The 144,179-nt window shown below is 45.4% G+C and overlaps 1 protein-coding gene, 2 long non-coding RNA genes and 2 pseudogenes across 3 annotated transcripts; 3 read left to right on the forward strand and 2 right to left on the reverse strand.

The window, feature by feature from the left end:
- Positions 1-6,181: 6,181 nt before the first annotated feature.
- On the reverse strand, positions 6,182-20,717 carry LOC130042586 (RAD52 motif-containing protein 1-like; annotated as a pseudogene).
- A 1,102-nt stretch (positions 20,718-21,819) lies between these two features.
- LOC130042582 (uncharacterized) lies at positions 21,820-26,463 on the reverse strand. The gene is made up of 4 exons (XR_008795268.1): positions 26,388-26,463; positions 23,422-23,486; positions 22,748-22,855; positions 21,820-22,047 (listed from the first exon to the last, which is right to left on the reverse strand). It is a non-coding gene; the product is annotated as an uncharacterized LOC130042582 (long non-coding RNA).
- A 1,384-nt stretch (positions 26,464-27,847) lies between these two features.
- LOC130042583 (uncharacterized) lies at positions 27,848-32,491 on the forward strand. The gene is made up of 4 exons (XR_008795269.1): positions 27,848-27,923; positions 30,825-30,889; positions 31,456-31,563; positions 32,264-32,491. It is a non-coding gene; the product is annotated as an uncharacterized LOC130042583 (long non-coding RNA).
- Positions 32,492-33,593: 1,102 nt separating this feature from the next.
- LOC130042588 (RAD52 motif-containing protein 1-like) lies at positions 33,594-49,117 on the forward strand (annotated as a pseudogene).
- A 1,290-nt stretch (positions 49,118-50,407) lies between these two features.
- LOC130042589 (leucine-rich repeat-containing protein 37A3-like) lies at positions 50,408-96,664 on the forward strand. The gene is made up of 12 exons (XM_056134750.1): positions 50,408-50,696; positions 53,106-53,177; positions 57,858-57,929; positions 61,995-62,066; positions 62,936-63,016; positions 74,593-74,664; positions 75,595-75,669; positions 80,511-80,626; positions 88,859-90,609; positions 92,058-92,165; positions 94,550-94,593; positions 96,174-96,664. Exons 1-12 carry the CDS (start codon positions 50,569-50,571, stop codon positions 96,511-96,513), a joined length of 2,931 nt encoding a protein of 976 aa, XP_055990725.1. The 5' UTR covers positions 50,408-50,568; the 3' UTR covers positions 96,514-96,664.
- Positions 96,665-144,179: the final 47,515 nt, after the last annotated feature.

The raw sequence follows: 144,179 nt of genomic DNA on the forward strand, positions 1-144,179 counted from the left end.
CCCAAATACTCAGAATGTCTTGAACAAAGAATGCTGGGCTCACCAGAGGCCCCCACGCCAAAGATCAGAGCTGGAACCCTTAAGACACACGCACGAGTGAGCTCAGAGTGTGAAGTGGCATGAAAAAACTGAGGTGACAGACTGCAGCAACAGTATAATGAGTAGTAACGCCGCTTGCACTTGCCTTGTGTCCAACTGACCCGGGTTCAATCCCCAACACAACGTATGTTGCCCCGCGTCCTGCCAAGAATGATCCCTGAGCTCAGAGCCAGGAGTAAGCCCTGAACTCCAGTGACTGTGGCCCAGATCCATGATAAATTCAGCTTTGAAAGTTCGTAAAGAACAGAGTCAGTTTCGCAGTTGCTGAGGACAGTAGCATAGAGACCAAAACCAGGCTAGTTCAGGTGGTCATCCTCAAAAGGAAAACGTTGTCAGTTCCTGCGGTGCCATCAGGAAAGTAAAAACACAGCCCAAGGTATACAAAGTTTGGCCAGAGCTGTAGCATAGCGGGTCGGTGTTGCCTTGCAGCACCCAACCAGGTTTGATCCTCGGCACCCCACATCTTTGAGTAACTTCTGAGCATATCCAGATGTCGCAGGGGAAGAAAAGAAAATTTCTGTACAAGCTCAGTACAGACGCACCCATCACCATCACGGTGGCCTAGTGATGTAGTGTTTCCCACTGGTCGGTGGTGGGCCTGGGGGCAGAGGGTCAGCTGGAGCCACAGGAGTCCAAGCAGGTCTGGAGTCATGGCCCCTGTGCACAGCTGCCGGGGATGTGAAAGGGTGCAGAGTTCCTCAAAAAGATACAGAAGGCCGGGAGGAGGAGGAGCCACAGTGGGTCAGGAGCTTGCTTGGCATGCAGCTGACTCGGGTTTTGATCCGCCCTTCCCCCTTCCTGGCATCTTTTATGTTCCCCTGAGCCCACCCGGAGTAATTCCTGAGTGCAGAGGCAGCAGGATGGAACCCAAAACCCCAGAGTCAGCTGGCCACTTCTTTGCAGGAACCTTGCTCCACAGCACCCCCTGCATGCCAGCTTTTTCCACTCCTGAGGGGCCCCTCAGGTTCCCCCACTAAAGTCCTAGGAAAGAAGAGGATGGCTTCAGTCCAGACCAAGTACCTGGGATGCAAGATCCGCTGGATCAGCTCTTGGTTCCATAATTGGAGCCATGGGAGCATTTGTATGAAACAGTCATGTATGGTCTCAGCTAGCAGCAACATTCTCAGTGGAAAAAGAAATGTCCCATTCCCCAGAGAGGTAGACACCCTCAAACAGTCAGCTCAGACATGTCGGGTGTTCCAATGGTTACTGACCTACTCTGCACTTCTCGGTGAACAGATGCGTTAACTATCTAGCACCTGCCCTCTCCAGGTGACTGTGTGGTGCTATGCAAAGTCTCAAGGACCGCAGGGGTACCTTAAGACTGACTCTTTCCAGAGAGAGAGTTCGGGGGTAGGGGGGGGGGAGCAACATTTTTCTTGAGTAACTCTTGGCCCAAGCAAACAGGACCCATTCCTGTCATGGGAGAAAACTCTTTGCAAATGTGGAAGCAGCCAAATGGGGCAAGAACAAAGGCCACAGATGAGGGCAGTTGAAAGGGAGCATGGGAAGGGCCACAGGAGGCCAGAGCAGAGAGCCACAAAGGAGACCCAGGGAGTGGACCCGGGGGATCACAGAGCACTGGGTCAGGGTGGATGAAGCCAGAACCAGTGTCTTGTCTCCTCAGGGTGACGTGGAAGCTGCACTGTGAGGGCCGACCACTCTTTCCCTGCTTCACAGGCTGTCACCTGAAATGAGGCGGGGGTGGGGCGGGGGGAGGGAAGCCGACCTACTGTGGAGTTTTCCAGAACTTGTCTCTCTCCTCACTTGGGGATTCTCCACTTTGTCCTTTGCTTTCATTCTGTGTCACTTTCTTCCCTTTCCCTTCAGAAACCAAATGGAACCAGAGCCTCAGGACTAAAGGGTTTCCCAGGGCTGCCTCCTCGTTCCCATGCAATTCCAGGCCCCTAGCTCCTGACTGTCATTCGTAAAACCAAGGGGACCCCGATGACGTTTCTATATTTGGGGGCTTATTAAAGTGCTCCTTGTACGAAGAAAGTGATCACATTTTCCTGATCGAATTTGAGTGCCTACTGCAAGTGGAGCACTCAGGGTACTAGAAGGAAGATAAAACCTGTTGTCTGCAACATGTTCATCTTGAAGTGGAGACCGTGCGAACAGTTTCACAGGGAATGGGAGAGGAAATGGACGCTGTAATTACTGGCCTGAAACAATATCAGCCTCCAGTAACTTATCCACAGCCAGTTGTGTTTTGTGGAGAGAGAAAGCTCGGGTGCAGCTTAATGATCTGGTACGGAGGCATAGAAATTAGTGGTGGGTAGAGGAAGCGTGTCAGAATGCCAGTGATTTCAGGCTGCTTGGAAGAATGGACTAGAGTTCAGATCATCTTTCAAAAGTCCTGAATAGAATCTATGTCTTTCTTTTGTTTCGGGGAGAGGTCTTTGGGATGCCGATATGGAATAAAACCTGTTTAAGGACAATCCAGGGCAATTTTCAGGAAAGGGACAGATGGAGGCATGTCCTGCACTTAACACCCATCAGTCCTGATAAAACTGGGGTGTGCCTTGAATCCCTCATGTTCCTACTTCGAGTTTTAACTACAGCAGTCATAAAATGAGAAATGATGATGTGGTAGTTTCTAGACTTGTAGATTTGCAGAACAGAAAAAAACAACAATACAGTTAAGACCATGATCAAAGATTTTTCACTTTTAAAACAACTTTAAGACTGAAGGGGATAAATAAAAATAACTTCGTTTTCATAAAACAATTATTGGCATTGTAGAAAGGTCACACTTGATTAATAGAACCAATTTTTTTCTTAGAAAAGGAGAACATTGGTTATATTATCCTTTATGGTTTTTCGGGGGGGAGTAAACGTGGTAATGCCCAGGGATTTCTCCTAGCTCTGCACTCAGGAATTACTCCTGGTGGTCCTCAGTGGACCATTTGGGATGCTAGGGATTGAACCTGGTCAGCTGTATGCAAAGCAAATACTCTACCTGTTGTCCTATATCTCTGACCCCTGAATATATTATTCTTCTTTCGAGGACCAGGCTAAATATCACAGATGGGATTTGATGCTGTCCTGACTCTGCTGACCTGGGTTCAATTCCCAGCTCCATAAATGGTTCCTCACCTCCTGCCAGGAGTTCAGTGATGCCTAAGCATAAACCAGGAGTCAGCCTTGAGCATCACCGTGTGGCCCGAAAAGAATTGAACACAGTTCCATCTGACACTAACATTTTTGTTTGTTTGTTTTGAGTCACAGGGATTACTCCTGGCTCTGCACTCAGGAATTACCCCTGGTGGTGCTCGGGGGACCCTTTGGGGTGCCGGGAATGTAACGCGGGTTGGCCACGTGCAAGGCAAACGCCCTGTCCACTGTATTATTGCTCTAGCCCCTGACACTAACATTTTAGAATTACAGATGGGTAGGACCTGCTTGCCTCCCAGGCCGTTGCTCCACCAAATAGCAACAGGGAAGCTAAGAATAGTCTCTCGGCCACCACGAGCTCCCATGTGGTAGCCACTACTTGAATCAACTCGATTCCCCAGTTTCTGCTCTGATCTCAGCTCCAACATCATCCCGGGCCCACAAACTCACCTTCACAGTAGTCCAGTATCCTGTGGGTTCGGAATTGAGGTGGGAGGAAGGAAATTGTTTTTTAAGGATTCAGGCGGGATTGCAATGACAAACACTTTTATGACCTGCCTCTTCCAAGGTAGTTTGCCCCCACAAAGTCAGCGCTCCTCATTTTCCAGTTTCACTAGGTGGTGCTCTCTGTCTGCTGAAAGGTCCCTGATGAACAAGAACCTGCTGCTTTCTCAAGGTCCTTGCCCAATGTCCTTAAATTAGCTCTCTGTCTCTAATCCCGGCGACCAATGGCTCCAAGATGAGATACAACAATTTTCATACATTTTCCTCTATGGAAACCTTTTTGGATCATTCTTAGTTATTTATAGCAAGCAATACAAAATAAATGTTTTAAAATTTTTTATTAGTGAAACACCGTGAGGTATAGTTGTAGACTTAGAAATTTTTGTGCTTGGGTTTCAGTTATACAGTGATCGAGTACCCATCCCTCCACCCGTGCCCATTTTCCACCACTGATGCCACTATACCTCCCACCCCCATCTCCTCGCATCCCACCCTGCCTCTGTGGCAGGGCATTCCCTTTTCTCTCTCTCCTTTTGGGTGTTGTGGTTTGCAAAAGAGGCATTGAGTGGCAAGCATGTTCGGTCTATAGTCTACTTTCAGCATGCATCTCCCATCCTGAGAGGATCCTCTCAACACCCTTTTTTGGTGCTCCCTTTTCTATCTGATCTGCCATTTCCCTAGCATGTGCAGCTGGCCTCCAAGCCATGGAGTAGACCTCCTGGTACTTATCTCGGCTCTTCTTGGGTGTTAGTCTCCTATTTTGTTACTTTATGTTCCCCAGATGAATGCATATTTTGGGGAAATCTCGGGTAGTGGTGGGAAAACTCAAAGGTGGTGGAAAGGGGTCATGGTGGTGGAATTGGAGTTGAAATATTAGGTAAAGGTAAAGGTAAAGGCCCTCCCGTTGTTGGTTGATTTGCTTGAGCGTGCCCAGTAACGTCTCCATTGGAGACTTTGTTGTTACTGTGTTTGGCATATCGAATACGTAACGGGGAGCTTGCCAGGCTCTGCCGTGCGGGCAAGATACTCTCAGTGGGATACTGGGCTGGAGTGATAGCACAGAGGAGTTGAAATATTGAGTGTAATTAAATACTGTGAATAACTCTTTGAGAAAAGAAAGAAACAAAACTAGCACTCTGGACTCTTCAATAGAGACTTGTGCTGCTGGGACCCAGCGGGGGTCCATGGTGGGGACTTACCGCCAAGCCCTGTCCACTATGGGCAGGGCGGGCCACAGTAGCCCTGCCCCCAGCAGCCCCACCCCTCGGGCAAGCCCCATTTGAAAAAGCATGGGCGCATTCCGCGCAGGCACAGTGACATGGGGCAAATTTAAGTTTTCCGGGGAAATCATAAAGGTTAGTGGTTTGGAAATCGCTCCAACTGGACTTGGAAGGCGTATTTCATATGTCAGATCTTCAACCTGATCTTCAGGTTGTTCTATAGCTCTTGGTGGAATCATACTCCTAGGATGCAAAGCCAGAGGCGTACTCTCATCGAGGGCGGGAACCAAAGTCCTAGAAAACTTACCAGGGCAGTACTTGTTAAAACCTTAAAGAACCCAGAGTTCGCCAGGGGCTGAAGGGTAGGGGGTGATACAGTGGTAGGATCAGGGGAAGGTGAAAGCCAGGGCTTAGGGGACCCTGGGGGGCCTTGGGGGACTGGGGGTAGGACTCTCCCCCCGGAGTGGAGCTCCCTGCACCAGCAGCCAAATTGGCTGCCAAGTTAGGAGACAAGAGGATAGGGAGTATTTTCCAGTACATTTTCAAGCCTAGGTCTAGGCAAGAAGGGCCTTGTGTCCTCTTCCAGAGGAGCTAAGTTCCAATAACTTCATCAGCACGATGAACGCCAATTGAATCCTATCTCCAGTTTTCATGCGAAATAGTGAAGGCAAGCAGTTTTGAAATGCGGGGCTGAAGGGTAGGGGGTGATTCAGCGGCAGGATTAGGGGAAGGTGAAAGCCAGGGCTTGGGGGGCCCTGGGGGGCTGGGGGTCAGGGGGACTGGGGGTAGGACTCTCCCCCGGAGAGGAGCGCCCTGCAGATGGGTAAGGAGGCAAAGGACTGCAAATATTTGTAATACCATATCCATGGCAAAAAAATTGTCCACTTCCTGAGCCTGAGGATTAAGGCAGCTGGGGCACTACATGTGCATGCCCTTATCACACACGCCCTTGGCAACCACAGACCCTTGGCAACTGCGTAACCCACCCCCTCAGCATCTTTATGAGCCATTAACTGGCCTTTACTGGATCTGGGCAAAGCTGGCCCCTCAAAACCAGCAGGACCCAGGCTTTCCTTCTTCCCCCAAGGCACCAAACACATCCAATCAGGTCCTCTACCCCACCCCCCTTGCCTCCCCTCCCACTCTTGCCACCCAACAGGACTGGGAGTGCCCACTCCTGCCCTGAGGGTGGGGGAGGAACAGCTTGTCCCCAGACAGGGAACACTGGTGAATCAACAGCACTAATCCAGCTGTGGTGGTCTTGGTGCTTCCTCCTCACTACTGAAATCCAAGAGACATTCTTCCTCCCCTTGGCCATCCTGCTTCCAAGAAAGGTAGCTGACCTGCAAAAGGAGCACTACTTTGGGTGAGTGGGGGTTCACAAATGTTGTCATTTCCTTTAAGCTCTTAGTCTCTCTGATTATTTATCACTCTCCTAGAGAGGGGATAGCACGGAATCAGGGACACAACATTTTCTGAAGCAGGGCTCGGGGGCCAGAAACAGTTGATTCTAGGAGACCGTTCTTAAACTGAATGAACAGCCATTTGCACTTCTTTACACCGGCCTGGGGAAATCCCCCTTTCTTGCATGGAACTCAACATAAATTCATGGAGAAAAAGGAGCAAGCTCCTTTCTAGAGGGCTGCCCTTCTAGCACTCGGAGGGAACACTTAAGATGTTCACATCAGAAAGTGACAAGGCTCTCTTGCAATACTGTAACTAGCACCCATTTTACTTTCTTCACAGTCCTTCTTCTCATCCATATCAGTTCTTATTATCTCACACTTCCAGAATATAAATTCCATGAGAAGGGGCTTCTTCCCACTCTCTAGTTGAGTAGAGAGCCCCGAATGGAGTTGGTTCCAAGAGTAGCCTCATTTAGGGCTAGTTTTCTGAATTCTTTGGCATTAGTACGAAATGTCTTCTCACCTTTCTTAGTAAGGTGGACATTGTTATCTCTTTGGGGGCCACACCTGGAGGTGTTTGACGCTGTACCTGACAGTGCTCAGGAGGCCATGCAGTGGCAGGTATCAAACCCAGGTCTCCCTCATCACAGTCCATGTTCCAGCCTGATGAACTATGTCTCAGGCTCCTAAGCTAAGTCTTTTAAGACCCAATTGTAGGTGTTGGAAGTTTTCTTGGTGGGTCTGATTTAAACTATTTTAAAAATTTCTTTGCAGGACTAGATCAATAGTTCAAAAGATTGAGCACATGCTTTGCACAAGAAAGGTTTGAATTTGATCCCTACCATCACCTGGTCCCTCGAGCACTTTGACACGTGATTATAACAAAGAGCCAGGCTGGGTAATTCCTGAGCGCTACCAAGTGTGAACCCCGCTACCTTACCCACAAATAAAATTTATTTTACAAAGGAAAGAAAAAGGCTTTCAACAAGAGGAAGAGAACCACCTTCTCTCTCACTTTCTTCCCTAACTCCCTAACTTTGGAAACAAATTTTCTGACTTTGGGCCAAGTTAATTACTTATATTCAATTCCAAATTTGTTCCCAATGATATGAATCACATTTTGCCGCCCACCGCCTCCTGCATCTCTAGAACACACACATTTAAATAGTGTATTCATATGCTCTCCTGGAAATTAGCAAATTAATTCCTAATTTGGAATACGGTGCAATTGTTGAACAGAAAGGTTCTTTCATAAAATAGTTCATAGGAGATATATATGAGATGCTGAGCTCTAGGTATGATATCATACTTGGAAAAAAATGTAACTTTTCAAATGCTGTAGCATGATGACACATAAGGCCCCACATTCCTAGACCCTGTTTAAGTGGAGTTCAAAAAGGCATTTTTCTGCATCTGGGCCCCGCAGTGGGTTACCGGCGCCCTGCCACCCCAGGGGGGGAAGGGTGCTGTCCCTCCATCTGCTCCCCCTAGAAGGCTTGGTGGCCGCCATCTTCCAGACGCCATTGGAGAGTCAGGTTTGGGCCCTCAGTGAGGAGACACATGGGGCCTCACAGGATGGGGGTGGAGCTTGCCCTTTCCTCCCCACCCCAGCGAGACCCCGAGTCACCTTCCACGAACGGCCTCTCTAGCTCCTGATGAAGCTGCTTAATGGCCATGATCCCAGAGACTCAGGAACAAATCTCGGAACCCAGCAGGTTTTGGCAGAAATCCCTCCAGATTTAATTGTTAAAATTTTGGAATTTCAAAATTGCGCAGCCACTGCTGTGGCAGTGCGGCATCATATGTTATTCAGAACCAGCAATAGAAAAAAAGTTGTCTACGGTTGTCTTTTTGGCAGATATGAGTGTTGGAGTAAAATCCCAAATAATAGTGGTAGGTCTGGTGTCAAAATATTGAATATAATCAAAGTAGAGAGAGAGTAATGTAGAAATCATCTGCCCCACAGGTAGGGGGAGGGCGTGGGATGGGGTATACTGGGGATTTTGGTGGTGGAGAATGGGCACTGGTGAAGGTATGGGTGTTTCATTGTATGACCGAGACTTAAACCCGAAAGTTTTGTAACTGCTCTCATGGTGATTCATTAAATAAAATTATAAAAAATGAAAAAAAAGAGTAAGGTGGAGTTCATGCCCAATTCAACCAGCGTAATCTGTGGCTGCTATTTATGTAGCAGTACTCGTACATTAAAAAAAAAAAAAAAAGGATTTCTCTGACAGAATGCAGAGGGCACTCAGAACTCTCTATTTTTCAAATAAGGGCCAGGACTTCAGGGAAACTTCAGAAATTCTCTGAAGTAAAGTTTGAGAGTTTCATATTTTTCTGGGAACGGTAGAATCGCTAACACATGGTAAAATCTTCTAAAGTCTGCTCATTATTTTGAATTACAGACATCCTGCATATTTCATCCTTGAGTTTTTCTCTTCACGTACTTGAACTAAATCATGTAGTTCTTCGGTTCTGGCATCAGTGAGCTCCTCAAAAAGCCGATATTCCACAGCTAATTTACCACTTTCTGAAATAAAGTTAACAAAGATCAATTCAAAATTATTGGCTAAAATATTCTTTCTATGAAGGTAGTACACAGTGATAGTGGGTGTGTACTTCCTTTATACATCCAATAATTTTATTTCTAAAGCATAAGATAAGAGTATTTTCCTTGTCAATGCAGACATTAAGTTTGGTTCCTTTTGCTTCTCTGTTTTGAGGTCATTCTCAAAGGTGCTCAGGGATTATACCCACTTAGTTCTTGGAGTCATTCCTGGCAATGCAGTGCTGAGCTGGAACTGAAACCTGCTTCCTGCATGCCAAGAATGTGCTCAGCCTGTTGAGCTATCTCTCCAACCCACTGCTTCTTTCATTTCTTTTTATTTGGGGTTTGCAGATCCTACCCTCTGGTACTCAGGGACTGTTCCTGGCTCTGTGCTCCCGGATGGTACTAGAGGGGACCATATGCCGTGCCAGGGATATGCAAGGCTCTGGTACCATCTTCCTAACCCCCCATTGGTTCTTAAAAGTTATTATAGTTGATAGAAATTTTACCAGATGACCACAGAAGTCTCTTTTGCTAGAAAATTGCCCAGACTGCAAGGCTGAAGTCAACCCAGGAGCTACTCGTGTAATAAATAAGGTCTCTGACAACTGAAAATTTCTGTCTCTAAGACTGCAGGGCTATAAAGCAAGGAGAGCAATTCTGTTTGTGGATTCTGTACGGATTATTCAGTTTCCTTTGGGCACAGCCGGAAATATCCATAGCACTAGAAAATTCCATAAGAGGAAAAAAATTAAAAATCTTAAATAGGGGGCTGGAGCAATAGCACAGCGGGTAGGGCGTTTGCCTTGAATGTGGCTGACCTGGGTTCGATTCCCAGCATCCCATAGGATCCCCCAAGCACCGCCAGCAGAATCACTGTGAAGGTTCACAACACATAGTTGGTTGTTAAATAGACTCACAAACACTCAATATGTCAGTGCTGAAAACCAACCCCGAACTGATTCCAGTTAAGTTTCCTCTTCAGTAGGAAAACAGTAGCAATAATTAGAATATTTCGTCCTTTAGTAAATTCTAGGTAAGTCTTTTTAAACATTTATTTTTATTATTTAATGTTTTTCTTATTTTTTTGTTTTTGTGGGTGACACCCAACGATGCAGGGTTTCCTCCTGGCTCTGCACTCAGGAACCACTCCTGGCGGTGCTAGGGGACCATATGGGATGGTGGGAACCGAACTCAGGTCAGCTGCATGCAAGGCAAACACCCCAGCCACTGTGCTATCGCTCCAGCCCCTTTCTTTCTTTCTCTTTTTAATGAATCACTGTGAGATAGAGTTACAGACTTACAAACATTCGTGATTATGTTTCAGTCATACAATGATTGAGTACCCATCCCTCCACCAGTGCCCATTGTCCACCACCAGTGTTCCCAGTATCCCTCCCATGACTCCCTCATTCCACCGCCCCTCCCCCCCCATGGCAGGACTATTCCCTTTTAATCTCTCTCTTCCTTTGGGTGTTGTGGTTTGCAATATAGGCATTAAGTGGCTATCATGTTCGGTCTGTAGTTACCTGCAGCACACATCTCTCATCCCGAATGGGCCCTCCAAGCATCCTTTACTTGGTGGTCCCTTCTCTATCTGAGCTGCCTTTTCCCCCAGCATGCGAGGCCTGCTTTCGAGCTGTGGAGCAATCCTCCTGGTCCCGATCTCTACTATCCTTGGGTGTTAGTCTCCAATTCTGTTACTTTATATTCCACAAATGAGTGCAGTTCTAGGTGTTATTTACTTTTACAATATAAGGTAAGCAAAACTAAAAGTATATTTTTTCAGAAAATTGCAGCTTAGTGAGGCAGGGAGGGCGTTTGCCTTGCACATGGCTGACGTGGGTTCGATTCCCAGCATCCCATATGGTCCCCTGAGCACCGCCAGGGATAATTCCTGAGTGCAGAGCCAGGACTAACCCCTGAGCATCACTGTGTATGGCCCAAGAAAGCAAAGAAAAAAGAAAAGAAAAGAAAATTGCGGCTTAGAAATACCTTCACATATATGTTTAGAGACCTACAGCTGCATTTTAAAAAGTAGAGGGGCCAGAGTTCTATTACTATGGGTAGAACATTTGCCCTGCATGCATACAACGCAGGTTCAGTCCCTGGCACCCCATGTGGTTTCCCGAGTCCTGCTAGAAGTGGTACCTGAGCACATAGCTAGGAGTAAGCCCTAAGCGTCAGCAGGTGTGGCCCAAAAACCAAGAAAAGAAAAGAAAAAAATGGACAGAACTAGTACTTAAACAGAGGATTCTGAAGTTTAGAACCACTATTCTCTTCTGCTTTATTGACAAACAATTGAGAAAGAAGAATTGGATCAAATATTCTCTCTACAGTCTAAACTATTCTACGTTTATACATTGGGGGTAATATTTGCTGTAATTATTTTTCACAGATTTCACAAAGAACAAATTTGTGACTACTCTGTAAAGCATCTAGAAAATAGAGGAATAGGAAGTACTTATATTTCCATTATTTCTCAAAATCAATTTATTTGCTCTTCAAGTAAGAAAACTGCAGGACTTCAAGACAACCTACAAAAGTCTTACCTAAACCACAATGAGCAGTTTCTGAAATGCATCTGACACAGTCTTTTGAATAGCAAACTTCTGAGTGGTCTTCCTTTTCGTAAGGAATGATAATGATCCTAAATCCAACCAAAACAAATGGATTTACTATGCCAACCTCTAGAATTGATTTTTATGACCTCTGAAAGGGGAACTGGGGCTGGAGCTCTAGTACAGCAGGTAGGGCGTTTGCCTTGCATGCAGCTGACCTGGGTTCGAACCCCCGCATCTCATGTGGACCTCCCAGCACTGCCAGAAGTAATTTCTGAGTGTAGAACAAGGAGTAACCCCTGAACATCGCTGGGAGTAACCGAGAAGATAAAAAGGTTATAAAAATAAAAACAAAAATAAAAAAATAAAAAAGAGAACTACATCACGATCTTAATGAGTAAGGGAAGGTACCACGCAAGGCTATGTCTCAAAGGTTCTCTGGTAGGTATATTCTGTCAGGGCTATTACCATACATTTTTGCTGTCTGATCTATTCTGGACATTCGTAAACAGGTAAACTCGAAGGGAATTAGTCAAGACCATGGCACAAATCTCATACTGATTATGTATTTCAAATGGGCAAATTGAAGCTAGACACCTATAGACTCCTCTACTATACACTAGGAACTTGACATACCTCACACCACTAATAATCCAAGAGTATCACTAAACATTTGATGGGATTTAAAGTAGAAGGCTACCAGTCATACAGGGACATATATTTTTACAGATGTGTGTATATATAGGAGTGTATATATACACACACAAACACACACACAAACAAACAAGGCTCAACCTTTAACAACATGTCAGTAACCTCTTATTGAAGGGCTTAATGGTCCCTGGGGGAAGTAGAACAATCTTCACATACTTTCCTCTAAGGAAACTTTTTTGGAGTATTTTCAGTAGTTGATTCAGAACACAATACAAAATAAATTCTTTCGGTTCTGCTTTGGGGCAGGGGTTCAGGTTCGAGATGGAAACATACAAAATATGGTGGTAAGAAGGTGTACTGGTGGTGGGATTGGCGTTTGAATATTAAATGTAATCAAATATTTTGATTTTAGCACAGAGGTAGGGCGTTCGCCTTACAAGCGGCCAACATGGCCGACCCGAGTTCGATTCCTCCGCCCCTCTTGGAGAGCCCGGCAAGCTACCGAGAGTATTCGATATGCCAAACACAGTAACAACAAAGTCTCCAATGGAGACGTTACTGGGCCCGCTCGAGCAAATCAACGATCAATGGGAGGGCCTTTACCTTTTACCTTATAATAATAAGTTACTTTATAATAATCACTGTATCACTGTCATCCCGTTGTTTATCAATTTACTCGAGTGGGTGCCAGTAACGTCTCTATTCCTTCCAGTGATGAGATTTTAGCAGCTTCTTCCAATGATTGGAGCACTTTCAGGATAAGGGGAATGAGACTTGTTGGTATTACTGTTTTCGGTATATCGAATATGTCACAGGGAGTCCCCAGCCTCTGCCCGTGTGGGTAGGATACTCTCAGTAGCTTGATGGGCTCTCCAAGAGGCAAATATTTATATATTTCTCTCTATGACTTGTTGCCTACTGTCTGAACTCCATCAAATATGGTGTGGCAATTATAGAAAATGGGTAGGAAGTGTCTTCTAATGTGAAAGCGCCCTGGCCTGGAGCGTGGCGGCAGTTGGGTAGTGGGACAGGAAGGACTCTCACCTGCCCCTCTCTGGAGTGCCTCGAGGAAAACAGCCTGGCATGGAGTCGATTACTTTGCAAAAATTATAGTGTTCTGGGCTTGAGCAATAGCACAGTGGATAGGGCATTTGCCTTGCAGGCGGCTGACCCAGGTTCGATTCCCAGCATCCCTTATGATCCCCTGAGCACCGCCAGGAGTAATTCCTGAGTGCAGAACCAGCAGTAACCCCTGTGCTTCACTGGGTGTGACCCAAAGAGCAAAAAAAAAAATATTATAGTGTTCAAAGCAGACCCGAGTCACCTGGATACCGCAGCTAGGAATAACGGAATTGGATAACTGGTAATTCTAGAGCTAATATATCCCGATGGGCGCTGAGCCCATTCCCAGGGGATGAGTGCACTTCTCAGATTAAAAACCAATCTGGTCAGCCTCCCCTTGGTTCCGGCCATGGGGAAGTGCAGGCGGCTTTGGTGATGGTGACTAGATAACCTCAGGCAGATGGCACGCCCCTACCCCCCACGGGGTGTGACAACCCATTCAAACATCTGCCCTATCACCTATCAACTTCAGGAACTTGAGGAAGATTTGGTAGTGGAAAGGATGAGCTGGTCTCTCCCTAAGATTCACCTACCAGAGTCTGTTCCAGTTCTTTCACTAACAGTGCTGCCTTTAATTTAATACCCTAAGCCTAAATGCCACAGATTCTGGGGGGAAAAACATTTTTATTTGGGTATTTCATTGTCAAAATGAAGATTTCGCTGGGATAACAGACAATTACACATGATCTGTATTTGAAAAATTACTTTGGAACAAAGAAGACTGTTACCCCCAAATAGGAGAAACACTATTCCCATCCCTATACCCCTAAGGTTCTTGGTAAGCAGACAGCTCTAAAATTGTGAAGGGTCCCCAGGTCCTTCCCCCACCAAAAAGAAAAGGTTCTGTTGGTTACTACCTAAGATTTAAACAAGTATTATTAAAAGCATCGGCCCATGGCTTTAGCAGCTTACTTAGCAAGGAGAGGGCAGTTTGTGATGTATCTGAAAATATGATGAGAGAGAGAGAGAGAAAGAGAGAGAGAGACAGAGAGAGAGAGGGAGAGAGAGAATGAATTCTTACCCACACCCCCATTCCAGTCCCCACAGAGACCTTCCAGTTTATCCAAAGTCTCCTCGGCTCTGCCAACTCCAGGGCTCTTGCCAAAGGACGACAAAACCACCTCTAAAGCACAGAAGATCTTCACGCTTTGCTTCTGAAGTGGTGCCACAATATCTTCATTTTCCCTTTCTTCAAGTTCAGAAAGATCCTGAAGCTGTTAAGAGTTCAGATTGAAGGTCCTTCTGAACATCTCAATGTAGATTTTAAAATGTTTAATTAGATGCCACTCAATGCCTCTTTCGCAAACCACAGCACCCAAAAGGAGAGAGTGAACTAAGGGAAATGCCCTGCCACAGAGGCAGGGTGGGATGGGGAGGATGGGGGGGTGGGAGGGATAGGTATTCGATCATTGCATAACTGAAACCCAAGCACAAAAATTTGTAAATCTACAAATGTACCTCATGGTGTTTCACTATAAAGTTCTAAAAAACAAAAACATATTTCTGGAAAAAAAAGTTTAATTAGAAATAAAAACGAAACTCCAGCAATCCTTGCCAACCGTTGAAGTAACCTGTGACTTCAACATTAAACAAAACTTCCCAGCCATGAACATACAGAGCACACAAGACTTGTAGAATATGGACACCACCGTCAACTCACTGAGACCTTATTGATTCTGGGGTGTGACCGGTGATCCAACACTTTCACTTAGACGACTCTCATCTATCAGGTCTGTAGGTTCTCTGAGCCTGCTGGGGTAACACCCCACAGAGCTGGGAGTCGTGCAATACTCAGGACAAAACCCAGGGCCTTGAACACGGTGGGCACAAGTTCCGCACTTGAACTCTCTCCCCGCTTCGTACCTTGACAATCCTTTTAGACCATCCATTGAAACCAAAATATTAGTTTGCCAGTTCCTGGCACTGGGAGCTGTTTAGGGCAAGTGTAGAATGTCGAACTGCTTTATGTCTGCTGAGACGAACCTAAAGACATAAGAGAGATACCCGAGATTAGGAACGACTTCCCACAGAGATCTAATTCAGCCCACCCAAGACTTCTCAGTACAAGTTTCATAAAGTGGCCGTGAAGAGCAAATCAAACAAACTTTGCTGGTTGCTGTAGTTTCAGAGCCATACTCAGCAGTAATCAGTTACTCCTAGCTCTGTGCTCCGAGATCACTCCAGGTGGTAGTTGGGGGAATCATGTGCGGCTGGGGATAGAACCAGGTTGGCAGCAAGCAAGGTCAGCCCATTAACTCCTGGCCTATTTCTTTGGTCCTTTAAACAGTTTAGGCATTAAGTTCATAGGAAGCACTAATACGTATTATTCTCAAGCCGTGATACTTTTCTGCATTATTTCCAAAATCTCTGATTAATCTGAGCGTGTCCCTGACTTCTGGTGGCAAGTGAAACTATAAGCTGTAAGATCTGCAAGATTGTAGATAAGCAAAAGAAGTAAATTGCTTCAGTGATTCTATCTAGAAGCTCTTGCTAGAAGCTCTTGCCTGTAACTATAACCTGAAAGATAGGTAAGATAGACCTGCCACCAAAGCAAGACCTCATCTACAGCACTCCTCTCTCCAAATTATTAGCCTTGCTAGAAGAGACTATAGTTTCGTTTATTTTTTGTTATACCATTTTATAAGCAACGATCACCTGCATTTCTCGAGAAATGGTCTCGTTCCTGACGTTCCATTCACGCTCAATGGGATGAACATCTCCGAATGCAACAGTTATGTGTACCTAGGTCGACAAGTCAACATGACGAATGACCTGGCACCTGACTTGCGCAGGAGAAAGAGAGTGGCTTGGAACGCCTTCAAGAATGTTGAAGAAATAGCTAAGAGGACAAAGAACCTCTGGCTCCGGGCACATCTCTTCGATTCCACTGTTCTTCCTGCATTATCATATGCCTCAGAGACCTGGGCCCTACACAAACATGATGAGAACGCTATTCGAGTCTCCCAAAGAGGAATCCAAAGAGCTATGCTTGAGTATCATGCTTCACTCAAATGAGAGAAAAGAATCCGAAATTTCCACCTTCTTCAACGGTCAAGAATCAGGGATGCTGTCTCATTTGCCAAGGCGTCGAAAATCAGATGGGTTGGACACGTAATGAAATTTGGAGATGACTGCTGGACTAGAGCCATTACGGACTGGATTCCACGGGACATCAAAAGATCATGTGTCCGTCCACTTATGAGATGATCAGACTTCTTTATCAAGACCCTGAATGATCGATTTGAGGCTCTTCGTGTTCCTAGAATGAGCAGATGCCATTGGGCTACAATAGCACGCGATAGGGATGAATGGAGACATTGCTGGCGCCCGCTCGAGCGAATCAATGAATAACGGGATATCAAGTGACCAAGTGATCAAGATCATCTGCATAAGAGATTCTTTATAAAATACAAAATACCTGTATTCTAACTTCACTAAATACATTACTGTGGACTTCTTATATCATTAGTTCTTAAATGACAATTTTAACTTTCAGCCAATATGTACTATATGAACTTATTAATAAAAATTCAAATGCAAGGGTGGAGAGATAGTCCAATGGGCAAGGCATTTTTGCATTGCATGTGGCCAATCTGGGTATGACCCCCAGTACCCCATGTGGTGCCCCCAAGCCTACTAGAAGTGATCCCTGAGTGCAGAGTCAGAAGAAAGCCTTGAGCATTGCAAAACATAAAAGAAAAACTATTCAAACACAAATAAAAGCAGAGCAATACTAATTATTGATTTGTTTCATGTGCCTATCACTATAACCAGTTTATAAGCACCTTGAGTGCTCAAAGAATCCATATTGTATCCTTTCCTCATTCTCTGAAGCAAGAAAAGTGTGTTACTCACAAAGGCTTGATAGTTTGTTGGTTGAGAGAATAAATCAAGGAATGAGAAAAGAGAACAAAATTAGTTTCTCCAACCTAAAGCTGCCTGAGGAGAGGGAGCAATGAAGACTGATCTTTGAATGCTTACACCACAGACTGGCCTGGACCTGTAGTGACTGCAGTTTTGTCAACTTAGGAAGCTTCTGAAGGGTTCTGAGACCCTGGAGAGGAGTTACCTTAATTTTGTAACAGTTTTTTTTTATTCATTTTTTTGCTGGTAACTATGAAGAAATTCTCTGATGACTTGAGTCTTTCCTTCATTTTACATTAAGATCCCCTTTACTTTTCTGTACTTATAGGAGGCCAAAGATAGACAAGAACAATGGGTGCTCTCCAAGTTATAAAAGAACCTCTCATGGAAATGGATAATTTTCAGAGATAAGGTAGTAATCCCAGCCTGTGCATGAGAAGATCAAACTAGAGTACCACCTTCACAACTACATACTGATTTACAGAATGTTGCCATTATCACTATACTGGTAATGAATCTTATGCCATAAAAATCTCAACACCATATTTATGAAACTCGCCTTCCTCCTGGGGTGCCCTCACTCATGCAAGGTCTATGCTCTGCCACTGAGTCACATCCCTGTTCCTACGAAATGGTCTTAATAGCCAATGAGAGAAAGGGGTGGGAGGAGTACCACTCATTAATTACAATGGATATAGCACTGTAGCACTGTCCTCCATTGTCCATAGATTTGCTCGAGTGGGCACCAGTAACGTTTCACAACAAATTGTGAGATTCTATTACTGTTTTTGGCATATCGAATACGTCATGGGTAGTTAGCCAGGCTTGGCAGTGGGAGCGAGATACTTTCGGTAGCTTTCGGTAGCTTGTAAAGCAAACGCTCTACCCGCTGTGCTATTGCTCCAGCCCAAAATGGATATAAGTGTATTTATTTATTTTGGGGTTTGGGGCCACACCTGGCAATGCCCAGGCTTCATCCTGGCTCTGCACTCAAGAACCCCTCCTGGTAGGTCTTAGGAGGGGATGCCAGGGATCCAACCAGTGTTAGCAAGTGGAAGCCAAGAGCTTTCCCCCTCTTTACTATCACTGTCCTCCCGTTGTCCATCGATTTGCTGGAGCAGGTCCAGTAACGTCTCCATTTTGAGACTTGTTGTTACTGTGTTTGGCATATCGAATACATCACAGATAGCTTGCCAGGCTCTACTGTGCGGGCGAGATACTCTTGGTAGCTTGCCGGGCTCTCGGAGAGGGGCGGAGGAATTTAACTCGGGTCGGCCATGTTGGCTGCGTGCAAGGCAAATGCCCTACTGCTGTGCTATCGCTCCAGCTTTTCAATTGCTATGGCCAAAAACGTTTTCAAATCCAGCTGTAATATGACCGTGAGATGGCCAGAGTCTAGCTGCAGCTTACTGTCTGCAAAGCAAATAAGGTCCATGAGACCTTGATTTCACTCCTAGGGGTTGGAGTAGGGGCTGAAGCAGGTGTTGGGTCTGCAGAGGAGCAGAAGAGTCTGTGGTCACACGAAGGGGTGTTCTCATGTCTGATCAAGTCGCAGGCAAGGACAAAAGGACGGGGAGTGAGAATGACCACAAGAGAAGCCACTTCAGGGAGCCAATCAGAGGAGGCTTAGAATTATCATGTGAAAGGCTTGGAAACCATAATTCTCATTCATATATTCAGAAGTATGGGAGGGGGTGGGGGTCTGCACGGGAAAACAGCGGAGCGGGGGACCCCTAGGTTCTAACCCCATCCCCTCCACACCCAACCCTGCTCCACCAAAATTGAACCGAACCACAGAAGAATGGAAATGGGCCAGACAAAAGAATGGGACTAAAGATGGAATTCAGGAGCTGGAGACCGTGGAGCCCCAGGAGCACCCAAAGGGAAGAATGTTTTCAGTGGGAAATGGGAACACAGGGTGGGCACCGGGAACAGTGGGCGGAAGACAGAGCGATGATGCTGGCCGTGAGTCCCTCCAGGTAGCAGAACTGTCAAGCACATATTGGACCCCCTCAAAGCCAGGTGGAGGCTGTGAACTGGGCTCTGACGCTTCCAGCTAGTCTCTTACTGCAACCAGCCTCGGAGTTTCTGCAGAAGACAGCCTGTGGGGACTCGCCGTGTGTTGCCTGGATACTGGTAGACACTGCAAGGCAGCGGGAAGCTGGGGGGGCAGGGGGTATCTGGCAGTGCAAGGTGCCCCAGCCCAGCACTGCTTCCCATGGCCCCCATCCCAGCCAAGCGCCAACCCACCTTCAGCGGAGAGGACTGGAAAAGCGGCTGCAGGTTGCAGGCCCATTGGGCTGAGTGGGCGGCGCACGCGAATACAATGTGACCACGGCCTAGAACCACGGATGGGGTGGCAGCAGCGCTGGGGAAGACCCGCACGGCATTCAGAAGGCGAAGCGGGGAAGGCTGAGGACAGAGAATGTTGCAGGGACGCCGCGGTCACCCACCGCACAGAACTAGAATTTCCTCCATCTAGAATATTTCTCTATACCCTCAAACCCAATACAGTAATACACACTTCTCTAATACTGCATACTGTTTTTCTTCTATAGTCTAAACGGAAAGTTTTTATCTATAGAACTGAGGTTGCATGAAGGTTGGTGTGGGGAGGGTGGAGAATTGGGAAAGGTCCTTGAGACATCAGTCAAAGGAATTAGTCGCTGGTGTTACGTGTGGTACTGCAAAGATGTATGCACAAAATCAATGATTTACGATACTGTAAATCCTGGTATCACAATAAAATTGACATAGTTAAAGATTTTTTAATAAGAAAGCACTGAAACAAGCTATATTTAGCATCACAATAATTTTACATACCAAAGTAATATCTGATTTCATATTAATTCTTGTAATTCCCTAGAAACGATAATATTTTTATCTAAAATATGCCTTTTCACACTTAGGACCTCACACATTTACCTCTTTGTGTTTGCATTACTGATAAGAACTTTGTAGCATTTTACTAATCACCATTTACATGGTACATGGTAAAAGACAAGTAATCATTTTTTTAAATATTCCACAAAACTCTGAAAATCTTAACTTTAACATGGCACTTTCAGAAATTTAAACTGCAGCTTAAAAATATCAACTGCGCTCAAACACATTTTCATTATTTTAAAAGATCCTACAGACAACAGTAAGCAAAATGAAAAAAAAAAACGTGAGCTGCACACAGTAATGAAGTTGAATGACTGGAGAGCTTGCTCAATGGGCTGACCACATGCTTTGCATGCAGGAGGCCCATGTTTAATGCCCATCACCACCAAGTTCCCATCATCAAAAGAAGTCCCCCCGAGCACCAAGACAGGAGTATTCCCCAAGCACCAACAGATGTGGTCCCGAAACAAACAAACAAACAAACAAAAAATACATACCCTATTCCCTAATCAGTATTTCTACAAGACAAGCAATATTTAAGCACATTATCAAGGTAAAAAAACCAACAGACTATACTTATCCAACTCAAACCCTTATTCATTCAGAATCACAAATTAAAATGGAAAAATGACCTCTACTCCAAACCAGAAAAAAACTCTTCAAAACAACTTTGCAGTAAAGCAGTATACATATCAGCAAGGTATTCATGAAGGCTACCTTCAATGGAAACCATCGTTTCCTTTATATTCTTTACTTTTAGAAGTTTACTGCAAAGAGACAAAAGTATATGGAAGCTGGAAGTTTACAAAGGAACTTTCTTTGTTCTATTCAAGGAAAATATAAAGAACCAGTAAAAGTAAAATTCACTTTCCAGAAAATGTTTCTAGTCATTGTAAATAATAGTAAATCCACAATTTTTAAGAGACTCTTTTCTTAAAGAATGCCCAAACTGCAATACATACAACATTCAAAGTTATAGAGATATTCAGATTGCCATTTTCCTTACCATTGTTAAAAAAAACAACAAGGAAAATTTAAGCCTCCAATTTTGATAGATTATATTATGGTCTATATAATAGCATAACCTGTTGGAAGAACTTTTATATCCAACAAACAAACATAGACTATGACTCAAAATAAAATCACAACATAGAGCAAGAACTTTACTTTGCATTTGTTAGTATAATAGGGTACAAATTCACATGCTTGCAAAAGTGGAGATGAAACAACAATCAGCAAACTTGTAGGTCACCAGGAAGCTGAAGGTTTGGGAAACAGAGAAGCTATTTCCACTTTAATCTTGTCCCTTGAGTAGTGGCATAGGAGAAGACTCAAGAACAAAAAATGAGAGCAACCAAGGATAATTTACTAAAATTCACCTTTAAAAAAGACTGAATCTGGGGCTGGAGCGATAGCACAGCGGGTAGGGCATTTGCCTTGCACGCGGCTGACCCAGGTTCGATTCCCAGCATCCCAGATGGTCCCCTGAGTACCGCCATGGGTAATTCCTGAGTGCAGAGCCAGGAGTAAACCCTGTGCATCACTGGGTGTGACCCAAAAAGTCAAAACCAAAAAAAAAAAAAAAAAAAAGATTGAATCTGCCATCTTGGATCTCTGCACCTGGTGTAACTCCCATAGTACAGTCTTTGGCATAAGTTAAATAACATATTCCCCATTCAGATGCCATGTAATTTTGAATTGATAGGCCATACAAATACAAACTAACTGTGGCTAGTCAGTAACTTGTAGCTAAATATCAGATAAGCATTAACATAGAACTCTGAAAGGGAAGGGGAAAAAATACGATAAAAAGAATGGAATTTTAAACTATCACACAGTATTTAATCACCTTTATGGGGAAAAAGTGATTAGGGAAAAAAAGTGAATAGAAAATAGAAAAGACAGGAGTATTTTGAAATGTTTACTAATTACCATAAATATATTTGTAATTGAGGTAACTGCTATAACTTCAAGCCCCATTCGTATCCTTTTTTGTTTTTCACAGTAAGCGTTCCAGGTATCTTCGTTAAACCCATAATTAAAATAATCAGAAAGGTCAGCGCCTAAAAAGAAGACACAACTTTTGTATGCAAGTATTTCAATCCTATTTTTATGCAGCAAATAAAATATAAAAATGTAAATGATAAGTTCTATAAGTATAAATACTTCTTCAAATTTTACTAGTTCTCCCGATTATTACTCTAGCACCACAAAACTATGTTTTTAATGAAATTTCCTTTATAAATGGCATTATAAGAAAATACTATGCTATGCAAGACTAATATAATGCTAAGCTACTGTTACAATTTAGCAACACAGGTCATTACTGCGAATTATGCTTAGGACATTTATAATGACATTTACAAAAATCCTATGAATACTATTGATACTGAAAGTTAGGTACTTCTCTAATGACTTTAATACAAAACATCTTTTAAAAATCTGCAATCCAGAGAGATAAGTCAAAGAACTAGAATGAATGCTTTGAATATAGATGCCCAGGTTTGATCACAAGCACACAGGTAACCAGTCATTGCCAGCAGACCTCAAGCACCATCAGGTGTTCCCAAGAAAAATCCAGTCCTCTTCTGCTGGGGAAACAGCTCGAGTATTAGAGCACATGCTCAGTGGCCTGGAGCACACTCCCGGGTACCACAATGTTCATCCCAGAAGACTGAGCATCACACACACTGAGTGCCCCAGGACCTTGAGGGTCACTGAGGCTGGTCCCAGGGAGGGGTATGGAGTCATTTATCATCTTACCAGGTTTACACCATGGTTTATCTTCAAAAGAATCCAAATCTACCTCCAAGAGTGGAACTCCATTAATACTTCTAGGTGCATCGAGCTCTACCCCTTTGACTTTTGTTCCTTTTTTAACAAATACAAAATAGAGAAAGAATGGCATGAGCAAGATACTGAGAGAAAAACAGAAAACACCATTTTACTAGTGATAGCTCTCAATAAAACAAAGGCTTCAATGAGAACATTAGAGTCAGGCATACTATAGGAATAAGCACGTTATCAATAACAGTAAGTTTAAACTTTAGGGAAGAAACTCTAAGATAAAGTGTACGGATTAGGAACTTGTTAACTCATTCAAATAAATTCCTGTACCAATATGTACCAATAACTTCCAGGTGTTAAATCCCTTTTTATATGCTGTGAACTATAACAGGTCTTACAGGGTTGTACAAACAAGTTAAAATCAAAAGAGGGAAAGAAACCTCGTGACCCACAAACTCTACAAATACGTATTCTCTTACAAAGCCTTTCACAGAGAAAAGTTTCCCCATCCTTGAGACACAAGTTTAAACGACTCTCTTGAATTGAACTGAAGCACTCTTCAGATCACCTGTGATAGCTACTATAGTCTGTACGTTATTCAGGCATAGTCATTACTTTCCTACTGATGCACTGGCAAATACAAATTTTACCTGTAGTTCCATAAACTCTTCCTCCTGTCTTGATATTAAGATTCACTGGTGCTTTTCCGTAACTCCTAAGAACAACAAAAATTATTCTGATAATCCTGAACTAAACAAAAATAGCAATATACTCCATGTATACAAGTTATACATATATAGACTGACATTGACTAACATGTTTTAAAAAAGTGGGTGTGGGGGAGGGTTCCGAAGTGCTGATTAGGGGACCTAAGGGTCCCTTCCTGCCATTACTGTGGTCGGCAGTTCAATGCCTGGGTCTGAGAATGCAATGTTCTTCAAGCACTGCAGTACCAAGGATTATCTAGAGTACCCCAGTTGTGCTCAGAGACCTTCAGAGCCAATTCAGCAATGCTCGGGGGACCAGGTGGTGTCGGGGATCAAACTAAACTGGTTACAGGCAAATCAAGTGACTTAACTCGCTGTACTATTTCTCTGACCCCTAGGGGGAAAAAAGTCTTAATTTTTTGTCACTTATTAAACAAAAAATTTAAAAAAAAAAACAGATATTCTGGGATCAAGAAAGATAGTGCTGAAGGCCTTCAAAAGTACCCCCAGATGTGTCCTTGGAAGCACCTGAGCACGACTGGAACAATACGACCACATACATTGGCCCTCAAATTAAACCACCTACCATTGGGCTGAGAATCACTCGCAGTGAGGCCTGGGCCACCTGAACAAAGGGAGGACTCTTCCACAAAAGAAACAATTACATCTTATATGTTTGGGTTAGGGCACATACATAATATGAGCATGACCTGGGCATCATCCCCAACACAATCTGACCCCTCGCACACTGCCAGATTATTATCCAGGGGTCCCAAGCACTGTCACTGCTGCTCAAACAGCCAAGAATCAACAGGAGGAAATCCCCAAGGGCAAGGGGGCCCCGGAGCAACACCTGGCAGGCCTATCCCTAAAAAAATTCATTCCAGGCCATTAGCACTGAACACCACTTAGGAAGCCACCCCACTCCCCAATTCTCCCATGCCCCCCCAAAAGGGGGTCTTAAAAGTTGAATGTTTTTTTCTTCAAAAACCTACCTGCCAGTACATGTCCCACTGTTACACACTTCCCAAGAAACTAAGCTGGTCAAGGGAAAGTAGCACTGTAGCACCGTCCTCCCGTTGTTTATCGATTTGCTCGAGCGGGCACCAGTAACGTCTCACAACAAATTGGGAGACTTGTTCTTACTGTTTTTGGCATATTAAATACATCACAGGTAGCTTGCCAGACTTTACCCTGGGGGCGAGATACTCTCGGGCGGAGGAATCGAACCCAGGTCGCCATGTTGGCCACATGCAAGGCAAACGCCTTACCCACTGTGCTGTCACTCCAGCCCTAAAGCGTAAGTAACACATTTATATATACATCTTGTCCTCATTTCCTTGCCTCCTACTTAATTCAGTAGTCAGCAATCCTGTAAGAAAGAAGTAATAAGAAATAGTCCTTGTTTTATAATCCAGTGATCTCCTTTAGGCTCTCACTGCATTCAATACTGTTAGTAGATCGTCTTTCAAATACATGGACTACTTTTGTCCATAAAATAAATTCATAAAATGAAATCAATCTAAACCAAAACCAGAATGTGGTTGTTGGTGTAAGTGGTTAATGACGGAGAGAAAACAATAGGGAACAGGTTTCTAGAATGCGAGTACCATTCCATATCCTGATCTGCGTGGAAGTTACATGAAAACGAAACACTTGTAAAGATGAACTCAATTTCAATTAACGTAGTAAAATATACCTGAAAACAGAGGGAAAAGCTAAAATTTGGAGCCAGAACCCCATTCACATTCAAGGTTTAGCCAATATTACTTATGTGATTTTGGCCTAAGACCTGTATACATTTTCCTTAACAGTAATTTAGATAGCCACGAAGTGCTAGATCCCACATACCTGGGAGTCCAAAGGAATTTCAAGCAAGTATGTGAAAGTATTTCATTTTAACATGAATCTCCCACATTGACCAGATCAGTTATATTTTCAATTAACGTCTCGACAAGCCGTGAAGCCATTGAGTTCTCCAAGTTACCCATAATTCTGTTTAGTACTCAAAAGTATCTTCTTTATCCCCCCATTTTAACTTAGATCAAAGAATATAACATGGATTCACAGTCAGCCTTCTAGAGAGGTCTGTGCTAATGGACCCCTCCCTCACTTTCCACTTACCTCTCCACCCTCTACAGCCCAACTCTGCAACTTTCATCCACAAAAACTGTCTCTCCACAGCTCTTTTTCATGGTCATTTTCACTCATCCCCTCCTGATAATTCTTTTCAAAATTTTTTGGATGTTTCACAATCATCAGTTTGCTCCTGGCCGAATTCCACTATCCGGATAAGTCTCATCCAGAAATTAATTTTGAAAAACTCCAGCATGCAGGTTTTGTGATTGAAATCTCCAGCTTTCATGAGGTCAGGGAGGGTTCCCTCCCTCCATGTATCCCTGTTCTTCTGGAAGCCCGGCAGGAACACCTCCAGCGCCATGTGAGCTCTCTCACAGGCCATGATCCAGAATAAATTAGAATAACAAACTTAGAAATAAATCTTGAAAGAGATCAAGAATTTCTCTCGGATCCTGCACAAGGCTGAGTCATCCAGAGGCAACCCAGAGAGGAACGGGTGAATCCCCACGTCCACCCAAACAGAGTGCCAGCAGCCAAAAACCTCCACATTCCACAATCAGCTTTCAGAGATCGGGCACAGACTACCCTCTGTGCTTCTGGAAGCCCAGCCGTCAGGCCTATGCCCCAAAGCCACCAGTTAAGAATTTCACTCCATCTGTTACTCCGTCAACACTTTTGGACACCCTGGAGTGTGTGGATGCAATTCTGGCTACGCAACATCTCTAACTCTGTAACACTGTTAAGCCAGAAGTAGCACACCAGACTGGATGGTATGTAATATGAAAGGCAACCAATTTCAATTGACAAAATCTATATACAGAAGGCTTTACCTGTAACGTCTTAGTAATCTCTTACACAAGGTTTAAGGGCTCCATGGTGAGATAGAAGAATCTTCACTACCGGGGCTGGAGCAAAAAAGCAAACAAAGAAAAAATTCACAATCTTTCTTCTAAGGAAACAGTTTTTGATCATCCTTTTATCAAATTATTTATAACGAGCAATGTAAAATAAATAATAGTGGGTCTGCTATGGGGGCACGTTCAAGTGGTAGTTGGGAAAATTGGAAATAATGGTGGTGAGAAGGTGCAATGGTGGTGGACTGGTGTTGGAATATTAAATGTCTGTAATTAATGACTAAAAATCTGTTTTTTTTTTATTTTGCTTTTTGGGTCACACCCGGCGATGCACAGGGGTTACTCCTGGCTCTGCACTCAGGAGTTACTCCTGGCGGTGCTCAGCGGACCATATGGGATGCTGGGAATCGAACCTGGGTGGGCCCCATGCAAGGCAAACGCCCTGCCCGCTGTGTTATCTCTGCAGCCCCTAAAAATCACGGATTTAGGATTTAGTCACGGTCCTCCCGCTATTCATCGCTTTGCTCGAGCGGGCCCAGTAGCGTCTCCATCGGAGACTTTGTTGTTACTGTGTCTGGCATATCGAATACGTCACGGGGAGCTTGCCAGGCTCTGCCGTGCAGGCGAGATACTCTTGGCAGCTTGCCGGGCTCTCCGAGAGGGGCGGAGGAATCGAACTCGGGTCGGCCATATTGGCCGCTTGCAAGGCAAACGCCTTACTGCTGTGCTATCTCTCCAGCCCCTAAAAATCATTTTAAATTATTTTTTTAAAAAAATATACTATCAAGTTACACAATATGGCCGACCCGAGTTCGATTCCTCCGCCCCTCTCGGAGAGCCCGGCAAGCTGCCAAGAGTATCTCGCCTGCACGGCAGAGCCTGGCAAGCTCCCCGTGACGTATTCGATATGCCAGACACAGTAACAACAAAGTCTCCGATGGAGACGCTACTGGGCCCGCTCGAGCAAAGCGATGAATAGCGGGAGGACCGTGACTAAATCCTAAATCCGTGATTTTTAGGGGCTGCAGAGATAACACAGCGGGCAGGGCGTTTGCCTTGCATGGGGCCCACCCAGGTTCGATTCCCAGCATCCCATATGGTCCGCTGAGCACCGCCAGGAGTAACTCCTGAGTGCAGAGCCAGGAGTAACCCCTGTGCATCGCCGGGTGTGACCCAAAAAGCAAAATAAAAAAAAAACAGATTTTTAGTCATTAATTACAGACATTTAATATTCCAACACCAGTCCACCACCATTGCACCTTCTCACCACCATTATTTCCAATTTTCCCAACTACCACTTGAACGTGCCCCCATAGCAGACCCACTATTATTTATTTTACATTGCTCGTTATAAATAATTTGATAAAAGGATGATCAAAAACTGTTTCCTTAGAAGAAAGATTGTGAATTTTTTCTTTGTTTGCTTTTTTGCTCCAGCCCCGGTAGTGAAGATTCTTCTATCTCACCATGGAGCCCTTAAACCTTGTGTAAGAGATTACTAAGACGTTACAGGTAAAGCCTTCTGTATATAGATTTTGTCAATTGAAATTGGTTGCCTTTCATATTACATACCATCCAGTCTGGTGTGCTACTTCTGGCTTAACAGTGTTACAGAGTTAGAGATGTTGCGTAGCCAGAATTGCATCCACACACTCCAGGGTGTCCAAAAGTGTTGACGGAGTAACAGATGGAGTGAAATTCTTAACTGGTGGCTTTGGGGCATAGGCCTGACGGCTGGGCTTCCAGAAGCACAGAGGGTAGTCTGTGCCCGATCTCTGAAAGCTGATTGTGGAATGTGGAGGTTTTTGGCTGCTGGCACTCTGTTTGGGTGGACGTGGGGATTCACCCGTTCCTCTCTGGGTTGCCTCTGGATGACTCAGCCTTGTGCAGGATCCGAGAGAAATTCTTGATCTCTTTCAAGATTTATTTCTAAGTTTGTTATTCTAATTTATTCTGGATCATGGCCTGTGAGAGAGCTCACATGGCGCTGGAGGTGTTCCTGCCGGGCTTCCAGAAGAACAGGGATACATGGAGGGAGGGAACCCTCCCTGACCTCATGAAAGCTGGAGATTTCAATCACAAAACCTGCATGCTGGAGTTTTTCAAAATTAATTTCTGGATGAGACTTATCCGGATAGTGGAATTCGGCCAGGAGCAAACTGATGATTGTGAAACATCCAAAAAATTTTGAAAAGAATTATCAGGAGGGGATGAGTGAAAATGACCATGAAAAAGAGCTGTGGAGAGACAGTTTTTGTGGATGAAAGTTGCAGAGTTGGGCTGTAGAGGGTGGAGAGGTAAGTGGAAAGTGAGGGAGGGGTCCATTAGCACAGACCTCTCTAGAAGGCTGACTGTGAATCCATGTTATATTCTTTGATCTAAGTTAAAATGGGGGGATAAAGAAGATACTTTTGAGTACTAAACAGAATTATGGGTAACTTGGAGAACTCAATGGCTTCACGGCTTGTCGAGACGTTAATTGAAAATATAACTGATCTGGTCAATGTGGGAGATTCATGTTAAAATGAAATACTTTCACATACTTGCTTGAAATTCCTTTGGACTCCCAGGTATGTGGGATCTAGCACTTCGTGGCTATCTAAATTACTGTTAAGGAAAATGTATACAGGTCTTAGGCCAAAATCACATAAGTAATATTGGCTAAACCTTGAATGTGAATGGGGTTCTGGCTCCAAATTTTAGCTTTTCCCTCTGTTTTCAGGTATATTTTACTACGTTAATTGAAATTGAGTTCATCTTTACAAGTGTTTCGTTTTCATGTAACTTCCACGCAGATCAGGATATGGAATGGTACTCGCATTCTAGAAACCTGTTCCCTATTGTTTTCTCTCCGTCATTAACCACTTACACCAACAACCACATTCTGGTTTTGGTTTAGATTGATTTCATTTTATGAATTTATTTTATGGACAAAAGTAGTCCATGTATTTGAAAGACGATCTACTAACAGTATTGAATGCAGTGAGAGCCTAAAGGAGATCACTGGATTATAAAACAAGGACTATTTCTTATTACTTCTTTCTTACAGGATTGCTGACTACTGAATTAAGTAGGAGGCAAGGAAATGAGGACAAGATGTATATATAAATGTGTTACTTACGCTTTAGGGCTGGAGTGACAGCACAGTGGGTAAGGCGTTTGCCTTGCATGTGGCCAACATGGCGACCTGGGTTCGATTCCTCCGCCCGAGAGTATCTCGCCCCCAGGGTAAAGTCTGGCAAGCTACCTGTGATGTATTTAATATGCCAAAAACAGTAAGAACAAGTCTCCCAATTTGTTGTGAGACGTTACTGGTGCCCGCTCGAGCAAATCGATAAACAACGGGAGGACGGTGCTACAGTGCTACTTTCCCTTGACCAGCTTAGTTTCTTGGGAAGTGTGTAACAGTGGGACATGTACTGGCAGGTAGGTTTTTGAAGAAAAAAACATTCAACTTTTAAGACCCCCTTTTGGGGGGGCATGGGAGAATTGGGGAGTGGGGTGGCTTCCTAAGTGGTGTTCAGTGCTAATGGCCTGGAATGAATTTTTTTAGGGATAGGCCTGCCAGGTGTTGCTCCGGGGCCCCCTTGCCCTTGGGGATTTCCTCCTGTTGATTCTTGGCTGTTTGAGCAGCAGTGACAGTGCTTGGGACCCCTGGATAATAATCTGGCAGTGTGCGAGGGGTCAGATTGTGTTGGGGATGATGCCCAGGTCATGCTCATATTATGTATGTGCCCTAACCCAAACATATAAGATGTAATTGTTTCTTTTGTGGAAGAGTCCTCCCTTTGTTCAGGTGGCCCAGGCCTCACTGCGAGTGATTCTCAGCCCAATGGTAGGTGGTTTAATTTGAGGGCCAATGTATGTGGTCGTATTGTTCCAGTCGTGCTCAGGTGCTTCCAAGGACACATCTGGGGGTACTTTTGAAGGCCTTCAGCACTATCTTTCTTGATCCCAGAATATCTGTTTTTTTTTTTAAATTTTTTGTTTAATAAGTGACAAAAAATTAAGACTTTTTTCCCCCTAGGGGTCAGAGAAATAGTACAGCGAGTTAAGTCACTTGATTTGCCTGTAACCAGTTTAGTTTGATCCCCGACACCACCTGGTCCCCCGAGCATTGCTGAATTGGCTCTGAAGGTCTCTGAGCACAACTGGGGTACTCTAGATAATCCTTGGTACTGCAGTGCTTGAAGAACATTGCATTCTCAGACCCAGGCATTGAACTGCCGACCACAGTAATGGCAGGAAGGGACCCTTAGGTCCCCTAATCAGCACTTCGGAACCCTCCCCCACACCCACTTTTTTAAAACATGTTAGTCAATGTCAGTCTATATATGTATAACTTGTATACATGGAGTATATTGCTATTTTTGTTTAGTTCAGGATTATCAGAATAATTTTTGTTGTTCTTAGGAGTTACGGAAAAGCACCAGTGAATCTTAATATCAAGACAGGAGGAAGAGTTTATGGAACTACAGGTAAAATTTGTATTTGCCAGTGCATCAGTAGGAAAGTAATGACTATGCCTGAATAACGTACAGACTATAGTAGCTATCACAGGTGATCTGAAGAGTGCTTCAGTTCAATTCAAGAGAGTCGTTTAAACTTGTGTCTCAAGGATGGGGAAACTTTTCTCTGTGAAAGGCTTTGTAAGAGAATACGTATTTGTAGAGTTTGTGGGTCACGAGGTTTCTTTCCCTCTTTTGATTTTAACTTGTTTGTACAACCCTGTAAGACCTGTTATAGTTCACAGCATATAAAAAGGGATTTAACACCTGGAAGTTATTGGTACATATTGGTACAGGAATTTATTTGAATGAGTTAACAAGTTCCTAATCCGTACACTTTATCTTAGAGTTTCTTCCCTAAAGTTTAAACTTACTGTTATTGATAACGTGCTTATTCCTATAGTATGCCTGACTCTAATGTTCTCATTGAAGCCTTTGTTTTATTGAGAGCTATCACTAGTAAAATGGTGTTTTCTGTTTTTCTCTCAGTATCTTGCTCATGCCATTCTTTCTCTATTTTGTATTTGTTAAAAAAGGAACAAAAGTCAAAGGGGTAGAGCTCGATGCACCTAGAAGTATTAATGGAGTTCCACTCTTGGAGGTAGATTTGGATTCTTTTGAAGATAAACCATGGTGTAAACCTGGTAAGATGATAAATGACTCCATACCCCTCCCTGGGACCAGCCTCAGTGACCCTCAAGGTCCTGGGGCACTCAGTGTGTGTGATGCTCAGTCTTCTGGGATGAACATTGTGGTACCCGGGAGTGTGCTCCAGGCCACTGAGCATGTGCTCTAATACTCGAGCTGTTTCCCCAGCAGAAGAGGACTGGATTTTTCTTGGGAACACCTGATGGTGCTTGAGGTCTGCTGGCAATGACTGGTTACCTGTGTGCTTGTGATCAAACCTGGGCATCTATATTCAAAGCATTCATTCTAGTTCTTTGACTTATCTCTCTGGATTGCAGATTTTTAAAAGATGTTTTGTATTAAAGTCATTAGAGAAGTACCTAACTTTCAGTATCAATAGTATTCATAGGATTTTTGTAAATGTCATTATAAATGTCCTAAGCATAATTCGCAGTAATGACCTGTGTTGCTAAATTGTAACAGTAGCTTAGCATTATATTAGTCTTGCATAGCATAGTATTTTCTTATAATGCCATTTATAAAGGAAATTTCATTAAAAACATAGTTTTGTGGTGCTAGAGTAATAATCGGGAGAACTAGTAAAATTTGAAGAAGTATTTATACTTATAGAACTTATCATTTACATTTTTATATTTTATTTGCTGCATAAAAATAGGATTGAAATACTTGCATACAAAAGTTGTGTCTTCTTTTTAGGCGCTGACCTTTCTGATTATTTTAATTATGGGTTTAACGAAGATACCTGGAACGCTTACTGTGAAAAACAAAAAAGGATACGAATGGGGCTTGAAGTTATAGCAGTTACCTCAATTACAAATATATTTATGGTAATTAGTAAACATTTCAAAATACTCCTGTCTTTTCTATTTTCTATTCACTTTTTTTCCCTAATCACTTTTTCCCCATAAAGGTGATTAAATACTGTGTGATAGTTTAAAATTCCATTCTTTTTATCGTATTTTTTCCCCTTCCCTTTCAGAGTTCTATGTTAATGCTTATCTGATATTTAGCTACAAGTTACTGACTAGCCACAGTTAGTTTGTATTTGTATGGCCTATCAATTCAAAATTACATGGCATCTGAATGGGGAATATGTTATTTAACTTATGCCAAAGACTGTACTATGGGAGTTACACCAGGTGCAGAGATCCAAGATGGCAGATTCAATCTTTTTTTTTTTTTTTTTTTTGGTTTTGACTTTTTGGGTCACACCCAGTGATGCACAGGGTTTACTCCTGGCTCTGCACTCAGGAATTACCCATGGCGGTACTCAGGGGACCATCTGGGATGCTGGGAATCGAACCTGGGTCAGCCGCGTGCAAGGCAAATGCCCTACCCGCTGTGCTATCGCTCCAGCCCCAGATTCAGTCTTTTTTAAAGGTGAATTTTAGTAAATTATCCTTGGTTGCTCTCATTTTTTGTTCTTGAGTCTTCTCCTATGCCACTACTCAAGGGACAAGATTAAAGTGGAAATAGCTTCTCTGTTTCCCAAACCTTCAGCTTCCTGGTGACCTACAAGTTTGCTGATTGTTGTTTCATCTCCACTTTTGCAAGCATGTGAATTTGTACCCTATTATACTAACAAATGCAAAGTAAAGTTCTTGCTCTATGTTGTGATTTTATTTTGAGTCATAGTCTATGTTTGTTTGTTGGATATAAAAGTTCTTCCAACAGGTTATGCTATTATATAGACCATAATATAATCTATCAAAATTGGAGGCTTAAATTTTCCTTGTTGTTTTTTTTAACAATGGTAAGGAAAATGGCAATCTGAATATCTCTATAACTTTGAATGTTGTATGTATTGCAGTTTGGGCATTCTTTAAGAAAAGAGTCTCTTAAAAATTGTGGATTTACTATTATTTACAATGACTAGAAACATTTTCTGGAAAGTGAATTTTACTTTTACTGGTTCTTTATATTTTCCTTGAATAGAACAAAGAAAGTTCCTTTGTAAACTTCCAGCTTCCATATACTTTTGTCTCTTTGCAGTAAACTTCTAAAAGTAAAGAATATAAAGGAAACGATGGTTTCCATTGAAGGTAGCCTTCATGAATACCTTGCTGATATGTATACTGCTTTACTGCAAAGTTGTTTTGAAGAGTTTTTTTCTGGTTTGGAGTAGAGGTCATTTTTCCATTTTAATTTGTGATTCTGAATGAATAAGGGTTTGAGTTGGATAAGTATAGTCTGTTGGTTTTTTTACCTTGATAATGTGCTTAAATATTGCTTGTCTTGTAGAAATACTGATTAGGGAATAGGGTATGTATTTTTTGTTTGTTTGTTTGTTTGTTTCGGGACCACATCTGTTGGTGCTTGGGGAATACTCCTGTCTTGGTGCTCGGGGGGACTTCTTTTGATGATGGGAACTTGGTGGTGATGGGCATTAAACATGGGCCTCCTGCATGCAAAGCATGTGGTCAGCCCATTGAGCAAGCTCTCCAGTCATTCAACTTCATTACTGTGTGCAGCTCACGTTTTTTTTTTTCATTTTGCTTACTGTTGTCTGTAGGATCTTTTAAAATAATGAAAATGTGTTTGAGCGCAGTTGATATTTTTAAGCTGCAGTTTAAATTTCTGAAAGTGCCATGTTAAAGTTAAGATTTTCAGAGTTTTGTGGAATATTTAAAAAAATGATTACTTGTCTTTTACCATGTACCATGTAAATGGTGATTAGTAAAATGCTACAAAGTTCTTATCAGTAATGCAAACACAAAGAGGTAAATGTGTGAGGTCCTAAGTGTGAAAAGGCATATTTTAGATAAAAATATTATCGTTTCTAGGGAATTACAAGAATTAATATGAAATCAGATATTACTTTGGTATGTAAAATTATTGTGATGCTAAATATAGCTTGTTTCAGTGCTTTCTTATTAAAAAATCTTTAACTATGTCAATTTTATTGTGATACCAGGATTTACAGTATCGTAAATCATTGATTTTGTGCATACATCTTTGCAGTACCACACGTAACACCAGCGACTAATTCCTTTGACTGATGTCTCAAGGACCTTTCCCAATTCTCCACCCTCCCCACACCAACCTTCATGCAACCTCAGTTCTATAGATAAAAACTTTCCGTTTAGACTATAGAAGAAAAACAGTATGCAGTATTAGAGAAGTGTGTATTACTGTATTGGGTTTGAGGGTATAGAGAAATATTCTAGATGGAGGAAATTCTAGTTCTGTGCGGTGGGTGACCGCGGCGTCCCTGCAACATTCTCTGTCCTCAGCCTTCCCCGCTTCGCCTTCTGAATGCCGTGCGGGTCTTCCCCAGCGCTGCTGCCACCCCATCCGTGGTTCTAGGCCGTGGTCACATTGTATTCGCGTGCGCCGCCCACTCAGCCCAATGGGCCTGCAACCTGCAGCCGCTTTTCCAGTCCTCTCCGCTGAAGGTGGGTTGGCGCTTGGCTGGGATGGGGGCCATGGGAAGCAGTGCTGGGCTGGGGCACCTTGCACTGCCAGATACCCCCTGCCCCCCCAGCTTCCCGCTGCCTTGCAGTGTCTACCAGTATCCAGGCAACACACGGCGAGTCCCCACAGGCTGTCTTCTGCAGAAACTCCGAGGCTGGTTGCAGTAAGAGACTAGCTGGAAGCGTCAGAGCCCAGTTCACAGCCTCCACCTGGCTTTGAGGGGGTCCAATATGTGCTTGACAGTTCTGCTACCTGGAGGGACTCACGGCCAGCATCATCGCTCTGTCTTCCGCCCACTGTTCCCGGTGCCCACCCTGTGTTCCCATTTCCCACTGAAAACATTCTTCCCTTTGGGTGCTCCTGGGGCTCCACGGTCTCCAGCTCCTGAATTCCATCTTTAGTCCCATTCTTTTGTCTGGCCCATTTCCATTCTTCTGTGGTTCGGTTCAATTTTGGTGGAGCAGGGTTGGGTGTGGAGGGGATGGGGTTAGAACCTAGGGGTCCCCCGCTCCGCTGTTTTCCCGTGCAGACCCCCACCCCCTCCCATACTTCTGAATATATGAATGAGAATTATGGTTTCCAAGCCTTTCACATGATAATTCTAAGCCTCCTCTGATTGGCTCCCTGAAGTGGCTTCTCTTGTGGTCATTCTCACTCCCCGTCCTTTTGTCCTTGCCTGCGACTTGATCAGACATGAGAACACCCCTTCGTGTGACCACAGACTCTTCTGCTCCTCTGCAGACCCAACACCTGCTTCAGCCCCTACTCCAACCCCTAGGAGTGAAATCAAGGTCTCATGGACCTTATTTGCTTTGCAGACAGTAAGCTGCAGCTAGACTCTGGCCATCTCACGGTCATATTACAGCTGGATTTGAAAACGTTTTTGGCCATAGCAATTGAAAAGCTGGAGCGATAGCACAGCAGTAGGGCATTTGCCTTGCACGCAGCCAACATGGCCGACCCGAGTTAAATTCCTCCGCCCCTCTCCGAGAGCCCGGCAAGCTACCAAGAGTATCTCGCCCGCACAGTAGAGCCTGGCAAGCTATCTGTGATGTATTCGATATGCCAAACACAGTAACAACAAGTCTCAAAATGGAGACGTTACTGGACCTGCTCCAGCAAATCGATGGACAACGGGAGGACAGTGATAGTAAAGAGGGGGAAAGCTCTTGGCTTCCACTTGCTAACACTGGTTGGATCCCTGGCATCCCCTCCTAAGACCTACCAGGAGGGGTTCTTGAGTGCAGAGCCAGGATGAAGCCTGGGCATTGCCAGGTGTGGCCCCAAACCCCAAAATAAATAAATACACTTATATCCATTTTGGGCTGGAGCAATAGCACAGCGGGTAGAGCGTTTGCTTTACAAGCTACCGAAAGCTACCGAAAGTATCTCGCTCCCACTGCCAAGCCTGGCTAACTACCCATGACGTATTCGATATGCCAAAAACAGTAATAGAATCTCACAATTTGTTGTGAAACGTTACTGGTGCCCACTCGAGCAAATCTATGGACAATGGAGGACAGTGCTACAGTGCTATATCCATTGTAATTAATGAGTGGTACTCCTCCCACCCCTTTCTCTCATTGGCTATTAAGACCATTTCGTAGGAACAGGGATGTGACTCAGTGGCAGAGCATAGACCTTGCATGAGTGAGGGCACCCCAGGAGGAAGGCGAGTTTCATAAATATGGTGTTGAGATTTTTATGGCATAAGATTCATTACCAGTATAGTGATAATGGCAACATTCTGTAAATCAGTATGTAGTTGTGAAGGTGGTACTCTAGTTTGATCTTCTCATGCACAGGCTGGGATTACTACCTTATCTCTGAAAATTATCCATTTCCATGAGAGGTTCTTTTATAACTTGGAGAGCACCCATTGTTCTTGTCTATCTTTGGCCTCCTATAAGTACAGAAAAGTAAAGGGGATCTTAATGTAAAATGAAGGAAAGACTCAAGTCATCAGAGAATTTCTTCATAGTTACCAGCAAAAAAATGAATAAAAAAAAACTGTTACAAAATTAAGGTAACTCCTCTCCAGGGTCTCAGAACCCTTCAGAAGCTTCCTAAGTTGACAAAACTGCAGTCACTACAGGTCCAGGCCAGTCTGTGGTGTAAGCATTCAAAGATCAGTCTTCATTGCTCCCTCTCCTCAGGCAGCTTTAGGTTGGAGAAACTAATTTTGTTCTCTTTTCTCATTCCTTGATTTATTCTCTCAACCAACAAACTATCAAGCCTTTGTGAGTAACACACTTTTCTTGCTTCAGAGAATGAGGAAAGGATACAATATGGATTTTTTGAGCACTCAAGGTGCTTATAAACTGGTTATAGTGATAGGCACATGAAACAAATCAATAATTAGTATTGCTCTGCTTTTATTTGTGTTTGAATAGTTTTTCTTTTATGTTTTGCAATGCTCAAGGCTTTCTTCTGACTCTGCACTCAGGGATCACTTCTAGTAGGCTTGGGGGCACCACATGGGGTACTGGGGGTCATACCCAGATTGGCCACATGCAATGCAAAAATGCCTTGCCCATTGGACTATCTCTCCACCCTTGCATTTGAATTTTTATTAATAAGTTCATATAGTACATATTGGCTGAAAGTTAAAATTGTCATTTAAGAACTAATGATATAAGAAGTCCACAGTAATGTATTTAGTGAAGTTAGAATACAGGTATTTTGTATTTTATAAAGAATCTCTTATGCAGATGATCTTGATCACTTGGTCACTTGATATCCCGTTATTCATTGATTCGCTCGAGCGGGTGCCAGCAATGTCTCCATTCATCCCTATCGCGTGCTATTGTAGCCCAATGGCATCTGCTCATTCTAGGAACACGAAGAGCCTCAAATCGATCATTCAGGGTCTTGATAAAGAAGTCTGATCATCTCATAAGTGGACGGACACATGATCTTTTGATGTCCCGTGGAATCCAGTCCGTAATGGCTCTAGTCCAGCAGTCATCTCCAAATTTCATTACGTGTCCAACCCATCTGATTTTCGACGCCTTGGCAAATGAGACAGCATCCCTGATTCTTGACCGTTGAAGAAGGTGGAAATTTCGGATTCTTTTCTCTCATTTGAGTGAAGCATGATACTCAAGCATAGCTCTTTGGATTCCTCTTTGGGAGACTCGAATAGCGTTCTCATCATGTTTGTGTAGGGCCCAGGTCTCTGAGGCATATGATAATGCAGGAAGAACAGTGGAATCGAAGAGATGTGCCCGGAGCCAGAGGTTCTTTGTCCTCTTAGCTATTTCTTCAACATTCTTGAAGGCGTTCCAAGCCACTCTCTTTCTCCTGCGCAAGTCAGGTGCCAGGTCATTCGTCATGTTGACTTGTCGACCTAGGTACACATAACTGTTGCATTCGGAGATGTTCATCCCATTGAGCGTGAATGGAACGTCAGGAACGAGACCATTTCTCGAGAAATGCAGGTGATCGTTGCTTATAAAATGGTATAACAAAAAATAAACGAAACTATAGTCTCTTCTAGCAAGGCTAATAATTTGGAGAGAGGAGTGCTGTAGATGAGGTCTTGCTTTGGTGGCAGGTCTATCTTACCTATCTTTCAGGTTATAGTTACAGGCAAGAGATTCTAGCAAGAGCTTCTAGATAGAATCACTGAAGCAATTTACTTCTTTTGCTTATCTACAATCTTGCAGATCTTACAGCTTATAGTTTCACTTGCCACCAGAAGTCAGGGACACGCTCAGATTAATCAGAGATTTTGGAAATAATGCAGAAAAGTATCACGGCTTGAGAATAATACGTATTAGTGCTTCCTATGAACTTAATGCCTAAACTGTTTAAAGGACCAAAGAAATAGGCCAGGAGTTAATGGGCTGACCTTGCTTGCTGCCAACCTGGTTCTATCCCCAGCCGCACATGATTCCCCCAACCACCACCTGGAGTGATCTCGGAGCACAGAGCTAGGAGTAACTGATTACTGCTGAGTATGGCTCTGAAACTACAGCAACCAGCAAAGTTTGTTTGATTTGCTCTTCACGGCCACTTTATGAAACTTGTACTGAGAAGTCTTGGGTGGGCTGAATTAGATCTCTGTGGGAAGTCGTTCCTAATCTCGGGTATCTCTCTTATGTCTTTAGGTTCGTCTCAGCAGACATAAAGCAGTTCGACATTCTACACTTGCCCTAAACAGCTCCCAGTGCCAGGAACTGGCAAACTAATATTTTGGTTTCAATGGATGGTCTAAAAGGATTGTCAAGGTAGGAAGCGGGGAGAGAGTTCAAGTGCGGAACTTGTGCCCACCGTGTTCAAGGCCCTGGGTTTTGTCCTGAGTATTGCACGACTCCCAGCTCTGTGGGGTGTTACCCCAGCAGGCTCAGAGAACCTACAGACCTGATAGATGAGAGTCGTCTAAGTGAAAGTGTTGGATCACCGGTCACACCCCAGAATCAATAAGGTCTCAGTGAGTTGACGGTGGTGTCCATATTCTACAAGTCTTGTGTGCTCTGTATGTTCATGGCTGGGAAGTTTTGTTTAATGTTGAAGTCACAGGTTACTTCAACGGTTGGCAAGGATTGCTGGAGTTTCGTTTTTATTTCTAATTAAACTTTTTTTTCCAGAAATATGTTTTTGTTTTTTAGAACTTTATAGTGAAACACCATGAGGTACATTTGTAGATTTACAAATTTTTGTGCTTGGGTTTCAGTTATGCAATGATCGAATACCTATCCCTCCCACCCCCCCATCCTCCCCATCCCACCCTGCCTCTGTGGCAGGGCATTTCCCTTAGTTCACTCTCTCCTTTTGGGTGCTGTGGTTTGCGAAAGAGGCATTGAGTGGCATCTAATTAAACATTTTAAAATCTACATTGAGATGTTCAGAAGGACCTTCAATCTGAACTCTTAACAGCTTCAGGATCTTTCTGAACTTGAAGAAAGGGAAAATGAAGATATTGTGGCACCACTTCAGAAGCAAAGCGTGAAGATCTTCTGTGCTTTAGAGGTGGTTTTGTCGTCCTTTGGCAAGAGCCCTGGAGTTGGCAGAGCCGAGGAGACTTTGGATAAACTGGAAGGTCTCTGTGGGGACTGGAATGGGGGTGTGGGTAAGAATTCATTCTCTCTCTCCCTCTCTCTCTCTGTCTCTCTCTCTCTTTCTCTCTCTCTCTCTCATCATATTTTCAGATACATCACAAACTGCCCTCTCCTTGCTAAGTAAGCTGCTAAAGCCATGGGCCGATGCTTTTAATAATACTTGTTTAAATCTTAGGTAGTAACCAACAGAACCTTTTCTTTTTGGTGGGGGAAGGACCTGGGGACCCTTCACAATTTTAGAGCTGTCTGCTTACCAAGAACCTTAGGGGTATAGGGATGGGAATAGTGTTTCTCCTATTTGGGGGTAACAGTCTTCTTTGTTCCAAAGTAATTTTTCAAATACAGATCATGTGTAATTGTCTGTTATCCCAGCGAAATCTTCATTTTGACAATGAAATACCCAAATAAAAATGTTTTTCCCCCCAGAATCTGTGGCATTTAGGCTTAGGGTATTAAATTAAAGGCAGCACTGTTAGTGAAAGAACTGGAACAGACTCTGGTAGGTGAATCTTAGGGAGAGACCAGCTCATCCTTTCCACTACCAAATCTTCCTCAAGTTCCTGAAGTTGATAGGTGATAGGGCAGATGTTTGAATGGGTTGTCACACCCCGTGGGGGGTAGGGGCGTGCCATCTGCCTGAGGTTATCTAGTCACCATCACCAAAGCCGCCTGCACTTCCCCATGGCCGGAACCAAGGGGAGGCTGACCAGATTGGTTTTTAATCTGAGAAGTGCACTCATCCCCTGGGAATGGGCTCAGCGCCCATCGGGATATATTAGCTCTAGAATTACCAGTTATCCAATTCCGTTATTCCTAGCTGCGGTATCCAGGTGACTCGGGTCTGCTTTGAACACTATAATATTTTTTTTTTTTTGCTCTTTGGGTCACACCCAGTGAAGCACAGGGGTTACTGCTGGTTCTGCACTCAGGAATTACTCCTGGCGGTGCTCAGGGGATCATAAGGGATGCTGGGAATCGAACCTGGGTCAGCCGCCTGCAAGGCAAATGCCCTATCCACTGTGCTATTGCTCAAGCCCAGAACACTATAATTTTTGCAAAGTAATCGACTCCATGCCAGGCTGTTTTCCTCGAGGCACTCCAGAGAGGGGCAGGTGAGAGTCCTTCCTGTCCCACTACCCAACTGCCGCCACGCTCCAGGCCAGGGCGCTTTCACATTAGAAGACACTTCCTACCCATTTTCTATAATTGCCACACCATATTTGATGGAGTTCAGACAGTAGGCAACAAGTCATAGAGAGAAATATATAAATATTTGCCTCTTGGAGAGCCCATCAAGCTACTGAGAGTATCCTACCCACACGGGCAGAGGCTGGGGACTCCCTGTGACATATTCGATATACCGAAAACAGTAATACCAACAAGTCTCATTCCCCTTATCCTGAAAGTGCTCCAATCATTGGAAGAAGCTGCTAAAATCTCATCACTGGAAGGAATAGAGACGTTACTGGCACCCACTCGAGTAAATTGATAAACAACGGGATGACAGTGATACAGTGATTATTATAAAGTAACTTATTATTATAAGGTAAAAGGTAAAGGCCCTCCCATTGATCGTTGATTTGCTCGAGCGGGCCCAGTAACGTCTCCATTGGAGACTTTGTTGTTACTGTGTTTGGCATATCGAATACTCTCGGTAGCTTGCCGGGCTCTCCAAGAGGGGCGGAGGAATCGAACTCGGGTCGGCCATGTTGGCCGCTTGTAAGGCGAACGCCCTACCTCTGTGCTAAAATCAAAATATTTGATTACATTTAATATTCAAACGCCAATCCCACCACCAGTACACCTTCTTACCACCATATTTTGTATGTTTCCATCTCGAACCTGAACCCCTGCCCCAAAGCAGAACCGAAAGAATTTATTTTGTATTGTGTTCTGAATCAACTACTGAAAATACTCCAAAAAAGTTTCCTTAGAGGAAAGTATGTGAAGATTGTTCTATTTCCCCCAGGGACCATTAAGCCCTTCAATAAGAGGTTACTGACATGTTGTTAAAGGTTGAGCCTTGTTTGTTTGTGTGTGTGTTTGTGTGTGTATATATACACTCCTAGGAGCGATAGCACAGCGGTAGGGCATTCGCCTTACACGCGGCCAACATGGCCGACCCAAGTTCGATTCCTCCGCCCCTCTCGGAGAGCCCGGCAAGCTACCGAGAGTATTCGATATGCCAGACACAGTAACAACAAATATATACACACATCTGTAAAAATATATGTCCCTGTATGACTGGTAGCCTTCTACTTTAAATCCCATCAAATGTTTAGTGATACTCTTGGATTATTAGTGGTGTGAGGTATGTCAAGTTCCTAGTGTATAGTAGAGGAGTCTATAGGTGTCTAGCTTCAATTTGCCCATTTGAAATACATAATCAGTATGAGATTTGTGCCATGGTCTTGACTAATTCCCTTCGAGTTTACCTGTTTACGAATGTCCAGAATAGATCAGACAGCAAAAATGTATGGTAATAGCCCTGACAGAATATACCTACCAGAGAACCTTTGAGACATAGCCTTGCGTGGTACCTTCCCTTACTCATTAAGATCGTGATGTAGTTCTCTTTTTTATTTTTTTATTTTTGTTTTTATTTTTATAACCTTTTTATCTTCTCGGTTACTCCCAGCGATGTTCAGGGGTTACTCCTTGTTCTACACTCAGAAATTACTTCTGGCAGTGCTGGGAGGTCCACATGAGATGCGGGGGTTCGAACCCAGGTCAGCTGCATGCAAGGCAAACGCCCTACCTGCTGTACTAGAGCTCCAGCCCCAGTTCCCCTTTCAGAGGTCATAAAAATCAATTCTAGAGGTTGGCATAGTAAATCCATTTGTTTTGGTTGGATTTAGGATCATTATCATTCCTTACGAAAAGGAAGACCACTCAGAAGTTTGCTATTCAAAAGACTGTGTCAGATGCATTTCAGAAACTGCTCATTGTGGTTTAGGTAAGACTTTTGTAGGTTGTCTTGAAGTCCTGCAGTTTTCTTACTTGAAGAGCAAATAAATTGATTTTGAGAAATAATGGAAATATAAGTACTTCCTATTCCTCTATTTTCTAGATGCTTTACAGAGTAGTCACAAATTTGTTCTTTGTGAAATCTGTGAAAAATAATTACAGCAAATATTACCCCCAATGTATAAACGTAGAATAGTTTAGACTGTAGAGAGAATATTTGATCCAATTCTTCTTTCTCAATTGTTTGTCAATAAAGCAGAAGAGAATAGTGGTTCTAAACTTCAGAATCCTCTGTTTAAGTACTAGTTCTGTCCATTTTTTTCTTTTCTTTTCTTGGTTTTTGGGCCACACCTGCTGACGCTTAGGGCTTACTCCTAGCTATGTGCTCAGGTACCACTTCTAGCAGGACTCGGGAAACCACATGGGGTGCCAGGGACTGAACCTGCGTTGTATGCATGCAGGGCAAATGTTCTACCCATAGTAATAGAACTCTGGCCCCTCTACTTTTTAAAATGCAGCTGTAGGTCTCTAAACATATATGTGAAGGTATTTCTAAGCCGCAATTTTCTTTTCTTTTCTTTTTTCTTTGCTTTCTTGGGCCATACACAGTGATGCTCAGGGGTTAGTCCTGGCTCTGCACTCAGGAATTATCCCTGGCGGTGCTCAGGGGACCATATGGGATGCTGGGAATCGAACCCAGGTCAGCCATGTGCAAGGCAAACGCCCTCCCTGCCTCATTAAGCTGCAATTTTCTGAAAAAATATACTTTTAGTTTTGCTTACCTTATATTGTAAAAGTAAATAACACTTACCTAGAACTGCACTCATTTGTGGAATATAAAGTAACAGAATTGGAGACTAACACCCAAGGATAGTAGAGATCGGGACCAGGAGGATTGCTCCACAGCTCGAAAGCAGGCCTCGCATGCTGGGGGAAAAGGCAGCTCAGATAGAGAAGGGACCACCAAGTAAAGGATGCTTGGAGGGCCCATTCGGGATGAGAGATGTGTGCTGCAGGTAGACAACAGACTGAACATGATGGCCACTTAATGCCTATATTGCAAGCCACAACATCCAAAGGAAGAGAGAGATTGAAAGGGAATAGGGAGATTTAAAGGGAATAGGCCTGCCATGAGGCGTTGGGGGGGATGGGGGAGTCGTGGGAGGGATACTGGGAACATTGGTGGTGGAGAATGGGCACTGGTGGAGGGATGGGAACTCAATAATTGTATGACTGAAATGTAAGCACAAAAGTTTGTAACTCTGTAACTGTACCTCACAGTGATTCATTGAAAAAGAAGAAGAAACATACTGAGTAATAAAAATAAATATTTGTAAAGACTTACCTAGAATTCAGTAAAGGACGAAATATTCTAATTATTGGTACTGTTTTCTACTGAAGAGGAAACTTAACTGGAATGAGTTCAGGGTTGGTTTTCAGCACTGACATATTGAGTGGTTGTGATTCTATGTAGCAACCAAGTATGTGTTGTGCACCTTCACAATGATTCTGCTGGGGCCAGGAAGAAAGCTGAGAGCCTGGTGCACATGCTATGCATGTGGAAGGCCAGGGTTGGATTCCTGGCACAACATGAGCGTCCAGGAGCAGCCCCCAAGTACTTCGGTCAGGAGAAGACTTAACACTGCTGGGTGTGGCCCCCAACAAAAACAAATAGTGGTCATACTATTTAAGATTTTTAAATGTTCTCCTCTTATGGAATTTTCTAGTGCTATGGATATTTCCGGCTGTGCCCAAAGGAAAGTGAATAATCCGTAGAGAGTCCACAAACAGAATTGCTTTCCTTGCTTTATAGCCCTGCAGTCTTAGAGAAAGGAATTTTCAGTTGTCAGAGACCTTATTTATTACACGAGTAGCTCCTGGGTTGACTTCAGCCTTGCAGTCTGGGCAATTTTCTAGCAAAAGTGACTTCTGTGGTCAACTGGTAAAATTTCTATCAACTATAATAACTTTTGAGAACCAGTGGGGGTTTTGAAGATGGTACCAGAGCCTTGCATATCCCTGGCATGGCATATGGTCCCCTCTAGTACCATCAGGGAGCACAGAGCCAGGAACAGTCCCTGAGTACCAGAGGGTAGGATCTGCAAACCCCAAATAAAAAGAAATGAAAGAAGCAGTGGGTTGGAGAGATAGCTCAACAGGCTGAGCACATTCTTGGCATGCAGGAAGCAGGTTTCAGTTCCAGCTCAGCACAGCATTGCCAGGAATGACTCCAAGTACTAAGTGGGTATAATCCCTGAGCACCTTTGAGAATGGCCTCAAAACAGAGAGGCAAAAGGAACCAAACTTAATGTCTGCATTGACAAGGAAAATGCTCTTATTTTATGCGTTAGAAATAAAATTATTGGATGTATAAAGGAAATACACACCCACTATCACTGTGTACTACCTTCATAGAGAGAACATTTTAGCCAATAAGTTTGAATTGATCCTTGTTAACTTTATTTCAGAAAGTGGTAACGTAGCCGTGGAATATCGGCCTTTTGAGGAGCTCACTGATGCCAGAACCGAAGAGCTTCATGATTTAGTTCAAGTACATGAAAGAAAAACTCAAGGATGACATATACACAATGGTAGCAATTCAAAATAATGAGCAGATTTTAGAAGTGTTTAGCATGTGTAGGCAATTCTACCATCCCCAGAAAAATATGAAACTCTCAAGCTTTAGTTCAGAGAATTTCTGAAGTTTCCCTGAAGTCCTAGCCATTGGTTCTAAAGCCTTCTTTGAAATTTGGAGAGTTCTGAGTGCCCTCTGAGTTCTGTCAGAGAAATACCTTTTTGAACTCCTCTTAAACAGGATCTAGGGATTTGGGACCTTAAGTACGATTATGTTACAGCATTTGAAAAGTTACATTTTTTTTCAAGTATGATGTCATATCTAGAGCTCAGCATCTCATATATATCTTGTATGAAATATTTATATGAAATATGAAATATCTTTCTGTTAAGCCGATTGGTTAGGTTTGGTTTTTTTGGTGTTCCTTGAACAGGTCTCGGTAAAATTTATTCTGCCATTTCCAAAGCCTCCTGTTTTCATCTTGCTCTCTATAAGGCATGAATATATTGGTTTCTCATCACCCTGCTGGTGTTTGCATGTAGTGTTTGCTGATTTTTCTCTTTTTTTGATGGTTACCTTGTTCTTAAGAACCAAGAGATAAATTGATTATTTTTAAGATTTGCGGAGCAGAATGAAAACATGAATAATACTTTTAAGTTCCACAAACCATAAAAACTTGGGTTTGTTTCCTGTTCCCATTGATTTTGTTTTTTCCTACCATGATCCTTGTAATGAAATGGAGTGTGCCTTTTCTTGTTAAAAAAGAAAAGCTCATTTGAGTATGTTTTGTGTAATTTCTGAGTTGATAAATTGGACCTTCTTCAAAAAAGATCCTTAAAGTCAATGTCTTGCTATATCTGAAGAAGAAATATAAACTCTGTTTTCAAATTATTATGGGTGATAAATCCAAGACAGGCCCTTTTATAAATCAGATGTAAAATTTTAAAATGAGGTTTATAAAAATGGGCCACATTATAAACTTTTCCTGTTTTGGATCTCAGTGACAATATTTTGCACTTAAATACCTCTTATCTGAATTTTACAGGTTAAAAGGTAAGTAGCAGGAAGATAGTGTTTGGGAAGCATTCAGAAGTAAGCTTTTCTCTCCATTGTTCTGCATTTCTGGATTTTGATGCAATGCAGTATGAATTGTTTGCTTTCTTCAAGCTACATCCCTGCTCGACTACAGAATGGTGCTAACGAGTTAAATGAATGAATCAACTTGAAGGCTGATATGTGGATCCACAGTTCTGATTGGAATGTGGTTTAAACAGAAATTGTGTTGTTTTGTTCACACATTATTTACTTCTGCTTACCATTAGGTCTGCCACTAAAATCCATGGCTTAGATTTGAGTTCGTTGGTTTGATCTGAAGATGTATTGGTATGAAACTTTGTAGGTGCTAACCTCAGTTCTAGTAGTTTGTCTGGAGGAGCCCTTCCACCTCCATGGATGTAGTTCCCTTACTTTGGAAGTATAAAATTTGATATAAGCTGGTTTCCTAAGCCTGGGACTGGGGGAATGGCATTGCTGGTTCAGCACCTGGGAAGGATCTGACTCAGCATCAAAAACAAGGTTGGAGAAAGAGAGTACAGGGCGGAAGGTGCTGCTAAGGTGCTTGCCTTGCATACAACCGATCCTGGTTTGATTCCTGGCACCACACATATACCCCCTAGCGCTCCCAACAGTGATTCCTGAGCACTGATGTATATAACCAGAACCTTCCCCCTATAGTAAATAATAAGCATCAAAAACCCAATTTGAGTGGCATTTCTGACCTTTCGCTTTGAGTTTTTCCATCCAAACAAATGATCTTATCCTGTTAGTCCCTAAAATTCTGTTCCTGGGCTGGAGCGATAGCACAGCGGTAAGGCGTTTGCCTTGCATGCAGCCAACATGGCAACCCGAGTTCGATTCCTCCGCCCCTCTCGGAGAGCCCGGCAAGCTACCGAGAGTATCTCGCCCGCACGGCAGAGCCTGGCAAGCTACCCATGACGTATTCAATATGCCAAACACAGTAACAACAAAAGTCTCCAATGGAGACGTTACTGGGCCCGCTCGAGCAAATCGATGAACAACAGGAGGACAGTGATCAGTGATCAGTGATGAAATATTTTATGAAAGAACCTTTCTGTTCAACAATTGCATAGTATTCCAAATTAGGAATTAACTTGTTAATTTCCAGGAGAACATATGAATACACTATGTGTGTATTCTAGGGATGCTGGGGGGTGGCAAAATGTGTTTAATATCATTGGGAACAAATTTGGAGTTGGATATATGTAATTAACATGGCTCAAAGTCAGAAAATTTATTTCCAAAGTTAGGGAGTTAGGGGAAGATAAAAAGAGAAAAGGTGATTCTGTTCCTCTTGTTGAAAATCTGTTTTTTTCCTTTGTAAAATAAATTTTATTTGTGGGTAAGGTAGCGGGATTCACACTTGGTGGCGCTCAGGAATTACCCAGCCTGGCTCGTTGTTATAATCACTTGTGGAAGTGCTCGAGGGACCAGGTGATGGTAGGGATCAAATTCAAACCTTTCTTGTGCAAAGCATGCGCTCAATCTTTTGAACTATTGATCTAGTCCTGCAAAGAAATTTTTTAAATAGTTTAAATCAAACCCACCAAGAAAACTTCCAACACCTACAATTGGGTCTTAAAAGACTTAGCTTAGGAGCCTGAGACATAGTTCATCAGGCTGGAGCATGGACTGTGATGAGGGAGACCTGGGTTTGATACCTGCCACTGCATGGCCTCCTGAGCACTGTCAGGTACAGCGTCAAACACCTCCAGGTGTGGCCCCCAAAGAGACAACAATGTCCACCTTACTAAGAAAGGTGAGAAGACATTTCGTACTAATGCCAAAGAATTCAGAAAACGAACATCCATCCCTAAATGAGGCTACTCTTGGAACCAACTCCATTCGGGGCTCTCTACTCAACTAGAGAGTGGGAAGAAGCCCCTTCTCATGGAATTTATATTCTGGAAGTGTGAGATAATAAGAACTGATATGGATGAGAAGAAGGACTGTGAAGAAAGTAAAATGGGTACTAGTTACAGTATTGCAAGAGAGCCTTGTCACTTTCTGACGTGAACATCTTAAGTGTTCCCTCCGAGTGCTAGAAGGGCAGCCCTCTAGAAAGGAGCTTGCTCCTTTTTCTCCGTGAATTTATGTTGAGTTCCATGCAAGAAAGGGGGATTTCCCCAGGCCGGTGTAAAGGAGCGCATATGGCTGTTCATTCAGTTTAAGAACGGTCTTCCAGAATCAACTGTTTCTGGCCCCAGAGCCCTGCTTCAGAAAATGTTGTGTCCCTGATTCCGTGCTATCCCCTCTCTAGGAGAGTGATAAATAATCAGAGAGACTAAGAGCTTAAAGGAAATGACAACATTTGTGAACCCCCACCCACCCGAAGTAGTGCTCCTTTTGCAGGTCAACTGCCTTTCTTGGAAGCAGGATGGCCAAGGGGAGGAAGAATGTCTCTTGGATTTCAGTAGTGAGGAGGAAGCACCAAGACCACCACAGCTGGATTAGTGCTGTTGAATTCACCAGTGTTCCCTGTCTGGGGACAAGCTGTTCCTCCCCTACCCTCGGGGCTCCGCCCAGTCCCAGTCCTGTTGGGTGGCAAAAGTGGGAGGGGAGGCAAGGGGGGTGGGGTAGAGGACCTGATTGGATGTGTTTGGTGCCTTGGGGGAAGAAGGAAAGCCTGGGTCTTGCTGGCTTTAGATCCAATAAAGGTTGCTTAAAGGCTCATAAAGGTGCTGAGGGGGTGGGGCCCCCGGTTGTCAAGGGCCTGTGGTTGTCAAGGGCGTGGTTGATAAGGGCATGCAGGGGCAGTGCCCAGCTGCCTTAATCCTCAGGCTCAGGAAGACTACACTTCCTTAGCCATGAATGTGGGATTAAACATATTTATAATTCTTTACCTCTCCACCCATCTGCAGGGCGCTCCTCTCCGGGGGAGAGTCCTACCCCCAGTCCCCCTGGCCCCCAGCCCCCCAGGGCTCCCCAATCCCTGGCTTTCATCTTCCCCTGATCCTGCCGCTGAATCACCCCCTACCCTTCAGCCCCGGATTTCAAAACTCCCCGCCTTCCTTTTGGATCAAATTGGCGGGCACCATGTTGCTGAAATTGTTCCAACTCGCAGGAAATCTAGGAGACCTCGTCGTCGACCACAACCAATGCAGGAGGATTACTTCGATTCCAGTATGGATACCTTTTATCCTGAGGGGAGTCAACCTTTGGTGGGAGATTCAGAGAAACATCCACAGATTCGTCACGAGACTGGATCCTTTTCACCCCAGCCTCAGCATCCAGAAACCTTTGAAGAGCTAGAACAGCTTCCCTTTAAGGCCCTGGAAGCTGAACTTTCAGCAAGCACACAACAGAGCCCAGCTGCACTTCTAGGATCTCCCGAGGAATCAAAACCTCTGGTAGTTTCAGACTCAGATTTGCTGTCAAGTACCCCTGAAAAGGGTGATACTGCTTCAGTCCTGCCAGAAACCCTAGTTCAGCCTACATTGGCTTCCGAGGAGAGAGGATCTTCAGTGCCTCAGGAGGTGGAAGCTCAGCCTTTAGAGTCAGGTCAGAGTTTGAAGAAAGTTGAGCCCGTATCATCTTTGGTCCATGAGGTGTCAACGTGGCCTCGAGAGCCATGGCCTCGAGAGCTTGTAGGTAAACCATCAGACCATCCTGAATATGTGTCATCACCAAGTAAGAATGAGGCTCAACCCTTCAATGTTCCAAGTGCGAGGGAAACACTTGCAGACATGACAATTGACATGTTTGCAGAGGTCAGTAATGAGCGTCAGCCTTCTCCCGAGCAGCAGGAGGTCTCAGCTCAGACTCCAAATGAAGCAACTCCACAACCAGAAACATCGACAACATATCATTCTTCTCTGACACACTCTTCTGCCCTTCCTGCTGTACGACATGCTTCAGAAAAGGCACACGTAGATTTCCCTGAGCAACTGGAACAGAATGTCTCCATGACCTTTAACATATGTGAGCTCTGTACCTGCACAGATAAGACCCTCTCCTGCTCCGGTCTCAGTCCAGAGAAGAGGCTCCATAGAGTGCCTGTGCCAGGGCCCAACACCAACACCTTCACCGTCCTGTAAGAATCCCCTTTCCTCTGTTCTCTGCATTCTGCCTATTGACATAGCAAGCCTTTTCTTCAATGTCTCCCTGTGTCTGCCTCATCCCCCTGCCCACGTTAAATGATTTCCATTTTTTATCTTTTGTTAGTCAAAAGATATCCTCATTCTCCTTATCTGTTGCTGCTGCTTCTCTAGTCTTTTGGTTATAAACGTCCGTACCCTTTTTCCTTCTCTATTTTTATCTCACCATCAGCCTATCCTTCATCCCATCATCCACTCATTTAATTCCTTAACCTTTGTTTTCTTTGTGCTACAGCCTTTTTTTTAAAAAAATAGTTTGTCCTCCTTATCTTTTATTGCTGGTGCCACAATCTTGTGCTTATGGACATGAATTCTGGAGCCAGATTGCCCGAGTTTGCATTTGTTAGCTTTGTTACCTTGGACAAGTTATTTAGCTCTGTGACTCAGTTCCCTTTTCTTGAGGTGGGGGTAATGGTAAGTTATCACCTCCTAATATTGTTGTGATACTTGTTGATTTTGATACTTATGAAGTTAGTACCTTGAAACAAGTTTAACATGAATCCCTATAGAGATGAGGCCAAGGTGGTGGAGAAGGCTTGACTGTGAGATCTAACCAGCTCCAATTGCAACAAAAGTAATACTATGAAATCTATGTAAATACTTTGGGCCAGAGTGATAGTACAGTAGGTAGGGCATTTGCCTTGCACGTGTTCCACCTAGTTCTGATCCCCGGCATCCCATATGGTCCCCTGAGCACCACTATCAGTGATTCCTGAGTGCAGAGCCTGGAGTCACACCTGAGTATTGCCGGGTGTGGCCTCCCCGTGAAACTATATACTTACATCAGGCAACTAGCATACACATGAATGCTGTCTGTATTCATTAATCTCTCATTTCAGAATTACAGTTGTTTACATCGACTTTCCATATAAAGCACCCATTTCCCTCAACCTAGCCACAACAATATGTCATCGGCTCTTAAACATGATGGTATTGGGGAGAAAGGGAATACACAAAAAGGAAAGGCAGCGTGTCACCAAGCACCAACAGAGGCACAGAAATGTACAGAATCTTGTCAGTTGGGGAAAGCTGCAGAGAGCTGACACAGAGCAACTTTAGCTGGGAATTAGAGGTTGATTTTTTTGGATCAAAAATTATTTATGTGCTGGGCATATAAAAAGCTGTGCATGTTTGGTATGATTTTTGTGTTTGGAGATATGTAATATGCTTGTAATATGAAACAGTTACGAATCTGTGCCTCCTTAAACATATCCCTCAACTTGGGGCTTAGACATCATAAAGCATCCAGAAGTCTTGAGTGGAAATGTTCTCTAGGTTGGTGGGATAGGTTTCTGTTTCAACATTTTCACCCTGAAAACTGTGTATGTAAACTGATTAGGTTTATATTTGGATTATGTACACATTTGCAGCTTATATACACATGTTGCTGAGGGAAGTTGACAAAACTAGATTCAAAGTGATCCACAGAGTTAGTGTTTAAAACTGAACTCAGGGAGCCAGAGTCCTAGGACAGTGGGTAGGGCTCTTGCCTTGCATGTGGCCAACCCAGGTTCAATCCCGGACACCTCATAGGGTCCCCCTCCATCACTGCCAGCAGTTCAATGAAAAATTATTGACCCTGAGCGTGGAGCCAGGGGCAAGTCCTGAGCACCATCCCCCCCTCCACCAACTTCATGCGTCTATACATGTGTAAATTCATGAACATATTCTCTTTGTTACAATAGGTCAGTAAAGTAAACAGGATAAGGTGCAAAAATCCCACTTTCCCACTCTACCAGCTATTTGACTGCCGCGTGGTAACTTCTGTTACCATCTTGGGTTTCCTTCTACTCTCTTTCCTGTGCATTCCTCGCCACCCCCAATGAAGGTAGTTCTTTGTGATTTGTTCTTTTCCTGAGGCACGTTGAATATATCTCTCCTCACTAGTCCCCCCTCACTTTCTAATTTCCGTAGTCTCTATCTAGAAATTTCTACTATCTTGAAATTTCAACAGAGAGCATTGACTTAAACCTTTGGTGTTCCCTGGCAATGCTTTAAAATATTTATTTGCTGATAATTTTGTTCATTTTTCTTTATATGATAATTATGAAATTATAATTTTCTCCATTGATTTGCAGTAGGAGTTACAATAGGTGTGAGTTTAGAAAAATGGCTTACAGGCTAATTAGCTGGCAGTATTTATCTACTCCAGGAATTAGGAAGTTCAGATTGTGAGATATTTCATTGTTTGACCAGTCACCCCACATCATGTCTTTAGTTGGGCATAATGGGAAACTCATAGCTATGGAGATAAGCTGGAGTATTCTGTGTTTCCATGATTCTTTTACTTATTCTGTTCATTCTTTTCCTACCTGTTCAAATCTGTGAACTGTGTTTCTTCACAGAGATTTCCAAGGAAACTCTATTTCTTCCATTGATGGAAATACATGGAAGGCATACCCATGGGTTGAGAAACTGTGAGTATATTCTCTCCAAATATGAATATTAAAAAATAATTGCACCATAAAATCCTCCGTAGTATACAATTTTAAGATCAACACCACATAGAAGCTATTTCGCCCTCATGTCCCAAAACAACCTCTCTTAGTTATAATAGTTTACTTCTTTAAAAAATTTTGGTTTACCAAGCTCTTACGTTAAAAGTCTTTTTGTTTTCCATTCCATAACTGGTAGAGTTAATTGTATACACACACGCACATATACATATAGGTATATATTTTGGTGATGTAGATGGTTTTTATTGAACTTATTTTAGAAAGATGTGAGAGGAGAAAAAGAGAAGTTCTAGAGAGAGCACACAGAGATGAGCAAACAGGAAATGTGTTCACAGGAGAACCTTGGCTTGAGTAGCAAGCCAACATGATTACTTTCTTTCTTTCTTCCTTTCTTTCTTTCTTTCTTTCTTTCTTTCTTTCTTTCTTTTTTATGTAGGAGTACTGCTATTTATTTAGCCACTGATTAGAACTCCATCTTACTTTTTTTCATTTTTTATAATTTTATTTATTGAATCACCATGAGAGCAGTTACAAAGCTTTCAGGTCTAAGTCTCTGTCATACAATGAAACACACTTGTACCTTCACCAGTGCCCATTCTCCATCACAAAAAACCCCAGTATACCCCCCTCCCATACCCTCCCCCTACCTGTGGGGCAGATGATTTCCACATTACTCTCTCTCTACTTTGATCACATTCAATATTTCAACACCAGACACACCATTATTATTTGAGATTTTACCCCAACACTCAGATCTGTTGAAAAGGCAGCAGTAGACAATTTGTGTTCTATTGCTGGTTATGAATAACATATGATGTTGCGTGGCTGTAGTAGGGTCATGTGATTTTGCAATTTCAAAATTTTAACACTTAAATCTGGAGGGATTTCTGCCAAAAGCCACCGGGTTTTGAGATTTGCTCCTGGGTCTCTGGGATCATGGCCGTTGAGCAGCTTGATCAGGAGCCAGAGAGGCCGTTCTTGGGTGATGACTTGGGGTCTCATTGGGACGGGGAGACTAGGACCCGCTCCACCCCCATCCTGTGAGGCCCAACAAGTTTTGTCGCTGCAGGCCCAGACCTGACTGTCTAATGGCCTCTGGAGGATGATGGCCACTGAGCTGCCAAGGGGGCGCAGGCGGAGGGACAACACCCTTTCCCCCCTGGGGTGGCCCGGCGACAGTAACCTACTGCGGAGTCTGGACGCTTTTCTGCCAAAAGCCACTAAGTTTTGAGATTTGTTTCTGAGTCTCTGGGATCAAGGCTGTTAAGCAGCTTGATCAGGAGCCAGAGAGGCCGTTCGTGGGCGATGACTTGGGGTCTCGTTGGGGTGGGGAGGACAGACCGGCTCCACCCCCATTCTGTGAGGCCCTGCATGTCTCGTCACTGCGGGCCCAAACCTGACTGTCCAGTGGCCTCTGAACGATGGTCGCCACTGGGCCAACAGGGGGAACAGGCCAAGGCACGAAACCTATTCCCACCTGGGTTAGCCCAGCACTGGTAACCTACTGCAGGGACCAGACGCATTTCTGCCAAAAGCTGCTGGGTTTCAAGATTTGCTTCTGAATCTCTGGGATCATGGCCATTAAGCAGTTCAATCAGAAACCAGAGAGGCCATGCCTCCAATTATATAGCTGAGTCGGAGGTGGTTTGTAGGTATGTGGGAAACATACCTAACTTTTGTCAGTTTACTTTCTTGGTAAACTTTGCCCCAAGTTTTTGGGGTCTGGCCAAAGGCACAGCAGCAATTTTGGGGTATCTGGAAGTCTGAAGGTGCCATCAGGCTGCTGATGCTCTCGACTCACAGGTACATGATTACATTCTTCATTAAAAATTTTTAAATGATCCATAATGCGAAAGTAAATCTTCTGATTTGTTTTTTCTATAAATATAACAGCTACCACTTGATACTTTCACTTTATTTTGCTTTAGACTTCTTTCCTTTATGGTGCATAGAGGTTTACCCCATCTATTTAAAATCCTGTTTCATAATAATTCTATTGAAAGATGCTTTGATTTTTTTTGGTCACATGTATTACCGCAGCACAGGGCCTTGTGAATATGGGCAGATAGGTCTGTTAATTAGATATTTAGAGATGGATTTGTTGGGCTGAAGAGTATATAGTTATAAAAATTTAATTGACCTCAAAATAGTTGTGCCAGTTCATGAAAGTATTGTTTCTCCATGCCCATCCACCTCTGGGCATTCTTTATTTTGGGGCTGCCCTGATGAATCAATAAAAGGGATCCCATCCATATTTTAATTTTATGGTTAGTACAATGGGTAGGGCGTTTGCCTTGCATGGGGCCAACCTGGTCAACCGAGTTTGATTCCTCCGCCCCTCTCAGAGAGCCTGGCAAGCTACAGTGAGTATCTCGCCCACACGGCAAAACCTTGCAAGCTACCCGTGATGTATTCGGTATGCCAAACACAGTAACAAATCTCACAATGTTACTGGTCCTGCTTGAGCAAATCGATGAACAGTGGGAGGACAGTGACAGTGCTATTAAATAACACATATTGACATACCTAATAGCCACCTGTATGTCTAACAACTAACTTCAAATTTGTGATGAAGAACCAAAAGATTGAGATGTCTATAACAAACGCGATGTGAAAAATATCTGTGGTTTGTATTAGAGGCCAAATGAACAATTTGCTAATCTGTCATTGTCAGTTGACATTCCTAATATGAGAAATGACCGTTTTAGGGCCAGAGCGGTAGTACTGTGGGTAGGGTTTTTGCTTTGCATATGGCCTACCAGGATTCAATCCCCACCACCCCATAGGGCCCTCCAGCCCTGCCAGGAGTGATCCCTGAGCACAGAGCCAGGAATAAGCCATGAGCACAGCCAGGCGTGATCTAAAACCAAAACCAAAGGCTGTTTCAGTGCGTTGGAAATAATTGTATTTTCATCCAGGCTATGACCTCAGACCTAGAGAGAAAGTCTACAAATGGAAATCGCTTGCATACTTTTCTAAACATTAAAAAAAGTAGAATTTTTTTAAAAATAATTTTGCTCTGGTGCCACACAGTGGTGCGCAGGGGTTATCCTTAGTTCTGAAAGGTGAAATTTTTCTAAACAAAAGGGGACATTGGAGCAGGGAATCTAAACCATAATTGGCAGCAATTATCGGTTTCCAACATGGGAGTCCTCAACAGACTATACAAACTTTCCAGTTCTGGGGCCTGGGCTGGGGGCAAACCGTGTGGAGACTCCCTTTTACATTTGATCCTTATAAGGTAAAGGAGGGAAGAGAAGCCGAATTTCAAGTCTTTGTTTGAAAATCTTGGATAGCTTTCCTGCCCTCTGGTCCTGCCTTCCAAGGCAACCCAATTCCATGGACCAGTATCAAATTCTCTGCCTCTGGAAAGGCTTTAAGCTTTGCAGACTGCTGACCTGAGTTTGAGCACCCCATATGGTCCCTTGAGCACCACCAGGAATGATCCCTGAGTGAAGAGCCAGGAGTAACCACTGAGCACTTCTGGGTGTGGCCCCACAACAAAACAAAGCACCGAAGAAACCCCCCAAATAACAAAGAAATGTTCGTTCAAGTCAGGGGTGTGTGTCAGAGGAGGGTGTGATTGGTAGGGGCACGCTTGGGGCCTCTGGGAAGCTGGGTTCCTTGTCAGGAACGTGTCTTGGGGCCTTCGCTTTATTGGCCTGCTCTTTTTTGTTGGGGGGGGGGGGGTGCACAGCTACTGGTTATGGGCTGACTCCTGGCAGACGTGGGGGATCTATGGGGTGCCGGGTCCGACCCAGGTAAGCCACGTGCAAGGCAAAAACCCTCCCCACTGTACTATTGCTCTGGGCCCAAATGTCATGTGCACTTTGTGCACGTTTTCCTTCCCAGAACAAAACAATTTAATGGTGTTAAGTTTCTTAGGGCTTCCTTTCCAGACTTAATTTCATTCTTCATGGGGGACTCAGAGTAATGTTTGGGAAGAGAGCAGGGAGTGGCAGCCCTGTGTTTCTGGTGTCACACAGAATTTGGATCTGACAGATTTTGTGACCTAGAGAATATGCTTTATATAGGTTACTTGGTGAGAAGAGTCAATAGCTGTGTTCGTGTTCATGATGCATCTAGGTGAGGACAAAATAAAGAGTTTAAACAGAGGCCACTATCCCTAAGTTAAATAAGAATTGGGATATTTAGATAGCACCATTATTATGTGTAAGAATAGTCCTGTGCACAGCTGCACACGCTAGGGGAAAAGGCAGCTCAGCTAGAGAAGGGAGCACCAAATAAAGGGCGTCGGGTGGTTCTTCTCAGGATGGGAAATGCATGATGAGAGTAGACTATAGACCGAACAAGATTGCCACTCAATGTCTCTTTTGCAAACCACAGCACTCAAAAGGAGAGAGATAAGAAAAGGGATGCCCTGCCACAGAGGTAGGGTGGGATGGGAGGATGGGGGGTGGGAGGGATACTGGGACTGGTTGTGGTGGAGAATGGGCACTGGTGGAGGGATGGGTATTCAATCATTGTATAACTGAAACCCAAGCACAGAAATTTGTAAGTCTACAGCTGTACCTCATGGTGTTTCACTAATAAAAATTTAAGAAAAAAAAATAGTCCTATGTAATAAATAGTCATAGTTATTTTGCATTTTAGACCAGAAATAATTTTTCCATTTTTCAGAATACTCAGTGACAATTCTTTGGCAGAATTACGTAAGGATTCATTTGAAGCCCTTCCAAACCTCAAGTACTTGTAAGTTAATCATTTATTTATGAATTTTTAGCTCTGTTTTTAAAACAAGGGGGTGTGCAAGTTAATCTTCATCCTTTTTTCCAGCAATAAAATTTTGTAGTTTTGTAAGTATGGCATTAAAAACCTCTCATGTCATTTCTGACACTAAATTACATTTGCATATATATATATATGATGTCGGTGGGCCCCACGGATGACTTATGTGAAGCGGGGTCTCGCAGAAAGGAATTTCAGGAGTAGACAAGCAGTGAGTGAAGTTAATGGATTTTATTTGTAGGATTTTTAGGTGCGGAGGGGGAGAGAGAGAGAGAGAAAGCGCGAGAGAGAGTAAAGTTAGACACGAAAGAATGAAAGTACACATCTGAAGAGGGGAGATGCGGGCCACACATGTGCTCAGACACCACATGTGCTCGGCCACGTGGGCGCAAGCAGCACATGGGCTCAGGCAGCATATGTGCGCCCTTCCTTTGTTCAAGGTGGCCTTTATAGGGTTGCTCCAGCCTGTCCCCACGTGAGGCCTCTTTCCAGGTAAAAGTCCGTTGCTAAGGAGGTTACCAGGGAGGTCCAAAAAGAGGAATTCCGTGGGGAGGCCTATATCCTGAGGGTCTGGTCTTATCAGGCCTTTGTTTTCTGTGTCCACAAGGTGGGTCATTCCTAGAATTCTTCTTCCATGAAACTTTGTTTCATTGCAAAGGGCCTTTCCCTATCTACCTGCCTACATCATATATATATATATGGACATATATGAAAAAAAAAACTTTAGGCTTACTCTTCAAGCCCATGTTCTCCCTGGATCATGTAATTTGCTTACTTGTCCTCATGTCTCTTTGTCTGCTTTTTCTGCTCTGAGAAGCCGTGTTATCTCATGAACACATTCTTTCTCTTTCCCACCTCCCCACATCTTTCTAAGAAAGTTTCTTTCGATGTAAACTATCTTGCTTCACAAAAGTGTTTTTCAAACTTTACTAATAGATGAAAAGTACTTATATCTGCTCCACCCATAGAAACCTAAGTGCTAATATACCATCTCCTCCGTGTTCATATAGAGTTCCTTTATGGATCAAATCCAATGCATGGTCCAGTTTTACCTGGCCCATTAATTTAAGAATTGTTTTTGTCAGCTGAGGAGATTGCACAAATGATGAGTGTGATGCTTTGCAACAGGAGGCCCGGGTTGGATTTCCAGCAGGACACAGTTCTGGGCTCCCCAGTCCCTGACTCCCAGTAATATCCCTGAAGTAGACCCTGAGCACTACTAAATAAAAACAAAAATCTATGCAAATACGTTCGTTTTTATTTTTTAATATTTAATTATTATTTATTGCTTTTTGGATCACACTCAGCGATACTCAGGGGGTACTCCTGGCTCTGCACTCAGGAATTACTCCTGGCAATGCTGGGGGGACCATATGAGATGCTGGGGATCAAACCCGGGTCAGCTGCGTGCAGTGCAAGGCCAACGCCCCACTATCTCTCCTGCCCATGTTTTATTTATTTTTTAATTTTGTGTATGAAGCAAGGTAGTTTTTATTTAAACTTATTTAGAAAGATGTGACGGAGAGAAAGTAAGAAGTCTGTGTTCGAGAGAGAACACAGGCTCTCCAGAGTGGAAAAAAGCAAGCAAAGAAACAGAAAGAAACAAGTGAGATATTTAGGGCATGAAGAGCAAGCCAGGTGCTTTTATTCAATCCTTCCAAAAGGGTTGTTTTTTCCTGGAATTTTGCATACTTAAACTTCATCTGGGTGTTTTCACAGGAATGCCTTACGCTGTTGATATTCTCTTTGTTATCTCATGGATTCTTGTGTAACTTCTTCTCTGAGGGGGACCAGCCTTTTCTGGGTGGGACCTTGGAATTTTGCATCCTGGTGATATCTCAGTTTCTCTTCAAAGAGCTCAGAATTTGTATGTCAAATGATGTGATTGTCGAGCTCTTGGGATGCATGCAAGGCAAAGGTCCCACCAGCTGTACTATTGCTTCAGCCCATGGTTTTATTGATTTTGTTTTTTAATTTTGTGTGTGAAGCAAGGTAGCTTTTATTAAAACTTACTTAGAAAGATGTGAGGATTTGTATTTCAAATGATGTGATGGACAAGCTCTTGGGCTACTTTGGGGCTAGAGAATTTCTTCTTTAGTTTTATTATTCCCCCAAAGAACTTTCCAGGGCCCCTCACCCTGCCAGCTTGCACCAGCAGGAACGGGAAAGCAGTCCCAGCCTCATCACAGGCAATGTGGGTTCACCGCCTGTCCCTTGCAGGAAAGAATTTAAAGAGGTGCAACAGTGAAGCAGCATAGATTTATTGAATGTAAGGTGCTTAGGAAGATGTGGGAGGAGAGAAAGGAGGGTGATGTTGGAGAGGGAGCACCAGCTTTTCCAGCGTGAAAGTGAAAAAGCAAAGGAACATAGAGACTAGCAAGTGAGATACATGGGAGAGCACAGCTTGAAGAGCAAAAGAAAACTATGTGTTTGTAAAATCTACATTTGTGTTTTTCTGTAAAAAAAAAAAGAAAAATTAAAATATGCTCTGCAAAATCTAGAATATTATTATTTTTAAATTTCTGGCCTGTCTACAAAACTTTTAAAAGCTGGTTTAATAAAAAAACTATTTAAAAAATAAAATAAAAATAAACCTGAATTATAAAGAAAATAAAGAACTTGAATGCCATTAGCCTAGAATTTTAAAAAATTTTTAGTTTTCTCATTGTGATTTGCAATACAACATTCTAACACCTTATGTCAACATATTTTCGAATGATCTATGACTTAAACGAACATTTATATGGGAAATACGAGGCTAATACAGATGGATTCTATAGCAGTAGTATTAAGAGCAGAGGAGGTTATCACGAGGAGAGTTCTGGTGATAAAAATTCCAGTGTAGGAAATGTTGGGCGATTGTCAGACAGACATCTTGGACAGAATCTCGTAAAAAGAGAGCAGGAGAGAGGTAAAACACAGGAAAAACACCTCAGTGCTCTCAGAAGACCAAGAGAAAGAGGAGGGACATAGACCCAGGTGTTGTAAGCCAGGGCTAGCATGCTGAGCTTCCTCGTGCCCACCTGCGCTGGGGCACTCAGGCCTGTAGCAGATCACTGGGTGGGCCTGTGAAATCCCCCACCACAGTTCCTGCTTCAGTTGATTTGGAGTAGGTTGGTTTGAGAATAGGCGTCTTCAATCCGTTCCCAAGTGAGGCTGGTACTTGAGAAGGTTAATACATGACGGTGTGCATTGTGTGTTGGAAAAGGAAATACTGGGCCTTGCTTCTGCACATGGGTGACCCAGGTTTGATCCGTAGCACCATGCAAGATCCCTTGAGCACCCTCAGAGTGATCTGTGTGCAGTCAGGAGTAAGCCCTGAGAACTGCCAAGGAAGGAAGGAGACCAAGAAGGGAGGGAGGCAAGAGAAGAAGAGGGATGAGCTAGGAGATAGGTATACCCATCTTGGTCATATGTGAAAGAACTTAAGTAGAATTCAAAGATACAGAACAGTCACTTGTAGTCAAATCAAAGTTCAGTACTCTGATTTTCTTTGTTCCACCACTGTACAATTAAAGCAGTGAAATTCATGGAATATTCAGAAAATGTAGAACCAAAAATTGAATTTCTATGATGATAGAAAAGTTTAATTCTAAATTAGTTCAAAGTTCTGTCTAAAAGGATTTTCATATTATATGAAAAAGGCTAATTTTTTCTAGGCCAGTTTCTGTTAGCCTAGAAAACAGCTACACAGGAAGGTATATAAACATGAGACTGTTCATTTGAATATTGAAATAACTATATTAAATATAGTAATTTTACATGAAGATAAAAAACTCAACCCCTTCTAGAACATAAAATCACCTCATCAATTCTCTGCTCCGAGAAAAGTTTAACTCCAATATTAGAACCAAGTAGTCGTACATTTTATTCATGAAGATGTGTGGTTGAGAAAAAGGAAAGCCAGGTTAGGGATTCTGGAACATTCAGATCTACTCATTCAATATTTATTTTGACTTCTACTAGTTATTCCTAAAATTAGATACTTGGTAGTTAATTGAAGCAATATTTTCCCTTTCCTTTCCCTAGAGACTTATCCTGCAATAAAATACAGTTTATTGAAAGGCGGACATTTGAAGCAGTACCGTATTTGCAATCTGTGTAAGTTCAAAATATGCTTCATTATTTTTGGATTTTTTTTTTTTTGCTTTTTGGGTAATACCTGGTGATGCACAGGGGTTACTCCTGGCTCATGCACTCAGGAATTACTCCTGGTGGTGCTCAGGGGACCATATGGGATGCTGAGAATCGAACCCGAGTTGGCCACGTGCAAGGCAAACGCCCTACCCGCTGTACTATCACTCCAGCCCCTATTTTTGGAATTTTTGTAACACTTAATTGTCAGCCTCTGTTATTCAATTTAATATTATTAGAACATTTAAAAGTGGCTACTAAAACTGTACAGCAAATCCTTTTTTGCCTGTAAGTAACGATTACAATGGCCCTCAACCAGGATGATTTTGTACTCATATGACCCTTGATAGTGTCTCCAGGTAGTTTTTTTATTGTTTTGATTGCCAGATCTGTAATGATGCTGTTGGTATCTAGTAAGCAGAGGCCTCCAGATACACTGCAGAATATCTACAATGTACTGGACAGCGCCCCCCCCCCCAATTATCCAGCCCCCATGTGGTAGTAGTGCTGAAGTCATGAATCCCTGTCCTAGAGAACTTAATTACTTAAGTATTTGTTAAAATACTTAATACAAAATTTGCTATTTTGCGTCTAATGCCCCCACAGCATCATAAACATCAAAGAATAAACCTTAAGCTTAGGTCGTCCACAGTGATGTTTAGCACATGAAATGTGTTTATGTGAATTAGAAGTTATGCTGGGTGTGACCCAAAAACCAAAAAAAAAAAAAAAATTCGTCCTTCTTCTTCCTTCTTCTTTCTTCCTTCTTCCTTCTTCTTCTTTCTTCTGCTGCTGCCACTGCTTTTATCTTTTTTTTTCTTTTTTTTCTTTGGTAGGAATCTTAGTTGCAATTTAATCACCGAACTGAGCTTTGGAACGTTTCAGTCCTGGCATGAAATGCAGTTTTTACACAAAATGTAAGTGAAAAAGCAGATAAATATATATATAATAAAACTGCATAACCTCATCGTACAGTTATTATTAGCTAAGTGGCATAAGGCCAGTGTGAACTCTAACAAGTGTGTCTTGAGATCAGTCCCTTTTTTCAAATGAGGAAACTAAGGAACGAAGAGGCCAAGAGATTTGCATGGCGCATGGCATGCTTTGCTTTTACCTGTTACTGATGATTGGCATGAGCACTAACAGAAAGGCATCCGTTAGCATTGTCTTGTGATTCCCACTGGTGCAGCGCTTTAAATTCCCAGTTTAATTCCAACTTTGGTTCCTGTTCATGTGCAAAGTTCCTAACCACTTAAATGTATGCAACAAAGAGCTGGGAAGAACTAGATATAGCAGTTTTTACTGGGAGTTGGCAGGGAAGGAAAGTTATGGATTCGTTCATAGCTGGTAGCTTCTTTTACATGGTGAAGCAGAAGAGTTCCTGAACGTCTGTCTTAGCATATTTCCCTCCTAAGAATCTCGAACATTATTTTGAAGAAAAAAATGATATATATATAAATTGAATTCACTGTGCTCAGTATAAACCTTTGAGCTAGGGCAAAAGGTGGAAAAAGCTATGGTAAAGACGTTCAATAGTCTTCACACCTGGCAGTGCTGGGGAGGGACCAGGATCACTCCTGGCAAAACTGGCATCACACTGGCCAGCTGACCTAGAAGGAGGCCATGTATGGCACCTGGAGTTCTGTGGTGCGGTGGAATCAAACTCTGGGCCTTATACATGGCAGACATGTGCTCTATCTCTGAAACTATCTCTCTGACCCCAGAAGCGTTTGTGTTACGTCAGACTGAGTGAAAAGTATTCATCAAAAATACGTTGCTGTTGTCTAATTTCATTATACTTACTTTTCTGATTACTCGTCTGTAAGAAGTCTGTGGTTTTATACCCTTTGGGTGAAAAGTTCTCTCTGATTTCTCTGATTTGATGTGACACAAGCAGATCAAAGTTCAGAGACATAAAGGAAATTCTGTACTCAAGCGGAAGATCCTCCTTTGAAAACGAGTCTTCACCTGCTTGTGTTTCAGAAATCCAGTTTTACACAGTTTCCTGCAGATTCGATGAAGGTAGGGCAGGAAGGCAGCTCGGTGATTCTTCATGGGTATAGACCTGAGTTGACTCCCCGGAAGACCAGTTTAGTAAGGAGCAGGCTTAGAGATAATAGTTACCTCATTGTTTTAATGCCGCATTTTTACTAAGCATTTTATTATACCAGGCATCATAAGAACCTCAGTTTCGGTATAGTTTTATAGGAGACGGTGGGGGTTGGGGGCGGGGAAACGCATCATAGTTCATAAAAGTTAAGACATTCAAGAGCATTCACAGAGTGACATTTCTTCTGAGCGTCAGGCCTGTCTATACAGAAGAAGAAAGCAGGGTGTTTGTCACCAAGAACCTTAAATACTGAAGGAAAGAAGACAGATGCTGGTGGGAAAGCATGAGAGCCCCACTGCTAGTCCAGACGGCAGGGTAACAAGATAGCGGGATGACACTGGAGATAACGGTGGGTGGTATACTAAGAAAGACTCATGATGAATGAGGTTGAGGAGACAGCTCAAAGAGCTGGAGTCCACGCTTTGCACTGCCAGGAGTGACCCCCATTCACACCTCAGAATGTGCCCCCCCCAAAATGAGAAGAAAACCCAACAAATTGAAAATGGAGAAGGTGATGATTGATTTGCATTGCAGCACAGCGGTAGGGCGTTTGCCTTGTGCACAGCCAGCCCAGCCGAGCCAGGTTCGATTCCTCCGCCCCTCTCGGAAAGCCCGGCAAGCTACCGAGAGTATCTCGCCCGCACGGCAAAGCCTGGTGAGCTACCCGTGACGTATTCAATATGCCAAACACAGTAACAACAAGTCTCAAAATGGAGACGTTACTGGGCCCGCTCGAGCAAATCCATGAACAACGGGAGGACAGAAATACAGAGATACTGAAATTTTACTCTGAAATGAGAGAAAAAGGTAATGAAAGAATCAGAGATACCTGGAAAGAAATGATCATCCCTGTCATGTGATTTAAATAGAACTAGCTCCTACGACCAATTCGGTCAGCTCAACAGATTGTCACGGAGTCTGGGGAGATAGTGCATGCTTTAGTGCTGGAGCCCGAGGGTCAAGCCCCTGCACGACATGGTTCACCAGCACTGCACCAAGTGACCCCCAAACACCAGTGATGGCACTACCCACCCCAGCACCGAATGTGTTGGGGCCCGAATGCTTTGGGGGGTAGGCTCCTTTCTTTGGGTCCTAATTTTTCTAAATGACCAAGCTCATTCCTTTCAGGTACAATTTGCCTGTGTGATCAAAACTCTGTGACTGGAGCACAATTACCGTGGATGCGTGGCTTGCGTTGCACATGGATGACCTGGGTTTAAGCCTCACCACCCCACAGGGTCTTCCTGAGCTTAGCCAGGAGTAAGGCCTGAGCACCCTGCCATGTGTGGCCCAAAAACAACAAGGAAAAAAAAGCTGTTACATCTCTTTCCAAAGGCCAGGGATGCTAGTCCTTCAGTTACGTCACTTTATGGCCTATCTGACAAATGACTGGGTTGATTAGAAGCTGGGTTGATCATGATTTACTCCCTGCATTAAATATACCTGGGAAGAGCTCGAGATGAGAGCCAGAGAGAGAGCTCAGTGGGCTGAGGACCCGTCAGATGTAATCAACCTAAGCACAAAAGAAAACAGGCCCAGCTGAGGTGAATTGATGAGGAAGCTGAACTCCAAACCTTACTTGCAAGATCTCGGGGAAGATCCCAGCAATTTTTATATTCATAATTTTGCATTTCATTTATTTTGTTAAGCAGGGTTTTAGTAAACTATATAAAATTCAGGGCCCACAAAGCCTTGATTCTTCGTGGATTCCGGGTAGTTATCATTCAGTGAGTTTCTTGAATGAAGCATCTATAATATTAATAAACACTGAGAGGTGAACACATTATCAGTTGAATGAGTAACAGGTCACCTACAGTATGCCATAATAATTTGCAACTACATTAATAAATTTTCCATAAATTGCCAGAATATTTATAAGATGCCATTTTTTAAAAAAAACTTTTATTAGTGAAACACCATGAGGTACAGTTGTAGACTTACAGATTTCTGTGCTTGGGTTTCAGGTATACAATGATCGAGTACCCATCCCTCCACCAGTGCCCATTTTCCACCACCACGGATCCCAGTATCCCTCCCACCCCCTATGTCCCCCATCCCACCCTACCTCTGTGACAGGGCATTCCCCTTTGTTCTCTCTCTCCTTTTGGGTGCTGTGGTTTGCAAAAGAGGCATTGAGTGGCAATCATGTTGGTCTATAGTCCACTTTCAGCATGCATCTCCCATCCTGGGAGGATCCTTCCAAAATCCTTTATTTGGTGCTCCCTTCTCTATCTGAGCTACCTTTTCCCCTAGCATGTGTGGCTGGCCTCCAAGCCTTGGAGTGAACCTCCTGGTACTTACCTCAGCTATTCTTGGGTGTTAGTCTCCTATTTTGCTTGTTACTTTATGTTCCCCCGATGAATGCAGTCTTTCTATGTCTGTCCCTCTCTTTCTGACTCCTTTCACTTAGCATGATACTTTCCATGTAGTACCACTTGTATGTAAATTTCATGACTTCATCTTTTCTAACAGCTGCATAGTACTCCATTGTGTAGATGTACCAAAGTTTCTTTAACCAGTCATCTGTTCTCGGGCACTCAGGTTTTTTCCAGATTCTGGCTATTGTAAAGAGTGCTGCAATAAACAAACAAGTGCAGATGTCACTACGGCTATGCTTGTTTGCCTCTCTGGGATATATTCCTGGGAGTGGTATTGCTGGGTCAAATGGGAGCTAAATTTCTAAATTTTTGAGAATTGACCATTGTTTTTGAAAGGGTCCTAATCATATCTCTTACAGATGAAATCAGGAATGAAGTATGTTATGGAAATCCAACAGTGTTTGCTAATCCTAAATGTTCAGTTTTGTTTTTTTTCCTTTTGCTTATGTTTATGGGCCACACCACCATGCTCAGAGGTTGTTCCTGGCTCTCCTCTCCGCGATTACTCCTGGTGGTGCCTGGGGGACCATATGGGATACCAGGGATCAAACCCAGGTCAGCTGTGTGCAAGGCAAACGTCCTACCTGCTGTACGATTGCTCTGGTCCCAAGTAACTTTTTTTTCTCCTTCTGACTTTCAAGTGTTTCTTCGTTCACCTACACAGGTCTAGACTGCTGGCTCGTTTAAACAATTCTTTTAGTCATTTCGTCGGTTCGAACGATACAAGTTCCATGATGGTAGCAACTGAAGACTTGACAAAGTGCAAAGGCGCTGCCGTACTCAGACAGAGCATGTGGACACTCTGGCTTGTTTGTGGAACTTCAGTATTTTGCCAAGACATAAGAACTAAGATAGAACAGAGGAAACCCAAAACTTGTTCCCACTGACCACGTGACCCCACTGTGGAGATGATCAGTGAGGTGGGGAGCTGCACTGTGAAGGCAGACGGAGCTGTGGTCAGGGCGAAGCCCTCACTCTCTCCCCGCCACAAGGCGTAATGACCTGTCTTTAGATAAAGTGTCCACACAAGAGCTTACTCGAAGGCATTGTTATCATTTGGGGTTATGTTCTGAACTCCTGGCAGCAGCTTCTCCTAGTTCAGAAGCTTCTACCTTAAAGATGAAGGCCGCTCAGGACCTTGGAATGGTTTAGGGGTGACTGGTGGGAAAGTTGAGGAGTTCATCACATTCAGCAACTACTCTAGTCTCCCAAGTGCATCTTTTCCTCCCATCTTTGCAAGGAGACATCTTCTGTTTAAACTTAGTACTGCTGCCAGAGCACTGCCAGGGGCCATTCCCGAGGACCACCCAGATGTGGTCCAGCCACACCCTGTAGTCTCCCAACAACCCCCAACCCCCGCCAACATGTTTAGCTTTCCTCCTCTTTATTGTTGCAAAATGTCTGAGGGTCATACACAGCCCTGGCTGTGATGCTCCCATATTCAAATCCCACATCAGGGCCAGGCGCTTGGCCTCTGGCCAGGCGCTTTGCTGAAGGCCTCTGTCCTTTTGGGGGGCAGGAGACTCGCACACATGACCACCAGGGGTCGCTCTTCTACTTTTGTGTAAGAACGTCCTAGGAGCGGAGCTCACACCTGTGCTTGTCAGGGGTGCCACTTCTCAGCGTGGTTCTTGCGCACCGTTTCTCTTTTATATCAAAGAGCAGCAAAGACCTTCGTTGCCTGAATTTCAGGTGGATTCATGTGCCTTTTGGGGTCTTGCTTTTCCTGAGACTGAACTCCACCCCATGCGCACATGCAGAGAGCCATCTGCTCAGCCACAGTGGCCTGGGCTGGAAGCCACTAGAGATTCTGTGGTCCCTAGCAAGAGGACAGTGAGGTCTATCCCAAACTAAGTATCCATATTTGTTCAGGTAAGCTGCGTGGTTGGGGGACAAATATGAAGTTCACTGTGTGCACATCTCTTTTTAAAAAAATACTTAAAGAACCACAATTTACAAAGTTATTGAGAGTTGTTTTTTGAATTGAATCACCGTGATCTACAGTTACAAAGCTTTCATCTTTGAGTTTCAGTCATACAATGATCGAACACCCATCCCTCCACCAGTGCACACTTTCTACCATCAATGTCCCCAGTATCTCCCCCTTCCACAATCCCAACCCTTCCCCTGCCTCTATAGCAGACAATTTTCCCCATACTCTTTCTCTACTTTGGGGCATTATGATTTACAATATAGATACTGAGAGACCATCACATTTGATTTTTTGTGTACTTTCAGTACACATCTCCTATCACGAACGATTCCTCCAACCATCATTGACTTAGTGATCCCTTCTCTATTCCAGCTGCCTTTTCCCCCAGCTCATGACATAGGCTACCAACTCTGAAGCAATCTTTCTGGCTCTTGTCTCTACTGCCCTTGGGTGTCAGTCTCATTTTATATTCCACAAATGAGTGCAGCCATTCTATGTCTGTCCCTCTCTTTCTGACTCATTTCACTTAGCATGATACTCTCCATGACCTTCCACTTACAAGCAAATTTTATGACTTCATCTTTCCTAACAGCTGCATAGTATTACATTGTGCAGGTGTACCAAAGTTTCTTTAACCAGTCATCTATTCTCGGGCACATAGGTTGTTTCCAGATTCTGGCTATTGTGAACAATGCTGCAATGAACATATAGGTGCAGATGTCATTTCTACTGTGCTTTATTGTACCCTTGGAATATATTTCCAGAAGTGGTATTTTGGGGTCATATGGAAGCTCAATTTCTAGTTTATTTAGGAATGCCCATATTGGGCGGCCAATCGTTGTGTTTTTTTTTTTTTTTTTGCTTTTTGGGTCACACCTGGCAATGCACAGGGGTTACTCCTGGCTCTGCACTCAGGAGTAGTTACTCCTGGCAGTGCTCAGGGGACCATATGGGATGCTGGGAATCAAACCCAGGTCAGCCGCGTGCAAGGCAAATGCCCAACCCGCTGTGCTATCTCTCCAGCCTCCCAGGCATTCTCGTGACATCCCGTGGAATCCAGTCGGTAGCGGCTCTGGTCCAGCAGTCATCTTCAAATCGCATTATGTGTCCTGCCCATCTGATTTTTGACGCCTTGGCAAATGAGACAGTGTCCCTGATTCTCGATCACTGACGGAAGTCGGATCTCCAGATTCCTTCTCTCACTTGAGTGAAGCGTGATACTCCAAGCATAGCTCTTTTGATTCCTCTTTGGGAGACCCAAATAGCGTTCTCATCCTGTTTTCGTAGGTCCCAGGTCTCTGAGGTGTATGTTAGTGTAGGAAGAACGGTGGAGTCGAAGAAATGTCCATGGAGCCAGATGTTCTTAGTCCTCTTAGCTATTTCTTCAACGTTCTTGAAGGTGTTCCACACCGCTCTATTCCTCCTGTGCAGCTCAGGTGCCAGGTTGTTCGTCTTGTTATGTTCTCGACCTAGGTATACATAACTGCCAGGAACTAGTCCATTTTTCATGAACATTGTCTTTGTGAGGTTCAGCTGCAGTCTGACCTTTTCATGCTCACGGTCAAAGTCGTCCAGCAGTTGTGATGCTTGGTTAATGTTTGCTGTTATTAGAACGATGTCATCAGCGAAGCAGAGGTGGTGCAGTTGCTGACTGTATATCTTTACTCCCATTCCTTCCCATTCCAGTCATCACATGACGTTCTTGAGGGTGGCACTGAAGAGTGTCAGTGAAATGGTATCGCTCTGCCAAACCCCTCTCTTAACATCGATGATCACTTTCTTGTAGAATGGTGAGATCCTAGTGGTGAATCCGTAATACAGCCACAGAGGATCCTGATGTACTGAGTTTGACTGCCCTGTTGGGCTAGGGCTTCGATGACCATGTCAGTCTCAACAGAATAAAAGGCCTTTTTTAAATCGATGAACGTTAGGCAGAGTGGCATCTTTGGCATCTTAAACTCTTGCAAAATCTCAGTGAGCGTAGTGTGGATATGGTCGATCATGCTGAATCTCTTTCGGAACTCGGCTTGCACGCATGGTTGTCCATCATCTAGTGTTCTGCCAATCCTATTCAGGATGACAGCTTGTAGATGGCGGACAATAGGCAGATCAGGCGATAGTTGCCAATGTCGTGGATGTCTCCCTTCTTGTACAACGGAATGGTCCTGCTGGTTTTCCATTGGGAAGGAACCTTGCATCCAGATAGGTAGAGTGTGAAGAGCCAAGCCAGTGTATTGACCAGTACTGGTGTCAGATTCTTCAGGTGTTTGGGTCTGACCTTGTCTGGGCCAGGTTCTGTACACTTCTTTACCAACGAAATGGTGTGTCGGATTTCGGAAAGGAGGACGTTGGGAACGACATATCCATCCTGTGGAATTTGGTATGTGGGCACTTGGACATGGCTGTTGAAGTGATCCAAGTAGAAGTTGTGAACAATCTTCTCCATTTCCCTTCTGGAAGATGTGATAGATCAATCAGGACATCGGAGGGCAGTCATCTTGGTCTTACTTATAGTTGGCGAAGGACAGGCAGGTGTTGCGAATATTTTTCCCAGCTTCTGCCGCATCAGACAACACTATTGCTCTTCTCTCTTTGAGGTCTTCCTTTATCGCTTTTCTGCACAGCTTTGCGAGCTCGGACATTAGCTTGTGATTGCCAGAGGCTTGCTGCAAACCACGTTGGCAAATGAGCTCAAGAGTTTCCTAAGACAGGCATCTGTTTGTGACTTTCCCACTCTTGGCATTCCTTGAGCAGTCATGGAGGTGCTGAACCAGTCAATTGGATTCCTCGTTGATGTCAGCGACGGCATCTTCCTACGTTGCCTCAATAGTGCCAAAGAGCTCCCGTTTGGTGGTCATTCTGGAAGTTCTCTTCTTAAACTTTGCAGTCCCTCCTCCTTGCTCCATAAAGTAGAATTTTGCATGAAGGAGATGGTTGTCCGATCCGTTTTGGAATTTTGGGACAACAGCATCATCAGTCAGGCAAAACAGTCCATTGAAAATGATGTAGTCAATTTCACTGTGGAACTGTCCACCAGGAGACTCCCATGTCCAATGTTTAGAATTTGGCCTTCTGGAACTGTGAGTTACCATGTATGGTCTTGGTCAACATGATGAACTCAGACCGTCTCTCACCCTGTTCGTTCCATTCTAGGCCATTGGTCCCGATGTGGAGTTCTTTGGGCAACCTTCTCAGTCCTATCTTGGCATTAAAATAACCTACAATGATCTTGTAGGAGGTGTGGTCTTCTTTATAGAACTTCCCCAGCTCCATGTAGAACTTCTCAATACCTTCTTCATCGTAGTTGGATGCTGGTGCATAGACGATGAAGATGGAAACTGCCAGCAGTGAGCCACATCTATTCAAGCATAATCGTCTGATTTGGGTTGTTAGGCATTCATATGAATCAATGCTCATGGCCAAGTTCATGTTGACCAGGACACCAACACCACCGATGCCTCTATTGTCACATGTTCCGAGGAACAGTTCTTCTCCAGTGTTGTAAATGGCATGATGTGATCGATGCCTTCTCATCTCGGTCAGACCAATGATGTCATACTTAATCTGCGATTGCACCATCAGGTCCTTGATGGGTGCTTCGGATGCTAGCGTACGTTCGTTGAAAGTAAAGTCATTTTAGTCCTTCGTTTTGGCAGCCTAGTTCGGCCCTGAGATTTTATCAGCCTCTCTTTGTTTATCCTTATTAACACTGCCGTATTGGGGGCTCTTTCAGGTCAGGGCAATGAGGCCCATTGTTTTTACTGTTTTTGGCATATCAAATATGCCACGGGTACGTGCCTGGAGTCCAAGGTCACAAAGTCCCACCTCACCTGCTTCTGTGAGGCTACACTCACGTGCGAGGTCGGCAGGAGCTTGCCAGGCTCTGCCGTGTGGGCGGGATACTCTCTGTAGCTTGCCAGGCTCTCTGAGAGGGATGGAGGCTTTTAGGGAGGCCTCTAATCACCGTTACAGGCATTCCCATAGTTCACACCATATTTGAACCCCATCAAATGTGGTGCAGTAATTTTGGAAAATGGGTATTAAGTGTCTTATGCTGTGTTGCATGCCGCTTTGTGGCCACACTGTCCAGAAAGCGGCCTGCAGCATGGGGGCAGCTGCGTAGTGGAGGTCAGCAGATGAGGTATTTATCTGGCACCTGCAGGGTGGGTATTATGGGCATGATCCCTGGGTCTCCAGAGATTGGGGGAAGCAGGCAGAGGATCTCTGTTTCCGGGCCCCATTGAGTCTGGAGTCCAAGGTCACAAAGTCCCACCTCACCTGGTTCTGTGGGGCTACACTCATGCGTGAGGCTTGGCCTGAGCATCTGGAAAGCAGCCTGGAGCGTGGCGTATATATATATATATATATATATATATATATATATATATCTGTATCTATATCTATCTATCTATGTATCTATCTATCTATCTATCCTGCAAGGGTATGCCAATGTTTCTTGAATAGAGTTTACTGAAAATTTCTTTCCGTTTTTTTTTCCCTCCTGTGTATTTCTTTGCTTGTTTTAAAGAGTTTGCATGTTTTTAAAAGAAGAAAATTCATTCTAGCATCTTGGAACAAAATCTTTTGTCAAAAATGAACTGCTTCTGGTACTGGAGTGGTAATATAGCAGGAAAGGTGCGTGCTTTGCAGGCGGCTGACCAAGGTTCGATGCCTGGCATTCCATATGGTCCCCTAAGCACCACCAGGAGTAATCCCTGAGCATTCCTGGGTGTGACCCACAAACCAAAGAAAGAAAGAAAAGAGAGAGGAACTGAGGGAGGGAGGGCAGGAACTGGTTCATTTGACCAATATATCCATAATGTTATTTCTGAAGTATCTAGTAAATACCCGATATTGTCAGACCAGTGACAGTCAGGTGACCCTGGCATTCAGGAAGCTGAAAGTCCAGGAGACTGACAGGTGAGTCCGTGATCACATACAGCGTGACAAAGGTCTGGGCACAAAGATCTCTGTGGGAATGACTGGTAAGAAGACAGCTTCTAACAGCTCCTCTTCCATTGACCATGTCTTCTTTGTCCAAAACCAAGGATTGACCCTATTTTAATCTTTAGCTGGGTGTGTTGTCATGAAGTAGTTTGAATTTCTCAGGGTGTAAGAAACATTTTGAATTGTAGAGGCATCCATTAGAAATAATATTTGCTGCAGAGCAAGGACTTCTGCAGACATCATCACTCCTAGGTTTTTATTTCTTCTTTGGGGTTGATGGGGAGACATGCCCAGTGGTGCCCAGCGCTTACTCCTGACGCTGTGTTCAGGGATCACTCCTGGTGTGTTCCAGGGCCTGTGTAAGGTTCCAGGAATGAAACACAAGTGGGCTGCATGCAAGGCAAGTGCCCCACTTGCTGTTCTATTTGGTCCCTATTCCTAGAGTTTTCAACTTGGAAAAATTTGTCAGCATATTTTTTCTTTGCTCTACATTTATTTTCTCCCCCCCCCCCCCCCCCCGGTTCCCCTTCACTTTGTCATCTAGAGACTTGGGTGTTTCTCAAAGGGAGAATGCTTGGGGCTGGAGCAATACCACAGCGGGTAGGGTGTTTGCCTTGCACGCGGCTGACACGGGTTAAATTCCCAGCATTCCATATGTTCCCCCCGAACACCAGCAGGGGTAATTCCTAAGCGCATGAGCCACGAGTAACCCCTGTGCATCGCCAGGTGTGACCCAAAAAGAAAAAAAAAAGAATGCTTTATGGATTCTAAGCGTGATTATAAATAATCACAGAAAATAATGTTTTTTCACCTTCAAATTTCATGCCAATGGCTGGAGCGATAGCACAGTGGGTAGGGCGTTCACCTTACAAGCGACCAACATGGCCGACCCGAGTTCGATTCCTCTGCCCCTCTCGGAGAGCCCGGCAAGCTACCGAGAGTATTCGATATGCCAGACACAGTAACAACAAAGTCTCCAATGGAGACGTTACTGGGCCCGCTCGAGCAAATCGACGATCAACGGGAGGGCCTTTACCTTTACCTTTACCTTTTCATGCCAATAAATTAAATATAAATTTTAATGCTACATACTGATTATGCATATAATTTTAATTCTTTTTTTAGAATTCTCAGCCATAATCCCCTAACAACTATTGAAGATTTTTATCTTTTTAAATTGCCAGCATTAAAATATCTGTAAGTATTGTAATAAGTTTGTAGCTTATATGGTTTCTGCTATGATTTGCTGTCTTTATTTTTCTCCACTTTTGTCAAAGATAGAGTGTTTTGCATTGAATTTAAAAGTTATAATTTTAATTTTAACACTGGATTATTGAAATGACAGTTATTCTCAAAGGAAAAGATTAAGAAAGAATGACATGGGCAACAGCCAACAGAGGAAAAGAGCTATGTTGAGTACATATAGATAAGAAACATACAGATGCGTGTAGAAGTATTATTTATTCAGAAAGTAACAAGTAATAATGGACACATTATTGAAAAAAGAAAGTAAAGAAAAGAGGACCAGATAGGTGAGTGGTTGGAGCCCATGCACTGCTTGCTTGGAGGCCTGGATTCAACCTCTGACCCCTTATGTGTTCCCCAGAACTCTACTCAGAGTAACCCACAAGTACAGTGCCCAACATATCCCCCATGTACTATCAGATGTGGCCAAAATCCAAGGCCACCCGCAGCTCACATGAAAAAGAATCATTGAAAGGAGTAGATGCAATTTAGAAGTCGGACAAGGAAGGAAGGAAGGAAGGAAGGAAGGAAGGAAGGAAGGAAGGAAGGAAGGAAGGAAGGAAGGAGGGAGGGAAGGAGGGAGGGAAGGAGAGGAGAGAGGGAGGGAAAAAGGAAGGAGGGAGGGAGGGAGGGAGAAGGAAGGAAGGAGGGAGGGAGGAAGGAAGGAAGGAAGGAAATTTTTTTATTCTCCAAAGTGTCATTAATTTGATGATAGAAAAGGCTTTTATCAGCAAGAGCTCTCTGGAATTATAGTCTACAGCAAACAGTTGACCTGGATTTACAGCAAAGCCAGAATCAAAGTTATCACTTCATTTATCTCATCTATTTAACTCTAGAGCTTCTGTATTTGGATTCACATCATGCTTGTGCTTTCTCCCTCAGAGACATGGGAGCAACACAAGTGTCACTTGCAGCAGTTCAAAACATCCTCATGATGAATCTTAAATTAGAAAAGCTGTAAGTTGATTTTCTGACATTTATTTCACTTAATTTTTTTAAGGCTTGTTTATTTCTTTCTCTCTCTCTCTCTCTCTCTCTCTCTCTCTCTCTCTCTCTTCTCTCTCTCAGTCTCTCTCTCTCCCTCTTTTTGTAGGGGTACTGGTATTTATTCAGCCATTGATTCAGCTAATTGAATTTGGCATGAACTCCACATTACTTTATTTTCAGAATGGTAATTTTATTTATTATTTTTTTAAATCATTGAATCCGTGAGATACAGTTACAAAGCTTCCCTGTTTGAGTTTCAGTCATACAATGATAGGACACCCAACCCTCCACCAGTGCACATCTTCCACCACCAATGTCCCCAGTATACCCGCCCCCGTCCCACCCCTCCCCCTGCCTCTATGGCAGACAATTTCCCTCATACTCTCTTTTGTATTGCTTGTTATGAATAGTACAATGCCATTCGGCCACAAAAGTGGCTGTGTGTTCCTGGAATTCTAAAGTTTTAGATAATTAGGATGGGGAGAAGGCAGAGAGCTGCTCAGTTCAGAAATTCTTTTGTGTATCTCTGGATCATGACCATTAAGGAGCTTAAGTAGCAGCCAGAAGCAGTTTGTGGGCATGACCTCCAGAGTCCCACCTGCCCCCTAAAAATCCCAGGGGCCACCAACATCCAGAACCCAATGAGAAGTGCAGGTATGCAGTTTCAGTGACAGCAAACTCCAGGCCTCCAGGGATAGGGGATGGGCCTGTCTCTCTCATTCCGCCCCCTACTCCTGTGGGACCCAGCCCGGCAGTCGACCTCCACAACCCAACCACCACCATGCTTCTGGCCACTCCCCTCTCACTCGGGCTGAGTCTCACGCATGAGTGAAGTCCCAAGGAACTCAGGTAATGTGGAACTTTGTGAGCTTGGATTCTGGGCTCAACAGGACCCAGGAGCAGAGATCCTCTGCCTGTTTCCCCCAGTCTTCAGTGACACAGGGGTCACTCCCAGAAGCCACCTCCTGCCAGCGCTAGATAATCTCGTCATCAGCCAGCATCCAGATCACAGGGCTACTTCTCCCAGAAGGGAACATAACATGAGGACCCCATAGCCGTGCCACCAGACTTGGTGCCAGGCTGATGGTAGAGACCTAATCAAACCCAAAGAAGAAGGCACAAATTTTCCTGAATATGTTATCAGGGTGGAAGGGATGCCTATCTGCACTAGCAACGGGAGTCATTGCTTAAAAACACACACGCAGTACTGAATGGCTGAATATCACAATTCTACTGAATCTGATAAAAAGCCATTGCTTAAAAAAAAAGAAAGCCATTGTTATTGCTCGCAGCAAATGGATTTCTGGATACTGGAAGTGAAAGTTATGATACTCTACCTCCTATGTGAACTCTCTGCCTCCTATGTGAACTCTCTGCCTCCTATGTGAACTCCCTAAAGTTATTGAATTAGAAAACTGGATATATTGGAAACGATGTAAAGGAGAAAAAGCTAGAATCTATATTGATTCCTCTTATGGAAAAACTATTGATTGGAGTCCAGTAGGCTCAGCCTGGGCAAAAGGAGCTAAAGAATATTCTGAATTGGGGAGCAATACAAGGCTCCGAAGTGTCCCAAATTATAATTAACTCTAATATTAGCATAAGCCATAAGCCACACCCTGCCAGCGCCAGATAACCTCGTCATAGGCTACCCTCCAGACCTCATAGCTGTTCCTCCAGAAGGGAGCATAAAATGAGGCCCCCATAACCATGCCACTGGACTCCGTGCCAGGCTGTTTTCACTTGGGGCACCCCAAAGGACCCAGCCCCAGCAGTGACCTCCACTACCCAACTGCTGCCATGCTCAGGCCACTTTCCATATGCTCGGGCTGAGCCTCACGGATGAGTGAAGTCCTACGGAACCCAGGTAATGCAGAACTTTATGACCTTGGACTCCGGGCTTAAACGGTAGCCAGGAGCAGAGATCCTCTGCCCGCTTCCTCCAGTCTCCGGTGACCCACGGGTCACACCGATAAGCCACACCCTGCTTGTGCCAGATAATCTTCTCATCGGCCACCCTCCAGAAGGGAGCATAAAATGAGGACCCCATAACCATGAACCAGACTCTGCACCAGGCTTTTTTCATGCAGGATGCCCCAGAGGGGGACGAGTGAGAGCCCTCCCCGCCCCAAGGGACCCAGCCCCAGCAACTGACCTCCACAACCCAACCGCAGCCACGCTCCAGGCCGCTCCCTACTTGCTTGGGCCGAGCCTCACATGAGTGAACATATTCCTGGACCACACGGCTGCGACATATCACAAGACACTTCCTACCCATTCTCCATAATTGCCACACCAGATTTGATGGGGTTCAGACAGAAAGCAACAACTTACCTATCTAGATAGATAGATAGATAGATAGATAAGATAGATACCTCTTGGAGAGCACAGCAAGCTACCAAGAGTCCACCTGTACATCAGAGCCTGGCAAGCAAGCCATGACATATTCGATATGCCAAAAGTGTAGCAATAAAGGGTCTCATTCCCCTGACCCAGAAAGAGCCTCCAATATGTTGGGAAAGATGAGTAAGGAGAGGCTGCTAAAATCTCAGGGCTGGGACGAATGGAGATGTTACTGGTGCCCACTTGATTAAACCGATGAACAAGGGGATGACAGTGATACAGTGAATATTGGCATAATGGGGTGCGGAGGTAGCTTTCCGCCTCCTACACCCTTCCTTCCTGGGCATAAGAAACAAAATCATCTATGGAAAATAGGGAATTCTTTTGGATACATGACAGCCCGGACAGTTTTATCCAACATAACAATGTCGGAACAAAACGTACTTTACATTTTGATAGAAATCTTACCCGCTATATACAGGCTTGTGTTCCACTGCCATATGCCATGCTGAAAGGGAGAATTAGCTGGGATAAAGTAGCAGAGGTAATATCTTGCAGTGACTGCTCTATGTTCACTTGTATTAATAACACTATGAGTCTCACAGCAGAAGAAAGCATCTATCTTCTTAGAGCTTCCATGGGGGTCTAGATGCCTGTGTGGCTTAACCGCTTGTGGGAAGACAGTCCAGCTACCAACATTCTTCGCCGGCTGGTCACTCCCCTGGCGCCACACACAAAGAGGTTTGTAGGACTCGTAATTGCCATTATCATGGGACTCGTTGCCATCACTGCTACAGCAGCAACGGCTCATATTGCATTGAGGCAAGGATCTCAGACTGCTGAGTTTGTTAAGAAATGGCACGAGGGGGCTGGAGCGATAGCACAGCAGGTAGGGCATTTTCCTTGCATGTGGCTGACCCTGGTTCGATTCCCAGCATCCCATATGTTCCCCTGAGCACTGCCAGGAGTAATTTCTGAGTGCAGAGCCAGGAGTAACCCCTGTGCATCTCCAGGTGTGACCCAAAAAGCAAAAAGAAGAAGAAAGAAAGAAAGAAAGAAAGAAAGAAAGAAAGAAAGGGCATCAGGACTCTCAGAAACTGTGGACAACCCAGTGACAAGTTGATGCAGGATTACAAGAGGAATTGTCCGATGTTACACGAACTGTTACCCTACTCGGTGACCAGCTACCGAGTTTAAGAAGACAACACACTCTAAAATGTGATTGGAATACTTCTGCATTTGTATAACTCCTGTACCTTATTATGAGTCTGAATCTCCATGGGAAAAGGTTAAAAAGTATTTGTTAAACCATCAAAAATATGACCGACAAAATTATAGAGTTGCAAACTAACATTCACTGTGTATTTCAGGCCCACTTGCAAGTCTGGGGACCTGATACCATTGGGGGTGGATTGTTGGATGGGATCACTCAACTAAATCCTAAGAAGTATATTCTAGTCCTTGTGATGGGCTTTATTAGTATGTCTGTACTTATTGTTCTGTTGTTTCTTTTTTACATAGCCTGCCAAAAATTCAGAAAACAAAACAGAATAGCCCAATAACAACACGCTGCACATGTCGTCATGAAGGCTAAGCTGGCTGCAAAACAAAAAGGGGGAGACGTTGGAGCCCGACCAGAGTCATGAGGAAGTTCCTACAGACACTGCCTTGCTTTCAGTGTCATGCTGGAAGCAGCTTGGAACTCTGATTGAACTGGGCAGGGGTCAGCATGTCATGATGCAGCTACTCCTTGACACTGATTGATTACGCTATGCTTTGTTTAGGCAAAGTTAGAGGGGACATCCTGTCTAGACGGAAATGTAGATGATTGAAATATGGGGATGGGAGGTTAATCATCGACAGAGCAAGATCAATAGCCTTTTGTCCACATGGATTTGGTGATGCATCCCCTAGTGTACTGTATTACAATAAAAGAAGGTTGCTGGGTTTGATTAATGCCATTTGTCTGAGAGAACTCTTGGCCCTCCACGCTACCTCATTCCATGAATGTTGCTTATCTCTGTGCCCCCGACTGATCACTCCATAGAGAAATAACACCCCAGGTTGTAACTGATGTTTTTTTATTGTTATCTGGGAGCTGAAGAGATAGGATAGTGAGTTAGGTATTTGATTTGCATGTGGCTAACCCACATTCAGCCTCTCGCACTGCCTATGGTTTCCCGAGCCTGCTAGGAATGATCCCTGAGCCAAGAGCCCAGAGCAACCCCTGAGCACCACCAGATATGACCAAAAAACAAAACTCAGTTTTCTGAGGGCTGGAGCAATAGTACACGCTTTGCATGCATCACCTCCCAGTTGGGTTCCCACCACCTCAGAGTTTGAGCAACACCTCATCCATGTTTCTCAGGAACTTTTTCAATAGCTGCTCAGTGGCCTTGACTGCCTCTTCTACCTATTTAAAGTAACCTCTTGACTCTGCACTTAATTCTCTGTGTTTCCATTCATAGGATCTTACCTAACCATCTAACCTGCTGCCTCTGCCAATTTAAAAATAATATTGACGTTGTCTACAAGACAGTCAAACTACGTTGTGACAGTGAATGTCTTATCAGCACACACTGTGGTGAGTTGGATTGCCTGCTGATAGGTTTTTAATTTATGTTTCATTTTTATTTTAATCACTGATGGTACATTTGAAGCTGATTATGGAGTGCATTATTTTTATTCAGAGTTCAACTCCCTATATTTCCATGAGCTATTTCCCTTGGCAAAAGTCAGAATCTCAGCCACATCATTACCTTCGCAGTATATGAATGACCTGAAGGTTTAAGAGGAATGGAAGAAAGGGATGGAAGTGGGAAAGGGAGCTATCATTCATGGTCACAACTGAGTGCCACACTCTGGGCAAGGTGTTGGTCCTCCAGATGAGAGCTCAGCCACACAATGCAGTTTGCAAACAGATTTTATACACAAGAAATATCAGTTGCCCTTTTCTTTATAGGACTGGTGTAGCTACCTTATTGCATGTGTTTTTATAATTTTATAGGCAAGTACAAGTCATACTATCTTATGAACGTTTTGCTTAGAGCCTGAGAAATTCTGGTTTTCTAAGCATAGGCTGCCACTCAGTCCTTCTAACGATGGATTCTTAGAGCATCCCCACCTCCAAACCTACTTTGAATTTTAACCCTTCAAATCCACAAAGCACTCAGGTGCCCTTATATATTTCCACATAGTAAGTTTACTTGATAACTTCCGCAATGTCCTTTTAGGGGCCCAGGAAAATAGATCAATAGGTTGCAACACATGCTTTTCATGTGGGAGGTGTGGGTTCAATCCCCCCATAAAATAATTTTCGAAGAACTGCTGGGAGTATTCCTTGGGCACTGCTGTATGGCGAATGCATGAGCACATGCGCACACACAACACACACACACACAACACACACACACACACATACACCACCCATAAAACGTATTTTCATGCCGGGATATTATGAATCTGCTTCGCTATCAGCAGTTCGGCACATCAGATTACATTGCTTCTTACACAAAGATGTTATTTTTAAAATCAACTTTTAACATGTCTATTACTCTCTTCTCAGAGATGGGCATAACAAGATTTACGAATCACCTTTCATAACATGAACATCAAACCTGGGGATTTGTTGGGGGAGGGGCGGGGAAAGAGTCAGATTAGAGGGGATGTACGAACTGTGGTGTCTCAGCACTTCGGCGGTGGTCCAGGTAAAGTTCACTTTGTACATGGAAACCAATAGCATTCATATTTTGTAATCATGTTACTTCAACTTTAATAATGTTATTTAAAGAATAACTGATCACTGATCACTGTCCTGCCGCTGTTCATCAATTTGCTCGAGTGGGCCCAGTAACATTGTGAAACTTGTTACTGTGTTTGGCATATCGAATATGTCATGGGTAGCTTGCCAGGCTTTGCTGTGTGGGCGAAATACTCTTGGTAGCTTGCTGGGCTCTTCGAGAGAGGCGGAGGGATCCAACTCAGGTCGGCCATGTTGGCTGCATGCAAGGCAAACGTCCTACACGCTGTGCTATTGCTCCAGCCACAAAGAATAACTAAACCAAATAATCTAAATTCAGAATAAAAATACTAATAGCATTTTTAAGTGAATAATAGAAAAACAAAAAGTGTTAAATGTGCCTAATGCCTAGATCTTGTGTTCCCAGTCTGGGACTCCCTGCAAGTCCATGCTTCTTCCTCACATCCCTTAACTCCCCCTCTAAATTTCACCACCACCAAAAGAACTTTTAATTCTCAGTAATGTTTGGTTGGAAAGATAGTCTAGCACTTGCCTTGCATATGGCAGACGTGGGTTGGATCCCTAGCATCTCAGATGATCCCAAATTACTACCAGGAGTGATCCCTGAGCACAGAGACCGGAGTAACCCCTGAGCATTGCTGGGTTTGGCCCCACCGCCCCCCACACCAAAAGAAACCCAACTGCACAATTTTACACTTGACCTTCAAGAAGTCAGAAACTTTGTATGGTTCCCTAGGTAGAGCTGGAAGTATTAGGAAGTAAGTGAAGGCAAATACACATCTAATAAGAGTTGTTTTCCCCAATTTTGGGATCTCCAATGTTATTTCAGGGGCCAGAGAGATAGGACAGCGGGTAGGGAGATAGTATAGTGGGTAGGGGACTTGCCTTGCACACAAATGACCTGAATTCCATTGCCGACATACTATACAGTTTCCCAAGCACCAACAGGAGTGATTTTTTGAGCAGTGAACCAGGAGTAACCCCTGAGCATCACCAAGTGTGGCCCCCAAACAAAACAAAACAAATTATTTTATAGATTTTCTCAACATTGCACATTGACATATACTCTGGCAAATCCATTAACCTATACTTAGACATCTGTCCAGATTCAGCAATATGAAACTGAGGGCTAATAAACAAAAGTATTAGTTGGTAAAAGTATTAGTTGGCACGCATGAAGGTACCGGGCAGAGGAACAAAGACATGCGGGTCCCGGGGCTGAGATCTCCAAGTCTGCTCGGATAGGGGCTGAGCATCCTCCACCCATATCCTCCATATTCCAGTAGGCAGAAGTCACACCCACCAACTGGCCCCCTGGCGCCGTGTAATCCCATCAGCGGCCAAGACCCAGAGACTATAAAACCCAGATCCCGGAAGAGAACAGCGCAGAGTCTCCTGCCCCCGCGCCTGGCTGTCCTCGCCAGGGCCCCTAGAGGGGAGTGGGTTGAGTTTCCCTCCCCGTCCCGACCAGGGCTCTGGCAGCCAAAGACCTCCAGAACCAGCCACCACCATGCTGAGACCGCTCTCTGCATGCATGAAGGTACCAGCAGAGGAACAAAGGCATACGGGTCCCGGGGCTGAGATCTCCAAGCCTGCTCAATCGGGGCTGAGCATCCTCCACCCAGATCCTCCATATTCCAGTAGGCAGGGGTCACACCCACCAACTGGCCCCCTGGCGCCATGTAATCCCATCAGCAGCCAAGACCCAGAGACTATAAAACCTAGATCCCAGAAGTGCGCAGCCACATTTGCGGCTGCACAACACCTTATTATCTCATTCTAACTTTGGACAAAATGGTAGGCTACCAGATGTAACCTGCCCACAGGGCAGAGTCTGGCAAACTCCCCGTGGTGTACCCAATATGCCCAATACCAGTAACAATGATGGGGCTCATTCTCCTAACCCTGAAAGAGCCTTTAATATGGCACTTTTAAAAAATCTCAGGGCTAGGATGAAGGAGACGTTACTGGAGCCTGCTCAAGGCAATCGATGAACAACAGGATGGTCGTGATCGTGATCGTGATTAGTTGGTAGGTGGAGGATGGGTGCATTCAGAAGAGGATCTGATTTCTGGAGGAATTTCTTCGTTGTCTGTGACAGTAACCTATGACAGTAACAAGATTAGCACACCAAAGAGTTAAAGAGAAACAGCACCTTCCAACCCCCAGCTACTGTTTCTGGCTCCCCTGGTCCCAGCTGAACCAGCGAACCAGGGAACCAGCATGCAGCCTGGTCCTGGTGGTGTGGCCTCTGAGCCAGGGAGCCTGGCCTTTGAGCTAGGGGGCGTGGATAGGGGGAATGGCCTACTCTGAGGGCAGCAGTTATTTTCCCCTTTCCTAGCAATTTGGACTCATATCTTGACCTCCATCACGTAACTCGGGGGAGAATGTCTCGGCCATCTCTAATACATTAGGCCAATAATCCACTAGCTCATCCCAGTTGCACCATAATACCCATAGACATGTACAAGTCCAATGTAGAGGACTACATCCCCCAAAGCTCCACTAGAGGCCACAGAGGAGAACATGAGAGGAAGCCACAACTCCTGAAGGGGAAAAAGGCGACCACTAGACCGAGCTCACCCAGAATCCCCAAATTAACCAAGAGGGAAAACTCATAGTGAACTGTGGTTCCCACCTTCATACTACCACCACAACATGAAAAAACAGCACAGATCCCCACCACGCCAAGAGGGGAAGATGAAGAAAAAGGTCCAGAGGCCCCCAACAGGGTCTACTCACAAAAACAGTCTCTCCAATAAGGAATTCAGAATCAAAATGTTGAAGATGTTCAATGAACTCAAAGAAACAGTGGAACAGACATCCAGGAAATTAAAAGAGGACTTGAATGAAACAGTGGAACAGGCAGCCAACAAAATACCGGAAGAAATGAGAGCAGAAATAGAAAAGCTGCAAACAAATGTCATGAATAAAGGATTTGATAGATGAAATAAAAAACTCATTGAGTGCCCTCACCAGTAGAATGGCTACAGCCGAGGACAGAATCAGTAAGCTTGAAGATGAGCACCAGAAAGCTTACAGACAACAACAGACCATGGGAAAAGACCTCAAAATAGCCCTGGGGTGAATCAGAGTCCTAGGGGGATGAATCCAAGAGGAGCAAGTAAGAATCATCAGAGTACCAAAAGGACAGGGAGGCAACCCCAATGGAAAAGCCACAGTTAAACATATCATTGCCGAAAAGTTCCCAGAGCTGGAGAATGCAGGCATCCGGATCCAAGGAGCCCAAAGGGTGCCAAGTAAAAGAGACCCTAATAAAAAGACTCCAAGACACATCAGAGTCAGAATGATGGATGATATGGATAGAGACACGATCCTGCAAGCAGCAAGGCTGAAGAAGGAAGTCACATACAAAGGAGCACCCCGTACATTTACAGCAGACCTATCAGAGGAAACCCTCCAACCCCAAAGGCAATGGGGGGATATAGTGAAAAAACTCAATGAAATGAACGCCTCACCAAGAGTACTCTATTCAGCTAAACTCTCATTCTAACTTTGAAAGAATCATACACTATTTCATGGATAAACAACAGCTCAGGAACTTTATAGACAAAGCCAAACTTGAAAGAACCACTAAGAGGGCTTCTATAAGACAAGAAAACACCCTACAAGCACAACAAGTCCCTACAGAAAGATGGCACAAAACCCTCTAACAATAATCTCTCTCAATGTCAATGGTCTAAATGCACCAATCAAGAGACACAGTGGCAAACTGAATGCGGAAACTGAACCCAACATTCTGCTGCGTAGAAGAAAGTCATCTGAATGGTCAGAGCAAACACAGACTCAAAGTTAAAGGATGGAAAACAATCTTGCAAGCAAACACCTCCCTCAAAAAATCTGGGGTAGCCACACTAATATCTGACAACATAAATTTCAGGTTGAAAAAGACTAGAAGGAACAGCAAAGGTCATTTTCTGTTTATCAAGGGATATGTGTAACAGGAAGAAATCACACTCTTAAATGCATACACACCTAATGAGGGATCAGCTAAATACTTAAAACAACTGCTAACAGATTTCAAGGAGGACATTGCTAGCAACACAATAGTAGTCAGAGACTTCAACATTGCCTTATCATCTCTGGATAGATCAACAAGAACAAAACTCAGCATGCTAGACATTGACTTTGAAGGAAGAAATAGTAGAGAGAGGACTAATAGACCTATACAGGGCTTTACACACCAAAAAGAAAGAATACACATTCTTTTCCAGTGCACACATAACATTGTCCAAAATAGAAAGGCCACATGTAAGGTCACAAAACCGACCTCAATAGAATCCGGAAGATAGAAATAGTATCAACAATCTTTTCAGACCACGATGTGTTGAAGATAGGAACGAAGCATACGCAGACACGGAGAGACAAATCAAACACCTGGAAATTAAACAACTCAAAGTTGAACAACGAGTGGGTCAGGAAGGAAGTCAAAGACGAAATCAAAAGATACCTGGAAACAAATGTGAATGAAGACACGAGCTATCAGAACCTATGGAATGCAGCTAAAGCTGTGTTAAGAGGAAAAATGTATAGCTTTGCAAGCATTCCTAAGGAAGGAAGAAAGGGTCTCTTAGATAACCTGACCTCACAGCTCACGATCTTAGAAAATAACCAAAAAAAGGAACTCAAGCCCCGCTGAAGGAAAGAAATAATAAAACTTAGAGCAGAAATCAGACATGGAAACCCAAAAAACAATCCAAAAGGTTAGTGAAACCAAGAGCTGGTTCTTTGAGAAAATAAACAAGATTGATAAGCCACTAGCAAGACTCACAATGAAAGAGAGAGAGCCCCAATAAACCGAATCAGAAATGAAAAAGGGGACATTGCAACAGAAACCAATGTAATTCAAAAGATTGTCAGAGGCTGCTTTGAGAGTCTGTATGTCATGAAACAAGATAACCTAGAGAAATGGATATGTTCCTGGATTCCTATAATCTCCCAAGACTGAACCAAGAAGACTTGGATTGCCTGAAAAGACCCATTCATATCACGGAAATCAAACCGAAATCAAGTCTTCCCAAAAACAAAAGCGCAGGCCCAGATGGATTCACTAGCGAATTCTTCCCAATATTTAAAGAAGACCTTTTGCCAGTTCTCCGCAAGCTTTTCCATGAAATTGAAAAAAAAACAGGAACTCTCACAAACAGCTTCTATGAGGCACTTATCTCCCCAATACCAAAAGCAAACAAGGACACCACTAACAAAGAAAATTACAGGCTAATATCTCTGATGAACATGGATGTGAAGATCCTCAAGAAAATATTAACAAATTGAATCCAACAACTCATCAAAAAGATCATACACCACGACCAAGTGGCATACATCCCGGGGATGCAAGGATGGTTTAGCATTTGGACGTCAATCAACATAATCCATTATTTCAACAAAAGTAAAGATAAAAACCATATGATCATATCAATAGAAACATACCAATATTTCACCAGGAATACCACTCCTGGAATATATCCCGGAGAGGCAAAAAATTACAGTCCAAATGACATCTGCACTTCTATGTTCATTGCTGCACTGTTCACAGTAGCCAAGCACTGTAGCACTGTAATGCTGTCCTCCCATTGTTCATCAGTTTGCTCGAGCAGGCCCAGTAACGTCTCAGTTGTAAGACTTGTTGTTACTGTGTTTGGCATATGAATACGTCAAAGGTAGCTTGCCAGGCTTTGCTCTGCAGCCGAGATATTCTCAGTAGCTTGCCAGGCACTCCAAGAGGGGCAGAGGAATTGAACCCAGGTCAGCCTGGTGGGCCGCGTGCAAGGCAAACACCCTACCCACTATGCTATTGCTCCAGCCCACAGTAGCCAAAATCTAGAAAAAACCCGAGTGCCCGAGAACAGATGACTGGTTAAAGAAACTTTGGTACATCTACACAATGGAGTACTATGCAGCTGTTAGAAAAGATGAAGTCATGAAATTTACATATAAGTGGTACTACATCGAAAATATCATGCTAAGTTAAATCAGTCAGAAGGAGCGGGACATAGAAAGATTGCATTCATCTGTGAAATATAAAGTAAGAAAATGGGAGACCGTCACCCAAGAATAGTTGAGATAAGTACCAGGAGGTTTGCTCCATGGCTTGGAGGCCAGCCACATATGCTAGGGGAAAAGGCAGCCCAGATAGAGAAGGGAGCAGCAAGTCAAGAGTGTTGGGAGGATCCTCCCAGGATGGGAGATGCATGCTGAAAGTAGACTATAGACCGAACATGATTGCCACTCAGTTCCTCTTTTGCAAACCACAGCACCCAAAAGAGAGAGAGAGAACCAAACGGAATGCCCTGCCACAGAGGCGGGGTGGGATGGGAGGAGGGGAGGGGGGTTGGGAGGTATACTGGGATCATTGGTGGTGGAGAATGGGCACTGGTTGAGGGATGGGTACTCAATCATTGTATAACTGAAACCCAAGCACAAAAATTTGTAAATCTAAAATGGTACCTCATGGTGTTTCACTAATAAAAATTAAAAAAAAGAAAAGAAATCATAGTTAATCTGTAAAGAATCTAACTGAGCAGCAAATATTTGTCCTGAAGACTGGGTTCTTGGTCCTTGGGGACCAGTGGAATAATCGTATGATTATCGTTTGTGTGTTTGCTTGTTTGGCAGCATCCTCAGAAGTGCTCAAAGTTTACTCCTAACTTTGTGTTCTGGGGTCAGAACTGGTAAGGCTTGAGGGAGCGTATGGGGTGCTGGGGATAAGACCCAGGTTGGCTGCCTACAAGACGAGGACTTTATCTGCTCTACTGTCACTCTGCCCCCCAGTTGAATAATCCTAAATACATGTACTGAACTCCATGCCCTATTTATTCTGAATAAATAGCGATGATCACTTTGTTTCTCCTTCTGTTTTTGCCAGTCACAGATGTAAATTTAGGGTTTCCTGTGCCCCCCTCCCACACACACACACCATACGGCACTTGTTCACTGATTACTAGTTTACTTAGCTGGAACTTATGTCTGTAGATGCTCCCAAAATTATCCCCAGTTATCTTTCATGATCAAAAGCATGCTCTTCCTTTTTGTCAGATGAAGAAGAATACATCAGTAATATGGATGGGGAGTTCATGAAGGCTTTACTGGCCCGAAAGAAGAGTACCAGCACCGAGCTGACGATTGAACCAGAGAAGGCCTCATCCGAGAGAAACAGCCTGTCCCTTTTCCAGCACGAGCACCTAGACAACAGTCATCAGCGTGATATGCTTACTAGACTAGAATCCATAATGTCTTTGTTACAGGTTGGGGACATAGATGCAGAATCAACATTGTTATCCTTCATTAAGTTTCTTTTTAAAGATGTGCAAGATGGAGGAAATCCTCTGGCTCCTTCGAAAACCAGCACGGCTTGGATTTCTATACAGCCCGAATCCAACAGTGAAATCTACAATAAGGTGAAAAAAATCCATGTTCTCCAAAGTCTGATCAACACAGAAATTCAAGAAAAAATCCACAAAGTTAGAAAGAAGGAGAAAACTGCCACACAGGTCCGTTCCAGTCTTTTCGGGCCCAAATTTAAACGCCAACTTTTCCCGAAGATATTGGAAACTGTCGGGCCACCAAAGAAAAAACACTTAGGAAATGTTCAGGAGTGGGAGACGCAACCACTGCAAGGGAGCAGCATGTTCAGGGATCCCCAGGGCCAGCAGAAGAGGCACTTCAAAGAAGAGGGCACTCCCCTCAGCCAGAGGCGAGGGAAGGCTTGGTCCGCGGCGGGGAATATTGCCCAAGAAAGACGGCAGGGGCAGCTGGCCCCGGAAAGACCGAAAGACTTTATCTTGGCAGGGAGGCCCAGGAAATTGGTGGGAAACTCCTTCAATGAGGAGTCATCCTTCATCCAGGAGCACAGGGCGCCGGCCTCCGTGCCCCTGGAACAGCACTCCATGGGCAGCCCGTCTGCCGCCGCTGCTTTCCAAGTGCCACCGGAGGACGAAATCCCATCCAAAGACCTGAAAAGAACTCTACGCGTCTTAGAGGATGCGGGTGCTCGAGTTCGGAACATGAAGGTTCCCAGCCCCGGGCCACTCCCCGGGAAGAACTACCTGTTTCGTAAACTTGACTCTCAGCTGGGCCGCAGAATACCCCAGGCCAGAGTGAACACAGCGACAAAAGAAGCAGCACCGCAGAGGCCGGTGCTGGCCAGGAGGCCTCCTTTCGGTGCAGTGAAGAGCCTCGTCAACTCCCCGCCGAGGGGGCGGTCTCTGTCCTGGAGACACCAGGACAAACCTATCATGGAGCAATTCCTTTCATTGCGCTCCAGTCGGGAAAAGAAGACCGCGGAGAGCACGCGTGCTCCAAACGGGGGGGATGCCAGAAGCATCGTGCCGCCAGAGAAAACTGCCGGTATCCAAAGCACTGCCCCTGAGGAGGAAGAGGGGACGGAGGACAGCCTCATGCCTGCTGTCAGACAGCCCAACGAGATGCAGTGGGAATATCACAAGGTGGCCACCGACATGGACTCCCCCCCACAGAAACCCGACCCCAGAGACGAACTTGAGATGCAGCTCATCCAGAAGTTGCGGCCCCTTATCCCCAACAGTAATGTGAGGAAGTTCATTGCCCAAGTAATTCGGACTCTGAAAATGGACTGCTCCGATCCCCGGGTGCAACTGGAGTGTGCCAAGGTGGTCCACAAAACCGGGCTCCTGATGAAGCTTCTTAGTGAGCGGCAGGACGTAAAGGTGTCCAGTGAAAAATGGGATACGGACCAGTGGGAGGCTGAGAACTACATCAATGAGAATACCGAAGGCCAGGGTGAGCAGAAACAGGCGGAGGCAAGTGAGGTGAGGACAGACTTTTGTTTTTTTAACGGAGTCTCATGCAGAGTGAAATAAGTCAGAAGGACAGACATAGAATGATTGCACTCATTTATGGGACGTAAAAATAATTAAAACTTACTATGAGATTAACACCCAAGGACAGTTAGAAACAATGGCCAGGATGAATGGTCCACGGTTGGAAGCCTGCCTCAAGGGCTGTCAGAGAAGGCAGCTGGGATAGAGAAGGGATCACTGCAACAATGATAGTTGGAAGGGATAGCTCTGGGTGGGAGATGTGTGCTGAAGTGGGTACAGGATCAAACATGATGACCTCAGTATCTGCACTGCAAACCATAACGCCCAAAAGGGGGGCATGGAGTGAGCGGAGAGAGTAAGAGGGGGGGAGGGAAGAAAGGGGAAAAGAGGGGGGTGGGAAGAGAAAGGGAGGGAAGGAGAGAGAGAGAGAGAGAGAGAGAGAGAGAGAGAGAGAGAGAGAGAGAGAAGAAAAGTTCCTGCCATAAAGGCAGAGGTAGGCTGGGGGCGGGGAGGAGGTGGCAGGAGGAATGCGGGGATTTTGTTGGTGGGTAATGTACACTGGTGGAGGGATGGGTGTTGGAGCATTGTCTGACTGAACCTGGATCACGATCAGGAAAGCTTTGTAACTGAATCTCACAGTGACCAGGCTCAGGGGCTTCCGGGCTCTCAGGCCATGCCATGAAAGAACACAAGCAAGAAGACCAGGGTGTCTTGACTCTCCCTCTCCTGCTGGCTCGCTCTCTTTTTTGTGGCCACACAACTTTGACTACAAGAATGATTGTCCCTGTGCTCGTTTGTAGAAAGGTAGCACTGTTCCTAGGAGAGGTAAGAAGAGGACCTAACACACCAGATAAATAAATTGTAGAAGGAAAGGCTACAGACAAGATGGCATAATAGATCTGGTGTGCTCTTTAAGAACATATTGGGGCCTAGTGGAGTTCATGCCCAATTTAATCAGCTAATCAGTGACTGAATAAATAGCAGTACTCCTACATTTGAAAAAAAGAAAAAAAGAACATATTGGGGCCAAGGAGATAGTTCAAAAAGAGTCCCCCTGAGTACTGAGCGAGAAGTAGCTCTGAGAACCCTAGATATGGGCTGATAAACAAACCACCCCAAAATAAAACCACATACGAAATAAAAACCTATAGTCCACTCATTTCAGAGGATGGGGTTTTAGACTAGTAGAAGGATAACCATTCTTTAGAACGGGCTTAAGAATCCTTCCCAACTTTTTCTCTAATTGTTCCTGGGTGTTGAAGCGATAGTACAGTGGGTGAAGCACTTACTTTGCATGCCACCAACCCGAATTCTATGCTCAGCGTCCCTTTTGGTACACCAGGAGTGATTTCCGAGTGCAGAGCCAGAGTAACCCCTCATCATCACTGAATGTGCCCCCCCAAAAGTAATGCATGAAAATAATTTTTATTTTTCAGCTCATAAAAGTTCCAGGATATGTTGTGTACCACAATCAAAAAGCAGTCGTTGCAATAAATGTGGCTGTCGTCGTGATAATATTGGTTTTAATTTTATGTCTCATTGAGGTAAGAACAGTTCATTCAGACTTCCAGGATTTCATCTGTCTTTATAATAGATTCAGGGGCTACAAATGGAAAATAAAAGCCCCTTTTCCTCCTACTGATGCTTGATTTTCCTCTTCAGTCTTGAGTAATGAGGTGTGGTTGCTTCTCATATTGCAAAGATAATCCCAGGGTTTGTTGAAGGGAACTGACTCCCAAGAGGTCCCTGTGGAAATGAACCCAAATAACAAGCTTTTCGAAAATTTTGAAAAGTTAAGAAGGCTAGAGATGAAACAAAAAGTTGTCTTCCTGTGCGCTGTTTGGGACTACATCCTGGGATGTTCAGGGCCTGCCCCCAGCTCAGTGCAGAGGGGAGAGGGGGTGTCACTTCTGGTGGTGCTCAGGGGACCTTGCAGAACTAGGGATCCAGCCTGGCCCTTCTGCATGCAAAGCATGCACTCTGACCATTCAGCTCTCTCTCTGGTCACCATATAGACTTTTTTCCCCCCTTTTTAAATCAAAAGGATGTCAGTGGTTTAACTTAACACTCACTGACATTCTTCTACTGATTACTTTCCTTGTTGACTGGAAGGATCAAAAGTGTAGAATCTCCACCCTCCTGGGACCTGATCCAGTGCAGTAGCTCTCATTAGGTTTAAGCACCATCTCCCTGGATGAAGTTAAAACACTGCAGCTAAGACTGGGGAGAGAACTCCGAGGGCTACTTTTCACGCTTTGTGTGAGGGAGACCTGGGTTCCATCCTCGGCAATGCATGACCCCACCAGAGCCACCAGGAGCTACCGCTAAACAGCAAATCAAGTTGTTCCTGCCTATTACTGGGTGGCTCCCAAACCAAACACACCCGCACTGCAGCCTGAGCCCGAGAGTAGCCTGGGCTACTCTCAAGCCTGGCAGGCGTGCGGTAGTTACTCCAGGAGCTTGCCTATATCTGTCTTCTGTTCAATGACACACCACTGACTTTTCCCAGCAGGAACATTAAAAAAGTGATTTAAGGGCCAGGGAGATAAGTCCAAAGACTCAAACTTCAATTCACTTTGCACATGGGAACCCCAGGTGCTAGCCATAGTGCTCCATGGTCCCTGAGCACCACCCCAGAAGTAGGCCCCGCAAGCACCAGCTGGCAGGAAGAGCCTCAAAAAATGAACAACAGCAACATGGGATGGAAGGGGTTTAGGATATTGGTTAGTGGTGTTGCACTTGTCTTGCAGGTGTGAGGCCCTGGGTTCAATCCCTGGTAGAACCACAACCACCAACAAAGAATTAGAATAAATTAGAAGCCATGGTGCTGACTGAGGAAGAGCTCTCTCAGTCTTTGGTATTTTTAAGCCGCTCCTTTGTGACATCATCAGCAAACACAGCTCTGATTTATGCCAACCACAGTACAAGGAATTTCCTGTATGTTGTCTGGTTTAATCCTCGCAATCCTCTAAGGACGGCATTAGCATCCCTCCAATTTCACTCTTCTTGTCGTGCTGGGTACCGACCCCACGTCTCCTGCATGCAAGGCAGGCATTCTCCCACTGAGCTACCTCCCCAGCCCTATCATCCCGCTTTCAAACATGGGGGTCACCTGCAGAGCAGCCCGTGCTCCTTATTGCACTGTTCTGTTTTATCTCCTTAAGGACAAAAGCAAGGAAATGCTTCAGGTATTGAAATTTCAGTCTAAGTCGCTCAAAGAGTTGACATATCGATTTAGTTATTTATTTGGGGCAACAGCCATCTGTGCTCAGGGCTTATTCCTGGCTCTGCTCTCAGGCATCACTCCAGGTGGGGCTCAGGGAACCATCTGGAGTCCTGGGATCGAATCTGCGTCAGCCACAGTCAATGCAAGTGCCCCACCCACCGTATGATATCTATAGCCCGAGGAATAACATATCTCATAGGACCTTTATTGTTTTGGGTTTATTTGGGGAAGAATCATTGCAGATGCAACCACGTTTTGTCTCCTGTAAGACTCGACTCTGCTTGCTGCATTGATGAGGACTCCTCACTGGGGATGCAGAGTGGTGATGGGAGGACTCCTCACTGGGGATGCAGAGTGGTGATGGGAAAGGCATCAGACTGGTTCTTGACATTGTTTAGAAAACGTTGTGGAAAAGGATGTTTCTGTGTTTGGGTTTTGGCAGATACTTTTAATTTCCTACCTCATAGTTTTTAATTTGGATTAATGTGCTGAATTTCTCTGAAACAGTCACTAAACTGTATTCCTAATGTGCCCCTTCAGTCATGTGCTGTAGGAGAGTCCAGGGACTATTAAACAGGAGAGAATTCCTGTTCTCAAAAAGTGATATCAGTGGGTAGATACAGCAAAGTCAATGGAATTAATAAGGTTTTAGAGAGATCGGTCACCGAGATAATCATGATCATATTTTTTTTTCCAAAACAGATTTATTCTTATAGAGCAAGACAGTGTAAAGATGGAAGATCCAGGTAAATATTAGTCTGACAATCTTTCACTTGCACTGGAGTGTCCTCACCCTGGTTCTTGGGGACCCTGGAGCCCTTCTGTGTGCTTCTTGGCCCGTGACCTGGGCCTCCTGAGTTCAGTGTTAGTGTCTTAGGGCTCTGCAAGGCCGGGCTGCTCAGTCCCTCCTGTGGGGTGGCTGTTACCTATGCCAGCCCACCTGTGCTCAGGGAGGACATACGGAGCCAGAGGCCAGAGTTGGAGCCTCATGTCCAAAGGCCCTTTTAACTATCTGTCCAGTAGCTCAGGACCACTCCAGCCTCAGTGCTCAGTGTGGTGCCAGGAATTGAACCCAGGGCCTCACACATGCAAGCCAAATACTTTACCACTGAGCCACATCCCCCAACCTCTGTCTCTGTCTCTTATTAAAAGGAATAGAGGGAGAATGGAAACTACCTTGCCCTTGGGAACACACTGCTGGTGATTGGGAAAGAGCATGGTCCCTCTCCCTTGGGACCTCTCCATTGACTTGGGAGCTGCGTTTCTTGCCTCCACTCAGCACCCACGGGCTCTGTACACATGATAACACTGCCCGTAAAGCGCAAGACTGCTCTCTCCTCTGTTCACACTCAAAACCCATCTCCGTGCCTCGGTGCGGTTCCTGCCTTTGATGCTGATACCTGTGGCTTCTTTGCTCACGGGCGATTGTCTGCAGCATGAAAACTAGTGGGCTAAAGGATTTGGCTAATTGCACACAGACATTTACTCTGGTTCAGCATCTGGGATAAAGCAGCTAGGACGATAGAATCATCTCCCCCAGCCCCAACTCTCGGTAAAGGGTGCCTGAGGGACTAAATCCAGAGGCGACCAGTGGAAAAGCTTCTGGACAGACTCTAATGCTTTCGGTGTGGTGGGTAGTTTGTTCATTGCACAGGGCATTTGCTGGGGCAATGGTGGTAACCAGAACTAAATATCCTGCCTGTTTTCCAAGCCAGGTACCTATAAAGGTCTCTCAAGAGTCTACGGGGTCCCTTTGAATGGACCCGACAAATTTCTAAAAATCGCCACAGGCATGCATGGAAACTTTGTCAAGGGGTCAGGGCCTAGTGGTTTGACTCGTCATGGCTCCAGACCAAGGTAGTTTCCAAACAAGACCAGAGACCTCCATCCTAGGAAGGATGGGAAATGGGGTGGGTTACGAATCATGTGCGTCCGTGTTTTCCTCCAAGGACCTTCTTTGGATTATTGCTGCATAGAAGTTCAGTGGAACATGAGAGTCAGGTAACCACTGGGGGGAGGCGGCACTTAGGCAGGACAAGAGTGGGCCGGGGTGCAGGCTTACGAGCTCCCCTTGCCTTTTCCAGAAGGGCTTTTTCTGGCGAAGACGGCCCCTGTGGCTGAGAGACATGTGTCAGCCACTCAAGGCTACATGTAAGAAAAACATGGCACAGAAGCTCCATGACAAGGATTCCTCTGACGAGGATGAGATTTTCAATAAAGACGCAGGGTAAACCATGGCAACAGCTCCAATACCTTCCTGAAGTCAGGAAGTGATGCAGACGGGGCACGTCCCTTTCAAGAGCTGACTGTATTCTTCTTGTTCCAGGGAGCCCAGGGAAGTCATGAAGAGAGCAGCACGGACTCCTGAGGAGAAAGCAGCCAAGGAGACCAAGACAGCCAAGACTCCCAAGACCCAGGGAGCACAGGGGACACAGGCACCACAGCGCCCCCCACCACCAATTGTCCCCCTGGCACGACAGACCAGCGAGCCTCCACATGGCTCCCTAGAACCACAGAACGCAGAGTCACCACACTCCATCGGGTCTTCACAGTCCGTCGCAGCACGACAGTCCGTCAGGGCTCCACAGTCCCCTGATGCACAGCAGTCCTTCAGATCCCAGGAGATCCCGTCATCCCTGGAGATTTCAGTTCAAACGGATGAGTAAAAAAAGGAGTCATTACAGGCAGCCGTGGTGTTAGAGGCCCTACAGTGAACACCTCCTGCTTCATACCACCTGGACATTTTATTGTCTGAAGAGCCTCTTGGCAGCTGCTGTAAAATTCTTCTTTTTCGTATGTTAAATACATACATGCATAAGAGCAGTGATGGGCTTTGAAATTAACGCCGAGAGTTCATCGATCATGTAACCAATTAAGGCTGTTGGCAGGAAATGCATGACTAGAATCCCTCCCAGAGGTGGGGATGAGGTCCCCGAGGAATGGATGGGATGGGAGGAAGGGAGGCTCCCCGTGTGGTCCCCTGCCAAGCGCCCTCGCCGCCCCCAGCAGCCAAATGTAGACGCGGGTGCGTAGCCCGGCACTTTGGGCGCTCGGTCAGTAGCTTGGGGGACATGGCACTTAAGGGGGGTGTCTGGACTGCCTCCCCCGGGGGGGCTTCAGTGGTGAGCTAGCGTGGGGGGCCGCCCCTGCTGCGTGGCCAGGGTTTCTCCTCGCCTTCTCTTCCCCTGGGAGGTCCTGGGGTTTGTATGTCTGGCACTGGCGTTGGATTCCCTGGGCTGGCAACCTGCCTGGTAGGCATCAGCCAAGTCCCTGAAGGTGAGTGCTGGTTCCTCAGTCACTCCCTCCACTGCAGGGGTGGGAACCAGCCCTTCCTTCCTGGTGCTGGCCTGGGAAAGTGGAGAGTGCCACCGCGTGGTCGCAGAATGCTGTGTGAGTTTTCCTGGCACATGTTAAGGCCTGTCACTCTGTGCTCCGCCAGCTAGGACTGTTTGCTGGTCAGCCCCAACAACCACCCACTCGGGAGCACTTGGCGATGAGTCTTGTAGGTAGGGGAGTGGGTAAGTGGGTCCTGGGAGGCTACTGCCAGGGTGGGCACAGGAGCCATTGAATTTGTTTCTTCTTTCTGCGGGTGCCCGATCACTGAATTTTGAACATTTGGGACACTCCTGGACCCAAGGAACTGTGACCTCAGAGCAGCACACACACATGTCCCATGCGTGGTAGGTGCACATTCCCTCCACATTCTCTTGACCGGACAGCAGAGAGGTGGTTATTTCACAGCTGTGGATACGGACCCATGGAGAACCCATCATCTCTGTGCCGCTTCTTTGAGTCTCATTCCTTCAGCCTCCTTAAGGTGCCTCACAGATCCCCCTCCTTGAGACTGGACTCCTCAGAGATGCCAGGAAGTCCTGAGGTGCCAGGACTGGTTTTCTCCTCCTGCAGCTGTGTGTAGTGGGATGAGCTCTCCGGAGGCTCCTCTGATGATGTGTGTCTTCACTTCCCTTTCTCGCCAACTGGAGACACCTGCCCTGTCCCTCTCTGGATTTGTGTGGTGCTGGGGATCAAACCCAGCCAGCGCGTGAGTCACTGGTGACAGGAGAGACAGTCATGGCAGGGAAGGGGCCGGGCCTGGCCTTCCGCAGCTCACATCGTACATGTAGGGCCCAAATGCTCAGGATCTCTTGAACAAAGAATGCTGGGCTCACCAGAGGCCCCCACGCCAAAGATCAGAGCTGGACCCCTTAAGACACATGCACGAGTGAGCTCAGAGTGTGAAGTGGCATGAAAAAACTGAGGTGACAGGACTGCAGTAATAGTATAATGAGTAGTAACGCCGCTTGCACTTGCCTTGTGTCCAACTGACCCGGGTTCAATCCCCAACACAACATATGATGCCTCGCGTCCTGCCAAGAGTGATCCCTAAACTCAGAGCCAGGAGTAAGCCCTGAACTCCACTGACTGTGGCCCAGATCCACGATAAATTCAGCTTTGAAAGTTCGTAAAGAACAGAGTCAGTTTCGCAGTTGCTGAGGACAGTAGCATAGAGACCAAAACCAGGCTAGTTCAGGTGGTCATCCTCAAAAGGAAAACGTTGTCAGTTCCTGCGGTGCCATCAGGAAAGTAAAAACACGGCCCAAGGCATACAAAGTTTGGCCAGAGCTGTAGCATAGCAGGTCGGTGTTGCCTTGCAGCACCCAACCAGGTTTGATCCTCGGCACCCCACATCTTTGAGTAACTTCTGAGCATATCCAGATGTCGCAGGGGAAGAAAAGAAAATTTCTGTACAAGCTCAGTACAGACGCACCCATCACCATCACGGTGGCCTAGTGGTGTAGTGTTTCCCACTGGTCGGTGGTGGGCCTGGGGGCAGAGGGTCAGCTGGAGCCACAGCAGTCCAAGCAGGTCTGGAGTCATGGCCCCTGTGCACAGCTGCCGGGGATGGGAAAGGGTGCAGAGTTCCTCAAAAAGATACAGAAGGCCGGGAGGAGGAGGAGCCACAGTGGGTCAGGAGCTTGCTTGGCATGCAGCTGACTAGGTTTCTGATCTTCTTCTGCCCCTCCCCCTTCCTGGCATCCTTTGTGGTCCCCTGAGCCCAGCAGGAGTAATTCCTAAGTGCAGAACCAGCCAGATGGAACCCAAAAACCCTAGAGTCTGTAGGGCAAGGGGGCGGGGCAACATTTTTATTGAGCAACTCTTGGCCCATTCCTGTCATGGGAGAAAACTGTTTGCAAATGTGGAAGCAGCCGAATGGGGCAAGAGCAAAGGCCACAGATGAGGGCAGTTGAAAGGGAGCATGGGAAGGGCCACAGGAGGCCAGAGCAAAGAGCCACAAAGGAGACCCAGGGAGTGGCCCCGGGGGCTCACAGAGCACTGGGTCAGGGTGGATGAAGCCAGAACCAGTGTCTTGTCTCCTTAGGGTGAGGTGGAAGCTGCACTGTGAGGGCCAACCACTCTTTCCCTGCTTCACAGGCTGTCACCTGGAATGAGGCAGGGGCGGGGCGGGGGAGGGGGGAAGCCGACCTACTGTGGAATTTTCCAGAACTTGTCTCTCTCCTCACTTGGGGATTCTCCCCTTTGTCCTTTGCTTTCATCCTGTGTCACTTTCTTCCCTTGCCCTTCAGAAACCAAATGGAACCAGAGCCTCGGGACTAAAGGGTTTCCAAGGGCTGCCTCCTCATTCCCATGCAATTCCAGGCCCCTAGCTCCTGACTGTCATTCGTAAAACCAAGGGCACCCCGATGACGTTTCTATATTTGGGGGCTTATTAAAGTGCTCCTTGTACGAAGAAAGTGATCACATTTTCCTGATCGAATTTGAGTGCCTACTGCAAGCGGAGCACTCAGGGTACTAGAAGGAAGATAAAACCTGTTGTCCGCAACATGTTCATCTTGAAGTGGAGACCGTGCGAACAGTTTCACAGGGAATGGGAGAGGCAATGGACGCTGTAGTTACTGGCCTGAAACAATATCAGCCTCCAGTAACTTATCCAAAGCCAGTTGTGTTTTGTGGAGAGAGAAAGCTTGGGTGCAGCTTAATGATCTGGTACGGTGGCATAGAAAATAGGGGTGGGCGGAGGAAGCGTGTCAGAATGCCAGTGATTTCAGGCTGCTTGGAAGAATGGACTAGAGTTCAGATCATCTTTCAAAAGTCCTGGATAGAATCTATGTCTTTCTCTTGTTTCGGGGAGAGGTCTTTGGGATGCCAATATGGAATAAAACCTGTTTAAGGACAATCCAGGGCAATTTTCCGAAAAGGGACAGATGAACGCATGTCCTGCGTGTAACACGCATCAGTCCTGATAAAACTGGGGTGCGCCTTGAATCCCTCATGTTCCTACTTCGAGTTTTAACTACAGCAGTCATAAAATGAGAAATGATGATGTGGTAGTTTCTAGACTTGTAGATTTCCAGAACAGACAAAAACAACAACAATACAATTAAGACCATGATCAAAGATTTTCCACTTTTAAAACAAGTTTAATACTGAAGGGGGATAAATAAAAATATCTTCCTTTTCATAAAACAATTATTAGCGTTGTAGAAAGGTCACACTTGATTAATGGAACCAATTTTTTTCTTAGAAAAGAAGAACTTCGGTTATATTATCCTTTATTTTTTGGGGTGTGTGGGGGTAATGCCCAGGGGTTTCTCCTGCCTCTGCACTCAGGAATTACTCCTGGTGGTCCTCAGTGGAGCATATGGGATGCTAGGGATTGAACCTGGTCAACTGTATGCAAGGCAAATACTCTACCTGTTGTCCTATCGCTCTGACCCCTGAATATTTTATTCTTTTTTCAATGACCAGGCAAAATATCACAGATGGGATTTGGTGCTGTCCTGACTCTGCTGACCTGAGTTCAATTCCCAGATGCATAAATGGTCCCCCAGCCCCTTCCAGGGGTTCAGTGATGCCTGAGCATAAAGCCAGGAGTCAGTTTGAGCATCACCGGGTGTGGCCCCAAAAGAACACAATTCCATCTGACACTAACACTTTTTTCCCCCTTTTGAGTCACAGGGGTTATTCCTGGCTCTGCACTCAGGAATTACTCCTGATGGTGCTTGGGGGACCCTATGGGGTGCTGGGAATCTAACCCGGGTCGGCCACATACAAGGCAAACGCTCTGCCCACCGTACTGTTGCTCTAGTCCCTGACACTAACATTACAGATGGGTAGGACCTGCTTGCCTCCCAGGCCGTTGCTCCACCAAATAGCTACAGGGAAGCTAAGAACAGCCTCTCGGGCACCACAAGCTCCCATGTTGGAGCCACGACTTGAATCAACTCGATTCCCCAGTTTCTGCCCTGACCTCAGCTCCGACATCATCCCGGCCCCACAAACTCACCTTCATAATAGTCCAGTATCCTGTGGGGTCGGGATTGGGGTGGGGAGGAAGGAAATTGGTTTTTTTTTTTTTTAATTAGTGAGACACCATGAGGTACAGTCGTAGACTTACAAATTTTGTGCTTGGGTTTCAATTATACAATGATCAAATACCCGTTCAGGCGGGACTAGCACTGACAAAAATTTTTATGATCTGCCTCTTCCACAAGGTCAGCGCTCCTCGTTTTCCAGTTTCACTAGGTGGTGCTCTCTGTCTGCTACCCAAAGGTCCCTGATGAACAAGAACCCGCTGCTTTCTCCAGGTCCTTGCCCAGTGTCCTTAAATTAGCTCTCTGTCTCTAATTCCGGTGACCAATGGCTCCAAGATGAGATACAACAATTTTCATACACTTTCCTCTACGGAAACCTTTTTGGATCATTCTTAGTCAGTTATTTATAGCAAGCAATACAAAATACATTTTTTTAAAAATTTTTATTAGTGAAACACCATGAGGTATAGTTGTAGACTTAGAAATTTTTGTGCTTGGGTTTCAGTTATACAGTGATCGAGTACTCATCCCTCCACCTGCGCCCATTTTCCACCACTGATGCCACTATACCTCCCACCCCCCATCTCCTCGCGTCCCACCCTGCCTCTGTGGCAGGGCATTCCCTTTTGTTCTCTCTCTCCTTTTGGGTGTTGTGGCTTGCAAAAGAGGCATTGAGTGGCAAACATGTTCGGTCTATAGTCTACTTGCAGCCTGCATCTCCCATCCTGGGAGGATCCTCTCAACACCCTTTCTTTGGTGCTCCCTTCTCTATCTGAACTGCCATTTCCCCCAGCATGTGCAGCTGGCCTCCAAGCCATGGAGTAAACCTCCTGGTACTTATCTCGGCTCTTCTTGGGTGTTAGTCTCCTATTTTGTTACTTTATGTTCCCCAGATGAATGCATATTTTGGGGAAATCTCGGACAGTGGTGGGAAAACTCAAAATAAAGGTGGTGGAAAGGGGTCATGGTGGTGGAATTGGTGTTGAAATATTGAGTGTAATTAAATACTGTGAAAAACTCTTTGAGAAAAAGAAAGAAACAAAACTAGCACTCTGGACTCTTCAAGAGAGACTTGTGCTGCTGGGACCCAGCGGGGGTCGAAGGTGGGGACTTAGGGCCAAGTCTGGTCCACTGTGGGCTGGGCGGGCCAAAGTGCCCCGCCCCCAGCAGCCCCACCCCTCGGGCGAGCCCCCTTGGAAAAGCACGGGCGAGTTCTGTGCAGGCGCAGTGCCTCGGGAGCCTGGAGCGCGCAGGCGCAGTGAGGCTGAGGATGGCTGGGTGGTACCTTTCAAAACCCTGCAGGTGCAGGAGCTGAGTCCTGGCCCTGCGTCCGGCTGCACAGCATTGCCTGTGAGCCGGTCCGGAGGGCAGGCGGGTGTTCTGGGAAAGGCGCCTTGGGAACCCAGACTTCCCGCTGTGGGCCCGCGCCAAAGACCCCATGGCTGTCAGCAGCCGCGACAGTTTCTCGTGCTGGACCCCGGGACCCTTGCGACGCTGCTGCAGCCCGGCTTGCAGAGTGCACAACGCTGGGAATGTGGCCCCCACGCGAGGGTGGGGGTGTGCGGGGAGCGTGGGCCTCGGCCGCGGGTCTGTGCGGTGGGTGACCGCGGTGCCCCGCAGCATTCTCTGTCCTCAGCCTTCTGCTTTGCCTTCTGATTGCGGTGTGAGTCTTCCCCAAGGCTGCACTGCCCAGTTGGGGTTCGAAGTCGTGGTCACATTTTATTCGGAGCTCACGCCCCACGCAGCCCAACCGGACGGACTGCGACCTGCAGACGCTCTTCCAGTCCTCTCTGCTGAGGACGGGTCGGAACTTGGCGGGGGGTCGGGGCCATGGGAAGCATTGCTCAGACGGGTCACCTTACACTGGCAGCTACCCACCCCACCCACCAGCTTCCCCTGCCTTGCAGAGTGTCCCCTAGTATCCGGGCAGCACGCAGCTTCTCCCCCAGGGCTGTCTGCTATAGAAATGCCCAGGCTGGTTGCAACGAGACTAGCTGGAAGGGTCAGGGCCCAGTTCCCAGCCTCTTCTTGGCTTTGAGGGGGTTCACATGTGCGCTTGACAGTCCTGCTGGCTGGAGGGACTCGCGGCCTGCGTCATAGCTCTGTCTTCTGCCAGCCGTTCCCAATGCCCACCCTCGTTCCCAGTTCCCACTGAAAACTTTCCTCCCTTTGGCTGCTCCTTGGTCTCCACGGTCTCCAGCTCCTGAATTCTGTCTCGCTTAGGCTCAGTTTAGTCCCATTCTTTTGTCTGGCCCATTTCCATTCTTCTGTGGTTCGGTTTTGGTGGAGCAGAATTGGGTGTGGAGGCGATGGGGGTAGAACCTAGGGGTCTCCCGCTCCGCTGTTTTCCCATGCACACCCCCATCCCTCCCCATGCCTCTGAATATATGAGTGAGGATTATGTTTTCCAAACCTTTGACATGATAATTCTAAGGCTTCTCTGATTGGCTCCCTGAGCTGGCTCCTCACTCCCTGTCCTTTTGTCCTCGCCTGCGCCTTCACCAGACATGAGAACACCCTTCTGTGTGACCACAGACCCTGCTGCTCCTCTGCAGACCCAACACCTGCTTCCGCCCCTACTCCAAACCCTAGGAGTGAGATCAAGGTCTCTTGGACCTTATTTGCTTTGCAGACAGTAAGCTGCAGCTAAACTCTGGCCATCTCACGGTCATATTACAGCTGGTATTGAAAATGTTTTTGGCCAGAGTGATAGTAAAGTGGGGGAAGGCTCTTGGCTTGCACTTGCTAGCACTGGTTGGATCCCTGGCATCCCATAAGGTCTCCTAAGACCCACCAGGAGTGGTTCTTGAGTGCAGAGCCAGGATGAAGCCTGGGCATTGCCAGGTGTGACCTCAAACCCCAAAATACATAAATATACTTATATCCATTTTGGGCTGGAGCAATAGCACAGCGGGCAGGGTGTTTGCCTTGCACGCAGACAACCCGGGTTCGATTCCTCCACCCCTCTGGGAGAGCCCGGCAAGCTACCGTGACTATCTCCAACTCACAGCAAAGCCTGGCAAGCTACCCGTGACGTATTCGATATGCCAAAAACAGTAACAACAAGTCTCTCAATTTTTTGTGAAACGTTCCTGGTGGTATTACAGAGTGCACAATGCTGGGGACGTGGCCCCCCGTGCAAGGGTGGGGGTGTGCGGGGAGCGTGGGCCTCGGCCACCGGTCTGTGCGGTGGGTGACCGCGGTGGCCCTGCAGCATTACCAAAGGGTTACTGGTAATAGTGATAGGCACATAAAACAAATCAATAATTAATACTGCTCTACTTCTATTTGTATTTGAATTGTTTTTCTTTTTTGTTTCGCAGTGCTCAAGGCTTTCTTCTGACTCTGCACTCAGGGATCACTCCTGGCAGGCTTGGCGGCACCAGATGGAATAGTAATCAGTTTTCCACATGGAAAGAAATAACCAAAGGGATAAAAGGGGCCTGGTGGAGTAGCAGAATGTCTTCACATTTCTACCTTGCAACCACATGGTTATGAGTTATAGTCTTCAATATCCCACATGTGCTGAATGTGGTCCTTGCAGCTCTGATGTCTGATCCCCAGCACTTCAAGCCACCTCTGGCTAGGCCACAGCCAGGTGTGGTAAGCACCACAAGAGGAGTGCAAACCCCAGCAAGAACACAACTGAAAAAAAGAAAAAAATAAATAATAAAAGAACACAAAATCTGTATTTGGTCATAAAGAATGACACTTGCAGTACAGTAAGTTTGATATCACCCTTATAGTAACCCCCAAACAAAATGTGATGAAAGGACACTTAAATCAGTGAATTGTCAGGGAAAACGGTTCAAATAAATAGGGATCTAGGGTCAGAGTAAAAGATTCGAGAAAGGCTTTCTAAGACAATTATGTACGGAAAATGATAGGGACTCCTCACAGCCAAATATTAGACCCCAAATCTTAAAATGTAATGTCGGAAACCATAAGTGATATATTCCAGATTCTTGACACCAGAGGCAATTTTTGAGCTTCAACTTCATTAGTCAGTGGGGGGTGGAGGGGGATTATAAATTAATGAAACTGCAATAAAGTTTTTAAAAATTCCAAAGAAAATATACAGGTGAATCACAGGCACTTTTTAAAAAATGCTCTCTGTAACACTTATTAGAAAATTGTAAATTAAATCCACATGAGTTATCGCTTCACCAGGAAGAATGACCTGCAGCAAAGAGACATAAGTCAAGTATTGGCAAGGATGTGAAGACAAAGGAAATTCAGGAAACAATTGTAAATTGGTGCAGTTCTATAGAGATGCCATGCAAATTCATTTTTCAGAATGTATGGGTTGAAGGCTGGAGCAGTAGTACAGTAGGTTGCTTGCCTTGGGCTTGGCTGACCTGGGTTCCATCTCCAGCATCCCATATGATTACCCAAGCTTGCCAGGAGGGATTCCTGCTATCTGTGCAGGCATATTGCCCTTTATCAGTACCCTGTGAGCTCAAGGTCAGGGGCAGATTTCAGTCTTAGAAAATGGTAAGCTTTCTCAGTCTCAGAAAAAGTCCCATCATTTTTGTTGTTGTTTGCTTTGAGTCAGTGATGCTCAGGGACTCCTGGCTCTGCACTGAGGGACGACTCCAGCAGGCTGGGGGAACTCCACCATATAGGATGCCAGGGATCATCTGGGTCAGTAGCACACAAGGCAAATGCTCTGTCTGCCTTGAGAGACCAAGAATTTGCAGGAACAGCCCAGGTCCCACCCCTCTGCCTTGTAAGCTCATCTACTGGCCTGGTTCCAGAGACTTAAAAGAGATCAACTAGCCTCAAATCATCTCTCAGATACCTGTTCCCTCCAGGGTGATCTCAGAGGGAGGTGGGCCAGCTCTTGCCCTGACAAAGCCTCGGCAGTCGCTCCTACACCCCAGACTGCAACCAGGCTTCCAGCCAGATTGCCCAGTTAAATATTCTGGATTTTCTGGACATTTCCAAAGTCTGCAATACTGATACTCCAGTGGCAGCACACCAGATTGGATGGGATACTATGTAGAAGCCAACCAGTCTTCACTAACAAAAACCTTAACATAGAAGGCTTAAGTTACAAAAACAGCTCGGTAAACCCTCAGGTAAGGAATTAATGTCCCCATGGTGAAATGCAACAGTTTTCACAAATTTTCTTCTACGGAAAGATCTTTTCAGTCATCCTGTTAGCTATTTGGGGTAACAAGTAATATAAAATAAATTATTGTGGGCCTGCTACAGGGCCAGGTTTGAGGGGTGGTTGGGAAATGGAGACAATGCTGGAGGGAAGGTGTGGTGGTGGCATTGATGTTGGAATAGGGCCTGCCTGTACCAAATCATCATGAACTTTGTAAACCACAGTGTTTAATAAAGTGGGGGGAAAGGAAGAGTGTGCAGGAATGTTTAAAATGTAGAATGGGGACAGCTAAAATGGAACTGTTTGCAGCAACTGTGAGGGGAAGTTAGACTTCCTCTTTCGGTATAATTCAGCAGCACCACTTACAGGCATTTATCCAAAGAACAAAAACACACTAATTCAAAGTTATATTTGCACCCCAATGTTCATAGCAACAATATTCATAACAACCTAAACATGGAATAAATTTAACTGAACAATGAGAAGATACAGAGATCATGGTAGGGCCCACAATAACACAGTACAGCAGGCAGGACGACTTCCTGGCATGTGGCTGACCCAGGTTTAGTCCCCAGCACCCCATATTATCCCCAAACCCCACCAGGAGTGATTGCTGAGAACAGAGCCAGGAGTAAACCCTGAGTATTGCCAGGCGCACCCAATCCCCTCCCCAAAATCTAAAGGAAAAGAAGAAACCATGGTATATATATTCAATGAAATACTACCATGCCATCTGTCACTGTCATTGTTCTCCCGTTGTTCATCGATTTTCTCGAGCGGGCCCAGTAATGTCTCCATCGTGAGACTTTGTTGTTACTGTGTTTGGCATATCGAATACCTCATGGGTAGCTTGCCAGGCTTTGCCGCAGGGGAGAGTCTCTCAGTAGCTTGTCGGGCTCTCCAAGAGGGGCAGAGGAATCGAACTTGGGTCGGCCATGTTGGTTGCATGCAAGGCAAACACCCTACCCGCTGTGCTATTGCTCCAGCCCACCATGTCATCTAAAAAGATAAAACCATGTCACTTGGGGCAAAATGAGGGTAGCCGAGGTGATTGTGCTACGTGAAATAAGGAAGCGAGAGGCAATTATTGGATAGATTCACTCTTATGTGGACTATAAGTAATCAAGCTAATAAATTGGAAAAAATTAAGAAAACAAATTCCCAGACTCAAAAAAGACTATGGAATTGAGTGAAGAGAAAGAGTGAAGGGTGGCAGAAATGGATCACGGAATCTGTAGTCCTCAAGCCCCACCAGGAGTGATCCTTCAGCATAGAGCCGGCAGTAAGTCCCGAACACAGCAGGGTGTGACCCAAAACAAAAAAGAAAAGAAAGAGAGAAAGAGACTTGCATATTAGAACCAAATATCTTTGATTCTAATATCTAAAAAATTAAAATACAGATTTCAACAAAATATTGATTTCAACAATGACTTTTGAGATTAAGTTCAAACATCAAACTAAACTAAAGGAAAATTCAACAAATGGGATAACATCAAACTGAAATCCTATACAGAAAAAAACAAGATAAAACAAACTATGATTAAAATTTCAGATTCAATACCTGGTACTGCATGGCCCTGAGAATCACTGGGAAAAAAGAACCCTATTAAAATGAAAAGACATTCTACTGAGTGGGAGAAAATCTTTGTTCTCTATCTGACAAGTTCTTAGTAGCATATACATAATTTATGAAATTCAAAACTAAGAAAGCAGTGCCACAAAAGACTGAAAGTTAAATACTTCAAGGTAGCGATACATTTGACAAACAGGTATACGGAAAAATTATCTTTTATTTATTGTCAGGGCATACAAAAATGACAATGAGATATCACCTGACATGTATAAAAATTATCTTTATCAACAAATCCATAAATAATAAGTTCTGGTGGGAATGTAAAGAACACGGAACTCTTCTTTTTACATTTTAATTTTATAAGGTAGTTCACAATTTTTGATTACATTTAATATTCAAACACCAGCCCACTACCATTACACCTTCCCAACACCATATTTGGGATGTTTCCATCCCAAGCCCCAAGCCCTGTCCCAAAGCACAACTGAAATAATTCCTTGTTCCCTGAACAAGGAACTCTTGTACACTGTATAATTGGTTCATACTCCATGAAAAACAGTGGCATGATGTCTCAAAATATTCAGAGCGTATCTACCAAGTGATCCAGATCCAGCAATTTCATTTCTAGGTATGTAAAAGAGGTATGTTAAAAAATCACTCATTAAAAAAGATCTTTACTATGTTTCTTGTAACACTATTTAAACATGTTTGAGAAAATACAGAAATAATGAGAGAAGTGTAGTCAAAGAAGAGGTGGTAGAAACATGCACTGGGATAAACTCTAAGAACGGATAAAATAATTGCCTTTTGTGACAACATGGATGGAGTCTATGCAAAAAAGGAGTCAGAGGAGAAAAACAAATACCAGATGATCTCACTCACATGAGGGATATTTGGGTGGCAAAGGGCGGGAATAATTAAAGCCAAGGAAAAACAAACCCTTGGATTCGCAGCAGCACTTAGGCGACTAACGCAGGGGGTTCAGCGGAAGGTGGCAAAAGGGGTTATTGTGGATAGCAGGTACTTGAGACCATGTGCACTAGTTAATAATATACATGTTGAAGAGGCATAACAATTTACCCTCAGCACGAGTACTTTCTTGTAAACCATCACCACCTCAATGAAAAATTTCAAAGAAGCAGGGCCAGAGTCATAATACGGCAGGTGAGGCGCTTGGCTTGCACGTGGTTCACCTGGCTTTGATTCCTCGTACGTACCCCGGAAGGTCCCTGGAGCTTGCCAGAAGGGACCCCCGATGCAGAGATCGGAGCAAACCCCGAGCACGGTCTTATATGAACCCCGAAAAGAAAAGCAAATAAAAATCTAAAAATCAAGTAAATAAAGCAATAAGACATGCCTTCGTCAAAAAGAGACTGTAATTGATCGGGTTTTTGCTGGGTAAGAACTAGAAATTCTGCTTCTTTCCAGGGCCTGAGCTGAGACTGGCGGGCGGGGGCGGGGGCAGGGGCGGGCGGGGGCGGGGGCGGATGGGGGCGGGCGGGGGCGGGGGCGGATGGGGGCGGGCGGGGGCGGGGGCGGATGGGGGCGGGCGGGGGCGGGGCCTCTGGGGACGGCAGAGGGTCCAGGCCTGAGCTCTCCAAAGGGAGTCATGGAAACCACCACCCGCCCCCGCTCTGGGCTTCCCCCGAGGGCCCCCAAGCCCGACAGCCCGCCTGAGGGCATCCCCATCCCAGAACCTGCCCACGCTTGTGTACAGCCGGAGGGGGCCGCTGCCCAGCTGGTGGACGGCAGGAAGGACTGGCCTGCATGGGCAGGGGCAGGGCGAGGGCGCCTGGGCAGCGTGGGGGCCCAGAGTCCAGGCCTGCTGGGGGACCGCGAGCTTCGTCCTTGAGTCTCAGGGCCTTGGCTGGAGTGAGTGTGACTGGGGGCAGGGAGTGACTCACTCTCCAAGGAGCCTCCACCTCTGGCACCAAGTCTCCCCCGGGTACGGAGATTCTTTCCCTCCCAGGGAAAGAAGCAGAATTTCCCCCACTCTTTGCACGGAGAACAGGCAAGGGCTCGGGTCTGCGCGGGCAGCGGGGAGAGTCACCCCCAGCTCCGCTGACAGTGCGCTCCGGGGGGCCAGGGCCGGGTCAGGCGGGTGGCCGCAGCCGGACGCTGGCCCCTGGGTGGGCAGTGTGGGCCTCTGGGGGTGCTCTGGTTCCCCCGCTGGCCCTTGGCGCTCTGCAGACTCTCAGGGCCAGCGTGAGCTGGAGCCTGGGTCAGCCTGGAGCTTGGACGGGAGGAATACCAGGAGGGCGTGTGGCTCTCCTAGGAGGGCCCCCAGAGGTCCCACAGACCACCCCCTCCCTCTTCCCGCAGCCTGACAGCCCTCTGCAGTTCTCTGGGCAGGAGTCCGGGATAGTTTAGTGATGAAATGAGAATCCCCCGCCTCCGTGCTCAGGGGCTGTGGGAGTGGGCCCCTGTGGGGAGGTCACACCTTGGTGTCCACAGGCCGGAAAGGACTCACCAGGTTTGCCCACAGGGCTCAGAAGGCGTCTCGGGGCTGCACCGCATCCAGGCTGAGCCAGGCTCTGTGCAGTGTGGTGTTGCAAAGTGACTTTGCCTCTCTGGGCTCCCCGTGGGCTTCAGAGACGTTGGCAGTGATGAGACAGCAATGCTTGGCCTTATCCCCCTGAGACCCCAGCAAGCTACCGAGAGTATCCTGGCCCCATGGCAGAGCCTGGCAACCTCCCCTTGCCACATTCGATCTGCTAAAAACTAACAATAACGGGTCTCATAAACCCTGACCCTGAAGGAGCCTTCAATACAGCAGCGTTGGCAAGGACGAGTACGGAGAGGCTGCTAAATTCTCAGGGCTGGGACAAATGAGACGTTACTGGCGCCCGCTCCAGTAAATCAATGAGCAACGGGATGATAGTGATACAGTGAAGAATTGAAAAAAAAATAAAGCAAACAAATTGTGTACTATTCAAAATGATGAAAATACTTCAGAGATAGTAGATGGAGTTGTACTTATGAAATGCAAATCAATTTCTGAACTCGTTGGCTAAGCCAAATCCTTCACACATTATTTTGATGTTTTCCTGACAACTATTTTCCATCTTTTCATTCTAGAAAAGATTAGTCATAATCCCCGTTTTAGAGCCCATCTTTGGAATGACTGGAGTCAGAGATCAACAGGCAGATATCCCGTGTAGACTTGTGACTCATCAACTGTTTCTCCTGAGCACGTGGAGTCTCAAGAAAACAATGATGATTCATCTTCAGTAGTTCTAAAATTCTAGAGAACTACGGAAACACAGTGAAGGCTGATTTCAAAGATTTAGTCTTTCAAAGATAATCTTTGAAAGAGTTTATCATCTTCCTGTGTTGACTGTTAGATCAGGAAAACACAGAGTGTTGGTGGAAGATGTGTACATCAGGGACATCAAGGCAGGTAAAAGCAGTCGGACCTAATCTCCAGCCAGGTTGGGGCCCTTGTCTTTACGGCACAGCAAAGAATTTTCAGAGAAGACAGACAATGAAGTGAAATAGCTTAATTCACAAAATATGAGAGAGAGAGAAAGAAGAAGAGATCCTATGGAGTTAAAAAATATTATGTATGGATGTGGGTAACTCCAGAATAGAGTGCTTTTTTTTTTTTTTGCTTTTTGGTTCACACCCCGCGATGCACTCCTGGCTCTGCACTCAGGAATTACTCCTGGCAGTGCTCGGGGGATAGGATATAGGATGCTGGGAGTCGAACCCGGGTTGGCCGTGTGCAAGGCAAACGTCCTACACGCTGTGCTATCTCTCCAGCCCCTAGAGTGCTTTCTTTCCACTTACTTTTGCAAAGTTGGTTCTAGAGCCTTTTTACAAGCTGCCCTGGCTTGGGCCTTTCTCTTCCACTTGCCTGCCTCAGCACTGGACATGGGTCTCTTGTTTTCATTCTTATTTTTATTCTTTTATTCATATTTTTAAATGTTTCTTCTAGTTAATGTATTTGTTTAGTAAATAAAAAGACTATTGACAGAATTGTTTCAGGCAGATAGATAGTTGGGTTCTGGTAATGAGTTTTTCAGAAAATCATAAGACTTTCATAAGAAAATCCTAAGAAAATTATAAATCAGAAGAAACTGCCTAGGCTGAAGTAGACCAAGGGCATGTAGTTCACATCCGTTTGAAATGCAAATACTGAACTCTTTGGAGAAGGAGAAAATGCAAAAATGAAGCACCACCCAGAGAAATTTGAGTGCCCTGGGGAAAAGAAGCTACAGCAGAATCTAAAGAATCGTTTAAGAATAGGAGAAAGGAGGACCTGAGAGACATCACAGAGGGTAGCTAGGGCACTTGACTTGCAGGTTCAGAACCTGACACCCCATACTGTCCAGTTCCCTGAGCCATGCCGGAGTGGTCCCTGGGCATAGAGCCAGGAGCAAGCCTTGAGCACTGCCAGGTGTGCCCAGCTTCTGCCCCCCACCCTCCCGAAAGGACTTTTAAAGGATCATCAAGAGTGCAAGGTTTTTTTCCCTATGACAACACCCAAATGAACTTAATGTACACAGAGAACTCTAGGCTAAGACAAGTTAGAGAAATGTATGATCTCTTAAAGGTAGGCCTTTCCCACCTGGGAAGCCCACTCTCTCTCTCTCTCTCTCTCTCTCTCTCTCTCTCTCTCTCTCTCTCTCTCTCTCCACACACACACACACTCTTTCTCCTTCCCTCCCTTCCTCTCTATGCACACATTTCTCTAAATACATTTCTTTACATAAAATATTTTGTTTTACTATTGATGCAAAAACAATGAAAGTGAGTCTCTGTGTGTTGATCCGTTTCCAGGGTCAGTATTTTCAAGAATGAAAATACTGAGTAATAAAGATACTCAGACTTAGAGTTGGGAACAGACAAGCTTTTTGAAAAGCAGAAGAGAAAGAAACTCCCAAGTCATTACTTATCAAGAGAAAAAAAATACAGAGAATGCAAGGATTCCTGGTTGTTTACAGAGCGGTCTAGTTAGTTTAGGGCTTTTAGTTTAACTGTTTGGCCATTTGCCTAAGCATTTGCCTGAGAATATGTAAAGTTCCCCACTTTTGTTACCTTTAGTTCAGGGGGCACATCTGAAGTAATGCTCTAGGCTTACTTCTGGGTCTGTGCTCAGGGAGCACTCCTGGGAGTGCTCAGGGACCATATGTAGTGCCATAGATTGAACCTGCATCAGTCTTCTGCAATACAAGTAGTAACTCACCCCCCCCCCCCACCTGCTTTTCCTGCACCTTATAGCTCAGACGGGTGGCCCTTTTCCTTTAGCAGAGCTTTGATTTCACAAGGGTGGGCCCAGTCACCATTGTTTCAGTTTCTCTCTATCCTCACACCTCTTGATTGTGTGTCAACAGGAGCTTTATCTTCAGCACATGACAGGCTTGCCTAATTAGAGCCTCAATTTCTAGTAAGACCTTAGATGTAAATGCCAGGGAATCAGAAATTATTCCCCCCCTCCCCTGCCTCAATGAGACTAAAAAGAGTGAGAGAAAGAGGGTGCTAGGAGAGTGACCCTGTAAATTAATTTTTGGAGCTTGGAAGATAGCTCAGGAGTTAGGGGTGCATGCCTTACATGTGTAAGGACCCAAGTTTGACCTCTGGCACCATATGGACTCCTGAGTACTGGCAGGTGTGACTCGTGGCTCCCAGCACCACTGACCCTGAGCATCACTGTATCACAGGGCTTAGCTTTCACCTAATTATCCTGGCTAGTTGAGTATCTCTGGGCACCCGGAGAATTGCTTGGGGACTCCAAAGAAAAATTATTTATGGACCCCAGATTTTACAAAGACAAACACCCACTGATCTTATCTTAATTAGCAAACAAACAAAATGAGAATTTGACAGAGAATCAGTTACTCATGCTGACCACTGGTTTTAGTACTCATTATTGCACAAATATGAGGATATAGCAAAAGTTTTTAAAACTAGGTTGGTAGATGCTGTTTTGGAACTTCTGAAATAGACACAATCAAGTTGATTGTTTATTAAAATAAAAATATAAATTATTTCCTGTAGGATTTAAATTAGATCCAGAATCTTATACTATAATGCCCAAAATGTTCATGATACAAACCAAAATTACTTAATGTAAGAAGTCCCATTATCATTTCAAGATACCTGTCAGGTGTGTCCCTCCACTTGCCCCAAAAGAACCTTGTCAGCCACAAATCGCCAGAACCCAATCACCGCCATGCTCACAGCCGACTTTCATAGCCGACCAGAGCACCCCAAGCATTAGATTGAATCGCTAAAAAACCCAGGTATGTGGAACTTGTGACTGAAATCTCCAGGCTCCAGTGTGGGAATGGGCCCCTCCTCCCAGCCCCCCTCTGCTTCCTGTTTCCTGGCAGTCATGCCCAAGAACTGCCTCTGGGTGCCATTTAAGCGCATTAAAGGCCATGATTCACAGACTCACAAGTGAATCTCAGAAGAAAGCAACATGCTGCAGAGATGCCTCCAGACGCCCAAATCACCAGCCAATTAGTCTAGCACTGTAGCACTGGCCTCCCATTGTTCATCGATTTGTTCGAGTGGGCCCAGTAACATGGTGAGACTTGTCCTTACTGTGTTTGGCATATCAAATGTGTCACGGGTAGCTTGCCAGGCTTTGCCTTGCGGGCAAGATACTCTCGGTAGCTTGCCGGGCTCTCCAAGAGGGGTGGAGGAATCAAACTTGGGTCGGCCAGGTTAGCTGCAAGGCAAATGCCCTACCCGCTGTGCTAGCACTCTACATAAAATTTTAGAATTCCAGCAGTGTGTGGCCGAATGCCACTGATATACCAAGAATAGTACAACACATTTGATGGGGTTTAAGGTAGAAGACAACCAATCTTGATCAAATATGTATATACGCGTGTGTGTATATATATATATATATTATATGTGTATGGATGCATATATGGGCTGGAGCGATAGCACAGCAGGTAGGGCATTTGCCTTGCACACGACCAACCCGGGTTCAACTCCTCCATCTCTCTGAGAGTACCGAGAGTATCCTGCCCTTACTACCGAAAGTATCCTGCCCTTACGGCAGAGCCTGGCAAGCTCTCCGTGGTGTATTTGATATGCCAAAAACAGTAACAACAAGTCTCACATTGGAGACATTACTGGTGCCCGCTCGAACAAATCAAAGGACAACGGGAGGACAGTGCTATAGTGACAGATGCATATTTGTCATGACATATATATAACATATATATGAATATACATATATAAATATATCATGACAGCTTTGCACACAAGGCTCAAAATCTAGTAACATGTCTAAGGAAAACTTTTTGAATCATTTTTAGTCAGTTATTCATAACAAGCAATACAAAATAAATTATTTAGAATCAGCCTTTGGAGCGGGCTTAGGTGGTGGTTGGAAAATTCAAAATAATGGTGGTGGGAAAGTGTAATGGTGGTGGGATTGGCGTTGAAATATTGTATATCATCAATTACTGTAAACAACTAAGAAAGTAAAATTTTAGAAAAGGGAAAATTTCAAGATAATCACTAAAAACTAATGTCCTATTGATGTTGGAATTACCTGATAAAGGTGTTTAAACAGCTCTTATAAAAAACTCTCAAGGAATTGGGGAGATAGTTCAAAGGAATGGAGTGCATGTCTTACATGTACGAAGCCCTGAGTTAAATCCCTGGCAACTCCTGCTTCCCAAATACCTCCAAGTATTCTGGTAGCTTCTAGAATGACCAGGTCCAAGCAACACCAAATCATCAGAACTAAATTTTGTCATCAGTATTCACCTCTGGGTCCCAGCACCACTGGAAAGAACACTCCCACCCCCACCCCTCACCATAAGGACAAAATGAATTGATCATAGACTCTGTTAAAAAGATGTTAAAATTAGGAAATTCGGCGAAATGTAAGTTGCCATCTTTTTGATATCTTCTCTTCTAGTTCATTAATTGCACAAAGAAATACAACAGATTTTTGTGTATTGATTGTTGTAATGATTTGTTGTTTCTAGGAGGGAATTTTTTAGTGGAATCTTTAGGGTCTTATGCATATTGTCATGTCACCTGCAGTGTTAGTTTGGCTTCATCTTTTCTGATTAGCATTATTTCTATTTCTTTTTTTTCTCATTTTTTTGGTCTAATTGCTGTGACAAGGACTTCCAAGACTTATTGAATAAATAATAGTGCCCAATCTCAGAGGGAAGGATTTCAGATTTTTGCTGTTGAGTATGATATTGGGTATGAGTTGCAAGTGACCATTATTACTTTGAGGAAGAATCCTTCTATTCTTATTTTACGGAGTTTTTTTTTTATCATTAAGGGGTGCACTGAATTCTGTTAAAAATCTTTTTTTTTGCATCTAGTAATGTGATTATGTGACTTTTATTTATTTTGTTGATATGTGTATGAAATAACTTAATTTGTCTATAATTATTCAGCACTGCATCTCTGGAGTAAATCTCAATTTGCTGCAACTTGGATGGAACTGGAAGGAATCAAGCTGAGCAAAATAAGCCATGTGGAGAAGCACAGACACCTGATGATCTCACTCATCAATGGCTTATTGAGAAACAAAACAAAGGGATAGACATTTATCAACTGATAGCAAACCTTCAGCATTAGGTATAGAAAGGAGAAATCAAAGTGAAAGGCATGGGGAGAAAGTTAGGGGAAAGGTGAGTTGAATTGAAATGACACAGGGTGATTGGTGGGGAATCTTGGGTTCTTTGGTGGTGATGAGGTGAGATACTATAAACATCAAGACCACAAATGTCAATAGTATTATGAATACATAACCAGGACTAGAATAAAATTTTTTAAAAGTTTGAACGCTGGGGCCAGAGACAGTACCTCAGGGTAGGGCCCTTGCCTTGCATGAGGCAGAACTACGTTTGATTCCTGGCGCCTCATATGGCCCCCTCATCCTGCCAGAAGTCATCCTTGAGGACAGAGCCAGGAGTAAGCTCTGAGCACCACTGGGTGTGGCCCCAAATCAACAAAAACAAAAAATTCTCAATGTGAAAATGAAAAGAGAAAAAAACCCAAACAACAAAACTATCTTGTTGGTTGCTTTCAAAAAACAATAATAAAGAAAAAACAAATAGAAAAGTTAGAAGGTTATACTGTTTCATGTGTGTGTGAGAGAGAGTGAGAGACAGAGACAGAGACAGAGACAGAGACATAGAGGAAGGAGAGAAGGGGATGTGTAGTAAAGGAACAACCAAGGGAACTGGATCATGAACTGAATCAGAAAGAGAGAAAACTGAAGCTGGTTGTTGTTGTTGTTGTTTTATCTAGGAAAGACCAGGATCAGGCTGTCTTGAGAAACCAGATTCTCAGTTCCAAAGCCAGGAATCTTCACATTTCCTTATGGGGTTCCAGCCCAGGAAGGAACAGAGTTTGGAGAGGTTTCAACTTTCGGTTCCCAAACTCGATCATTGTATGACTGAAGCGCAAGCACGAAAGTTTGTAAGCCTGTAACTGCACCTCACGGTGGTTCACTAATAAAAAAAAATAAACTGAAAAAAAAAATAGATCTCTTTGACAAGCATGGATCAAAGAAGCAGGGTTGGAATATCATCCTTCAGGTGCCCCAGCAAGGAACAATTTCTGTACCTCCCAGACCCAGGACTCTCCTGGGGCGTAGTAAGGAGAAAGCCCATACAACTTTTCTTACTCAATAATCTATCTGCTCTTCATTGACAGAGTCTCAGGCAAGGCCCAGCTATACTTGGGTGTCATTCTTTTAGAACATGGAGAGAGACTTTGGGGAAGGAAAGGGAGTTGGAGAGGAGGAGGAGTGAAAAAGGGAAGAGGACCCTTTTTGCCATGGGCTGGGAATTATGGCCCTTGAAGTGAGAGAGTGATTAGTCAGCCTCAATTCCTGTCAGTGTCCGGTTTCAGGGAAGTAAAAGAGCATCTGGGTTAGGTGGATTCTTGGCCAATGAACCACAAGGTGACTGTTCTGACTGCTCAGAGAGGATGGCACACACAGAAAAAAAATGTGACACTTATATGGTACCACAAAATGCCACTGGTGTCAATATACTGCCGTGTCAGTGTTTGTGTCAGTATACTGCAACATGCTGTCAATGCAATGTCTCACTCTCTCCTGTCTTCTTCTCCTTCCCTTTTTCCTTCTTCCATCTCCCTTTCTGTCTTCATATCCTTTCCCATTTTCTTTTTTCCTGCATTATAACCTGCCTTCTTGTCTGCCCTTACTCTTTCAGTAATTTATTGATATATTCAACAATTTTTTATTGAGCTCCTGCCAATTTACCTGCTGCATTCTAAAACAAGAAGTGTGGTAGAAAACCCTCTTCTTACAAAACTTCCATTTTACTAGTGCTTATTTTTATTGGATATTGTACCATTCTATAGAGATAAAACAACAACAACAACAAAGCTAGAGGATTTGGAATGGAAAATGTGTGTGTATGTGTGTGTGTGTGTGTGTGTGCTTGTGTGTACTTAGGAATATCAGTGGCCTAGAGGTATATTCCAGTGACCTATGGTTCCTATGTTTTTATTGGGTTTTGCTTGAGATGTCCTGCCCACTATCCCAACAGCTGAACTAGTTTCCTTTAAAAGTGCTCCTGACTCTATCTGAGCTCCTTTTCCCCTAGCATGTGTGACTGACCTCCAAGCCATGGATCAAACCTCCTGCTACTAATCTCAGCCACTCTTGGGTGTTGGTCTCCTATTTTGTTACTTTATGTTCCCCAGATGAATGCAATCTTTCTATGTCTATCCCTCTCTTTCTGACTCATTTTCCTTAGCATGATACTTTCCATGTAGTACCACTTGTATGTAAATTTCATGACTTCATCTTTTCTAACAGCTACATAGTACTCCATTGTGTAAATGTACCAAAGTTTCTTTAACCAGTCATGTGTTCTTGGGCACTCAGGTTTTTTCCAAATTCTGGCTATTGTAAAGAGTGCTGCAATGAACAAAGAAATGCAGATATCACTTCGACTATAGCTCAGATAGAGAAGGGAGCACCAAATAAAGGGTGTTGGGAGGATCCTCCCAGGATGGGAGAACCATGCTGAAAGTAGACTACAGACCAAACACAATTGCCACTCGATGTCTCTTTTGCAAACCACAACACCCAAAAGGAGAGAGACAACAGAGGGGAATTCCCTGCCACAGAGGCAGGGTGGGATGGGAGGGATGGGGGGTGGGAGGGATACTGGGATTAGTGATGGTGGAGAATTGGCACTGGTGGAGGGATGGGTATTCGATCATTGTATAATTGAAATCCAAGCACAAAAATTTGTAAGTCTACAACTGTACCTCATGGTGTTTCTCTACTAAAATAAATAAATAAAAGTGCCTATGACTAAGTGACCACCAAAGTGTCCCTCTTAGAGACCCTCCCCATGATGCCCTGCTCTGGTGCTTTCCTGCTGTGTCCTAAGGTCCTAAGGTGACCCTAAAGTCAGGGCTCCAGATATTGCCAGCACCCTGGGGCGGCTTCCCATCTGGACTCTGAGCCTCATTTGAATAACCAAAAGTCCATGGACTAACCCCCCACCTTGTACTTCTCCTCCCTCAACCCCTTTCCATCCCTTGATGAGTGTCACCTAGACACACTAGAGCTGTGTCTCAGAGGCTGCCTTGGCACAGCACCAATGAGACTGGCTTGAAACAAGCTTCCCTTTTGTTTGAATGTCATTCTCTGAACCGGTTGTTTGATGCTATAGATATCTTGAAAGTTCCTTGGTCCTGTATTTCACCGATAGACACTTGAACTCTATTTACTAAATCCTATTCCTTTTCTGTGGGCTGGAGCCATAGCACAGCAGCGGTAGGGCGTTTGCCTTGCATGCAGCTGCCCCGGCCAAGCTGGGTTTGATTCCTCCACCCCTCTTCAAGAGCCCAGCAAGCTACCGAGAGTATCTCACCCACATGACAAAGCCTGGCAAGCTACCCGTGACGTATTCAATATGCCAAACACAGTAACAAGTCTCACAAGGGAGACGTTAGTGGGCCTGCTCGAGCAAATTGATGAACAGCGGGAGGACAGTGCTACAGTGCTATTCCTTTTCTATAAATAAATTCCTGGATTTTTAACTGTGGTGGAATAAGAGAAAAATCCATTTAGAAAACAAAGTGGAATTTTGCAGTTTTAAATTAATATGTATGTGTTGTTTTTATTCGTTTTATTTAATTATTGTTTATTTATTATTGTTTTCGAGTCACAACTGGCAGTGTTCAGGACTTACTCCCGGCTCTGTGCTTAAAGGCCACTCCTAGTAGAGACTAAGGACCATATGGTTTGCCAGGATTTTAACCTGAGTCAGCTCCATGCAAGACGAGCACTTCACTCACTGTGCTGTCTCTGGCCTTTGTATGCTTTGCTTTCAACAAACCTAAAATGTAGGGCCAAGGAGATAGCATAGGGGTCAGGGACATGTGCACGGACCTTGGTTCAATCCACAGCACCACATGCCCCTCCTGCCCTCTGAAGTGTCACCAGGAGTACTCCAGTGATCCCTGGGAACCACCAGCCAGTTTAAAGCAATACCACATCTGCAGACCTTAGAATTGAGCCATCAAACCCCATCGGCAGAATATCACTGTCAGTGGCCGTTGAGACCCTTGAGCACTGCTTGGAAGGCCAAACCCTTCTCTTCCCTGCAAAATGTGCACATATTATTAAAACAAGTACATGAGGAATATACCAATATTTCAGGGAGAACCTTACTACAAAACTAGTTTTTAAATATTTCTTTAAATGATAATATTTGAGTGGCCTCTTAAGCAGTGTTCAGAGGTTCAGAGACACACCTAATCCAAGCTGGGAATATAGTTTAATTTGGGGGCCCTGCAATTCTGGAGACCATTTGGGCCACACCTGGAGATGCCTGGAGACCTCATGGCTTACTAGTGGTTGGAACTGAGAAGGCCATATGATGCTAGGGTGGAGCTAGGATCCTGCACATACAAAGCATTTACCCCTATATTTCCTGCCTCCTATATATTCACCTTCAGACGATTATGACATAAAATGACATCTTATGTAAAAAGTACATGAATTCAGACATTATTTAATGCTCAGGCATTTCCTGAGCTTCAGCTGGCAATTCTTGGGGGATCATGTGTTGCTGGAGATTGAACTGAGATCTCAAATCATAGAGGGAAATATATATATATATTATATTATATATATATAGAGAGAGAGCACTGTAGCACTGTCTTCCCACTGTTCATCGATTTGCTTGGGTGGGCCCAGTAACGTCCCCATTGTGATACTTATTGTTACTGAGTTTGGCATATTGAATATGTCACAGGTACCTTGCCAGGCTCTACCATGAGAGCAAGACACTCTCGGTAGCTTGCCAGACTCTTTGAGAGAGACGGAGGAATCAAACCTGGGTTGGCCATGTGCTAGGCAAATGCCCTACCGCTGTGCTATCCATATATATATATATGCATATTATATATGTTTATATATATATATATATATATATATCGGAGAGCCCAGCAAGCTACCAAGAGTATCCCGCCCTCACTGCAAAGCCTGGCAAGCTACCCGTGGCATATTTGATATGCCAAAAACAGTAACAATAATGGGTCTCATTCTCCTGACCCTGAAAGAGCCTCCAATGCGGCAGCGTTGGGAAAGATCAGTAAGGAGAGGCTGCTAAAATCTCAGGGCAGGGACGAATGAAGACATTACTGATGCTCACTTGAGTAAATCGTCAACGATGGGATCACAGTGAGGGATACAGTGATACAGTGATTATATATGTGCTTATAAATACATAAATATGTATGCATATCTATTTAAATGTGTGTAAATGATTCTATACTATTTACATATAGTTTGGTGTATCTATCTAGGTATGTGTACCTGTATCTAAAACCAATCTGTTGTTTTATTTTTAATTTTTATTAGTGGAACACCATGAGGTACAGTTGTAGACTTCCAAATTTTTGTGCTTGGGCTGGAGCGATAGCACAGCGGTAGGGCGTTTGCCTTGCACGCAGCCAATATGGCCAACCCGAGTTCGATTCCTCCGCCCCTCTCAGAGAGCCCGGGAAGCTACCGAGAGTATCTCGCCCGCACGGCAGAGCCTGGCAAGCTCCCCGTGACGTACTCGATATGCCAGACACAGTAACAACAAGTCTCATGATGGAGACATTACTGGGCCCGCTCGAGCAAATCGACGAACAACGGGAGGGGGTTTCAATTATACAATGATCGAATACCCATTCCTCCACCAGTGCCCATTCTTCACCACCACTGACCCCAGTATCCCTCCCACCCCCACCCCTCCATCCCACCCTGCCTCTGTGGCGTGACATTCCCTTTTGTTCTCTCTCTCCTTTTGGGTGATATGGTTTGCAAAATAGGCGTTGAGTGGCAATAATGTTCAGTTTATAGTCTACTCTCTGCATCCATCTCCCATCCTGGGAGGATCCTCCCAACACCCTTTATTTGGTGCTCCCTTCTCTATCTGAGCTGTCTTTTCCCCTAGTGTGTGCGGCTGGCCTCCAAGTCATGGAGTAAACCTACTGGTACTTATCTTGGCTATTCTTGGGTGTTAGTCTCCTATTTTGTTACTTTATGTTCCCCAGATGAATGCATTCTTTCTATGTCTGTCCCTCTCTTTCTAACTCATTTTGCTTAGCATGATACTTTCCATGTAGTACCACTTGTATATAAATTTTATGACTTCATCTTTTCTAACAGTTACATAGTACTCCATTGTGTAGATGTACCAAAGTTTCTTTAACCAGTCATCTGTTCTCAGGCACTCAGTTTTTTTCAAGATTCTGGCTATTGTAAACAGTCCTGCATGAACACACAAGTGTAGACGTCACTTCGACTATACTTTTTTTGCCTCTCTGGGATATATTCCTAGGAGTGGTATTGCTGAGTCAAATGGGAGCTCAATTTCTAATTTTTTTGAGAATCGTTCATACTGTTTTCCAAAAGGGCTGAACCAGTTCGCATTCCCACCAGCAATGAAGGAGTGTCCCTTTCTCGTCACATCCGCGCCAGCATCAGTTGCTTTTGTTCTTTTGGATGTGGGCCAATCTCTGAGGTGTAAGATGATATCTCATTGTGGTTTTGATCTGCATCTCCCTGATGGTTAGTGCTGTCGAGCATTTTCTCATGTGCCTTTTTTTGCCATTCAGATTTCTTCTTTGAGAAAGTTTCTGTTAATTTCACCGCCCCATTGGGGTTGGAAGTTTTCTTCTTGTGGAGTTCAACCAGTACTTTGTATATCCTTGATATCGATGCCTTGTCAGATGTGTGTTGGGAGAATATCCTTTACCATTCTGTAGACTGTCTTTGTATTTTAGTCACTGTCCTTTTGAGATGCAGAAGCTTCTTAGTTTAATATAGTCCCATTTGTCTATCTCTGTTTTCACTTGCTTGGCCAGTGGTGTGACATCTTTGAAGATACCATTAGCTTCAATGTCATGGAGAGTTTTGCCAACTTTGTATTCAATGTACCTTATGGATTCCGGTCTGATGTTGTGGTCTTTAATTCATTTTGATCTTACTCTTTATTTTTTTATGCAGGAGTACTGCTATTTATGCAGCCACTAATTAGCTGATTGAATTGTGCATGAACTCCACCTTTCTTTTTTTCATTTTTTATAATTTTATTTATTGAATCACCGTGAGAGCAGTTACAAAGCTTTCGGGTCTAAATCTTGGTCATACAATGAAACATCCATACCTTCACCAGTGCCCATTCTCCACCCCAACAGCCCCAGTGTAATCCCATCTCACACCCTCCCCCTACCTGTGGGACAGATGATTTTCACATTACTCTCTCTCTACTTTGATCATATTCAATATTTCGACACCAGACCCACCATTATTATTTGATACTTTACCCCAACACTCAGATCTGCTGAAAAGGCAACAGTAGACAATTTGTGTTCTATTGCTGGTTATGAATAACATATGATGTTGCGTGGCTGCAGTCGTGGCCACGGAATTTTGAAATTCCGAAATTTTAACACTTAAATCTGGAGGTATTTCTGCTAAAACCTGCTGGGTTCCGAGATTTGTTCCTGAGTCTCTGGGATCATGGCCGTTAAGCAGCTTGATCAGGAGCCAGAGAGGCCTTCATGGGTGATGACTTGGGGTCTCGTTGGGTTGGGGAGGACAGGACCGGCTCCACCCCATCTAGTGAGGCCCTGCATGTTCGTCACTGCAGGCCCAATCCTGACTGTCCAGTGGCCTCTGGAGGATGGTGGCCACAAGGCCACCGGGGGAACAGGCCAAGTGCAAATATTATATTGTAAAGGTGCTTCATGGTTTATATTTTACATGTGTATCTGTATGTATAACTAGGGTAAAGCCCCGACATCATGGAAGAACCAGGGCGAGGAGTAGTGGACAAACAGCAGAGGAGGTGACACTGTCAGTGTGGACACTGGATTCTCATGAGGGGTCTTTCTGTTAGTGACAGTTGAACTGACTGCCTGGACCCTGGGTTCTATGGCAGAGCAGGACATAGCTGTGGGGCAGAGGGGCAGTGGTTGGGGCCCAGCAGCGACACTAATGATGTCCCGGGGTCAGCCTGGCAGATAGCCCAGGTGTGCGGGAATTGTCAGGTTGAGAAATCTTAGCTGTCCAGGCACCATGACATGTCACTACCTCTTTCAAGAACAGGACCCATGGCCTGGCCTAGTTCACTCCAAGTTCCTCACCTTGGCCCACAGAAAGACCCTCCAGGTCTGCAAAGCAGGCTACACATTGCTCTTCCTCTGGGGTGTGACTCTCTGTGGCCCTGGAGGCAATTTGATCCAACTCAGAAGTACATTTCCTTTAATCCGCTTTGATCTGACTTTTGTGCCAGGCATTACACAGAGGTCAGAGTTGATTTTTCTGCAGGTAGCTATTCAGTGTTCCCAACACCACTTGTTAAACAGGCTTTCCTTGTTCCACTTCACATTTCTTGCTCCTTTGTCAAAGATTAAGTGGTCATATATTTGGGGGTCTGTGACAGAATATTCAGCTCTGTTCCATTGGTCTGCAAATATGTTTCTAGTCAGTACCGTGCTGTCTTAATTACTACTGCTTTGTAGTACATTTTGAAGTTGGGGAGGGTGATGCCACCCATCTACTTTTCCCCAAGGATTGCTTTAGCTGTTCGTGGGGGTTTATTGTTCCATATGCATTTCAGAAGTGTTTTGTCTATTTCTTTGAAAAATGTCATGGGTATCCTGATAGGGACCACATTGAATTTGTATAGTGCTTTGGGCAGTATTGCCATCTGATAAGGGATTAGTATCCAGAATATACAAGACACTAGTAGAATTGTACAAGAAAAAAACCTCCAACCCCATCAAAGAATGGGGAGAAGTAATGAACAGAAATTTCCTCCAAATGGCCAAAGGGCTCGTGAAAAAATGCTCACATTGCTAGCCATCAGGGAGATGCAAATCAAGACAACAATGAGATATCATCTCACACCAGAGGCACTGGCACACATTGCAAAAAACAAAAGCAACCAGTGCTGGTGTGGATGTGGGGGTTAAGGGACGCTCTTCACTGTTGGTGGGAATGCCCACTAGTCCCGCCTTTCTGGAAAACAATATGGACAGTCCTTCAAAAACTAGAAATTCAGCTTCCATATGACCCGGCAATATCACTTATGGGAATATATCCCTAGGATGCAAAAAAGCACAGTCGAAATGACATCTGTATCTATACATTCATCACAGCATTGTTCACCATAGCCAATATCTGGAAACAACCAGAGTGCCCTAGAACAGATGACTGGTTAAAGAAACTTCGATACATCTACACAATGGAATACTATGCAGCTGTTAGGAGAGATGAAGGCATGAACTTTATTTATAAATGGATAGACATGGAGAGTATCATGCTAAGTGAAATGAGTCAGAAAGAAAGAGACAGACAGAGAAGGACTGCACTTATTTGTGGAATATAAAACAACAAACAAGAGGCTGACACCTAAGGATAGTAGATACATGGGACAGATAGATTGCTCCAGAACTGGAAGCCGGCCTCATGAGCAAAGGGGAGAAGGCAGCTGAAATAGAGAAGGGATCACTAAGAAAAAGAGGGCTGGAGAAATCGTTAGGGATGGGAGATGTATGCAGAAAGCAGATAAAGGACCAGGCATGATAACCTCTCAGGGTCTGTATTGAAAACCATAATGCCCCAAAATAGAGAGAGATTATGGAGAATCATGTCTGCCAGGCAGGGGGAGGGTGGAAAAAGGGGGGGGCTATACCAGGGATATTGGTGGTGCTCTGGTGCACTGTGCACTGGTGGATGGATGGGTGTTTGATCATCGTGTGATTGGAACCCAAACATGAAAGCTTGTAACTATCTCACGGTGATCCAATAAAATTAAAAAAGAAGAAGAAGAAGAAGTACATTTCCCTGGTCACATTCAGAAGGGCTGCAGAAAGGCCCTGCGGGGACAGGTGTCAGCACTCTGGGGGTGCAAGATTAGGGAAGGGGCTAGGAGTTTGCATACAGAGGACCCTTCTTCCATCAGGCTCACGCAGCCTCCCCCGTTCTGACACGGTCCAGCAGCCGCTCCACCAGAACGTTCTTCATGTACCTCCTGCTCCATGTCCCATGGAGCAATCCCAATCCTCTGTCCATTCTCACTGGTCAGGGCACCTTCTACTCCCTCCCTGGCAGAGAGTCATAGCTGCTCCCCTTTGCCTCCTTCTCCTGCTTTATCTCCTTTCCATGGAAGCAAACAACTGAGTGCTTGAGAAAGGGTCCCTGGGCCTCACAGCTCCACTGCCCAGCCCTGCCTGACTGCACTACCGCCCGCAGCCACAGGGGGCGCCACACAGAGAGCAGGGGGACGCTGGGCCAGGATCTGAGCTCCAGGTATAGGGTCATGGGGTGTAAGAGACTCAAGCCCATCGCCCTGTGGACTGGGGTGTCATTGCCATGTGTCTCTGAGGTGGATCCTGGAGACCCTCTGCCTCCAGGGCTCTGAGTGAGAGAGAGCCTGAGGGGTCCTCCAGAGCATTTCTGCATCGGGGACTCTGCTGTTTCCTGGGACCTGGGCACTCTCTGTTGCTTCTCTCAGGTGTGCATGAACCACAGGACTTGGGGGCATCGCATGAATCCTTTCAGATTGGCGATGACCTCTCACTGAGATGCAGGCTTGAGTGTGAGGCTCCAGGCGCCCGGCCTCCCCTTGCTCAGCTGCCCAGTCCCCAGGTCAGAGGCCACGAATCCTCCATTTCCGAGTGTAGTCTCTCGCTCTGTGAGGATCAGGGCTCAGATGGGACCAGCCCTTTGGTCTGTGGGGCATATAAGGATGGTGACTGACTGTCAGGGACCCCAGGGCACTCCAGGAACCCTACCCCCCAGGCCCCTGACTCCCCAGGATTCCAGGAGGAGCAGAACCCGCTCAGTGCCTCTCACGCTCACCCTCCCCCCAACACAGCTGCATCCTGCCCAGGGGCTACTCTCAGGGTTCCCATGGGGCTCCCTCTTCACACGCACCCCGAGGCCAGCTCTGTTCCAGCCTGCTCACTTCCTGTGAGAGAGTCGGACCAGACAGGACCCCCCTCAGTGTGCCTGCGCCACTCCCGTCCTCCCGGCCTTCCTGGTGGTCTCTGGAGCTCATCGTCCTCGCAGACCATCCTGAACCCACAATCTCCCCTCCCATTGATCTTCCCACCTCAAATCTAGGGAACAGCAGCCAGGCCGCCCCCACTCCCTGAAAGCACCCTCCCAATGCCTCTTCGGGGCCTGATGGCACTGCCTCCCCTCTTGTGACCCTCCCCACTTATCTGCCTTGCACGTGCTGAGAAGACAGGAGAGTCCCCCAGAAACTCCGTGAGACCCCAGTGCCCGGACCCCTCCCTTTCAGCCTCTCCCCGCAGGCCTCCCATCTCCCTGCCTTCACAAGGAAGCGGCTGCTCTGCCCAGTGCTCCTGACATAGCATGGTGCTGGCTGGCGTGAAGCTCGACCCAGAGGCCAGTGTGTGGTTGGACGAGGGACAGAGCTGTCACGGCCAGGATCCCACCTGCGGCACTCAGCCAGCAAGTGCGGGCAGGACCCCAGGGGTTTCCTGGAAACAGTCAGCGCTGGACTGTTCTTCTCCCTCCCGCCTCCATGCGCCTCCCACCTCTGCAGCTGCTGGCGCCCCGCCCCCAATGCTCCAAGACCCTTCTGCTCTGGGCTCTAGGTCATGAGAGCGACAGACCTGGAAGTTGGGGCTTTACTGCTCATGCCGATCTCCCGACCTGACTCCCTGGGCTGGGGGCATTGGGGGCAGCTGCCAGCAGCTGTGCTCTAGAGCCAGAAGGTGCTCTCCGGAGGGTTGGACAGGGGCTGGTCGAGGGAGAGGCAGGCAGGGAAGTTTGGGTCAGACAGGGGCTGCCCCCTCCAAGCCTACTCTGGTTCCTGGACTCTCTGAACCCTCCCCAGCTCTCTGTGATTCAGTGACCCTGTAATGGGGGCCCTGAATTCAGAGAAATGATGTGTGAGCTTCCAATTTCATCTGGCCCCTCAACATAGCCCCGTGTATCCATTCTATCGGTGGGGACAGGAGGCGGTGAGGACAGAAGGGCCCCTTCGAGATTCAGAGACACAAGTGTCCCTACACTCACACAACCAGACATAGCAGCAGGATGAGATTCCAGCCTCAGGGGTCTCCTCAGCCCAGAGCCTCTGAACAGGAGAACCCAACAGGAAACCACCTTCTCTGAACATCTCTTCCAGCGACCTTCATGGTCTCCTTCTTGAGATTGAGAGTGCCTGGTCATCAGAGTCTGATGTCTGTTGGTTTCTGTCACCTGGGAACTGAAGTAGCCAGAGGATTCTTCGGGATGTGTGTGTGTGTGTGTGTATGTGTGTGTGTGTGTGTGTGTGTGTGTGTGTGCGCACGCGCGCTTTGGGTGACACCCACACTTGCTCAGGGATAACTCCTTGATGGTGCTCATATGAGGTGCCGAGAATTAAATATGGTTGGACTTTGTGCAAGGTCAGTGTGCTATCTCTAAGCCCACCCCCTTTTCATTATTGGACTCTTAGCCTTCCCTGTTGTATTGGTCATTTAAGATACAAATAAGCCAACAGGGCCCTCACCAAGCTCACTGGAACTGTTATCTCAGAAGTAGCTCTAAGGAAAGCATGTATTAGATCTCTATTTTCTCACTGGTTTGTGTCCTAAATCACTTACTGTGACTCTCAGGGGCCCCGTTCTCTGCCCTGTCCAGTGGCCGTGAGGCTAGACCCCGGGACTTATGCTCCCCATCTGCTCACAGGGATGGTTCAGGTAAGACAGATGGGCAAGTAACGTGCATCTGAGACACAGGCTGAGTCACAGGAGAAAGAGAAGAAGGTCCCAGTAAGCAGAGTTGGCTTCTGAGAAGACAGCAGCACAGTCCCTAATACTCGAACCTCAGGTCCATCAAGGCCAGGAGGGCTTTGAAATTCATGACGATTCAGACTCTGCCATCCTGGGAAGCAATTATATCTGCCATTCACTCCATCATCAAATGGTACATCTCCCAAGGCATCATGTTGGCACTAGAGAAGCAGCTTCCAAACTGATCCCAGGGACCCCATAAGGGCAGACACATCTCAGTTTTCACTGAGTGGCTGTGACTGGGATATGACCAAGAGTCACGGGGCTGGGGCAGGTTTTTCTGGAAAACCTCTAATCTCCTTTTGCATCCCCATCCCAAAGCTTGCTGGTTTGTTTGGTTGGTTTTTTCCCCTATTTTTTTAGGATTCCATTTCTGTTTGTCTGCGGGTGTCTAGCTCTCTCAGGGAGGCCTGAGATGAGGGATAATGTATCTAGTGCCATGGCTTGTAAGTCACATGGGAAACAAAGGCAGAGTCCAGAAGTACAAACAGAAGAAACTCAGCCCTGGTCCTCTGGGGAGCTTGGGGCAGAGAATTGCCGTGACTGAGGCTGAGGCCACAAGCCCCGTCTGATGCTCACCCTGACCCGAGGTTTGGTCCGTGTGTGCAGGATTCACAAGCACACGCGTGGGAGCTCGTCCATGCAGAGGCTGGGGCATGTCCCTCTGCAGCAGGCGCCATCTCTGCACACTGCCCGGCCTCCCTGCCCCTCCTCTCTCCTCCCGGCTCCCCACCGCCACCCTGAAGCCCTTTCTCACCTCAGGCCTGCACTCAAAGCCCCTCTCCTAGACAAGTGGCTCCCGAATGCTGCCTACTCCTAGGTCACCCTTAGAGACCCAGCTCCTGAGAGCCCAGGACCCTTTTTCTCCCCCCCGAACCAAGGGTAACAGACCCCCTGCTTGCCCTCATTTGGTTTCTGGGAGCGCAGGTGGCCTTCTTCTGTGCTGGATTCAGGAATGTATCTGACCTTTCATTTGCTCCTTGATGGCAGGACCCCTGGGTCAATTTTTGTAACATCAATGACACCAACACCCATAACACAGTCACAGAATGCACTCAAGGATGGAATCGAACTCTCCTCACTTTACCGCAGCTGAGTTGCAGAGATGCCCTCGCTCCTGAAGCTGAAACACAGCCATAGTGGGCTCTGCGTGTACGTTTCCCACCTTAATTTTACCAGAATCTCAGGCATGGCCTGCCCTGTGGTGGTCAGTGTGAAGGTCCTCCAGCCTAGAACCCAAGTCATCCTGACAAAAGAGTGCATGACATTCCAGGCTGTCCCAGGAAGTGGAGCCAGGGCCCTCCTCAGATCAGGCCTCTCCCTCCCACCTCTTCTCCTCTGTGACCAGCTCCAGGGCCTTGAACCAGGTGAGAAACTGCTCCTGGGGCTGCAGGCGGTAGTTCTCCGCGGCCTCCTGGAGCAAAGCACTCTCCTGCAGGATCTTCTTTTCCTGGGACATGGCGAAGGAAGGAAGGGAAAGGCCTGAGTGGGATGCGGCGCTGTCCAGGGCTGCCCAAAGGCAGACTAGAAGGAAATTTCCACAGGGATCCCCCTTCACTCTGCCCATCAGCATCTCCACTTTCCTGAGGTCAGATAACCCCCTCCACCAGGAAGTTCTCCTTGAGGGATGCTGCCACCCACCCACACGTGTGTCTTCCATTGTTTCATTCTCCTACTACTAGGAGTGTCAGGCCGGAGGGACAGAGACAAGGAGGATCTGACAGGGCACCATGGGACAGGAAGTCGGGTCCACTCCTCTGTTTCCCTGGATTCCCAGGTGCTCACCTTTGCGAATTCCTCCTCATTGACCTCCTCCCCTGGAAGCAATCAGCCAATGCATGAGAAAGGGCCCCAGGGGAGCCTGCCAGGCCTTTCACCTTTTCCATTTTCTGCCTTTTCATTCACCATCACGCTGCCCTCCAGATAAAGGCTATTCATCATGTCCTTTCAACTAGTCATGAAAATTCCCTTTTCCTCCCAGACTTTCCCAGCATGGAATATGATAAACATAGATTTTCATCTCTGAAGAAGGGGTAGGGCCTGAGGTCTCACTACATTTCAAATATCTTGGGTTCTGGGCCATTTTGCACACATGCTCATATGAATTTTTTGTTATTTATTAAGAAATGAATTATTTGTTCCTATCCTTAGCTCTTAAAATGGATGAGTGGGATGCAGAGATAGTCCAATGTTTAAGGCACTTGCCTTGCACTTGACCAACCTCAGTTCGATACCTGGCACCACATAGGGTCCCCCATGCACTGCAAGGAGTGATTTCTGAGCACAGAGCCCAGAGAAAGCCCTGCGGATTGCAGGGTGTGGCCTACAAACCAAAAAAGTTAAAATAAAAATGAACATGCCCACCTGATTTTCATTTATTTAAGAGAATAAAACGACTAATGTATCAACACTCATAGTCTGTTATGCCCCATATAGGATGGAATTATTTCTCCTATCTATCTCCTATATCTCCACTCCACTTTTTAAGTGTATGTCATTTTTGGAAATAGCCAGTAGGACCGTTTTAGATGGTCTGAAATAAGGATATTTGGAAGAGGAAACAAAGATGACCACCACGGATCCTGGTGGCCAGGACACCGGCTGGTCAGAGGGCTGAGACAGGAACTGGGCGTTCTGGGAGGAAGGAGAGAGAGGTGAACTCAATTAGGTCTCTCCGAAGGAGCTGGGTGACAGGCGTGTGACCCAGATGCACAAAGACCTTGGGGTTCCCACGGAAAAGACGGGCAGCCCGGATGCTGAATTCCAGGGGCTGCACCCTCAGGGATGGTCTCTCCCTCCGTGGTCTTCAAGGAGCCCTCAGAGATGGATCCCAGCTTCAACCAGCAGCGTCCTTGGGCCTGAGGTCTGAGACCAGGTTGGGAGCAGCCGTGGCCATTATTCCCACAGTCCTGGTGAAGCCCTGAAGAGTGACGGGGAAGAGAGGAGAGCCTGGAAGTGATAGTCCATTCCCTGACACAAGCTCTCTCCCTGAGCCCCCTCTCTGCCCTGCCCCCACACTCCGAAGAGCACCTCCTTCACACACACACATACACACACATTCCCTAGAGCACCTCCTTCACACACACACTCACACACACACTCCCTTGAGCATCTCCTTCACACACACACACACACACACACCTTCACACACATTCCCTAGAGAATCTCCTTCACACACATACACTCCTTAGAGCACATCCTTCATACATGTACACACACTCCCTAGAGCACTTCCTTCACACACGCACACACACACAATCCCTAGAGAATCTCCTTCACAGACACACACATGCTCCTTCACACACACTCTTTAGAGCGCCTCCTATACACACACACTCCCTAGAGCACTTGCTATACACACACTCACTCCATAGAGCACCTCCTACACACACACAGACACACTCACACACCACTAGACACAAGACACTAGACACACACTCTCACACACACAAATTCCCTAGAGCACCTCCTACATACACATACACTCACACACACTTGTTAGAGAACCTCCTACACACAAAGACACACAAACTCCTTACAGAAACTCCTACACACACTCACACACACAACAAACTCCGTACATCACCTCCTACACACACACTCCCTAAAGCACCTCCTTCATACACACACACATACAATACCTAGAGCACCTCCTTCACACACACACACAACACTCCTTAGAGTGCCTCCTTCACACATAGACACACTCACTAGAGCACCTCTTTCACACAAACACACACTCCCTAGAGCATCTCCTTCACACACAGAGACACACACTCCGTAGAGTACCTCCTTCACACAAACACACAAACACACTCCCTAGAGCATCTCCTTCACACACATACACTCCTTAGAGAATCTCTTCACACACATATGCACACTCCTTAGAGCACCTCCTACACACTTCTTGGAGTACCTCCAACTCTCACTCACACACACACACTCCTTATAACACCACCAAAACTTGCACTCACATTTCCTAGAGTAATTTCTTCACACACAGACACACACTCCTTAAAGCACCTCCTTCACACAGACATACACACTCCATAGAACACCTCACACACACACTCCTAGAGCACCTCCTTCGCACACACACACACACACACACGCTTCGTAGAGCACCTCCTTCACACATGCACACACACAGTCCCTAGAGCATCCCCTTCACACACAGACACACGCACACTCCTCAGAGCACCTCGACACACACATATACACTACCTAGAGGCCCTCCTTCACATACACACTCCTTAGAGTGCCTCCTTCACACACAGACACACACACACTCCTTACAGCACCTCCTTTACACACACACACCCTAGAGCATCTCCTTCACACACAGACACACACACTCCTCGGAGCACCTCCTTCACACACCGACACACACACACTCCTCAGAGCACCTCCTTCACACACAGACACACGCTCCTTGAGCACCTCCTACACACACACACACTCCTTAGAGTACCTCCTACACACACTCTCTCACACACACTCCTTATAACACCACCTTCACATACACGCATCTCCCTAGAGCATCTTCACACACACAGACACACACACACACACCTTAGAGCACCTCCTTCACACAGACACACACACTCTTCATAGAACACCTCACACACACTCCTTAGAGCATCTCCTTCACACACGCACAAATGCACCTTAGAGCACCTTCACACACACTCTTTAGAGAATCTCCTACACACACACACACACACACACACTTCCTAGAGTACCTCCTACACACACTCACTCCCTAGAGCACCTTCTACACACTCACACACACACGCTACTTAGAGCACCTTAACACACTCGTTAGAGAACCTTCTACATACACACACTTCCTACACACACTCCTCCCTAGAGAACCCCCTATACACATATTCACATGCACACACTCCCTTGAGCACCTCCTTCATAATACACACTCCTCAGAGCACCTTCTCTCACACACACATATACCACCTAGAGCACTTCTTTCACACATACGCACACTCCTTATAGCACATACTTCACACACACACACACACACTCCGTAGAGCACCTCCTTCACACACACACACATTCCCTAGAGCACCTCCTAGACCCACACTCACTCACACACACACACACATACACACACACACTCCCTAGAGCACACAGGCCTCTCTCCTCAATTTGCTAGAAGGGCTTCGGGTCCGAACAATCCCTAACAATTAGTTCTCTTCAGAGCATGAAACCAGCTGCCTTGGAACAATTCACTCCACACAATGTTGCTTAAAATTGGGCTTCTGGGATTTGAGAGCCAGGACCAGAGTCAAGGCTCTTGTCTTGCATATGACTGACCACAGTTTCACTCCGACACATCACATGCACGCGACTGACTGACCACTGTTTGGCCCCGACACCTTTCATGCCCCATGCTCTGCCAGGAGTGACTCGTCAGAACAGTGGGATAAGCCTTGAATAGTGCTGGGTGTGGCACAAAACAATTTTATTTCTTTACTTTTTATGTTTTTTTTTTGTATGTGTTTTTCATCACTCCTGGCCAGGGAAGCCAGATATTTCCTGCTAAAAAACTCCACGAGAGGACGAGGCTGCAGAGATTGCATCTTCCCTGCTCGAGGATCTACCAGAAGGTATCCCGCAGATATTCCCAAAAAGTGCAAGAGCTTCCCCAACAATGAGACAAGCCCTGGTGTGCAGGGGACACACACAGAAGAAGCAGAGCCTTTCCCGACAGTGGGGTCCACCTAAGATTCCTGTGTCGAAAGAAAGTTTCAGAAAAGCAAGGAGTTTATTATGGAGAGCACTGTAGCATTGTCCTCCCATTGTTCTTCGATTTGCTCCAGCACGTGCCAGTAATGTCTCCTTTGAAAACTTGTTCTTTCTGGTTTGGGCATATTGAATACGCCAGGGGGAGCTTGCCAGGCTCTGCAGTGCGGGCGAGATACTCTCGGTAGCTTGCTGGGCTTTGCAAGAGGGACACACATATCGAACCTGGGTCGGCCACATGCAAGGCAAACGCCCTATCCACTGTGCTATGGTTCAACCCCAAACGAATCCAGAAGGACTGGATAAGAATCTCCACACCCCAGGCCGCAGGACCATAAACAGCTGCTGCTGGTGTGGGTGCCGAGTGTGTGAGGAAGGCCAGGGAGAAAAATTGTGACACTAAGAAATTGCAATAGGACACATTCTTTCTATCAATTGTTTTAATTCTAAACTAAGTTAGTGTTAATAGGAAATATCAGGGTTGAGGCTCTTTAAGAACAAAAAGAAGTGAAGGGGATGTCAAGTCCACTGTAGACGTTGGCTTCGTCTGAAGCTCGTTCCCGGGGGTGCCGTAGGTTGGATGGCTGAGTCGGGGGCTCCCGCTCGAAGGACAGGACGCGGCTGGGGACAGAGAGGCAGTGCTTGGCGACCAAAGCCACACTAACACGGTCTCTGCCAGGCTCAGGAGACCAGAAGGGTCCAGGCAGCAAATCACGTCCATGGACACGACGCAGACTATCCCAGAACTGGAGCCTGGACCCTCCCCCGATCAGGCCTGTCCCTCCCACCTTTCCTCCTCTGTGATCAGCTCCAGGTCCTCGAACCAGGTGAGAAACTGCTCGTGGGGCTGCAGGTTGTAGTTCTCCACGGCCTCCTGGAGCAGAACAGTCTCCAGGAGGATCTTATTTTCCTGGGACATAGCAAAGAAAGAAAGGCGATGGCCTGAATGGGGTATGGCGTCATCCAGGGCTAGCCAAGGCTGACTAGAAGGAAATTTCCACAGGGATCCCCCTTCACTCTGCCCATCAACACCCAAGGGCTGGACGTACACCAGAAAGGGTGGACTTCTGTGCAGTTAAGTTATTGCATGAGTAACACCTCGCTAGGAAATAGGATCCTCTTTAGGTGGAAATAAGAGGGTTTTAGTGGAAAGGAAATCTCTGATACGACCCCGTGGGTCAGGAATCTTGACTTTCCTATGGCATGTGTTTGGGGGCTGGCCTGGGGTCTACACTTCACAGACAGGAGAGCTGGGCTGGTCCCCACCACTGCCTGGTCTCTGGAGGCAGGAATGACTGCAGAGCACTGCGTCCCCAAAGCAAAGCAAAACAAACTTATTTGGTAACTGATGCCACCATAAGATTATTTTAAGAGTTCCTTAAGAGTTCCTGCTCTAAATCTAACACACACTTAGAAAACCTGATTTTGAATGTTTATTCAAAGTGAAGGGGTTTAAGGAGGATGAGCAGATTCTGATTTTGGGGAGGGGTTATACCGGGAGATCTCAGGGGTTCCTCCTGATTCTGCACTCAGGAATTACTCCTGAAGTGCTCAGGGGGACCATATGTGATGCCGAGGATTGAACCCAAGTTGCCGGTGTGCAAGGCAAATGCTCTCCATGCTGGAATGTCGCTCCAGTCCCAGAGCCCCATTCTTTGGTCAGGACTATCCAACTTGCCTGAGCCATGAGCTCTGAGGCAGGAGGAGAGGGCAGCTTTCTTGACGTGTTCCTGACACAAGCCTGGAACATTGCACAATCCCCCGTCAGGCTGTCCATGACAGGGGATGTGTTGCGACGCCTACACGGACACGGCCAAACAGACCCCGGCAGCTGCTCCTGCTGACCAGTCCTTACGGCAAATTCCTGTGGTCTCTTCTCAGTTCTGACTTCTACCGTGCAAGCCACAAGTGCTAGAGGACATCGGGCCTTCTTCAGGGCTGGGAGAAATCCTGGTTTCCACGTTATTTCCTTGACGCGGAGAGCAGGCCCAGACTGAGTTCACCTAGACTCCTCCATGGCAATGATGATTTCCAGTCTTTCCTTGAGCCGACGTGCCTCTAGGGTTGCCCTGAGGTTTGTAGGGTACTTGCAACAGTACCTGTTAAGTCCCTGCTCCTGTCATTTAGACAGATCCCCTGACTGTTTCCCTGGAAGAGGGCTTTGGGGTCCCATAGCTGGTTTTTCCTATCTGCATGAGGGGTAGACCCTATTACAGAGAGGAAAGACTTACCTAGATTTATACAAACCAACATAGTGCCATGGAGCATTAAAAAACATACTGAAGGCATAAAAGAAGACAAGAGTAAGCATTTCACCTTACTCACGGTGAGGTGCAATACACCCATTTGCTGTGGGTCCTAGTCAAAAGAAGCTTAAATCTGTAGCGATAAAGGATACAATTTAACATCATGGTTAAACCTTGACTTCCATTTTCTAAGAGCACTGTACCAGGAGTCTGGACAATCTGTCCAATATCTTTTCCATAGCGCTTACCAAAAAAGCACTAGAACAATTCTGCAGGTGTAATTTAAAGTTTCTTATAACAATACAGTTTGATCAGTTCCTTTTCTTCAAACACAACCTCTAACCTTCTGCACATTCCTTAACATTCATTCTGTCCTGTAAAAAACCATCTTCACTTTAACAGGATCCCTTTCCTTTTTCCCACTGACGATAACGCCATCCATTATCTTTCGGACTTAAGACATACATCTATATTCCTGTCATCCCACAAGTATGAACTCTTATTTTACTGATCTTAGTACAACATCATCTCCCAAGTTGGGACACAGCTACCAAGAATCTCACTTAACATAACAAAACTGTACTCTGCAGTGCTATTTCAAAAGCATTAGATCAGTTCTATAGCTATTCAAAAAGTCTTAAAAATGCTCACAATTAAAGCTCTTACAAGGTATATTCACTGGGCAAAAGATCACTTCACATTGGAAGTTAACCAGAAGACGTCTTAAAATTCTGATTTCCAGGAAAAAGATTAAAACACTCATCGATTATCATGCAACATTAAGGATTTCACACTCGTGTACAAAGCTCTCTGGAGATCAGGGCTGGTGACAAGGCTTTGCATGAAATAAAGTTATCAAAATAGTAGCATGTACTTTCATGCACTGGACAGCCTGACTCACAATATATTTAGTAAAATTTCCCACATTTTCCATGAAATTCTCCATTCTCAGAAACTATTACAGCAAGCTGACATCTGAGATGAACCCATTTTATAACTCTAGAAACTCATGTTTAACTAAACCATTAGCAGCCTCCCTGACTTTGCTGGCAACAAAGTCGCAGAACCCGCCTCCTAGGAGACATCCAGGCTTCCCAAGTTCCTTTACTACACCACCAGGGTGTCCCCCGGGGGCGTGACATCTGGCACCCGGACACGTCTGTCAGCCCCAGTCCCAGAAGGCTCACGCCTCGCACGGACAGTCACAATGCCAGTCAGGAGCTGACCTTATGCGTTTGCGATCCCCAGTTTTTGGGCACCTTACTTACCCCGAGAAGAGCCCGTTGGAGACGACTGGGGCAGCAGAGCAGATCTCGGTGGGACCTCCAAATGTTAGGGTTGAGATGCTCGCTGCGCGTGAAGGAGACTCCAAGAGACGTTCTCATGCAACACGCACAGGGTTTATTGTCCAAGCATGCTGGGGCTCACTACATGTCCCGAAAACAGGACAGAGGCAGCGAGCCCCGAGCCAAAGTACAGTGGGTTTTTATAACCAAGAGTAAAAAAGGAATCTGACAGTACAGCAATCTGCAGCTTTACCAAGAACAGCACGACTCTTGCACAAGATGAACTTCTTCGGAACATCTGAGCACGTGTCCCCATATCAGGCCCAACCACACGGTCATAGCAGGGTGTAGGTGGGAGCTACATAATGACTCTTTTGAGCCAGCTTTTGCAGCTCCAACTTTCGCGGCTTTTCCAATTTTCTGGTGAACTCTTTCCTACCACTTAACTCTTTCATGACTATTAGCCCGGGCGGCCCTTACATTCCTATCTCTGGCCTTACAATAGCCCAGGGATTAAGGTATTTGCCTTGCAGGAGGGATATGCTTCATATGCTTCAGCCCCTGCAGCCCCCCAAAGAACACTGATGAGTAAGGCTCAGTTTGGGCCAGGGAGAGGGCGCCAAGCTTCGGAAGCTTCTGGAGCGAGGGAGCTGACTCTCACCACAGCTGCCAGATGAGGCTCTGCTAGCACCGCTCACCAGCCCACTGCACTGCTGCTCGCTCAAAATTTCAAGATCGACTTAAATTTGTTTTGTCTTTTTAGAAATGTTATTTTCTTTGTGAATTTTTTCAATCCTAGTGAAATACACAGAGTTGATCATGATTGGATTTCAGTCATATCATGTTCCAACACCTGTCCCTTCACCAGTGTACATTGCTCACCACCAATGTTCCCAGTCTCCCTACTCCCCCAGGCAGGCAAGGCACCTCTCACTCCCTCCTCCTTTCTGCAGTGCTCTCTCTCGACCCCTCTCTCCCTCTTTTCTCTCTCCCCCTCTCTCTGACACGCGACTTTTGGTTTACAGTACAGACATTGAAAGGTTATTATGCATATATCTTTACCTACTTTCAACACCCAGTTCCTGTCCAAAGTGATTTCCAACCATTTCCAAGCATTATTGCCAGACTGGTCCCTACTCAGGACCTTCGCCTGCACCCTTCAGCTCAGAGTGTCCACGCCTGGCAGGGGGCAGGGACATCCCAGACACACAGGCACCCGTCTCGGCACAGCGGCACTCGTCATGGAGGGAGGCACCCCCCAGCACATCAGTCACACGCATGGGGAGCACTGGGATAGGCTGAGCACAGTTATTAAGGCAGTAATGGCAATGCCAACGATTGTGGCGGTGGTGATGGTGGTAGGAATTGCTGTTGCATGGTGCTGTGGTGATGATGCTTTGGTGGTGAAAATGGCAGCATTGTTGGGAATGTAGTTGTGGTGATGATGGTGACATGGTGATGCGGACAGAGCTGGCGGGACGCTCTGCCGATCAGATCATGCTGGTGATATGGTGGTCATGGTCTGAGGCTGGTCATGGTCATTTTGGTGGTGGTGGTAATCAGGATGTTGGGCATGATATGAAGTCATGCACAAGTTTGATGAATCTTGGTGACAATATGGTGAATTTGGCGACGATCTGGCAAGTTTGGTGACTTTTGGCGTGACTATTATGGGGTATTTCCGTTTTGGTTGACTGTGGCACAAATTTGGTGAATTTGGCAATGCTATGGCAAATTTGTGAAGTATGTCTCTGCTGTTTTTTGTATTTGATTTGGTTGGCTGTGGCACAATTCTGGTTAATTTGGTGATCTGGTACATTCAGTGAATTTTGGCATCACTATTTTTTGCTATTTCTTTTTTGATTGGCTGTGGCACAAATCTGGCAAGTTTGGTGATGTTATGGAAACTTTGGTGATGTTTGGTACCGCTATTTTGCTATTTCTGTTTTGGTTGAATGTGGCACAAATCTGGTGAATTTCGCACACTGTGGTAAAATTTGGTGAGGTTTGGCACTGCTGTTTTATATTTCCGATTTTGGTCGGCTGTGACACAGATCTGGTGAATTTGGTACACTGTGGCACAAACATGGTGACTCTGGTGTTGTTATGGTGAATTTGGTAACGTTTGCACTGCTGTTTTTTTGGGGGTGCTCCCGTGTTGGTTTGCTGTGGCACGAATTTGGTGGGCTTGGCGACATTGTAGCAAATTTGATGCAATTTGGTGGCCGTATGGTAAACATGGCATGATACTGGCAATGTCGGCAATCTAATGCAAGGATTCTGATGTCTTTTTATCGAAGAAAGATTTTCAATAAAATTCTTCGGTAAAATGTTTTTATTGAAAGAAATTTAGAGAAATATGAGGGAGTGAGAAAGAGATCACGGGGGGCTGAATGAAACAAGGCAGACAGGGTCATGTGGGGGCAAAGGCAGGGGTGGCTGGCCAGATTTTGACTCTCCAGCCTTTGACTAAGCTGCAGTTCTCCCAAGCTGCCACAGGAGGGCGCGCTTCTCGCCGGCGGGGGTGATCTGGCCAGACCTTGGTTATCCAGCTCTTGTGTGAGCTGCAGTTCTGCCGAACTGCCACGGGGGGGCGCCCTTCTCGCTGGCGGGGTTGGCCCTGGCCTGCTCTTAATTTTCCAGCTGGTGTCTGACTTGCAGTTCTCCAAAGCTGCCACGGGAGGGCGCGCTTCTCGCTGGCAGGGTGGCCCTGGCCTGACGTTGATTCTCTAGCCTGTGTCTGAGCTGCAGTTCTCCCACGATGCCACAGGAGGGCGCGCTTCTCGCCGGCGGGGGTGATCTGGCCAGACCTTGGTTATGCAGCTCTTGTGTGAGCTGCAGTTCTGCCGAACTGCCACGGGAGGGCGGCCTTCTCGCTGGCGGGGGTGGCCCTGGCCTGCTCTTAATTTTCCAGCTGGTGTCTGACTTGCAGTTCTCCAAAGCTGCCACGGGAGGGCGCGCTTCTCGCCGGCGGGGGTGATCTGGCCAGACCTTGGTTATCCAGCTCATGTCTGAGCTGCAGTTCTGCCGAACTGCCACGGGAGGGCGCCCTTCTCGCTGGCGGGGTTGACCCTGGCCTGCTCTTAATTTTCCAGCTGGTGTCTGAGTTGCAGTTTTCCAAAGCTGCCACGGGAGGGCGCGGTTCTCGCTGGCAGGGTGGCCCTGGCCTGATGTTGATTCTCTAGCCTGTGTCTGAGCTGCAGTTCTCCCACGATGCCACAGGAGGGCGCGCTTCTCGCCGGCGGGGGTGATCTGGCCAGACCTTGGTTATCCAGCTCTTGTGTGAGCTGCAGTTCTGCCGAACTGCCACGGGAGGGCGGCCTTCTCGCTGGCGGGGGTGGCGCTGGCCTGCTCTTAATTGTCCAGCTGGTGTCTGACTTGCAGTTCTCTATAGCTGCCACGGGAGGGCGCCCTTCTCGCTGGCAGGGTGGCCCTGGCCTGCTCTTGATTATCCAGCTCTTGTCTGAACAGAGTCTCCTGCCCCTGCGCCTGGCTCTCCTCACCTGGGCCCCTTGGAGGGGGGAGGGTTGAGTTTCTCTCCCCCCGCCCCGCCCCGAGCACAGATGGCTGGATGGGATTCCTGAGATTAAACCCAGATCAGCCACATGCGAGTACCCTACTCACTGTACTATCTCTTTAGCCCAAGATAAACGCTTTTAAGAAAATGGTATACAACCATCTCACACCTCAGAGACTGGCCCGCATCCAAAAGAACAAAAGCAACCGATGATGCCACGGATGTGGCGAGAAAGGGACACTGTTTCACTGTTGGTGGGAATGTCGACTGGTTCAGCCTTTCTGGAAAACAGTATGGACGATTCTCGAAAAATTAGAAATTGAGCTCCCATTTGACCCAGCAATACCACTCCTGGGAATATATCCCAGAGAGGCAAAAATGTACAGTCGAAGTGACATCTGCACTTGTTTGTTCATTGCAGCACTCTTTACAATAGCCAGAAACTGGAAGAAACCTGAATGCCCAAGAACAGATGACTGGTTAAAGAAACTTTGGTACATCTACACAATGGAGTACTATGTAGCTGTTAGAAAAGATGAAGTCATGAATTTACATACAAGTGGTACAACATGGAAAGTATCATGCTAAGCGAAATGAGTCAGAAAGAGAGGGATAGACATAGAAAGATTGCATTCATCTGGGGGATATAAAGTAACAAAGTATGAGATTAATACCCAAGAATAGCTGAGATCAGCACCAGGAGGATTACTCCATAGCTTAGAGGCCACCCAGGCATTCTAGGGGAAAGGGCAGCTCAGTTAGAGAAGGGAGCACCAAATAAAGGGTGTTTGGAGGATCCTCCCAGGAGGGGAAATGCATTTTGAAAGTAGACTATGGACTGAACATGTTTGCCACTCAATGCCTCTTTTGCAGACCACAACACCCAAAAGGAGAGAGAGAACACAGGGGATTGCCCTGCCACAGAGGCAGGGTGAGATGGGTGGGATGGGGCTGGGAGGAATATTATCCATGGTGGTGGAAAATGGGCACTGGTGGAGGGATGGGTATTTGATCATTGTATAGTCGAAACCCAAGCACAAAAAATTGTAAATCTACAACTGTACCTCATGGTGTTTCACTAAAAATAAAAAATAAATTAAGAAAAAAAAGAAAGAAAATGGTATACAGGCCCAGAGCAATAGTGCAGCTGGTAGGGCATTTGCTTTGCAGGTGGCCAATCTGGCTTCAATCCCTGACATTCCATATAGTCTGCCCAAGCACTGTCAGGAGTGATTCCTGAGTGCAGAGCCATGAAGAGGCCCTAAGACATCACCAGGTGTGGCACAAACATAAAGAAACAAAAAGAAATTGGTGTATCAGAATTCCATTGCAGAAAGTGCTTTACTTATTTGACTCTATAGTTCTTGACTGCTAGCCAAAAATCTTTTCTAAATAAACCTGAGAATGATCAGTTATCACTGGCAAAAAAGAAATAATTTTATTAAAGTAGATATAGAACACTTGTTTGCTCAGATTTTAATATTGCTTTACATAGTTTGTGAAACAATTTCAATAATGGTTATTACTAAAAATTTCAATTGATACAGATCTTTCACTTGTCAGACAGTTCATAATCTCCAGAGGAAAATACATCAAAAGCATATATACAATTATAGAAGTTCTTATTATACATGTAGCCTGAGTGGTACATTATTTATCACTTTTTAAAGAACTAGAAAACATTTAAGTGAAGAAAAATCGATTCAAACTGGATGATAAACTTCTGATGGTTGAGGTCCTTCATTTAATTTTTTTGTGATAAGAAAATCCAAAATTATTAATGTTGAATTTCTCATCATACATTCATCTAAAAGCACAGTGAAAAAAAGTAAAACTGGTAAAAACAGTAAATTGGTTATTTTAGGTGTTTCACAAGTAGATTCTTATCTCATCCATCAACTGCTGGAGATTTCTGCACAGTGCAGAGAATGGGGTGGCCGGGTCAAAATTCTTGTTGTCGTAATTGTTGAGGTCGTCCGCGTTCCCGTCGAGAGCCGCCTCGGACATCATCTCCACTTTCATCTTGAGGTCCTGATTCTTTGGAGGTCCACAATCACGGAATTCAGGAAATCAATCTGTGTTAAAGGAGAGCGTGAGACGGTGAGCCATCTGCGGGAGCCATCTGAGCTCGCCACAGAGGAGGCTGGGCCCCGCTTCCAGTCCCCGCCCCAGGGTTTGAGGCAGCCAGAGCTCCCCTTTC

Source organism: Sorex fumeus, unplaced genomic scaffold (genome assembly GCF_029834395.1).
Source record: "Sorex fumeus unplaced genomic scaffold, SorFum_2.1 ptg000105l, whole genome shotgun sequence".
Taxonomy (NCBI): Eukaryota; Metazoa; Chordata; class Mammalia; order Eulipotyphla; family Soricidae; genus Sorex; species Sorex fumeus.

Bases quoted from the DNA above. Each gene is read 5' to 3' on its own strand.
- LOC130042589 (XM_056134750.1), top strand. From the start codon at position 50,569: ATGACCTTTAACATATGTGAGCTCTGTACCTGCACAGATAAGACCCTC. The intron at 63,017-74,592 runs GTAAGTGAAAAA...TTCTTTTTTTAG, and splicing joins ATGCAGTTTTTACACAAAAT to AATTCTCAGCCATAATCCCC. The intron at 94,594-96,173 runs GTAAATATTAGT...TTCTTGTTCCAG, and splicing joins TGTAAAGATGGAAGATCCAG to GGAGCCCAGGGAAGTCATGA.